Here is a 139,132-nt window from a genome sequence, read left to right on the forward strand (position 1 = left end):
CTAGCTCCAATAGTCGGACGTGTACGCAACAGACGGTCAGTGCTCAAATGATCAAGCACTCCCTGGTCAAAGTGCATGTGCTCATGTAGAGCGCCAGAATAGGCCAGCACCCAACAGACGCAGAACCAGACGCCCCCACACCACAAGGTTTGGTCTCCACGGTGGAGCATGCTCTCCCGTGCAGGCCCAGCAGCACACGGCGCGCTGGCGTCCGCACATCAGGACGTGGCCCTTAGTTGGCGCACAACCCATTCTGGTATTTTCTGGATGTGATTTTTCGCACCTCCGCGGCATCACTTAACACGTAGAAATGGAAAATTAAAGAAAGAATTTGACTGGCAGCGAGGCTAGCTCTCTCTAAACAACCGTAGACAAAAAGTAAGCAAGAAGCAATGGCACTGTTTATTTGCATGGATGCGTACTAATTATATTTTTTCTTCCAAGAACCGATCGGCACCCGTGTAGCACATGCTAATATATAATAACAGTCGCAATCTCGAGTCACGCCAAGCTATGGTGAAAAATACTAGGGCCGTAGACTTGACGTCAACGCCGCGCCAAACCTTAGAAGTAGTATATGAAACAGAAGAGATCCAACTTTAGGTGTGTCATTAGTCAATCTATTTCAAATTTATCTAGTTTGTAAGAGTTGAAAAAAGAATTAGCATTTACAACTTCAATTAGTTATATTATGATTATGATATTATATTTTATGCTGAGATTAATGGTATATGTTTGATATATATATAATAAATATTTGTAGTTGTATGTATAAAATTCATTCAAACTCAAGATAGTTTAACTTAAAATGACGCTCGAATTATATCTAGGGCGGAGGTAACAGAGTATTCGGATATGGCATATATATATTGGCTCATCGGTAGACCTTGATTGTTTGAACCCAAAAAAAAATCTATCGAAGAGCGATGGATGGATCTTAACGTTGCAAGGGCAAATAAACCGTAGTTGCTCTAAAAAAAAACATGACAGCATCACTAAGAATATGATGCTCATGGATGCAAATGCTTACGACAACGTGATTACCATATATACTCCTAAGTACGTGCTTTGGCAACACTCAATAGTATAGCAGGTTTCTGAAGGTGATTACGAGAATGAGATGCCTGAAGTAGCACGGACGCGCTGAGAGGCTGAGACACTCAGCAAGTCAGCAGCAGCAGCTGGTCAGTCTCTCAGCAGTAGCCGTCGTGGGTCGCGGCACCATCTGTTTCCTAGCATTTTCCGCGCAAAACGCCAGGGTGTTCAGCGCTACGCGCCGCATGGCATGACCCAGCCGGCAGCCGCGGAAATGGATACCACTAGAACATCAGGCGCCTTCGGGCGACCTACAATGATTTGAGAAAAAACAATATATTATCATGGACACAGTTAAGATAGTAAGCACATATTTATTATTATTGTGGGCCGTGGCACAAGAGCAAAGCGATATCATACGATACTTAGCACACGTCATGAAGGGGAGCCTTGGCGCAGTGGTAAAGCTGCTCCCTTGTGACTAGGGATGAAAACGAATCAGATACGGACGGATATCACTGATACTATATTTGTTTTTATATTTCTGTTTGGATTCGGATTCGAATACGGATAGTATCAACCATGTCAGATAGGATATGATTTAATATCGACATCATAAATATGCGATTTGAGTATTCGGATACGGATACGGATACGGTGTCGGATGTTGAATACCCGGACTCGGATATGGACAGATCTGAACCCCTCTAAACGGATTCGGTCTCGAATACGGTCGAAAAATATCCGTACCATTTTCACCCCTACTTGTGACCATGAGGTCACGGGTTCAGGTCCTGAAAATAGCCTCTTGCAGAAATATAAGGAAAGGCTACGAACAAAAGACCCAAGTGGTCGGACCCTTCCCCGGACCCTGCGCAAGTGGGAGCTTCATGCACTGGGGCTGTCCTTTTTTACTTAGCACACGTCATGAAGCATTCGCAAACAACACAAGTTGTATAACCATCGCAGCCATTATGGTTCTATTCAGCCATAGAGTAGCCATTATGGTTCTATCCAGTCATACATTATATGCACATCAATTACAGTTCAAGATCAAAATTCATGATCATACCGAACACTATAGCCGGTAGCTTAGAATGTCGATCCAAATATACCGCAACAATTAGAGTAGAAATATAGTGCTATAGGCAAACTAAAAGAGTACTTAACTTTAGTTGTAAATGAGGATTCAGATACATGTAAATCATCACTCCACTGCAACCGGTAGAGTGGCAGAAGCACTATGACCTTCCTTCGATGATTAGTTCTCTTGGATCGCAGTGCAAATAAGAGAGGTAAAGAGTAATTATGTTTAGAGGGACCAAGAAAATCAGGTACACATGTAAGGTCTACAAGTTTTAGACTAATAAATATAAAGCTCCAAATGATGCTCACATGGCTATCTAGACAAAAACATGAAGTTTTTTCTTTTTTACGTGTGCACCCAAATTTCACCAAAAATTATAAACATGAGATGTCAAACATGACCTATTCAAAAGAGGCAATTGCATATATTGTCTACCAGCTAATTGTTAACTGGGTCAGAAATCCATGCCAAGCAAAAGAGCTTTTACATAACTAATTGAATTATTGGTGACCACAGCTAGGGAGCAACCACAGAAATTCAGATACACATGTAAGGTCAATGACTTTCAAGTTTCAACTTAGGGTGTCCCCAACAGAGCGATGCAAATCGCCAGCAATGTGGAAGACAGAGAGTAAACAAAGTAGAAAATGCTTGCTGCACATAGTAAAAGAAAGGGAGGGCCACAAGTTCATAGACTGTGAGTTACTTGGGCTCCGTGCAAGCATAGCGCTTGACATCTCGCTAGCGACCGTGAATTTTGCATTCTCTTTCCTCCACCTAGACTAAAATATATTATTTGCTAGCGTTTTGCACCTTTGTTGGGGACGCCCTTATCTAAGTGTGTGGGGCAGGGAATAGCAGCAATCGAAAAGAAAAAATGTGTAGCAAGAAAGCATAAATGTCTAATCTACAACCAACTTGAGTTTGCAGTCAGATCTCGGAATGAAAGTACTTTGAAATTACTGGTGCCAGGAAAATGAGTGTATCAAATTTTAAAAACTATATTTTCACGCCTGTAGTTATAGTTTGGTTCACTTTAGCTTGGTTCATTTTATGGTGGGGAGCTCTCTTCTCCTCCATTTACAATAAAAAAAGGACTTATTTACTGAATCTGAACTGTGCCGCTAAAATGTTTTTTACCCTCCTGTAATTTTGGCATGCCTAAAAAAGGACCAACCATGACATCACACACTACACGACGTCAAGAAGTAGTATAGAAAAGAAGGTACCACTACAACATGTATCATAACTACAACAGCATTTGGTAGACAAATGACAAGCACACATGAACAAGCAACACATGTCGCAAACAGACATATCCATGTAATAGAGTAAGCCATAGAGAGAGCAACAGTCCCCTTTGTAAGAAAAATAGACCCTAGGCCCATTTACTTTGGATTTTGGTATTTGATGACCAACACAACCAAATTGGACTAATGAATTTGCAAATGATTGTTTTGTAGTTCAATAGGGTGCAAGACGTGACTTGGACGAAGGTGATGTGATGATCCGATGATCAACACCATAAGCAAGACCCTAGGAGCACAAGAGAAGACCCAAGATATCAAGCAAAGTCTAAGCACGAAGATAGGATCCAAGCCGTATGTAAGATCGCAAAGATACGAGCACACAGAGGTGACCGGATGCTGGTGGAAAGTGACCGGACGCTCCGATCAAGAGGGTCGGCAACAGCAGGCATCAGCAGCAACGATCCGACGCTGGATCGGACGCTGAGCAGCAAAGTGACCGGACGCTGGGTGCCAGAGTCTGGTCAACATCAGTAAGGTTCTAGAGAGCAGTTTTTGTGACCAGACGCGTTCAGTTAGTGCTGACCAGACGCTGGTCAGAGTCTGGTCAGTAGCAGAAAAGTAGGATTTCATCCCCAACGGCTACTTTCTCAGTGGGGCTTATAAATAGACCCCCCCAACCGGCTATTTGAGTAGTGTGGAGCTGAGGAAACCTATCAAGGGTGTTGACACACCATTTTAGTGATCTCCACATGCATAGTGCTTAGTGATCCATTAGGTGATTAGCATAGGTGCTTTGTGAAGTGCTTAGGTTGATTAGACCACTGTTTATGCACTTGCTCTAGGTTTAGGCCTAGTGTTTGTGAGGTTTGCATACCTCTTACCACTCGGTGCTTGCGCGCACTATTGTTGTATATCGGAGGGGCTTGTAGTCTTGCGAGATCACACCAACCGTGTTTGTGGTGTGGCCGCCACGGTGTACCGGAGGGAACAAGGCCCGCGGCGTTTCGACCGAAAGCTTGATAGTGAAGATGGCGGGGAGCATCTGGGAGAGGCTTGCCGGAAGGCACGTCGGAGACCCACTTGCGCGTGGGGAAGGCCCGAGGCTATCCACGGAGTTACCCGACCAGAAGCTTAGCCCTTGCGAGGGATTTCTTGCGAGGGGCTCCAACGAGGACTAGGGGAAAGCTTGCACGCTTCTCGATACATCGATAAAAATACCAGAGTCATCGATGGGAGTTTGCATATCTCTACCTTGCTCTTTAGCTTCCGCATTTATATTGAATGTATTACTTCTTTTGCGGTAGAGATAGCAACACACTAGCAAAACCGTAGTTGCACACTAAGATAGTTTATCTTTTGCATAGGTTTTGCTAAGGGTAGAAAAAGAGGCCATAGTTCTTAAAGTTAGAATTTTAAGTTGCCTAATTCACCCCCCCCCCCCTCCCTCTTAGGCGTCACGGTCCCCTACAGGTGGTATCGGAGCCAGTTGGCTTAATTTGGATCTTTGGCTTAATCGCTATTGAGCCGACGCTATTTAGAGTGGTTGGGATGGATACCTCTAGGCCTCCACACTTTGACGGCACTAACTTTCCCCTATTATAAAGCTAGAATAGCTTGCCACCTTAAGGCAGTTGATTTGGGTGTTTGGAGAGTCATTCGTGACAGGATGAAACTCGTTAAGAATCTCGGTAAACACACAAAGAGTGAAGAAAAGGAAATGCATTTCAATGCTAGAGCTAAGAATTGCTTGTTTGAATCATTTAGCATGGATGTGTTTAACCAAGTGTTTACTTTAAATATGGCACATAAAATTTAGATAAAACTTCAAGAGCTCCATGACGACACATCTAATGTCTGTGAGCAAAAACATTGTCTAGCTAAACAAAATTTTGATTCCTTTACAATGAATGATGATGAGCTTGTTCATGATATGTATTCTGGTTTGAATCTAATTATCAATGAGCTCCATTCAATAGGATTAATAAAGCTAGATGATGTGGACATTGTGAGGAAGATCATCTCCGTGCTACCACAAAAGAAATATGCAAGCATCATCACCATCCTTCACAACATGGATGACTTGAGCACCATGACCCCGGGCATAGTCATTGGTAAGATAGTGGCATTTAAAATGTCACGTAAGATGGGTCAAGAAGAAGCCTCTTCATCAAGCAAAGGCAAAGCTCTCGTATGTAGCGAGAAAAATAAGATGAAGGGCAAGTAAGTTGTGACAAGCTCAAGCTCAAGCTTCTCAAGTAAAGATGAAGAAGAAGATGAGGACGATGATGATGATGATGATGAAGATTCAAATGAAGATGATCAATCTTCCTCCTCCACCTCTGACTTTGATGAAGAATCAATCAAACTAATCAACAAAGTGGAGAAGATGATCCAAAGGCTCAATGTTAAGGGTGTGCCCATCCAAATTTAAGATCTCATTTTCACCAATCAAAGAAATGAGCAAAGAAAGAGAGGATGCTATAGATGCAACGAGTTGGGGCACTTTGTGAAAGTTTGTCCAAACAAGCCCACACCCAAGACAAAGAAGAAGGCATGCAAGAACCAAGCCCTCACATCAATAAGGTCATGAGATGATTCTTCAGGTGAAGAAGAACACCATCACAAGAGGCGAGGCCTCAAGCACTCATCATCAAGCTCTTCTCGTGTGTGCCTTATGGCACAATGTAACGAAAGCTCATCCTCTAGTGAGATTGATAGTGATGATGAAATGCCTTCTTATGATGAAATTGTGCAACAAAATCTTAATTATGCTAAAGTTTGCACTAGTCAACAAAAGAAGCTCAAAAAATTTAAAAAAAGCTAGATAGTTCACAAGAAACATACAAAACTTTGCTTGAACAATATGAGAACTTTACTAATCTCAATATTGAACTATCTACTAAAATTGAGCAACTTGAGGCTAGTGCAACAACAAATGCATGCACAATCAACGATGAGCAACTTGTAAAGAAAAATGAAAAATTAAAAGAAAAGTTAGTTAGATCACAAGATGCTTATAAAAGTTTGCTTGCTAAAATGGAAACCATGTGCAAACATTGTGATGATCTAATTATTAAAGTTGCTAATCTTAAAGCCATCGGTACAACCCCTACCAAGGCATCTAAAAAGAAAAGTTTCATCTTTAACATGCCTAAAAAGGATGCCTCTACTTCGTATAATGATTTATGTTTAGACTCATCTTTGTGCAACCAAGTTTGTGTTGAGAAAGTTGTTGTAGATACATGCACACAAGAGGTTGCAAAGAAAAATGAGCAACTCAAGCAAGAAATAGCTCGCCTCACCAAGGACTTGACTCAAGTGAAAGGCAAGGCGAAGCAAGCCCAACTTCATCAAGATAACACTGTCAAGGGAGTGAAGAAGCTTGATGAAGGACAAACCGTGGTTTACTATGTGTGACACAAGGAAGGTCACAAGTCCTATGAGTGCAAGGTGAAGAATGGGGGAGGAGCAGAGAAGAAAGAGAAGAAGCAAACAAGCAAGCTCTCAAACACCTACTGAAGCGACCTAATTTCCACGATGGGAAATCCATAGAGTCGAAGTGTAATAAGACCGTTGTAGATCATATTACCCAAATTTCTAGTCGAATACCACATCCATACAACGATAATATCAGAGTACAAATAGTGTGGAATTACATAATTTATTACATCGCCGCATTAGCGGAATCAAAAGTAGTATTCATTCAGAACAGCTTGAAGATAAGATCGCCAAACTTGAGCATAGGCATGAACCCCTCAACCGTCAAACTCCTCGGAGCTATACTCCTCGGCAGAACCTGTATGCCAAAATTTATCAGTATGATTTGTACTGGCCACTCCCACCCTATGAGCATTGCTTTGTGGAAATTAGATGCAAGTTGGATATAATCAAAAGGAACCTATAAGGCTGGGGTTTCCTATGTTTTAGCATATCAAGTACATAATAATATTTGGTTAAGTTTTAACACCATTCCCACACACATTCCACCCCATTCCCTTTCTAGAGCCAGGTTTCGGTCCTAGGATCGATATACCACCATCTCCACACCATCACCATACCATCACTCAGTCAACACGCCGACTCCCTCTTAGCACTACCTCAAGGTCCGTAGCCCCTGGCTATGACTGACACTCTCTCACGGGGGAAGAAGAGAAGGACTCATCTCACTATCTAGTTTAAGCGAAACCCAGGAAAGGTCCATAGCTGACAAGTCGGCTCATGTATCGATCGATCAACCATACACTCTACAGAGGTTTTATATAACCACAAGATCTGCCTTCTTCGCTGACCGTTGTCAACTGGGCTGATTCCGGCCGCTTGCTAGCCTAGGATAATGCCACTCTACCATTCAGCCCAGGTTCACCCCAAGTCTAGTCTGGGGTGGCTAAAACTGTGAGTCATGAGCCGATTCTACAAGGTCTCCATGAAGTCTCGGAAGGGTGTAGGGGAAATCCTCCTCACCCCATACCTCCTTACATTGTCCGCTATCAACCTAGCAGTAGTGGCAATATCCTACCAAGTAGTCCGGCCGTCCCGCACCATATAGGGCAAGTGGTACGTAAGGCTTCCCGGTGAGTCTGAGTACTAGTAAGTCCTTAGGGATAACCAAGCCAGAATGTCTCTATCAGGGTTTCTGTTTATCGTGCCACCACTGCACCTCCATCTTGGGCTCCTCCTATCATAGGTTCACACCTAGGACCACTTCATATACCATTTACCCACCACAGGTATCCATTTCCAGGGGTGCCCAGGTAGCACCACATGGCAAGACTTGCCCCAGGCTCATCGTATACTCCAACTTGGTCGACACAACCCTCACCCTCCACACACCCAAGTCACACACGCAACACTCTCCCCGTAGTCCAGATAACACCAGTTTCCACCACGCATTAATGTAGTATAAGCATAGTAGAAGTATAAGTAATGAAATATAGCAGCAAGCGTGTGTCTAGCCTAATAGCAGGGTATGCAAGGATAAGGTTGCATCAAGGTAAAGGCCATCAAGTAAGCATACTACCATGCAAGTCCTATCATTGTATGGTTATAACAGTAAGTAAAGCATTAGCAGTTCTATATTAGCCATGCGTAATAGGTGCTACGAGATTGGGTGGGATGTGGCACCTTCAGTGTAGTCGTCTTCGTTCTCCTCATGGTACTCACGATCCTCGTCCGTCTGGTTCTCCTCCAATTCTGCAATGATCGTATTATAGTCGCGTTAGCGACGTCTATAGAATAGCATAAAGAAGCAATAAAAATTCAAAAGAGCCAAATGCACTCAAACATGGATTCATTGCGTAAAGCTCGATTTTAGATGAATTTTGGTCCTAGTTTCGTATTTTTCTGAGGTCGTATGAATTAGTTATGAATTTCTAAAGTTTAAATCATTTCTGAAAATGGAAAAAGGATGAATTAATCCTGGGCTAACACGTGTCACGCTGTGACTGGTCCACGTGGCATGCTGATGTCAGCATAACGTCAGCGACTCATCTCTGAGCTGATAAGTGGGGTCTGGCTGACGTCAGCATGACATCATCAACGTCATCCGTTTCGACAGGTGGGCCAGAGGCTCTCGGGTCACTGACCTGTGGGTTCGGTCAAAGTCAATGTCAAGTCAACGGGCGAGTCAACGGTCAATGGTTTGTAGTCACTGACGTGTGGGGCCAGGGCTGCTGGCGTCAGTAGCTGACATCATCATGACGTCACCTCGGCTGTGTTGTTACTAACAGGTGGGTCCCGCATGACGTTGTCATGACGTCAGCATGACGTCACTCATTGACGAGTGGGTCCAGAGTCCCTGTGTCGCTGACATGTGGGGCCAGGTCAACTGTCAACGTTGACCGGTCAACGGTCAACCAGGTTGGGCCTAGACTGGGCTTTGGTGGGCCTGGACTGGGCTGGATTTGGGTCAGGCTAGCCCGGACACGTGGCAAGCTGTGGCGCTGCCACGTCGTAGCCATGGGCTCCCACTGGGCTTCGTCTACCGTTCGGCCCGCACTGCGTGGCCCACGATGGACTCACGTTCATGGTCCATGGACCGTTGGCTGTTCTTCGATGGACCGAGTCCACCCACCTTCCCTTTTGGCTTAGCCTACGTGCACCGAGTGCAGGCGCGTGTGGCCGGCGAGGGAAGCCCTCTGTTTCCATCCCTGGCGTGCTTCCGCCAGTGGTGTGCTCATCGGCATCAGCCTACGGCTGTGCTGGCGTTCAATTAAGGTGGGGAAAATCTTCCCCAGGCCATGGCGAACATGATGGTGGGGTCTAGGTGGTGGCCAGGGCTTTCCAGTGCGTTGGCCATGGCGGTCGGTGGCTTGGTCGTGGTGGTGCTCACCGACGGGGCAGCTAGGGGCTGTTCTAAGGGTTTTGGTGCCCCATTCCTGTCGAGACTGCTAGTGGGCGACCAGGACAAGTGACAATGGTGACCAAAAGACGTGGCGGAGTCCGCGCGTGGTGATGGTGCACGACGGAGCTCCGGCCGAGGTCCGGTGCTCGTGGGTAGGACGTTGTGGCCGGCTAATGGGGTCTCGGTCTATGCGGCTACCCTTCGGGCACCCTGGTGGTGCTATGGCTGTGTCCTGGTCCGGTGAGGTGGCTGGGTGCACAAGTGGTGGCCGCGCCATGAGGGCGGCGTCGTGAGCGCGGCATGTGCGTGCTCTGCTATGGCATCCGTGGGGCTAGGAGGAGTCTCAACAGCGAGGGCTCACCGTTGGTGTCGAAGGCGATAGGATGGCGGTGCAGTGAAGGGTCGTGGCCGTGTAGACGGAAGTAGTGCAGTGCCGACCCACGACCGTGGTGAAGACAACGGCGTCGCCTTCGGCTCTGATGACTTCAGCAGCACGCGGGTGGCTCTGATCCTCCTCTCCTAAACTCCTTCTCGGCCTTCTACTCTCGGTGCGGTGCGGCTGCAGGGCCACCAAGCGGTGGCGGTGGCTGAGGGATTCCCTAGGGCTCTGGGCGTGGCTTTATAGCCGAGCTCCATGCCTCCAATGGCATTCGGCATCGTGCGGTGGAAAGGCGTGCGATGCATCCGACGGTGGCACGAGGTTGCGTGAGCGCGGCACAAGGGGGAGCAAGGCCATGCCCCGGGCGTGACCCCATGGCCCGCTCCTGCCAATGCTGTCGGCCTCCGGTCGTGTGGGCGGTTGAGGCGTGGGCGCGAGGAAGATGAACAGGAAAGCCAACAGGTAGGGCCCAGTGGGCAGTGGCAGCAAGCGAGCGGGGAGGCGCGTGGGCGTGGGCATGCGCTGGGCTACTTGCTGGGCTAGCTGCGCAAGTTGGGTCGGCCTGCTGCTACGCGCGCAAGCTAGGCTGGCCGACTACTATGCGCTGGCGGGCCGAGCAGGCCGAGCGAGCTGTGGGCCTCCTCCTTTCTTTTCTTTTTTCTGTTTTATTTTTCTTCTCCTTTGTTTAAATTCAAATTGATTTGGAATTTGAATTCAAAATTGGTGTACCTTATTCATTGGAGTTTTAGATATGAGGCCCACAACATTCTTTTATATATATATATATTAGGAATTTATTTAGCTATTTTGTATAACAAAAATAAGTGTAGTTTTGTTATACAAAAATGGAAATAGTTTTCTCTTTAAACATCTATTTTGGTTTGAGTAATAATTACTTTATGGTTTGTTTCTTTAAGGGAGTTATTAGGCATTACATAAAACAAATGAAAATCCAAATCACCTTGTGAGTTAACAATGTATGCTATGTTTCATTTGTAAGTGTTTAAATAAACATGATTAACATATGGCATGCCATGCTTATGTGTTGACTTGGGTTGGGGTTAGACCTAATGCATCTCTTAGGTTGGGTTTCTATACATGACACTCATCAACACATGGAAGTTTTTAAGAAAAATTTTGTAGTTGGTATTTTTGGTGTATGGATTTTTGGGTTGTTACAGTCCTACCCCCTTAACAGAATCTCATCCCCAAGATTAAAATGTAACGTACTCTTCGAAGAGGTAAGGATATCGTAGCCAGAGGTCAGACTCTTTCTCCCATGTTGCTTCTCTCTCAGTGTGGTTGCTCCATTGGATCTTGCACATAGGAATGGTTTTGCTTCGGGTCTCTTTGGTGTCTGTTCCTAGAATTCTGATAGGATGTTCTTTATACTCGAGGGTGTCTTGAATGTCAAGTGTATCAGTCGGGATTACTTCATCGGGCACTCTCAAACACTTGCATAGCTGTGAGACATGGAATACGGGATGTACACCCATCAATTCCTTAGGTAGCTCAAGTTTGTAGGCAAGCTTCCCAACCCTCTTGCAAATTTTGTATGGGCCGACAAATCTAGGGGCAAGCTTTCCTTTCACATGGAACCTGATAGTTCCACGTAGCAGGGATACCTTGAGATAGACGAAGTCTCCCATATTGAACTCAAGTTCTCTTCTTCTTTTGTCAGTATAGCTCTTGTATCGACTTTGGGCAATTCTCAAATTCTCCTTTACTTGGGCAACTCCTTCTTCGGCATCTTAAATCTTAGCGGAGTCAAAGAACGATCTTTCTCCCGGTTGGGACCACATCAAAGGTGTCTTACAAGGTCTACCATATAGAGCTTCAAATGGTGACATCTTGACACTGGCTTGGTAGTTGTTGTTGTAAGAGAACTCTGCATAGGGTAGGCATTTCTCCCAGTCAAAGCCATAATTTAGTACACTAGCACGAAGTATGTCTTCTAAGATCTGATTTACTCATTCTGTCTATCCATCTGTCTATGGGTGGTAAGTGGTACTGAAATCAAGTTTGGTGCCAATGGACTTGTGCAGGGCTTCCTAGAATCAGGACACAAACTGAGGACCACGATCAGATACAATACTAGAGGGAGCTCCATGCAGTCTAAGAATATGCTCAACATATAGATCTGCTAATTTTTTGGCATCGGTCTTGGTCTTAACTGGTACAAAGTGAGCAATCTTGGTCAAACGATCAACAATCACCCAGATGGAATCATTGCCTTTCTACGAATGGGGCAATCCAACTATGAAATCCATGGATATGCTCTCCCACTTCCACTCGGGAACGTCAAGAGGCTTTAGCAATCCTGCAGGCCTTTGATGTTTAGCCTTAACTCTATTGCAGGTGTCACATCGTGCCACATGTCCTGCAATGTCTGTATTCATGCCCTTCCACCAGAAGTGTTTCTTCAAATCTTGGTACATCTTTGAACCTCTAGGGTGAATATAGTACTTGGAATCGTTAGCTTCTGACAGAATTTCCTCTCGTAGTATTGGGTCAAATGGAACACAGACTCTATTCTTGAACCAGATGGTTCCTTGTTCATCTTCCTGGTGGTTGGTCTTGTAGCCTAGTTTCATCAGACCATGGAGATATTTAATCTCTTCGCAACTTTTTGAGCTTGACGAATGCAATCTGTGAGGTCATACTGTATGCGGAGCTCATTCAACAAGTCATGCGGTAGTATCTCAAGTTGGAAATCATCAATCTCTTCCTTGAGTTCAGGTGGTATGGATTCAATGATCAAAGTGTGATAGTAACTCTTGCGACTGAGAGCATCTGTGACTACATTAGCTTTTCCCGGATGATAGTGAATTTCTAGGTCGTAGTCCTTGATCAACTCTAGCCATCGGTGTTGCCTCATATTTAGATCTTCCTGAGTGAAAAAGTACTTCAAGCTCTGGTGATCCATATAGATATCACACTTGTTGCCTATCAGTAGTGTCTCTAGATCTTCAAGGCATGCACAACTGCTGCTAACTCAAGATCAAGGGTTGGGTAACGATTCTCGTGTTCTTTCAACTGTCGAGAAGCATATGCTATCACTCTTCCACCTTGCATCAACACACAACCAAGTACTTGACGGGATGCATCACAATAGACCATGAAATCTTTGCTGATATCAGGCAATGCTAGCACAGGAGTTGTGGTAAGCTTCTGTTTCAATTTCTAGAAGCTTTGTACGCACTCGGGCGTCCATTCAAACTCCTTAGTCTTCTTCAGAAGGTTGGTCATTGGACGGGCTATCTTGAAGAAGTTCTCAATGAATCGGCGATAATATCCAGCCAATCCCAAGAAACTTCTAACTTCTGTCATATTACGGGGTTGATCCCACTCTTTCATGGCTCCAATCTTGGCTGGGTCAACTGCAACACCTTCAGCTGATAGTACATGGCCTAAGAAGGTAACTTCCTGTAGCCAAAATTCGCATTTACTGAACTTTGCGTAGAGCTGATGTTGGGCTAGTTTCTCAAGCACGGTTCTCAGATGATGTTCATGTTCTTCGGCGGTGGGTGAATAAACAAGAATGTTGTCAATGAATACTACCACGAACTTATCCAGATCACCCATGAAAACCTTATTCATCATGTTCATGAAGTATGTGGGAGCATTTGTGACTCCAAAGGACACCACGGTGAACTCAAACTGCCCATACCTAGTCACAAAAGCTGTCTTCGGGATGTCATTCTCTCAAATCTTCATCTGATGATAGCCAGATCTGATATCAATCTTGGAGAGATACTTGGCACCTCGAAGCTGATCAAGCAGATCATCGATTCTTGGTAGGGGGTACTTGTTCTTGATGGTGACTACGTTCAAGTTTTGGTAATCAATGCACATTCTCATCGAGCCATCCTTCTTAACGAACAGAATAGGGGATCCCTAGGGTGAAGCACTGGGTCTGATATATCCCTTCGAGATGAGCTCATCAAGCTATTTCTTAAGCTCGACCAGTTCATCAACTGGCATGCGATAGGGTCTCTTAGCAATGGGTCCTATTCCCGGTAAAAGATCAATGATGAACTCTACATCATGGTCTGGTGGCATACCCGGTAATTCTTCAGGGAATACATTGGGATAGTCTTTGACCACAGGCACATCATAAACTGTCTTCTCCCCTTTCTGTGATTCTGAACTGGCTTTAAGGGCACACATGATAGAAGTGGACTTTCTAGACTGAGGTTCACATCTAATAACTTGGCCTGATGGGTGGGTCACTTGGATGTATCTAGGTGAACATGATATGATACCTCAGTGAATGGTTAACCAATCCATACCTAAGATGACATCTAGGTTTGTGGAAGGTAACAGGGTTAGGTCAGCTTTAAAGATAAGACCCTCAATGGTAAGACTCACTCCCTTACAGATGTGGGTGCATTTTAGGTCTCCTAAAGGTGAACTGGTGATGATAGGCTTTTGACATGGGGTTATAGGCAGGTCATGTTCTCGTGCAAACTTGGATGATATGTAAGAACAAGTTGCTCCAGAGTCAAATAGAACTGATGCAGTATTGCCATTAACTAAAAATATACCGTACACCACGTCAGGGGTAGCCTATGCTTCCTCGGTGTCTAGATGGTTGAGACGTCCTCGGGTAGCAGATCCCTTGAACTGAGCCTTCTGAGCAGCTGAGTTCTATGGGTACTCAGTGGCTTTGTGACCTAGTTGGCCACAAGCGAAGCAGGTGAAAGGTGTACTGCCTGTAGGGGTTGGCACAAGTGCCTTCTAGTTTCCAGCGCTTGGTGTAGAGCGGTTCTGTGCTAGGCGTTCATTCACAGAGTGGGAATGGTTGAAATGGTCCTGAGTGTTGCGGTCCTGAGCATAACGGTCCCGGGTATAACGATCCTAAGCAGGGCGAGAGTATTTGGTGGTGTAGCCTCCACTACCCCTACTCATTCTAGGGTTGTCATCCCTATTGTGGCGAGAGCATTCCCTGGATGGGGCATCTCTGTGGAACCTCTTGCGATCATGGCCATGGAGGACTCCTTAGGCTTATGCTTCCTCTCCCTGTACTCTTCTCCAGCTTCAGCACGGTCCTTCTCAATCTAGATGCAGCGATCCACTAAAGCACACAACATGTTACTCTCAATACCACCAAACTTCAGCTTGATGTGCGGGTTAAGTCTCTTGTGATAATAGTACAGCTTCTCCTTCTTAGAGTTCACAACATAGGAAGGTGCATAGCGAAGAAGATTGGTGAAACGAGTAGTGTACTCAGTCACCCTGTCCTTTCCCATCTTAATGTTGCGGAACTCCTCAGCTTTGGCCTCCATGATACCCTTGGGAATGTGATACTAATTGAATGCTTTAGCAAACTCATCTGACAAGATGTTGGCAGGGTCCTCATGGGAATCACTGAAACTGTCCCACCAGACGCGTGCTGCACCTATGAGCTGGTGTGTGGCTACTCCAACACACTCATCATCGGTGAAAGTAGTGAGGTCAAGCTTCTTCTCCATCTCCTTGAGCCAGTCATCGGCTACAAGCGGGTCAGGATCGGTGCCATCATAGGTGGGTGGCCTTAGCTTCAAGAATCCTTCCAGCTTCCTTTGGAAGTCATTCTACTGACCTCCTTGGCAATGGTTTGCTCCGTTAACAAGAGCTGCAAGAAGTTGAGTCTATTATGCCATCACTTCTGCCAGGTTCGGTGGTGGTGGTGGCGGAATGTTCTCCTCAGGCGGTGGGGTATTCTCTAGGTTGAAGGGTATCCCTCCACGTCCATGGCCACGGCCACAGTTGTTGCCACCATGCCCCCCATTTGGTTCAACTAGTTTAGGGGTGGGCGCACGTCCACGGTTCATTAGGCGATTAGATCGGCGGTTCGGCATCTGCAACACGGATCATAGGAATTTTAGTGTTTGTGCCATAAGTGCTTATAATTTAGTACGATTACATGATTTTGATGATTTAAAGAAAAACATTTATACTATCCAACACTCATTACAAAGAAGCAACAAGATCCATAAGATGCAATAAGATCCAAAACATTCATTATATGGGTTTTATTACATAGCATCATCTCTAGTAGCTACACTTGAAGACTTGCGAGAATCGTACTACGCATTAGTGTCTCATATTACATCTCATAAGGGGTACATCATGGGGTACAACTTATGGAAGCCACTGACATGACTCATGACCACGTAGGGTCATCTACTCTAACTTATACACCGTAGTTGGGATACAATTGTTCTCGATCTCGATCTCCTCGTCTGACTTGTGAAGTCGGGACACATACTTCAAGGCCTCGGCGAGCTCCTCAGTAGGCTTGGCTCTAGGTAGGGTAGGGCAGGCATCTAGGTTGAGGCGAGTCGAGGCTAACTCAAACTCCTCTATCCTAGGCTTCGTCTTGCTACGAATCTCCTTGGGTAGCTGATCCCACATACCCTTCATCTCCCTGAGGCGCTTCCTGTTAGACTTCTGCCAAGCTTGCCATGTCCTCTCACACTTGTCCTGTAGGTACTCGTTCTACCTGAGTGCCTCGATCAGGTGACCCTAGTTATGAATGTCCTTCTTCCTGAACTCCTCTAGATCCTGAGTCATGGTCTTGTTCTGAGATTAGATTTTCAGCATGTCAATCCCCTTGGTCCTTTCTCTGTCTCCTCTGCGGTTGAACTCGGCCTTCTTGTCATCCAACTCTCTCTACAACTCTAAGACCTTGCTATCGAGGTAGTAGTTTCTGTTGCCTAGGTTAGCTGCTTTGTCCTGTAAGTCTACGACCTTGGTTCTATGGACTTCTTCATGATGGTTGAGCTCGTCCTGTAGCTTGGCAACTGTCTCCAGTAGACTAGCTCACTCATGTGCTCCCTACGAGTCTCGCTCTTGGTACTCCCATAGAAGGGCCTGGTCCTAATGTCTCCTCTGCTCCAACTAGGTCACGTACCTATCCTGCTCTAGTAGGTGGATAGCCGAGATGCGAAGGCATCTGTCCTCCTCGGCAAAGATAACTCTGCTGGCTGTGAAACTCTGCTCACTAGGGGTAAGGCTAAGGTCGAGGGCCTAGGGAAGTAGACGGAACTCTGACGCCTTCAGGTGCTTGTAGTGGTCCCTCATCACTCTACGAAGTGCCTTGTGTGAGATAGCTTGTAGTCCCTCCTCAACTGTGTCCACTATAGTCATCTCGGTGAAAGCTGGGACAGAAGGTAAGGTAGTGCTAGCTGGGAACTCGACTGAGGCGATAATTGGTCCTTCGATTCCTCCTTCTTGAGCTGGCTTCCCAGTGCTGGTGACCTTGACAAGCTCATCGGGGACTCCTAACATGATGAGAACTCGGTAGAGGGTCTGTGCAAAACCCCTGAGCTCACGTAGGTCGAAGGTAAGGTTGGCGTGGTCCAGAGGTAGCGGTCCTAGAGGCGGCCAGTCGACGTTCGTTGCCATCTGCAAGTTTTAAGGAAATAGGTGTTAGCAGGTCAATATTAGATAAGCCTTGCATAAAAGTAAATGCAGGGTCGGTATATAACCGAAAGAAGGGCCGTTCACGTCCTATTCTATCATCCATTTCTGAGGGTCTCGTCCTATGGTCAAGTATGGCTCTGATACCAACTAAAGCGACCTGATTTCCACGATGGGAAATCCACAGAGTCAAAGTGTAATAAGACCGTTGTAGATCATATTACCTAAATTTCCAGTCGAATACCACATCCATACAATGATAATATCAGAGTACAAATAGTGTGGAATTACATAATTTATTACATCGCCGCATTAGCGGAATCAAAAGTAGCATTTATTCAGAACAGCTTAAAGATAAGATCGCCAAACTCGAGCATAGGCACGAACCCCTCAACCGTCAAACTCCTTAGAGCTATACTCCTCAGCAGAACCTGTGTGCCAAAATTTATTAGTATGATTTGTACTGGCCAGTCCCACCCTATGAGCATTGCTTTGTGGAAATTAGATGCAAGTTAGATATAATCAAAAGGAACCTATAAGGCTGGGGTTTCCTATGTTTTAGCATATCAAGTACATAATAATATTTGGTCAAGTTTTAACACCATTCCCACACACATTCCACCCCATTCCCTTTCTAGAGCCAGGTTTTGATCCTAGGATCGATATACCACCATCACCATACCATCACTCAGTCGACAGGCCGACTCCCTCTCGGCACTGCCTCAAGGTCTGTAGCCCCTGGCTACGACTGACACTCTCTCATGGGGGAAGAAGAGAAGGACTCATCTCACTATCTAGTTTAAGCGAAACCTAGGAAAGGTCCATAGCCGACAAGTCAGCTCATGTATCGATCGATCAACCATACACTCTACAGAGGTTTTACATAACCACAAAATCTGCCTTCTTCGCTGACCATCGTCAACTGGGCTGATTCCGGCCGCTTACTAGCCTAGGATAATGCCACTCAACCATTCAGCCCTGGTTCACCCTAAGTCTAGTCTGGGGTGGCTGAAACTGTGAGTCATGAGCCAGTTCCACAAGGTCTCCATGAAGTCTCGGAAGGGTGTGGGGGAAATCCTCCTCACCCCATACCTCCTTACACTATCTGCTATCAACTTAGCAGTAGTGGCAATATCCTACCAAGTAGTCTGGCCGTCCCGCACCATATAGGGCAAGTGGTACGTAAGGCTTCCTGGTGAGTCTGAGTACTAGTAAGTCCTTAGGGATGACCAAGCCAGATTGTCTCCATCAGGGTTTCTGTTTATCGTGCCACCACAACACCTCCATCCTAGGCTCCTCCCATCACAGGTTCACACCCAGGACCACTTTATATACCATTTGCCCACCACAGGTATCCATTTCCAGGGGTGCCCAGGTAGCACCCCATGGCAAGACTTGCCCCAGGCTCGTTGTATACTCCAACTTGGTCGACACAACCCTCACCCTCCACACACCCAAGTCACACACGCAGCACTCTCCCCGTAGTCCAGATAACACTAGTTTCCACCACGCATTAATGTAGTATAAGCGTAGTAGAAGTATAAGTAATGAAATATAGCAGCAAGTGTGTGTCTAGCCTAATAGTAGGGTATGCAGGGATAAGGTTGCATCAAGGTAAAGGCCATCAAGTAAGCATACTACCATACAAGTCCTATCATTGTATGGTTATAACAGTAAGTAAAGCATTAGCAGTTCTATATTAGCCATGCGTAATAGGTGCTACAAGATTGGGTGGGATGTGGCACCTTCAGTGTAGTCGTCTCTGTTCTCCTCACGGTACTCACGATCCTCGTCCGTCTGGTTCTCCTCTGATTCTACAATGATCGTATTATAGTCGCGTTAGCGACGTCTATAGAATAGCACAAAGAAGCAATGAAAATTCAAAAGAGCCAAATGCACTCAAACATGGGTTCATTGCGTAAAGCTCAATTTTAGATGAATTTTGGTCATTGTTTCGTATTTTTCTGAGGACGTATGAATTAGTTATGAATTTCCTAAGTTTAAATCATTTCTAAAAATGGAAAAAAGGCTGAATTAATCCTAGGCTAACACGTGTCACGCTATGACTGGTCCACATGGCATGCTGATGTCAGCATGACGTTAGCGGCTTATCTCTGAGCTAACAAGTGGGGTCTAGCTGACGTCATCAACGTCATCCGTTCCGATAGGTGGGCCAGAGGCTCTCGGGTCACTAACCTGTGGGTCCGGTCAAAGTTAACATCAAGTCAACAGGTGAGTCAACGGTCAATGATTCGTAGTCACTGACGTGTGGGGCCAGGGCTGCTGGCATCAGTAGCTGACGTCATCATGACATCAACATGATGTCACCTCGGCTGTGTTGTTACTGACAGGTGGGTCCCGTGTGACGTTGTCATGACGTCACTCACTGACGAGTGGGTCCAGAGTCCCTCTGTCGCTGACATGTGGGGGCAGGTCAACTGTCAACATTGACCGATCAACGGTCAACCAAGTTGGGCCTCAACTGGGCTTTGGTGGGCCTGGACTGGGCTGGATTTGGACCGGGCCGGCCTGGACACGTGGCAAGTCATGGCGCTGCCACGTCGTAGCCATAGGCTCCCACTGGGCTTCGTCTACCATTCAGCCTGCACTACGTGGCCCATGGTGGACTCACGTTCATGGTCCATGGACCGTTGGCTAGTCTTCGGTGGACCGAGTCCACCCACCTTCCCTTTTGGCTTAGCCTACGTGCACCGAGTGCAGGCGCGTGCGGCCGGTGAGGGAAGCCCTCTGTTTCCATCCCCAGTGTGCTTCCACCGGTGGTGTGCTCACTGGCATGAGCCTACGGCTGCGCTGGCGTTCAATTAAGGTGGGAAAATCTTCCCCAGGCCATGGCGAACACGATGGTGGGGTCTAGGTGGTGACCGAGGCTTTCTAGTGTGTTGGCCATGGTGGTCGGCGGCTTGGTCATGGCGGTGCTCGTCGGCGGGGCAGCTAGGGGCTGTTCCAAGGGTTTTGGTGCCCCGTTCCCGTCCAGACTGCTAGCGGGTGACCAGGACAAGTGACGACGGTGACCAAAAGACATGGTGGAGTCCGTGCGCGGTGATGGTGCACGGTAGAGCTCCAGCCGAGCTTCGGTGATCATGGCCAGGATGTTGTGGCTGGCTAATGGGGTCTCGGTCTACACAGCTACCCTCTGGGCGCCCTAGTGGTGCTATGGCTGTGTCCTAGTCTGGCGAGGCGGCTGGGTGCACAAGTGGTGGCCGCGCCATGACGGTGGCGTCGTGAGCGCGGCATGCGTGTGCTCTGCTACGGCGTCCATGGGACTAGGAGGGGTCTCAGCAGCAAGGGCTCACCGTTGGTGTCGAAGGTGATAGGATGGCGGTGCAGTGAAGGGTCATGGCCATGTAGACGGAAGCTGTGCAGTGCCGACTCACGACCATGGTGAAGACGACGGCATCGCCTTCGGCTTCGACGACTTCGGCAGCACGCGGGTGGCTCCGATCCTCCTCTCCCGAACTCCTTCTCGGCCTTCTACTCTCGGTGCGGTGCGGCTGCTGGGCCACCAAGTGGTGGCGGTGGCTGAGGGATTCCCTAGGGCTCTGGGCATGGCTTTATAGCCGAGCTCCATGCCTCCAATGGCGTTCGGCATCGTGCGGTGGAAAGGCGTGTGATGCATCCGACAGTGGCGCGAGGTTGCATGAGCATGGCGCAAGGGGGAGCAAGGCCATGCCCCGGGCGTGACCCCCTGGCCCGCTCCTGCCAACGCTGTCGGCCTCCGGTCGCGCGGGCGGTTGAGGCATGGGCACGAGGAAGATGAATAGGAAAGCCGACAGGTGGGGCCCGGTGGGCAGTGGTAGCAAGCGAGCAGGGAGGCGCGCGGGCGTGGGCGCGCGCTGGGCTGCTTGCTGGGCTGGCTGCGCAAGTTGGGCCGGCCTGCTGCTGTGCACGCAAGCTGGGCTGGCCGGTTGCTGCGCGCTGGCGGACCGAGCAGGCCGAGCCAGCTGCGGGCCTCCTCCTTTCTTTTCTTTTTTCTGTTTTATTTTTCTTCTCCTTTGTTTAAATTCAAATTGATTTGGAATTTGAATTCAAAATTGGTGTACCTTATTCATTGGAGTTTTAGATATGAGGCCCACAACATTCTTTTATATATATATATATATATATTAGGAATTTATTTAGCTATTTTGTATAACAAAAATAAGTGTAGTTTTGTTATACAAAAATGGAAATAGTTTTCTCTTTAAACATCTATTCTTTGGTTTGAGTAATAATTACTTTATGGTTTATTTCTTTAAGGGAGTTGTTAGGCATTACATAAAACAAATGAAAATCCAAATCACCTTGTGAGTTAACAATGTATGCTATGTTTCATTTGTCAGTGTTTAAATAAACATGATTAACATATGGCATGCCATGCTTATGTGTTGACTTGGGTTGGGGTTAGACCTAATGCATCTCTTAGGTTGGATTTCTATACATGACACTCATCAACACATGGAAGTTTTTAAGAAAAATTTTGTAGTTGGTATTTTTGGTGTATGGATTTTTGGGTTGTTACACCTACATCAACAAGGTGAACAAAAAGGCCTCCACACCTTATCTCTTGAAGAAGAAGAAAAATGACAAGGTGGTGGCCATCAAGGTGTACAAGCAAGCCAACAATGGGATCAAACACTTTTGGGTGCCAAAGAAGATCATTTCTAATATGAAGAGCACCAAGAAGGTTTGGATCCTAAAAGAGAAGTGAGAAGTCCAATGGACTTTGAGGAATTTGGAGACTTGGCAAAGTATAGGTGCATTTCATGGGGTGCATCATGATGGACAAAATCATTGCCAAGTGGGTTAGTGAATACTATGGACCTAAAGTCCCCTTCCCATGTTAGGTAACTAGATTTAATTTCCTACAAGTGGTATTTCTTACAAATTGGTATCGTTAAGCATCTAGTTACTTTTCATACCTATGTTTGCATTTGCATGCTTATATCTTTTGTCATGCATACACTAGGTATATCTTATGGTAGGCTTGCTCTGTTTTATTCTTAACCCTTGGAACAAACCTACATGGTTTAAAATTGTTTAGGAGCAACGCACATAGCTTGTCTTACAACTGTTCATCTAATATGTGCCAAAGTCCAAATTTAGATAATTTCTTCCGAATATCGCCTTCGAAAATGACTCTCACATTCATGTGATGTCATCTTTCAAGTGGTATTTTTTATTCTAAAATCAATGTGCATGTTTCCTACAAGTATTCCATACTTGTGTGCACAAATCTAGGGGAAGATTACTCTATAAGTTGGATGCTTTGATACTAACACTTTTTCAAGCTTATCATGTGTGTAGTAGTCTCATTGCAAGGAAAATGGAGTCCCTGGAGTTAAGCATCATACTTCAAATATCCACCACCTATTGCAAGTGGTAGAAATCAAATTGATTTCCACATATGGTATTTCTAAACCGATATCATCATGTTGATTTCATTTTGATATTTATATGCTTTCTCCATGCATTATATAGATTAAATTCCCTTGAGCAATAATTTGTCAATTATGCATATGCTTTGCCTCCTACCATATGTATGCATATATTTAGGGGGGAGCTTAGTCTATATAATGTGAGAGTCAAATTTTGTAACATATTCCACTCTACATACAAAGGATCACAAAGTTTGACCCTCCCTTGTGCTACTAATGTCTTCCTTTTCGGTGTTTGATTCCAAAGGGGGAGAATTTAGAGAACCAAAAGCAAGCATTATCTTGTAGAACCAAAAGCTAATAATTTACAAGTGGTAATAGTCCAAGAAAGGGAGGATAGTGGATTATGGATTAGTCTATGTAATTTGGAAATTTTGTAGGAAGCAAGGCTTAAATCCATAATGTCATATGGGGACATTTGCAAGGGCAAGATAAGTTTTCATGTGGTATTCATTTAGTTTTACAAGTAGTATCTTTTAGCATCATATAACCTTGCCCCTTGCATTGCATCCTAGCAAGTAGAGAGTTTTTAAAATTCCAAATTTTTATTATTTCCTTGTTTTGGTCGTGTTGTCATCAATCACCAAAAAGGGGAAGATTGTAAGGAAAATGGACCCTAGGCCCATTTACTTTGGATTTTGGTGTTTGATGACCAACACAACCAAATTGGACTAATAAATTTGCAAGTGATTGTTTTGTACTTCAATAGGGTGCAAGACGTGACTTGGACGAAGGTGACGTGATGATCCAATGATCAACACCATAAGCAAGACCCTAGAAGCACAAGAGAAGACCCAAGATATCAAGCAAAGTCCAAGCACAAAGATAGGAACCAAGCCGTATGCAAGATCATGAAGAAACGAGCTCATAGAGGTGACCGGACATTAGACCGGACGCTGCTGGAAAGTGATCGGACGCTCCGATCAAGAGGCTCGGCAACAGCAGGCGTCAGCAGCAGCGACTGGACACTGGACCAGACGCTAGACCGTACGCTGGACCGGACGCTGAGTAGCAAAGTGACCGAACGCTGGGTGCCAGATTCCGGTCAACATCAGTAAGGTTCCAGAGAGCAGTTTTCATGACCGGACGCGTCTGGTCAGTGCTAACCGGACGCTGGTCAGAGTCCGGTCAGTAGTAGAAAAGCGGGATTTCATCCCCAACGACTACTTTCTCAGTGGGGCTTATAAATAGACCCCCCAACCGGCCATTTGAGTAGTGTGGAGCTGAGAAAACATATCAAGGGTGTTGATACACCATTTTAGTGATCTCCATATGCATAGTGCTTAGTGATCCATTAGGTGATTAGCGTAGGTGCTTTGCAAAGTGCTTAGGTTGATTAGACCATCGCTTATGGGCTTACTCTAGGTTTAGGCCTAGTGTTTAGTGAGGTTTGCATACCTCTTACCACTTGGTGCTTGTGCGCACTATTGTTGTACATCGGAGGGGCTTGTAGTCTTGCGAGATCACACCAACCGCGTTTGTGGTGTGGCTGCCACCGTGTATCGGAGGGAACAAGGCCCGCGGCATTTCGGTCGGAAGCTAGATAGTGAAGACGGTGGGGAGCATCCGGGAGAGGCTTGCCGAAAGGCATGTCAGAGACCCACTTACATGTGGGGAAGGCCCGAGTCTATCCACAGAGTTACCCAACCAGGAGCTTGGCCCTTACGAGGGGCTCCAACGAGGACTAGAGGGAAGCTTGCACGCTTCTCGATACCTCGATAAAAATACCGGAGTCGTCGATAGGAGTTTGCATATCTCTACCTTGCTCTTTAGCTTCCGCATTTACATTGAATGTATTACTTCTTTTGTGGTAGAGATAGCAACACACTAGCAAAACCGTAGTTGCACACTAAGATAGTTTATCTTTTGCATAGGTTTTGCTAAGGGTAGAAAAAGAGGCCATAGTTCTTAGAGTTAGAATTTTAAGTTGCCTAATTCACCCCCCCCCCCCCCTCTTAGGCGTCATGGTCCCCTACACCCTTACCATAGTGCCATATATGTCAACCACCAGAATAGATGTGCAAAGCCAATACAGCTAGGAAGGAGCAATGGAGAAGTATAGAAGAGATGCTCAGATCGAGGGAAGAAATTAGGAAGTGAACAAAGCAGGTAAGTGTGAGAGTGCACCTAGTTTGTTAGTTTCCCCCATGCCTATTTTCTAACAGCTAGAAACCTAAGAATATAGTAGTAGGGATCGAGGGAAGAAATTAGGAAATGCCTAATTAGTAATTCAAACCTAAAGGTTAGTATGTCAGATGGAGCATTGTTTCGTGCTTCAACCAACAAATTATGAAAGCTCAATGGCTTAACAATACCACATCGCAAAACCCATAAAAAACATAGATCCACAAGAACAACACCATACTTAAACCCCATAATGTTACATGTCTTCAAGCGGAAATAATGTACCGAACAAGTAGCTCAATTACTTTCAGATAGGCAGATACCTACAGTTCACAATTGTGTTTCAATCTGACATTGTATTAATTAGAAATATATGTAAGTTCTGCACAAAATAATATCATATACTATGAAAGGGAGTTTCACATACCTGACAACCCATGATGGCTCCATCACTTGAGCTCTGCCTTCAATACTAACCGCACCCCATATCCTATTTTGCCCAGTTGGTGTTCTATGGATCCATGTTGTTTCAAAGCTACAAAACTACCGCAACTAACGTCAACTTGAACATTAATATGTGTTTTACTCTTTGTATCGACCAAACTGATAAACATTAATTATATACAACATCAACATTCGGCCTCACATTCAGATTTTACAAATAGCTAAGGGAACCTTTTTTTAGGACAAGTTAATCAATTTGAATCTAAAAAGGTCAAGATGGATGGATGAGAAGTGATGACCACCTGCGTTCAAACAAATGCAGCGTGGTCAACAATCTATATAGAACCCTTAGTAAGCTCTTCGTAGAAGAAAACAAAGGATTGAATGTGCTAAAAACTATTTTATAATTGTTGAGAACATAACTCATGGATGAAATTTGGTTGAAACAGTTGATAGTTAAGATGCATAGTACTTAACTAAAAATATGTATCAACCAATGTAGTAATTATTTAGTAATGCAAATAGATATGTCGAGATCCATTTATAGTTTATCTTTTTTCATCAAGCAAGATATTGAACATTTGAAAAATCTATTTGAACCAAGTAGGGTGGGAAAGCATAGAAAATCGATAAAAGAATAAGAATGAGACCTTGCTGGCTTGTGACAAAGCTTGCAGAAGCCATGGTATTGGTTATGGCTTCCTGCCATGGTGATTATGCCCACCTAGACACTTTAGTACAGTTGTCCCTGCCATCATCAAACTCTGCAGTGAATGCTAACTAAATAAAAAATCTTGAACAAACAAATAATTTTGAGTTAGGTAAATAAGAAAGTTGGTATACAATATGCTCAAGAGAGCCTGAGTGATGGAGAAGGGAAAAGAATAAGTTGCTCGGTGAAAGCTCTAGTTTAGTTTTGGTGAATTGATGAAACCCTAAGTGATAACCTAGTTTATCAAAGTGATTATGAGATAGGTAGCACTACTTCAAGTGATAAAGCAAATGAAGATCATGACATGATGATGATGATGGCATGGTGATGATCAAATGCTTGGACTTAGAAAAGAAGAACGAAAAATAAAAGGCTCAAGGCAAATTTGGAATTGATAGGAGCTTTTTGGTTTAGTGATCAAGACACTTAGAGAGTGTGATCACATTTAGGATTGATATCCGTACTATTAAGAGGGGGTGAAACTCGTATCAAAATACAAAGTGCCACTAGATGTTATAACTCGTTGCATATGCATTTAGGATCTAGTGGAGTGCTAACACCCTTGAAAACATTTGTGAAAATATGCTAATACATGTGCACAAGGTGATACACTTGGTGGTTGGCACATTTGAGCAAGGCTGGAGAAGTTGGTGAAATAAAGGAAGTGATAGTCACTGAGATACAGTGACCGGACGCTGGTCACCCAGCGTCCAGTCAGTGGCGCGCAGTGAAGGCCGCCCTTGGTCTCTTGACTGGACTCTGGCTAAACACTATTTAGTGTCCGGTCCTGCTGATGTGGCGGCGCACAAAAAAGATGGTGAGTGACTAGACGCTGGGTGAGTCCAGTCGGGCGTGACCGAAAGCGTCCGGTCGCGAATTTCTGTTTCTAGACCCTTACTGGAAGTGACCGGACGCTGGAGTCCTGTGTCCGATCCTATACTATAGTGCGTCCGGTCACAACTTAAATGCACTTATGATCATTGAGATCGGACGATCAGTATTTGAAGCAGGGGACACGTGGCGAAGATCTAAGGACCGGACGCTGGGATCCTGTGTCCGGTCACCCCATTTTTTTAGGGAACAGAGAGCTAACGGCTCTATTCGTGGAGGCTCTCTATTTAAGCCCCATGGCCAGCTCTAACTCACTCTCTTGGCCATTTGCATTGACATAGCAACCTTATGAGCTTAGCCAAAACCCTCCCACTCATCTCCATCATTAATTCATCATCTTTGTGAGATTGGGAGTGAATCCAAGTGCATTGCTTGAGTGTTTGCATCTAGAGGCACTTGGTGTTCGTGTTTTGCTGTGGGATTCGCTTGTTACTCTTGGTGGTTGCTGTCACCTAGACGGCTTGGAGCAACGAGGATCGTCGAATGGAGGTTGGTGATTGTCTCCAGCTCCGATCGTGGTGATTGTGAGGGGTTCTTGACCTTTCCCCGGTGAAGAGCCAAAAGGTACTCTAGTAAATTGCTCATGGCTTGTGTGATCCTCATCTTGTATTGGTTGTGTGACACCCTATTGAGTGTTTGGCGTGTGATGCCAATTAGCGCGTAAACCTCTAAGTGAGTGAATCGCCACAACAAGGACTAACTTGCCGGCAAGCAAGTGAACCTCGGTAAAAAATCATTGTGTCATCATTTGATTCCGAGGTGATTGGTCTTCATTGGTATTCATTCTTGTGATTGATTGGTTCATTCCTCGTCTCGACGGTATAACCATCTTGCTCACTCTCTCTTTACATTACTGCAAACTAGTTATCAAGCTCTTTAGTGTAGCTAGTCGTGAGAGCTTGTTAGTTTGGTTAGTGTGGCTCTTTAGTTAGCCTTTGAGAGCACACTAACTTAGTGTAGTGACATAGCCATTGTGTGGATAGAGACTATATAAACTAGAATTGTGGTAGGTGGCTTGCATTTTTAGTATGCTAGCACAACACTCACTTCGTCTTATATTTATCTAACCGGTTTGCTAAGTGTTATTGTAGAAATTTTTAATAGGCTATTCACCCCCTTTAGCCATTAGGACCTTTTCACTCGGCTGATTCACTTTGTCGCCTCTGGGCTGTTGCTTAGCACGAGAGCACCCGAGGCCATATTTTTTTCCAGAGCAACAGCGAAGAACAAAGCACGCAACGGGAGCGGATCTAAGTAGTAGGAATGGGGAACGGAAGTTTACCGGCACCACTCGTGAATAAAGATTCGCTGCTTGTGCACTATATTGCTGGGATTATAATGGAAGAAAATGACGGCTTTAGAAGAGGCGGGCAAGACCGTAGTGTGTTGTCGGGTCCAAGGACGCGATGAGGAAGGCGGAGATCCCTCTCTCACGGATCGAGGAGCAACAACGGCGCTCATGCCGGCATGGAGGTGGCGAGGGGAGGAGAGGGTAGGGAGGGTCCAGCGCTACCTCCCCTTCCCTGATTAGGCGCGTGCTGATCTTGTGCGCCCTAGCCACAGAGGTCATGCGGCTTCCATCTCGAGCGACGGTTGTGTGGAGGTTGCGCAGGAGGGGTGGAGGTGCGGAGGAGGGGAGAGGAGATAAACACGGCAGCGGCGACGGGGAAAGGAGAGAAAGGAGAGGGATCGAGAGGTCAGGCTAGAGTTGCAGGGTGAGAAGGGGTTGGACTGCGGGTTGATTCTAAGAATCATAAGGGTTTTTTTAGAAAATAGAGAACGACAAATGTCAGCACGCGAAGGAGCCACCAATGCTCTGAATTCTATGGTTGAAGAGGAGTCAAGTGGGTTTTAATCAACCCCGATGCTAGCCAACAGGACTCTAGAACAGGAGCGAGGTAAGGTAGGTAGCTGCTCCATTCCTTTCCTGCGTGCCTGACTAGAAACAACGTCAGCTATCATGACCGTGACTTATAAGTTAGTTGGTTTGATAAGCATGGCTGATATGAGGTGAAAGAAGCGTACGATCCCAGCAGCATATGAGCACGAGTGGGGCCTATTTCATTCAAAGAAGTCTACGAGAAGGTCACGCTAGCTATTACTAGTCAATGCCTCGTCAACCGGTTGCCGGAGACGACCAGAGGGGCCTACACGGTTTTGCCGAGAGCATATTCCAGGGAACAATAAACAATGGTCAACAGAGAGGCCATAGTCACAGCGTGACACTGACACACGACAACGGCCTCGCTTGTCTTGGCACCCGACCTTACGGCATCCCTACGCAGGCACGACCCCAGCGTGGATCCACCGCCGGCGATCCGGCACGACACACGCGGCCACTGGCTTCTGCTTAATTTGGTCCTGCGCCGTGGAGGTGCCGCCAGGGCGTCTAGTTCGGATTATTTCTGATTCAAAGCTTAATGCTTTATTAATTAATCAGTTCACACCTCGCGCTTTGATATGATATCCCACGAGAATTACCACGGTTGGATAGAGGTGGGTGAACATTACTGCTACGTTGGGTTTGTCTGTCTGTTGTTGTTCTTGCTGTGAGACCTTTGATTATGACTGTCAACATTCATATTCCTTGCCTTCCATGACAGTTGACAGGGGGGAAAAAAACAGGAGAGTGAAATTGCATGCTTTCATTACAAGCGTTAAGCAACAGTTAGCTTCAGAACAAATTGATAGTGCCGTTCCTTGGCCTCTCTGCATATATATAGTACAGACAGGTAGTGTAGACAAAGTAAAAGAAAACGTAATATTCAACTTCTAAATGAACAGCATACTGCTAGCACAGCTAATCAAACGTGGCCAATGTAATAGTAACACAAAACAAAAATAGAGTAACAAAGAAGTCAACTGCTTTGTAATACATGGCCTGATTCGCACACATCCTTCTAGCCAAGCTTTCTGATCGATTGATTAGCCTACTGTGCGGTTGTCTTTCGGGCGACGATGACTGCCCAAGTAACAACTATGAACACAGATATTGTGTCATATACCTTGTCAAAATAGAGGAAATATGCAATCCTCCATGTTTTCTTGAAAAGCAGAGACCAACAATAGATCCTGACCCGAGCCCAAGGTAGAAGAACACTGGCTCTGGTATATGTGCGGTTCTGTTGTGACTGCCATAGCCGTGACCTTTCACAGTACTCCTCGAGCAATTTCTTTTTTTTTTTTTTTTGAAGGAGGCCCGCAAAGACCATTGTTGCCACTATTACATATCTGGATGTTGTAGGTAGAGGCTGTCATGTTGTGATCCTGAGGGTATTCTTCCCGATAGATTGTTGTGTGACAGGTTCAAGTAGCTCAGATATGATATGTTCGACAGGCTAGGCGGTATCTCTCCCGAGAACCTGTTACTTGAGAGGTCCAGCCTCCAGCTATTCCAACGATTGCATGAACCCAATCTCATGTGGAATTCTCCCATTCAATTCCTTGACAAATTTAGATTCTTTAAAAGTTTAAGTCATTTCCTCTGGAATTCCACCAGTTAAGTAATTCGATGACAGGTCAATGCTCACCATGCTGGAAAGTGCAAAATAATAATAAAGTTCTTGGCCCTTTGTGGTCACAGGTAACAAACTTAGGGATCCATCAAAGTACCAATCTTGATCGCCAGAGTCATCGTTCTCACCATTTCCTGCCATCGCAGTCAAATTTGACAAATGACAAGGGATAGCTCCTGATAAACCATTGCCTGCGAGATTCAAATTGTAAAGTTTTCCAAGGTTGGTAATGCTGAATGGAATGTTCCCATAGAATAGATTATTGCTTAGCCTTAGATATCGCAATTCCATCAAGTCCCCAATCCAGATAGGCAATCTCCCAGTGAAGTTATTCCCTGATAGATCTAGGAGCCCCAGCTGTGTGCAGCCTTGCAGAAAAGATGGGAACGTGCCAGAGAGACTGTTGGAGGGTGAGTGGGTGACTAAGTTGATAAATCGGCTCATCCCAGTTGGTAGGGTTCCGTTGATAAAGTTACCTGCCAGGTTGAGTTGCTGTATTTTCTTGTGTGATGAACAATTCTACTGCAAGCTCTCAAGGAACTCTGTCATGTTCCCAGACGCAAGGGATAGCTCTAGGTTCAGGATTTCTAAACTGCACATCAGGGATAGCTCTATGGTTTCTCATCAAGTACGGCAGCACCGTGACGGAATTTCTGAACCCTGAAAAATCTAGGACTTGGAGGGATGTCATGGCTGCTAGAGCATCAGGGATTCGACCGGATAAAATAGCACTAACGCTCAGGTACTTGAGGCTTGTCGTCAAACCCCAAAACCAACAAGATGCCACCGTATGATTAAACAAGTTGAGAGAGAGATGGAGCCTCTCAAGTTTGGTGAGGTTAAGGTGCGGGAGCGACTGGTTTGCACTTGCAAAGCTGGCTCCGAGAAAAGCCAAGGACCCTGAGTGAAGGGAGCATGTTCACGGCATGAGCCCAGTGATATGCTGTGCTGAGGTTTACGGACCCCAAGTCAAGGTACCGTAACCGCGGCAGATGTGCTATCCATGATACATCCGAGGAGTGCATGCCAGTGTTGGAGAGGTTGAGATACTGAAGGTTGGAAAGATTACCGAGCTGAGAGCTGAGATCGAGATGCTCCAGGTGTCGCAGAGAGAACAGAGGAGCTGGTACCTGGCCTTCAAGAAATGCTCCACCCGAGCACTGGAATATTGGGTCATCGTAGGAGGCCGAGCCAGTACCAAGGATGCCATCATCATCAGAATCGCCCAAATCGCAGGGGGCAGTCGGGGCTCCGAGATAGAGTCCGACCACATGGCCGGTGACGTTGCTGCACCGGACCCCTCCCCAGCGGCAGCAGTCATGGTCTTGTTCCCGCCACGACGCCAGCCGGCCTGCGGGATCGCCTGTGATGGATCGCTTGAACGCCAGCAGCGCGTCCCTCTAGCTCGGTATGCAGCGAGGCTGTTGTTTGTCTGGTTGGGTCGGTGGTACGGTGCACTTGCACGGGCGACCGAATTTTTTTACTTTTTGGCCCTTTTTTCGAAAGTTTCTCTCAAATAGACCCCTGGCGGAAAGAATTCCAGAAATGGACCCTTGGCTCGGCGCCAGAGTGAGTGGCGCCGAGCTCGGCGCCACAGTGACTGGCGCCGAGCTCCTGGCCACGGGCAAACGGCCTGCAAGGGGCTCGGCGCCAGAGCGGATGGCGTCGGCGCCGAGCTCGGCCTAAATATCTACCAGGCCGGCCGGCCTTCTTCTTCCTCTACCTGCCCTAGCCAGCCCCCGCCGCCGCCTCCGCGCCCACGCCCGCCCGCGCCCGACGTCGCCCGCGCCCGCCTGCGCGCGCCACGCCGCGGCACCCGCCCGCCCGCGCCGCCGCGCCCGGCGCCCCAGCCGCGCCTGCCGGCCCCTCGCCGCTCCCCTCCTGCAGGCCCTCTCCGTCGCGCCCCTCCGCCGCGCCCTGCCCGGCCCGCGTGCTGCCTCTCGCCTGCGCCGAGCCGCTCCGCCAGTGCCCGTCCGAGCGTGTGCTTCGGCGAGCCAGCGCCGCTGCTTCGCTCCCTCGCCCGACGCTCGCCACCGTGCCCACGAGCAGCGCCGCGCCGGGCCGTCCGAGCCGCTGCTGCTCCGGCGGCCGAGCCCGCGCCGCTGCCTCCGCTCCCTCGCCCGAGCCCGCACCGCGCCGCCGTGCCCTCGCGCTGTTGGCCGTTGGTTGGCTGCAGCGCCGAGCCGCCACGCCCTCCACCGTCGTCGTAGCCTTTGTCTCCACCGTCGGCCCCGGCCTCGCCCCGGCTTGCCGACGTCCACCGCTGTCCTCGCATCGCCCCGCCTCCCGCGGCCGTCGAGCCGGTCTCGCAGCGCGGAGCGCCGGCCACCCCGCTACCGCCGCGCGCCACCTCTGTCGTTGGCCGCGCCACCGCAGTCCCGGATATTCGCCTAGACCTACGCCCATCATCGTCGTCAGCCTCCTGCGCCTGAATGCCCGCCTCTGCTAGAGAGATGAGCTCGCTCAGTCTGCCTGTGTCGTCGTCAGCCTCCTGCGCCTGTATGCTCGTCTCTGCTAAAGCAATGAGCTCACTCAGTCTGCCAGTGTCGTCCTCATCCTCGTCTCCATCATCACACAGCACAATCGATGATTGAACGGTGCGACCAGCTCGTGATCTATGGGCATCTAACTTCTTCTCCTCATATCTTGCACGAGCCACCTCTGCAGCATGTTCCCCGCTGCAACCAATCCCTTGATGTATAAAATGCAATCAGTTAGCAACTCGATAATATTACATTTAAAATCAGGCAACGAAAAAAGGTTTTCAAGCACTCACTGGCACATAATGTAGCAACATGCTCGTCCAAGACCTGCATCTGTACTCTTGTCTCCTCCCTTGCCTCATTCCTTGCCCTCTCCTCCTCTAACGTCGTTCGCCTCTCCAATCCCCATTTGTTAAGCCCAACATCGATCGTGTTACAAATACCGCGCTGTCTAGCAAACTGACACATCTTTTCTTTGTGATGTTTAATGAATAGGTTGACGTAGTCAGGTCCATATCCCCTCTTCCGTGCAATTAGTTGCCTCTTCTTCAGTTCATCCAAGAACTTAGCTTGACCATCATAACATTCCCAAAACAAATATTATATCATATATGTATTAGGAAAACAAACAAAATACGATTTCATGTTTACTAGAATTATAACAAACCTCATCATACTCAATCATATGGCCGCAATAATGACCTATTCCAAGCTCCGAAGGGACTAGGCCATAGTTGGATTTTACACCACATTCGCACATGACAGGAGGTGCTTTGTAGATTACACGTTCTTTCTTCTTTTGCTTAACCCTCCGCGGTTCTTCCGGCCATTGGTTCTTAGGACCATACAACCACTCCTTGAAACGACACTTCGCCATTGAATACACCTAAATAATGAGACATTAGTACATAAACACATATAGCTCAAGATTTTAACACATACACTTTGCACTTACTTCATGCTTGTTTGGACACACAAACTCCAACGTATTCTCAGGGTTTATCACAGCTCGATCTCCGCAATCGCACAGAGGAGGTTCCTCGAGTCGTCTAACGGTGGCTAGGTGCTTCTCCTTAGCCGTCATTGCCGGAGGGTTAGGGGGGTGAGACCCACCGCTTGAAGTGCTCACGTGGATGTCTCCCTCTAAATCAATCGTCGAAAAACAGGTACCTAGGATCAAACTTTTCTGCACCATCGATCCACTGAAAGAAAAAGCACCTCTCATGGTCCTACACAACGAGATTCCAATAATATATTAGTACCATACTTAAACAAATAAAGAAAAAGGATAGTACAAATAATTTCTTACATTAAACCGACTACATGTGTAGAAGCAACGCGCGGCTGTGTCCGGATGTTTCGATTGAAAAACATGGGCCGGGAAACCACAATCACAGTTAGGGACAAGAAGATCAGGGGGAACAGGGGCATCTTTGCTAGACGCGTCGGGGTATAATTCGCGAGGACGACCCCGTTTTCGCCAAAACTCCTCCCGAAACATTTCTTGCATCTAACAAATAGGATGTAATTTAGCAAACATAAATAAAAACATCACAACAAAATATCAATGAGAACCATAACTACAATACAATCAATTTCGTTATAAGAACCAAAAGCAGTTAACATTATACCCTAAACCTAGGGTTTCTCATTTCATCCACAACAATAAAACCCATAACATAACTACATTCGGCTTGGTTTGCTAGCATTTTTCACGCCTTGAAATGAACCTACAGTTGTATAATACCGAATCGACGATACAATGAAACCCTAAGTGATGACGATTCTTAGGTTCAAAAATCCGACTAATATATACCGAATCGATGCGAAAAAAACAAGGAGGGGAGCGAGGATACCTTGCTCTCGAAGATCTACGGATCAAATCAAGGTTTTCAAGGTCCAATATGTCGATTCGTGAGGTAGGATGAAGTGGCGAGAAAAAAACCCGAGGAGAAAGAAGAGCAAGAACGCTCAGGGAAGAAGGCTGGGCGGGGGTTAAATGCAGGTAGCTCGGCGTCAGAGTGAGTGGCGCCGAGCTCGGCGCCAAGATCTACGGCGCCGAGCTCGGCGCCATCCGCTCTGGCGCCGAGCCCCTTGCAGGCCGTTTGCCCGTGGCCAGGAGCTCGGCGCCAGTGGCGCCGAGCTCGGCGCCACTCACTCTGGCGCCGAGCCAAGGGTCCATTTCTGGAATTCTTTCCGCCAGGGGTCTATTTGAGAGAAACTTTCGGAAAAAGGGCCAAAAAGTAAAAAATTCGGCACGGGCGACGAGGAAGAAGCTGCAGCCGGCGGCGGAGGCGATAAGCAGCAGCAGCATCAACTCCCTATTTGGCTATTTCAGCAACGAGCCAGCCCGTAGTATATGAGCATGCCATGGCCTTTTCTTTTCTGCTTGGAAAGTGGGAGTCCTCCACTAATAATAACAGTATACAAGCGTCAAAGCCATCGGTCGTCGATCGATGGCATGGCTAGTGGATCAGCCACAATTGCAGTTTGTGCACTGCTGCCAATTGTGCTCTCCGTGTCCGTTTGACGTCTTGGAACTGAAACCTATCTCCAAAGCAGCAAGTAGAACTACTGATCAACTATCAAGTTCATGACGTCCCCATCTTCTGGCTTCTATTGACTAAGCGTGAATACGCGATGCCTTCGTTCTGACTTGACCTGAGGGAATAGTGCCATCTCACGACTAACGAGCATCTTTCAAGATGTCAAACCACGATACTGTATGAGAGGGGGTAGGGAAGTCAAGGAAGCCTAACATAGCGGGTTAGACTCAGGGTTGCTGCCTGCTCGGCGTCCCCCTCATCAAAATCGAAAGTAATCACTAGCCAATCGTGAGAGCTTGCTCATAGTTGCATATTTTGGGTCGCTTTGCCATATAGTTTTCCTAACCAACGCTGCCTAGTTAATGACACACTTAACTTTCTGGCCTTCATTGGCCAAGACATGCCTTCAGTCTCTGGACTTCACCTAAGAGGGAGGAGTTCATCTCACAGGCATCCTTCAAGATTTCGAATCGCCATTCAAGCTCATTGCCACTGCTATTGGAATCCTGTGTGATGCCTTGCAGAACGAAGCTCTTCAGCATAGCCTGTGGTACAGAATTCAACAGATACTCAGGACAGGTCAAGCTTATACGTGGAAGGAATTGCAGAGTCCCAAGCACTCAAAGAAACATGAGCGAGCAATTACCTCATGATGCCGCTTCTGTGCATAGCACCGGATAAGCGATTTCACCAGCTTGTTTCGCAGCGTTTTGCCAGAATCGCTGGACTGGAAGACAAAGCCTGAAAGGTGATGCTTTGCCAATGCGAAGGCCATGGAATCACGCTGTAAAGCTTTGTCAAGGACACCAGACGTCCATGATTTAGCATAAGATTCCAAAAATTTTTCATCATCCTGCAGAAGTATTGTAAAAAACTGAAACAGTGAGACTATGTTCTTTGAACATGGAGAGGCAGCCAACTACAGAAGTTAATCATACTAAGTGATGGTATGGAAATCATACATATAAAAAACAAAATAAATGTCAGCAAAATAGTATAAATCTTGCACTGTCTACTGCATATTGTAGGCTGTGCAATAGACAAAGACAAACAGAGTACAAAGGTCAAGTTCCAAAATAAATCATTCACGTAGTTACTCACTTACTCCATGAAAAAGGTTCTCTGGAACAGAAATGCAAAATAAATTAAAGAAAATGTACCTCAAGAGGCTCCAAGTATCCTTGGGCATTGCCAATGCATTTGTCTAGCGGGGGTAACAGGTCAAGTACATACGCATTAGACAGTGCATTCCATGCTGCAAGCCGTACTGCTGGCTCAACCTTTCTATGCAGATAAATGGCCACTTGCCGACCAAAAACAAAATCTCCATATGAGACAGCTGCAAATTGATCAACTAGGCTCTCAACAAAAGTAGTGTAGCTTCCATGAATTTTCTCCTGGAACCTGAGAACTTCGAGGCTACTGATCTCCATTGCTTCCTCTGAAGTGGCCACTGCAACACCCTTAACTTCCTCAACAGAGTTAGATTTACAGAATTTCTGGCATAACCTGTTCAGATGCTGGCCATACAATTCCTGTAAAGCACAGAAAATATCCCTACTTCTGTCTTCTTGTAGCAAATGCATGCTAGAGCGGATAGAGACCGAAAGTGCATGAATTTTCCAGATCAAAGGAGTGTGGAGGCACAGGGTAGCTGAAATGGCCTCCAGACCTAAAAGGAAGATAAGACCAGCCCTTGAGACATCAAGAATATAGTTGGCTGATGTTGAGAGCGTGCCTTTTGGATCATCAATGCAGCAAACTGCGCTTAGAATCCATTGGATAGAAAGAGGCAGTCTCTGATGCGCCCACTCTACCACTAATGTGTTGCAAGGTTGATTTACAGCTTCTGTCAATTCTGTTTCTTCCTGAATTGTCTCCAATGTCTCTGGTGTTTTTGAAATCTTAGTGCTGCTATTATTTCCTGTGTATTTATCTGAATGCTTCTTCTTGACGGCTAACCATCTGGATCTGAAATGTGAATTGAGAACACTGCTGAAGAGCAGATATTCATCTTCATTTATGTCCCATTCAAAAGGTTTCAGTAATTCCATGTCAGAGGCAAATTTGTGTATAGATGATTTGAGATACTTCAGAATGGAAGGTTCAAAAATCATATCAAAAGCTTTCTCCAACATATAGATTTGTCCAGGTCTGGCAATCAAAGACAACCCTAGGGAAGAACTGATCCAATTTGAAGCTGTCACAACTGTGTTAGTCACATTATCTGACTTCACACCTTCATCGAGGATGACAGGACTTCCTTGAACTGAAGAGAAACATTTGATCAATTCTACAACCAATAGCGAATCCAATTGTGCAAGTAGGCATTTAAGAGACCAAAACCCTCCACCACATGCCCCCCAGCCAAACCCAACACCAGGAGCTGGCCCTCCTCTACCAAACATCTCTATGTTCTGTGATATGGACCATTGTGATGAAATCATTGGCAATAGCGAAGTCAGCAAGTGTAGCAAATCATTATGCCATAAACTGGAGATACCTTCTCCTAGTAGCTTGCCAGCTACACCTGTTCCAGACTCATTGAAACACTCAGAACAACTTTTTTTGGCTCCCTGGATCACTCTGTCAACAGACCAAGATAGCTGCACTAATCTTTGAAGGCAGCTTATGGAAGACAATGATACATCAACATTACCATGGCATCTCATATAACATAGTCCCTGCACCAAAGACGCGCAACAAAAAGACTGATGCTCTGCATTTCTAACAGCAACAGTGCCCGAGCAGCTGAAAAATCCATTACTAATTATGCCCAGGCCAATTTTGGGGACAAAATCAGGTATCCAGGGCAAGCTGTAACTTTTATCCTCAGGAGTGACATCTGGTGATATTCTTTCCAAAATTGAATTAAGCATGCCTAGCACAGAAGCAATCACCAAAATCAAATAGCTTGCCTCTACCATGTGCTCTGTATTCCTATTCTGCCCGCTGATTAGTGAACTTACATAGGGAATATCATTAAGATGTAACCAAGATAACGCTAAGTCTACCATCGGGACAACATGGCTCCAAGAACATGTCTCAATATAACTGGCAGAAACTCCCAGATCTTGATTGGCAAGCTGCTCCACTGAATGAAGGAGCGGTAACCTTTGTGCCAGAGCTGCTAAGACAAGATATGACTCTCTAGAAACAGAACTAAACTCAACAAGAACATTGTGTTCACTTAGTTTCTCAAACTCAGGAGGACTGAGCCACAGACACAAAACAGGAAAGAAATCAGCAAAATGAGCTATACAAAACCCATAAGAGATGCAGGTTCTCCAAAACCGCAGCTGCTCAACCATCATTGCTGAACTAAGCTTGCATTTTTCCTTTCCAGATCTTACCCAGTCCTCAATAGTACCAGCTTTTCTGTACCAGTGCCACAATGCCTGCTGAAAAACTCCATGGTCCACAAAATTCAAGCAAGTTTGCCTGTTGTATTTGGACAAAACCTGATCAAAACAGAATATGTGGCTTTAGATGCTGAAAAGAGGTGCGAAGGGTAAGGAAGCTAGTCGAACCAACTAGGATCCGTTTAGGTAGTTGGAATGTAGGGTCACTTACAGATAAGTTAAGAGAATTAGTTGATACCGCGACTAGGAGGCGTGTAAATATATTATGCGTTCAAGAGACTAAATGGAAGGGTCAGAAGGCGAAGGAAGTGGACAATACAGGTTTCAAGCTTTGGTACACAGGGACAGTCGCGAATAGAAATGGAGTAGGAGTTTTGATTGATAAGAGCCTCAAGAATGGTGTGGTGGGAGTGAGAAGGCAAGGAGATAGGATTATCTTAGTCAAGCTTGTCGTTGGTGATATGGTATTGAATGTAATTAGTGCGTATGCCCCCCAAGTAGGCCTCGACGAGAGTGTTAAGAGACAGTTCTGGGAAGACTTAGATGGCCTGGTTAGAGCTATACCTAGTAGTGAGAAGCTTTTTATAGGAGGAGATCTTAATGGACATGTAGGTACTACAAGCGCAGGTTTCGAGGCAGTTCATGGAGGTTTTAGGTATGGTAGTAGGAATCAGGAGGGGGAGGAAGTTCTGGACTTCGCGGTAGCTTTTGACCTGATGATAGCCAACACTTTCTTTAGAAAGAGAGAATCTCATCTAGTGACCTTCAGTAGCGGACAACACTGTAGCCAGATTGACTTTGTCCTCACAAGAAGAAAGGACAAACGAGCATGCTTGGATTGCAAGGTGATACCAGGGGAGTGTGTTGTTTCTCAACATAAGCTTTTGGTGGCAGATTTTCGTTTTCAAGTGCGTGCCCGTAGGGATAAACAAGCTAAGATTGAAAGAATAAAGTGGTGGAAGCTAAAAGGGGAGACGTCAGAGGTATTTAGGGAAAGGGTTATCAAAGAGGGCTCTTGGAAGGAAGAAGACGACATAAACAATATGTGGGACAAGATGGCAACCAACATTCGGAAGGTAGCCTCAGAGGTGTGTGGAGTAACCAAAGGAAGGGGACGCGAGGCTAAAGATACTTGGTGGTGCAACAAGGAAGTCCAAAGGGCTATTAAGGAGAAGAAAGAATGCTATAGACTCTTGTACCATGACAGGAGTGCGGACAACATAGAGAAGTACAAGGTGGCAAAGAAGACCGCAAAGCGAGCTGTAAGTGTGGCAAAGGGTAGAGCGTACGAGGATCTTTACCAACATTTGAGTACGAAGGAAGGAGAGAAGGACATTTATAGGATGGCTAGGGTTCGTGAGAGAAAGACACGGGACTTCAACCAAGTTAAGTGCATTAAGGATGAAAGGGAGCATCTCTTGGTAAATGAGGATGAGATCCGACATCGATGGCAAGAGTATTTTGACAAATTGTTCAATGGTGAGAATATGGACACAACCTTTCAGTTGGATGACTCTTTTGATGACACCAATAGGCGCTTTGTGCGGAGAATCCAAGAATCTGAGGTCAGAGAGGCGTTGAAAAGGATGAAAGGAGGTAAGGCGATGGGACCGGATGGTATCCCAATCGAGGTGTGGAGATGCCTCGGGGACATAGCTGTAATATGGTTAACCAAGCTGTTCAACCATATTTTTCGATCGAACAAGATGCCTGATGAGTGGAGGAGAAATATATTGGTACCGATCTACAAGAATAAAGGGGATATTCAAAGTTGTACAAATTACCGGGGAATTAAGTTGATGAGCCATACTATGAAGCTATGGGAGAGAGTTATCGAGCATCGCTTGAGAGCAATAACGCGGGTCTCTATGAACCAATTTGGTTTCATGCCCGGAAGGTCAACCATGGAAGCCATTTTCTTAATAAGACAAGTTATGGAGCGGTATAGGGAGAAGAAGAAGGAACTACACATGGTTTTTATTGACTTGGAGAAGGCTTATGATAAAATACCAAGGAATGTTATGTGGTGGGCTTTGGACAAACATAAAGTCCCAACGAAGTATGTCGGGCTCATTAAGGACATGTACAACAATGTTGTGACTAGAGTTCGAACAAGTGATGGAGACACGGATGACTTCCCGATTAGGATAGGACTACATCAAGGGTCAGCTTTGAGCCCTTATTTGTTTGCTTTAGTGATGGATGAGGTCACAAGGGACATACAAGGGGACATCCCTTGGTGTATGCTTTTCGCGGACGATGTAGTGCTAGTTGATGAAAGCCGGACAGGAGTGAATCAGAAACTGGAGTTATGGCGGGAGACTTTGGAGTCCAAAGGTTTTAGACTTAGTAGAACTAAAACTGAGTATATGAGATGTGACTTCGGCACTACTACTCGGGAGGAGGAAGATGTTAGTTTGGAAGGTCAAGTAGTGCCTATGAAGGATACTTTTCGATATTTAGGATCAATGCTACAGAGGGACGGGGATATTGATGAAGATGTTAGCCATAGAATCAAAGCAGGGTGGATGAAGTGGCGGCAAGCGTCTGGTGTCCTATGTGACAAAAGGGTACCACAGAAGCTAAAAGGCAAGTTTTATAGGACGGCGATTAGACCTGCTATGTTGTATGGTGCAGAATGTTGGCCTACGAAAAGACGACATATTCAACAGTTAAGTGTCGCGGAAATGCGTATGTTGCGTTGGATTTGCGGTCATACAAGAAGGGATCGAGTTCGGAACGATGATATATGTGAGAGATTAGGGGTAGCGCCAATTGAAGAAAAGCTTGTCCAACACCAGTTGAGATGGTTTGGACATGTGCAACGGAGACCTCCAGATGCACCGGTGCGTAGTGGAATCCTAAGTCAGGATAGTAACGTGAAGAGAGGTAGAGGAAGACCGAAGTTGACTTGGGTAGAGGCAATAAAAGGAGACTTGAAAGGATGGAATATACCTAAAGACTTAGCCTTAGATAGGAGTGCTTGGAAGACAGCTATTCACGTGCCTGAACCTTGATTGTTTCTGTTGGGTTTCAACTCTAGCCTACCCCAACTTGTTTGGGACTTAAAGGCTTTGTTGTTTGTTTGTTTAGATGCTGAAAAGAGGTCCTGTTTGGCAGAAAAACAAGGGAAGCCACGCACGTTTTCTAGAATATGAGCCGATTGCAGTAGCTTTCAAGATGCTGTATTTTCAAAGTATAATATTACTGGAACATAGAAGTGAATATGTACGCTATAAAATATCAAAACACATAAATTAGTATGTGTGGGTACATAAAATGTGGAGGGAAGTGTGATTGAGGGAGACAAGGAACGAGCATCATGAACTAGAAAGGAACCAATTCATGAAACATCTATACCATATGGCAATCGATGTGAACTATTAATGCACTTGCATACAAAGAAAATCATTTGAGCTCAACTAATAATTTAGACGAGTGCCACACATTACTGGGAATATTATAACACATCTCCACTCCCGGTCAGTAAAGTATGCAAGGATGACCAAGAGAAGCACCTGTCTAATAATAATCTGCACCTACAGGAATTATTCAGCATCAAGCCATCAACATGCGTGCAATATGTCAATCGATGATGCCAACTATCTATCGCGATAACTCTATAACACAGGGGTGTCAAAAGAACCAAAAAATTACCTTCAAGAGAGTAACCCCTTTGATTTGTGAGGAGCGAATTTCCATTGATCCTTGATTTATCAACAGCTTAGTAACACTTTGAATAAGTCTTGGGTAATTCAAGATTGCATCAGCAGAATGTGGAGAGTGCCTGGCTAGTGCTACAAGAACCGATACAAGATAATCTTCTAAAGCAGGAGATGGGTCCATCTGAATCAATGGAAAAGAAAAGGTTCAGTTTAACACCCTTAATGATTACAATCACTTTTTGAAATAAAAGAACAAAATTATTAGCAAAAAAAAAGAGTCAACTAGGCATTAGCTGATACAGGGCTCACTAAAAATGTACAAGTGCAATGCACATGCACTATACCTGGTGGAACAAATATCATGACCGAGTTCAAAGGAACAGCACAGAAGCCAGGGGATACATTCAAAATTATAGGCAGATGTTGGATAAAAGATATGACAAATTAATAGGCACGTCTTATGGCAATTATTAAGAAAAAATGTCAGGAACTCCAAGCATAAATTAAGAGGAATAGAAATGTCCTAGATACTAGCCCCACAGGATGAGGCAAGCAACAACACAAAAGCTCTACTTGAGTGAGTAATTGATAGTGAGTCTTAATTATAGGACACCTAGCACCACAATATGTTCCAAGGAATCCCAATTTCCAAGGTTAGTGCTAAAAATTCAGAAGCTGATCATAATTATCTTATTACACTTTCACTAGCAACAGATATTGACATGGTGTGACCAAAGCAAATGATATTTGCTGGTGAGGACCAGGTGGTCCAATAGCAGCATTGGACATGATAAATCAATCGAACTTTCAAACAGCCTCTGATATCATTCAATAAACCTGAATTGATCCTTACTTGTCAGTGCCACGTTGGTGGGGTGGTATTTTCAAAGAAACGACAACAAATCAAATAAGAATTAAAGGACAAAAACTGACCTCCAACAGAAAACAGATTCGTGTAAGTATCCCCATCCTAACAAAACCAGCAGCAACATCTTGGCCAGACACAACAACATCATCCTGAATTGTATGCTTGTCATCAGCTTCGTCCTCATCATTGTCACCATAATGTGGGAGTATATTTGATGGTTTTGTGTTGTATTTCCAAAACCCACCTTCAAGAAAGCCTCCATCTAGGTCAGGTTTGCTACGAAATACAGGAGCTGTGCAGATATCTTTTCCATTACCTACTTTCTGCAAGTACAACAATGACAAAATGAGGCTCAAACTAGCAACAAAAAATAGAGTAGAACCTCCCAAAAAAGACAAAGTTACCTCTGAAAATTCAAAATAGGATTCATTGAACTCACAGCTCAGCATGACATTAACTACTTTAGCACAACTCAGAACTACAGAATCATGGTTATCATCCAAAGCCATCCTGCAAATGCTTCAGTTAGTAACAGAAAGTGCAAAGTAGAAAATAGGAAAGAAAAGAAACTGGCATCACTAGGTCCCAAATCCAAATAGTTTGCTTTGGGTCAAACAAAAAGAATGCAACCATGTATTTCAGATAACAAGGTGGATGCACACGCAAACACCGACACAAATGCCACCTTTAAAATACAAAGCTAAGGGACAACACAAATATGAGAGGTCCACGATTGTTTTTACATGTTTACTACTGATCAAACTATTCAAATATTCCATTTATGGTTCTCTTCATTTATACGCATCGTAAATCTGAATGCATAATATTACTCCGTGCATGTAACAAGGAAGCACTGAATCCAATAAATAAGGAATAGCGTTTAGATCACAAGGTCACATAGCACAAACACTCAGTAGATAGCATGCCAGTGCCAGCAATAGATAGGGGTAAAGAGTAGAAGCCATGCAATAGCTCCACTCTTTTCCTCAGAAGATAAAATTGTGAAGCTAACTCCCAAGAAAATGGGTCTTCATTGATAACAAAGGGGGTATTTAAGAAAGGTATCTTTACCTTAGGGAGAGTACCAACTCTGGTTCAGGCCCAAGGGCATAGGACCAAATTGCTTGCCAGTCATCGAATTCTTCATTAGAATTCATTCCTTTAACATTATCCATTAGATCAATCTTATGAAGGTTCTGCAATGCCCTATTCAGAATAGAAGCAAGAAGTTGCAGTGCAAGCACACGCTGCCCCGGAACCTACAATTTGAGGAAGCTGAATTATATCACACGTCTTGATGTTGCAACTTTTAAAAATTAAAAATTATATTTTAACAAATGATGTAAAAAATGCATTCTTTGAAACCTGAAGCAATGACGGTTACTATTTACTACGCTCGCCATGGTGCTCCTATGTTGACACAGAAGTATAAAATAGACTAGAACATTGAACTTGACAGATAACCAGCTCAATAGCTGATGCTCTACACAAACCAAATTTGTGAAAAAAAACTCATTACCTCACCTAACAACTTGACAGAAATCACTCCCTCCTTTCTCAGTGTTCATTATAAACACACACTAGGAAGTCACTCCCTCTATCTTCAATGTTTATCATAGACACTAGGAAATCACTCCCTCTCTCTCACCATTTTATCATATATACAGCAAATCCATCCATCCCTCCCTCCCTCCCTCCTCCCTCCTCCCTCCTCCCTCCCTCCCTCTCTCTCTCACCATTTTTTCATATATATAGCTCATACACCTGCCCATGATATCCTCCTAATTACTGCAGTCATAACTCCTATGATTGTCTATTATTCTCCTTGACTACTATCTGAAAATCTGCTAGACACAATGAACCTGGACACATGCATGGACACACAGGCTAACACACCTTTAGACGTCATACTGCAACATAAGCATGGCATATACATGATACAAATTAAGAATTAAAGGCCTTTTTCACCTTAACAATGTATATTCCTTGGGATCCACAAATCGAGAAATGAAAAAAATAACCAATCCTTGAAAAAAATATAAGTAAAATATGTACCCCATAAAATAGTGCATAATACAAAGGCCACAAGAACTCAAGAAGTAATACATATTTTATTCCATGCTGGAAATCCTGAGCCTATTTCACATCACTAGGGATAGAGAGTGGAAATTATCGTAACAATCACACTTTTAATTTTCTTATTGAGAAGACATTTTTGGAATAACCCTTCCCAAGTAAATGGTTGGATGCAGTGGAGAAAGTCAAGAAAGATTTGAACTCGCTAATTGTCCAAAGTGCTTGGATGCTGTGGAAACATCATAATGACTGTGTCTGTGTGTTTAATGGAGCCAATCTCAGCATTTAGCTTGTGATTAGAAATATACTTGAGGTCCATCTTTGGCGCCTTGCTGGCACTAAGGGGTTATCACATCTGGAGGTAGTCGCCAAGTAGTTGGCTTGATAGTGTTCAGGTCGGCTCATGTTTTTGATGTAACTGAAGCGATTCTAACTAAGAGTGACTGGTGTGTGGGTGTGGGCGTGTGGCGTGTGTTGTGTGCGCATTGTATTCTGGGTTTTCTTCTTAATGCAATGATAGGCAGCTCTCCTTCATATTCGACAGGAAAAAAACCCTCCAAGTAAATGGACAAATAATATTAGAAACAGAGGGTGTATAAAAAGCAAACCATGCTCCTGGTAAGTGCCACTGCCTCCTTGATTGTGTACCCAACAGCTGCAGGATCTCCTTCAGTTCTAAGGAAATCACGCTCAGCAACACTTTCTGAATGCATCTTCTTGCCTGAAAATGGGAGATATAGGTTGTCATCTAAAGGATACCACATCAAGTCATCAACAGAAGCAAATGTAGCTCAGATGAGCAAAACCATGTGATATACCATCTTGTTGCTCGTGAGAAAATTGGAACCCCAATATGTCTCCATCTAATGTGAACCTACAAGACCTGATCCGCTCCACTCTCTCACTCCACACCTTCCAAGAGTGCCCACTATGTTCACCAGCAGTCAACCAATCCCCTGGTGTAGCCCTTTTGGTCTTCTGCGGTCCTGAGTTTTCCAGACCCTTGTCCTTACCCACATCCTTCGTGCCTCCAGATTTCTCCCTTCCCCGCCGCCTCAGCATCTCCACCAATGCAGGGTTCAGCTTATTTACAATATCTGCTTGGGCCTCTGCAATCTCCCCTGCAGACATCCCAGCCAACCTAGCCATGTTCTCTGCACTGATCTCTGCTTCCATCGATGACTCCCTGCCGTCCAGGTCCATACTCTCTGCTTGTGATGTCGAATTCCTAACCTCACCTGCCTTCACCAATTCATCTCTCGATTCAGCCTGACTCATTGGCTTCTTGGACACCACATCAGAAACCGAAAGCACAGCACCTGGTCCTTCCCTAGCATTCCCACTGTCAAGCCGCATAGCACCTCCCTCCAATTCTCCACTGTCAAGCCGCATAGCACCTCCCTCCAATGCTCTCCCCGTAGCTGCCACACCACCAACCTTAGAAGCCACAGCCCCAGCATCAATTCTCTGATCACTCTGTTTCTTGGCCTGCACTGGCTTCCCCTGCCTCCGCTTGGGGGGAGCATCGCCAACAAACTCACGCCACCGGCTAAAATCCATGCCCTTCTTCTCCTTCCTTGGCACAGGACCAGCTGCATCAGCCGCCACAGGATGGTAGTCTGTCTCGTCCATGTCCATCTCGTCGTCGTCGTCCGCAGCCCCATTCTTGGAGGCGTCCTTCGCCGCGGGACCCCAGTGCTGCGAAACGGGAAGAAGTAGTTGGTCAGCGGGGAGTATACAATCAAAAAGCAACGAAGCAAATCGAGGTTAGGGGGTTAGGGGCCTAGGGTTTGGGAGGGCGGCGGCGGCTTACGGGGCCGTGGGAGCGGTGGCGGGCGACGGGGAAGGGGAGGACGGAGGGGCGGGGCGCGGAGGAGGGCGCGGCGGCACCGAAGCCCTTCTCGACGATGGCGCCGACGAGGCGGGACGGGGACGCCGCCGCCGCCGCCGCCGCGGCAGGTGTAGGGGGTGCGGGGTGGAAGGGCTCCTCCACGACCTTACGGCGTGTAGGGTGCGCGCCGCCGGGCTGGTTCCGCCGCTTCGTCGGCGCGTCCATCGGGGAAGAGAGGGGATGGGACGAGAGCGGAGCGCGGCGTGGCGGTGTGCAGCGAGAGGGGTCTAAGGGGCTCTGCCGCTCCAAAGTTCAAGCGGCTGGTGAGGGCGGAGATGCGACGCTCGGGGCCGGCGTGGACGCGAGGTGTCGGAGTGAGAGAGGGCGGTGCGCGGTGGCCTGACCGCCTAGGGAAGAGGAGGGTGAGGGCCGGTCGCCGGCAGGGACGCGAGGTGACAGGGTTTGGGTGAGGTCTGTCGTGGGGACATTAAGGGGGTTCCAGGGACTATTTTTTTTTTAAGTCCCTGTCACATCGGATGTTTGACACTAATTTAGAGTATTAAATATATTTTAATTATAAAACTAATTACATAGATGGAGACTAATTTGCGAGACGAATCTATTAAACCTAATTAGTGCATGATTTGACAATGTGGTGCTACAGTAAATATACTCTAATGATGGATTAATTAGGCTTAATAGATTCGTCTCGTAAATTAGTCTCCATCTGTGTAATTAGTTTTGTAATTAGAATATATTTAGTACTCTAAATTAGTGTCCAAACATCCGATGTGACAGGGACTAAAAAATAGTCCCTGGAACCAAACACCCCCTAAAGATAGTGAGAATTCTGTATTTGGCACCGAAACAAATCCATCTTTCGTATTTATCACTAGAAATTTTGAACTTTCTTATCTAGCATCAACTTGAAAATTTCTTTCGTATATGGCACTTCCGTCTATTTTAGCCATCCATCCGTTTATTGACTTCATCGACCATGTCAGTTTTTGTTGATAAGTACCGAAATGCTGTCACTCTCCCACCCCCACCCCCTCGCGTCCACCACCGCGCCGCGCCACCAGCGCACGCCCCGCGCCGTCGCCACCGCTCCTGCCGCCTTTCCTCCCGAAGCTCAGCGGCTTCTTGAGCCCCTTGGACAGGCCCCTGTGTGAGTCGGAGAACATCGCCGTTGGCCTCTTCGGGCTGCCCCACCGCTTCATCGCCCGCGCTTGCGGCGAGGCCAGCGCCGCCGTCTCGAATGGCAGCTCCGACACGGACCGGACGTGGCGCGGCGCCTGGGTGTGCGCGTGGGCGTGGCCGAGCTCCTCCTGCTGCTGCTGCTGGGGCAGCGGCCTCGGGGTGATGGCCACATCGTGGGTCGGCAGGTCGTGCACCCGCGTCGTCCGCAGCCGGTCGTGGCCGCGCCGCCGGTGCGCCGGATGCAAAATTCTTGGTGGTTGGCACATTTGAGCAAGGGTGAAGAAGTTAGAGTTGAAATGGAGTTGGTCGAAATGATGCTGGCGTCGGTCTACTGACCGGACGCTGGGTCACTCAGCGACCGGACGCTGAAAGGCTGCGTCCGGTCGAGCTGTCAGACGGCACAGTGGATAGGGTTGAGCACCGGACGCTGGTCTGCGTCCGGTCAAGGTGGACCGGACGCGTCCGGTCGGAAAAACATGCCTCGGGGAGCTTACTGGAAACGACCGGACGCTGGGGCTTCAGCGTCCGGTCAGTTTATACCGGAGCGTCCGGTCAGGTCAAGTGACCGTTGGAATCAGGACACGTGGTCGTCTGCGAGCGACCGGACGCTGGGGTCCAGCGTCCGGTCAACACGACTGGAGCGTCCGGTCAGAACGCGTTTTGCCCAGTAAAGGGGTATAACGGCTCTATTTGATGGGGGCTCTATTTATAACCCCATGGCCGGCTCAAGGGATAGCTCTTGCACATTTTCATTGACATAGCAACCTTGTGAGCCTAGCCAAAGGACTCCCACTCATCTACATCATTGATTCATCATCATAGTGAGATTGGGAGTGATCCAAGTGCATTGCTTGAGTGATTGCATCTAGAGGCACTTGGTGTTCGTGTTTTGCTGCGGATTTCTCTTGTTACTCTTGGTGGTTGCCGCCAACTAGACGGCTTGGAGCAGCGAGGATCGTCGAGCGGAGGTGGTGATTGTCTCCGGCTCCGATCGTGGTGATTGTGAGGGGTTCTTGACCTTTCCCCGGCGGAGCGCCAAAAGGTACTCTAGTGGATTGCTCGTGGCTTGTGTGATCCTCATCTTGTGTTGGTTGTGCGGCACCCTATTGAGGGTTTGGCGTGTGAAGCCAATTAGCGCGTGAACCTCCAAGTGAGTGAATCGCCACAACGAGGACTAGCTTGCCGGCAAGCAAGTGAACCTCGGTAAAAAATCATTGTCTTCATCATTGATTCCGAGGTGATTGGTCATCATTGTTATTCATCTTCGTGATTGATTGGTTCATTCATCTACACGGCGGTATAACCCTCTTAATCACTCTCTTTACTTTACCGCAAACTAGTTGATAAGCTCTTTAGTGTAGCTAGTTGTGAGAGCTTGCATGCTTGGTTGGTGTGGCTCTTTAGTTAGCCTTTGAGAGCACACTAACATAGGATAGTGTCATTGCTCTTGTGTGAATTGACACTATCTAAACTAGAATTGTGGTATGTGGCTTGCATTTTGAGTAGGCTAGCGCAACACTCGCTTCGCCTCATAATTGTCTAACCATTTGGTTAAGTGGTGTTGTAGAAATTTTTATTAGGCTATTCACCCCCCCTCTAGCCAGTAGGACCTTTCAGACGTCCTTTCTCGGGGTGCTCGGGATGGACGACACAGCCGACGTCCTCTTCGCTAGGGCGATGACCAGCCGCGGCGTGGATCCCGCCTCCTGCGTGTCGCGAGCCATGCACCGGAGTGCACTACGCGGGCTCATCGACGTGGTGCGTCCCGCCCCCGCGGCGCGCGTGCCCCGAGGTTGCTGAGCCTTATTATTCATCGGTTGTTGCTGCTGCTCGGCCGACGCGGCCACGCGCCTGGCGTCGCGCTGGCGCATGTAGGCATCGTACTGCCTGCCGTGGCAGGTGCTGCCGCCCCCCGGCGTCTTGGCCCCGTCCGCGAAAGCGAAACCCGCGTCGTCCCCATCCCCGCGCGCGGCGCGTAGGAGCTTGTACGCCGTGAGCTGTAGCTCCAGCTCGTGCAGCTTCGCCCACAGCGCGTCGTGGTGGGTCGCCATCATCACCACACCGCGCGAACGAGAGAGAGAGCAACTCCAGCCCGTGCCTGCCAACTCCAGCACTCACCGAACTCGATGAGCACGCCGAGGCTGTTCCACCTCTGGTGGTGCGACGACGGCCTCACCGGGCTCACTATTGCGCCGCCGCCGCCTCTCACCGTCTTGCTCCTCGGCAGCCGGGGAGGTGGAGGGGGAGGAGGAGGATCCTGCCGCCTCATGGCCCGGCGTCATGGTGGTGCGGCTCTAGTACGACGAGGTCACCGAGGCGACCACCGTCTTCATGATGCCGGTGCTCAGGGAAACGGACGGTGTCGCGGCCATGGAGTCGGTGCCCAGGCGGACCAAGACAGACGTGGACCTTGGCATTGTGGAGGTAGACAAGGCGTGGGCACGGTGGGCTGTGGTGCCCGGATGGGGCCTCGTGGCCGAGGTAGCGGACGACGTCGTTCGTCATTGATCTGGCCGACGGCCAGAGGCTGCCGTGACGGACGGACGAGTGCTGGTCATTGCCAACACGTTGCTGGTAAGGGTATATATGTCATTTTAGGTGGCACTTGACACCGTTACTCCATCAAATGGACGGAAGTGTCATATACGGAAGGAATTTTCAAGTTGATGCTAGATAAGAAAGTTCAAAATTTTCAGTGCTAAATACGGAAGAGTGATTTGTTTCGGTGCCAAATATAGAATTCTCTCTTAAAGATACGAAGGAACGCCGAATCAGTGGCCTCTGGCACGTACGTTCTTTTTAGTCGTTGTGATAAAATTTCACGGCTCAGACAAGGCACGTCATAATCAGCCTTCCTTCATATATTCGACAGTGGATAGATGAAGTAAGTGGACATATTCAATAAAGTAGGGCTTCCATGGTGATTGTACGTTGCATGCAAATAGACGGTAGCGCGTAGCAGGGGACGATGTATTGTCGACATGCATGGCCGGTGTCTAATTAGCATGATGATCGGCACGCATGTGAGTACGCGTGCGTGTATGCTGCTGAGGCCCTACTTTCTTTGCGTGCACCGCGGGTGAGTTTTCTCCCTTCGCCTCCTTCCTCTCTCTCTCTCTCTCTGCTCTCGACCTCCTCTCTCTTTGCCTCTCTCTCCACGCGGGCGGTGCCTCTATCTCTTCCTCTCCCTCTCTCACTAGATTTGCGGCCGCATCGGTCGGCCTCCGGCGCACGCAGTCGCCTCTCCTCCCCCCGCTACGTGCATCGCTCTCTCGCGCTTGATCTAGATACGCCCGTGGGTGGCCGAGGTTGCCACCGCGCGCCGCTGCTTTGCGTCGTGTCGTCGCCTTGGTTGGTCGCACTCACCCCTAGGGCGTCGTTGTGGGTGCTGAGCTCGCTCCTGCGTGCCTCACGGGCCACAGCCCCCGCCATGGTCATGCAGCTCAGTTGCATCGCCGACCCCCTCCTTCCTCGGAGTGAGGCCCTAGACAGAGGACGTGCGGCTCTAGGACTGCCGCTGCGGTGGCCGTCAGGGGCGGCACGAGGGACCACGCTACGGTGATGGAGACGATCATGCTCGTCGTACTAGAGGCTTGCACCCTTATGCTTGCAGGTACCTCCTCCTAGGCGCGCCGATGATGGCTGATGGCGTGTGTGCAGATGCACGAGTGCCGGGCGTGGTCAACGACGCCAGCAATCACCAGGAGGTTGCCTTCCCAAACACCGAGATGGCCTAGCGTAGGTACGTTGTTGTGGCAAAGCTTGGGGCGCTGCCTCCTACCGTCCCGACTCGACGCCTCGCTTCTGCGTCTCCGCGAGCGGAGATTTGCTTTGCTCGGCCGGCGGACGCCCCACATAGCCACGCTTAACGCCCGGTCGGCGGCCGCCCACCTCGGCGCCTCCACGTCCGACCAGGCGCCCTTGCCGCAGCCGGACCACTACCATGGGATGCGGACGTGCTTTGGTCTCTACCTACACTGTCTACCAGCTCCGACACCGGAGCATGCAGAGGCTGACCGCCATCGCCTCGCCACCCCCTCCCTTGAGAGTGCCAACTGCTGAGCAGACCTGGTGAGCACCTAGTTCCCCTCCGGCCTCCATTCTCTTCCTCTTGCAATTTCCCCCAAATCCCTAAGCCTAGCTTCCCTGATGGCCTTGTTCCCTCTAATCCGCATTGGTTCTTGATTGACTTATTGATCTAGGGTTGTGTTGATGCAACGCCCCCATGTCTTTATGAATTTCCTAAATTTACTTGGTTCTTCATCTAGGGTCGGACCTGTTCAAGATGCTATCAATGGACACCTGGCTTCGCCATTGCTCACCAGCTCCATTGCTGGTTGCTACCTCACAGATGGGTTGTCGCCGCAAACCGACCTATTGCTCCAACCGATGTCGATGTGTACTGTAGCTTCTTTAAACACCTATTCTTTGATTCATTTGAACTTCTACTAATGTGTGTTGTTTAACGCAGGTCTTGATAGGTAATAAGTATGTAGGACACATCGTTTAGCTGCATAGAAACTTTGAGCCAAGATACGGAGACGAAGAGATGGGGGCTCTGTGGTCCTCCTTTCTTCTCTGCTACGAAGACGAACAGATGGGGGCGGCGATGCGTATGTGAGGTGTTGCCCTCTCCATTGTTTTCCCTTCTTTTACATATCTTTTTGTTATGCTCTTCCATTTTATTGTATTCTTGGTTGCCTGTGCGGGTGTTGTGTGTTTCTATTTTGCCTCCCTTTGATCTGACGCCATGGGAGCTGTGGTGCATCTCTAAAATCTTTAGTTAAATTGTCGTGCCTTTTTAATCATGTGTTCTCTGATTTTGGAATACCTTGCCTCCCATGATCCATGATGCGTATTTTTCCTGATGCAAGGGGTCAACGGAGCGGAGTGATTGTACATATTCTTGTAAACCAGAAGATGCAAGGTGTGTTTTCCTCGTTACTATACCAAGCGTCTCCACTTTTTAATCTCTGCTAAGGTCAATCGAATGCACGCAGATTGGAGCTACATGTAAATCCTTTTTACATTGTGCCCCCGATTAATCTTAGTAAAGATAGTTTCTGGTGTACCCTTCATTAATGTTTGTTTAAATTGTTCAAGTGCACTAGCTAGACGAACTTTTAAAACCTGCTAATTTCCTATTGCAGCCGTGCAGACATAATTGAATCTCCATTACTTCCATATTACTCATTGTTTGGAACTGCATGCTAGATGCCATCTGGAATGCTATGGCTGTATGCAATATCTAAGCATATATACTTGCAGTTTACTCCTTGTTTGGAACTGCATGGTATGTCATCTATATGTTGTGGCTCTATGCACTGTTAACTATTACTTTTTTTTGATGAAACGTTAACTGTGATTGTTGGCGTTCATTTCAGGTCCACAGGCAAGGAAGTGCGACAGGTCTGTGGATCTTATAAAGTTCAATGGCTACACAGATTTGATTGCTGAGCTAGATGAGATATTTGACTTCAAAGGTCAGCTGAAAGGATCTAACAAGGAATGGATGGTTGTGTACACCGACATGAAGGTGATATATATATTATATATGATGCTGGTTGGGGATGTCCCCTAGAAGTGATTAGCTATTGAATACTATTCCCCTTGTTTTCTTGGTCGATGTATATGTGAAGCAAAAATCTTGATTTGCCACTGTTTGACTGGACAGTGAGTTGAACACAAGATCTTCAACGCGCTGAGTCGTTGCCTCGGCTGGCCGCGCTCGCCACCGCGCCGTCGCCGCAGGTGCCAAGCTCTCCCGCCAGGGATGAGAACCTTAACCTAGCCATGGTCCTGTGGGTGCCCGCCAAGGTCCATGCCCATGCCGCCTCCAGCTCCATAGCGGGCACCGCGGAAATGATGGACGCTGTTCAGGACGGCGTCTGCACATCCATGGAGGTCGAGCATGGCGTGGAGAGCCAGACCATGCCCCCAGCTATCTGTGTGCTGCAGGGGGAGGCGTTCCACCACCAGCAGTAGCAGCACCAGTGGCTGGCGCAGCACTATGTTGTGTCACCGTTGTAACACCCCGGGTGTTTAAATAAAAAAAATAGGACATGTCATCATATGCATTGCAAGGCATTGGTCATATTGCAAACTTTGATATGCATTCACTAAAATAAGTTTACATTTATGTTATGAGTGTTGAATTATATAGTTTGAATCAAGTTCAAAATTTGGTTTGGATTTGAATTTTCAAGAAAACCCTGATTTTCAGCATTTAAATCCTACCCTGAAAACTCATTTCAAAATCTAAGCATATTTTGGGGTTGAGCCCAAAAGCAAAAGTGTAGAGCTTGTCAAGTTATACAAAGTTTGTTATGAAAAAATTGAAGTAATTCGAAAAGGCGTAAATCGTTAAATGTCCACTATTTGAATTCAAAAGTTCATTTCAAAATGTAGACCGAATTAGGGGTTGGTTATAAAAGCAAAGTTGTAGAACTTTTGATTTTGAACAACTTTTGTTTTTGGAGATTTTGAGTTGTTATACAAATTTGGGAGTAATTTGGATTTTAAAATAAATGGCAATTCTATAATATTGATGAACAGTGTTCACCGCCTTAGCTACATTGCCGACGATCCTTCGGCTTGCTTTCGGTCAGTGCGCGTGGCCGTCTGGGCATCGCGCTGGCAAGGGAAATGGAGTCGTTGTGGCTTCCTTGAGCTTCCTGGCCATCCTTTATAACTTGAGCCGTCGTCGTCATTGTCGTTTCCTCCTCCTCTGTTTTCCCGTCGCCTTGCTCATCTCCGGCGAGCTCCCACCGTCGAACCAATGCCTATGCCATCGTAGCATAGTGCTCAATAGTTCCGCCTGCTCCTTGCGCACCCAACCGACCCGCTTTTGTTGCTTGACTTCACCAAAAAACTGCTCTGCGCGCTCTTCTTCCTCGTGGCCGGCAACGTCCCCATCGCAAGCACTTCACCGTGGCCAGAGCTCCATGGTGCGCCTCTGCCCCTACTGAGTCTTGTTTCAGCTTTGTCATGATGCCGTGGTACTCTATGACCCATTGATTTCTCATTTTGACCACCACAGCTATCGGAGCATCGCCACCGACGACGGTCTGCTCCGTCGTGCCTGCTCGGAACGTCGACCAGCATCTTCGTTGCTCCTCCGACCCTGCTCGTTGCTCAGTCGTGTTCGAGGTGAGGTGCTGAACCCTTCTGTGCTAAGTGTTTAACCTCTACCACACTTGTGTCGCCGGTGTAGCGTGGCCGTGCCATCGTGCCCGCCATGGTCATCGCTGTGCTCGGTCCAGTTAGTGTTTGGTCTTGTTTTTGCCACTAGTCGAAGCGTAGTAGTGTAGGGGACGTGGTGGTGCTTTCACCGTCGTCGTTGGTCTCACCGGCGGCGAGAATTCACCGGTCAGCGCGCGTGCCACTGCAGTCAAGCAGGAGGTTGGGGATGATAGGTGGGGTCAAGTTGTCAGTGACTGTGTAGTTCAAAATGGATTTTTCTATTTTCAGCAATGAATGAATAGTATCTATTTTTGTTATTTTTGTGTAGATTTATTTAGAGCTTCAAAAATTATGAAAATTTTTGTGTGACCTCTCTGTGATGTATACTATTTAAGAAAAATATGAAATATTATTTTTTAGTACATTTTGAGTGTGATAAAAATTGCTCAATTTATTAATAAATGGATTTCCATGATTTTTCTAGGCTTAATTATGTATCCAAAAATTATGAAAATTGTTTTGCCACTTATTTATCATGTGATGAACAATTAAAAAAATTGAGCTCAATTGGAACAAGTTGATTTATTTCATAATTCTTAATTAAATAATTAATTCATAAAAGCAAATAGTAACCTTTAATGATTTAGGTTTTGATTGAGTGATGTCCTTGGGTCATTAGTTGGTAATGATCCTTGGCAATTGATGTGAGTGTTACGAATATGGTTTGGTTAGTTTGGCTTATAACTATACCGCGAAGGAAAGTTGTATTCAAGTTGTTAATTTTTGCATCCATCATCGAGCATCATGTTTCATACTCCGCATCATGTTAAACATGGCATTGTTACTACATGTAGTGAACGAAGGTGAACACGTGGTAGTTAATCAAGTTATGGAGGAGGTTATTCCGTTTGTTGAGGTCGAATCAAATACTTGTGGAACATCGCAGGAACCAAACTTTTCCATCAACGAAGGCAAGCCCCGGATACATACAACCCTACCTTGTGTTTTACAAATTAATTTCGCTTTTGCTTTTCTTTACTACATCAAGCGATTAAGAGTTAAGTAAAAGCCTAATTGATGCATTACCAACATTGTTTTTCCGTATATACCTTGTTACCAGTTTTACATCGTAAATGTCTAGTTATGCTTAGCCATGCTTAGACAGATCAAAGTCGGGTGATTACCTGTTATCTGCAAGTTTTAAATGGAACTTTGCTTACTTATGTTATCATGTGATATGAGCATGTGGAGTAATAAATCTACACCGGACAGACTCGGTGTGTGTGAGCCACAAGACATGGAGGTCTTGTGAGCGGATTCTTTCCGTCTGTGTCGGTTAAGGTCCGTACCATTGTTGAACTGTGTGCGGTGAGACTTTATAGTACTAACCACATACTCCAGTAAGCCTTAACTTGACTATTCTATTACAAGAATGGCTACTTGTGCACTAGGAGTGGAGAGATGACGGGAATAGCGTGTACCCACGTGGCATTGGGCTGGATTGGTGGAGTACTGTATTCTCGGGTGGCGCGGACCTGTTCTTGTTTTAGAGGATCCGAGGGTAGGTTGATATATGTAGTCAGGGGCCTGCATATGTCGTGTGGTCTGGAATCCCCAGCTGGGTTTTAATCGGTTCGAATTATCGTTGCTCCTCGGTTATGGAGACTCACTTCTCTATTCATCATCGTAGTATTAATAACTGGAACTTGAGGTTGGATTGAGAAAGTGTGGATACGAAGTTTCATGATATCTATGCGGGTCATGTCAGCTTTGTATTTGATCTATATGAAGTTTTAAATGTTGATATAAAGAATTTTTGTTAAAGAGCTTTTACGCAAAAGAACCTTGATTATTGCTAAAGCCATACCTTGAATCCCTGAGCCTGCATTCCTGAGTTTATTTGTTCTTATTTCGGTTAAGTCTTGTTGAGTACTTTTGTACTCAGGGTTCGTTGACCCTTGTTGTAGGTGAGCCTCATGAGCAGATCTGTTTTGGATCATGTTGCATGACTATTGTTCGATCTGACGATGAGAAGTAAATGTGTGGCCCTTGGGCAGGACAGCTTCATTGTGTGTTTTATATTATATTATAATGCCACTCCACTATTTCATTTTGTAATAATCATCGAACTTAGTTGTAAGGTTTGAAATCATTGGTTTGTAAACTAAGTTATTGTAAGACTTTCGCTGTTTTTTTACTCTGGTGTATCTATTTGTATAAACTGTTGTAATACTGCAATGACTCTGTAATGTGATCCTGCTCGGAAATCATGGGTGATTTAGGGTTCCCCGAGGACACCCGACAGTCTTCTTAAGTTACCGGAAACATATGCATAGACGTCAAAGGTCATTGGACAGTGATAGGTGCATGTGGACCCTATAATTTAGGAGGTTCTACCACAACCATAGCTGCAGCTCCCATCCGCTCCGACCCGTCGAGGCTTGCCACCGTGCTATCCACATCGGCTGGCCGCACCTACTCGATGTCGTCCTCCACTGTTGTGGCACCGCCTCCCACAGCCTTGCCTCCTACCAGGGCAAGGTGGAGTGGGCTAGATCTGAGGGTCAGTGCTGAGGAGCCGCAAGCTCTGAGAAGGTTTGGACCCTTTCACTTTTCTCCTTTCCTGATGGGAATGTTCTTTTTCTCTCCTCTTGGTTCTAGATCACATGGAGTATTGATTTGTTTTTTCATCTGATTTGGGGTCCTCTGTATCCTCGATGCTGGCTATGTGTGCGTTGATGGACCTTCTGTTTGTGGCAGCGGATCTATGAACCTTGTTTTGTGTTTTTTCCTCTATTGGTCAATTCGTGTCCTTGTTGTTAGGCTATGTGTTTTTGTTTTCACTAGGTATGCTTGTGCTTTAAATCTAAGTGTGTTAGTTGCTTTAGCCCAGCTCCATCAAATACTTCTTTCCACTAACATGTCATTGATTTACTGGCCTAAAATAGGCACCATGTAATGACAACCAACCTCTATGTTCGTTTACAATATTGAGACCGACCTTCCATACCAGCACGATGAGAAAACATATTAGACATATGAGTCATATTTTTCAAGATTTTTCCTATACCAAGCACATCACCCGCAGCGAAGTGCGGGCAAGAGTGGCTAGTTTAACTTTGATGGTACTCTTTCGTTTGCCATTTTTACATGGTATTTATATTTGTCATCGTAAACACAAACACTTCTATTTTTTGTTTTTTTGTCCTGTTTGTTTGGCTTATAAGCCGTATTTTTTTAGTCAATAAATAGTATTTTTCTCTCACAATAAATCAACCAACAGTCACCCTGTTCGGCTGATCCAGTTTCAGCTGATTTTGGCTGATTTCGGTTGATTCAATAGTGTTTTGTGAGAGAGAATAAGCTGAAATAAGCTGGGAGTGGAGCAGCCGAACAGGGCATTTGTTGATGTGGCATGGCACACAGTCAGCCAGCGTGGCAGCGCCTCTCCTCCCGCTGCTACTTCTCTCTCCCTCCACTCACTAACATGTGGGCCCCACCAGTTAGGTTCATCTTCAACCTCTGGCCACTAGAGAAGGGGCGAGCATGCGTGCAGGAGGGGCACCATGTTCCTATGGGCGCTCTTCATGGTGGCCATGACGGCCACATACCTGAGCGCGCTGGCACGTGCGCGCACACCTCCAGGCATCGTAGCGCCTCGCCGTGGTCGCCCTAGCTCCTGCCACCAATCCCACCGCACCCCCGCCACCTCTCGCTACAGCGTGGCGGCCATGGTGACGCGCGTGGAGGCGAGGTCATGGGCACAGGCCAGGAGCACCCGTGCGGCGCGCTGGTGTGCCTCTGACCTCAACACGAGGCCCGTTCGCTTGGCCCACCCCTCGAGCACCACCTCGGCGCGCGTGCCCGGGCTTGGGCTCAGGATCCCGCTCTCGGCCAATGCGCGGGCCTCGCACCTCTGCCGTGGACGCCGCTGAGTCAGTCGTGGGCACGCAGGAGGTCGCCGTGGACTCGTACTCATCCTCATCCGGTGCTGGCGCCGACGATCCCACGACAGCGAGGACGAGGCGCGTGCGGCCACTACGGTGGTGCCGCGACGTAAGGGAGTTGGCCCCGTGCACCTTGACGTTGCAGGCGGCGTAGAGAAAGGCTGCGTCCAACGTGCAGTGCACGGCCGCAGGTGCGCCATAGAGCTCGCAGCAGCAGCCTACATCGCCGCTGTGGGGGGTGACCCATCCCCACGCTTGTAGCCTTCTCCGGTGGCTAGAGGTTGAAGATGAACCTGACTGGTGGGGCCTACATGTCAGCGAGTGGAGGGAGAGAGAAGCAGCAGCGGGAGGAGAGGCGCTATCACATTGGCTGACTGCATGGCATGCCACATCAGCAAAAATGGCAAAAAATTAGGAGTGTTACTGTTTACGATGGCAAATGTGTAGGTGTCCATGTAAAAATGGCAAACGAAGGAGTGCCATCCGTAAGGATGGCAAAAAGTAAAATGTCCCTCCATCGTGGCGTGGTGCCGTCGTCCGCGACGAGCCGGTGACTCCACCTCCGCACGTGAGTTCGCGATGCCTCCGCGGCTCCGCCTCCATTGAAAGCTCTAGTTTGGTTTTGGTTAATTGATGAAACCCTAAGTGCTAATCTAGTTTATCAAAGTGATTATGAGATAGATAGCACTACTCCAAGTGATGAAGCGATGGTGAAGATCATAATGATGGTGATGGCATGGTGATGATCAAATGCTTGAATTTGGAAAAAAGAAAGAGAAAAACAAAAGGCTCAAGGCAAATGTATAAATAGTAAGAGCCATTTTGTTTTAGTGATCGAGACACTTAGTGAGTGTGATCACATTTAGGATCGATAGTCGTACTATTAAGAGGGGTGAAACTCGTATTAAAATATGGTTATCAAAGTGCCACTAGATGCTCTAACTTATTTTAGTGGAGTGCTAACACCCTTGAAAATATTTGTAAAAATATGCTAACACATGTGCACAAGGTGATAAACTTGGTGGTTGACACATTTGAGCAAGGGTTAGGAACTTTACTGGCGAAGTGTCCGCCCGTAGAGTGCGGACAGTCCAACGATGCCATTGGCATCCTATACAAAAAAGACGGAGGTCATTGTAAGTGACCGGACGCTGACCTCGGTTGGACCGACGCGTTCGGTCAGTAGAAGCTACAAAGACGCAAGCGTCGGTCTCTGATCGGACGCTGGGTCACTTTGTGACCGGATGCTGGAGGATTGCGTTCGATCCTACTGACGTAGCAGCGCACAGAGGAGACGCCGAGTGACCGGACGTTGGGTGAGTCCAATCGAGCATGACCGGACACGTCTGGTCGTGTTTTCTTGCTTCTGGATGCTTACTGGAAACGACCGGACGCTGTGGTCCAACGTCCGGTCACTTCGCAGCAGCGTGTCCGGTCATCACTTGACCGTTAGGATCGAGCGCTCAGTATTTGAAGAGAAGGAACACGTGGCGTGCATCGCACGACTAGACGCTGGGGGCCAGCGTTCGATCAATCTGACCGAAGCGTCCGGTCGCCCCGTGTCCAGTACAGTAAGGAGCCCAACGGCTCTATTCATAGGGGCTCTCTATTTAAGACCCATGGCCGGCTTAAGCTCATACTCTTGGCCATTTGCATTGACATAGCAACCTTGTGAGCTTAACCAAGGCCCTCCCACTCATCTCCATCATTGATCCATCATCATTGTGAGATTGGGAGAGAATCCAAGTGTATTGCTTGAGTGATTGCATCTAGAGGCACTTGGTATTCGTGTTTCGCTACGGGATTCACTTGTTACTCTTGATGGTTGCCGCCACCTAGACGCCCTGGAGCAGCGAGGATCGTTGAGCGGAGGTTGGTGATTGTCTCTGGCTCCGATCACAGTGATCGTGAGGGGCCTTGTGCCTTCCCCAGCGGAGCCCCGAAAGGTAACTTTATTGGATTGCTCGTGTCATTGCGTTACCTCACTTGTGGGTAGGTTCTTGCGGTGTCCAATTATGTGGACGAAGGTCATGCAACACCTCTTAGCCGCCGAACCACCAAGTGTTGGTCGACACAACGTGGACTAGCGTGTCGGCAAGCACGTGAACCTCGGAAGAAAAATTGGTTGTCTCTTGCCCTTTGGTATTCTCCCGGTGATTGATTTAGTATTCATCTTGTGATTGGTTCATTCCTCTACACGGTGGTATAATCACCCTAGTCATTTATTTATATTCTTGCAAACTAGTTATAGCAAGCTCTTTAGTGTAATTAGAATTGAGAGCTTGCTTTATTGTTTTAAGTTCATCTAGTAGAGCTTTTTAGTGTAGCAAGTATGAGAGCTCTTAGTGAGTAGTGACATAGCAAATTATGTGTCTAGAGATCATAGTAACTAGAATTGTTGGATATGTGGCTTGCAACCCTTGTAGAGCTAGAGCAAGTTTGTATTTTGCTATTTGTTATACTAATCAAATTGCTCTAGTTGATTTGTAGATTTTTAAATAGGCTATTCACCCCCCTCTAGCTATATTAGGACCTTTCATCCGTGCGCGAGTCCGCGATGACTCCGCCTCCGCGCGTGATTCTACGCGTCGCCCCACGCGGCGGCTAAGGTTTTTGGACTTGAAACACAAGACACACAAGACACGGCTATGATACGGTATTTTTTCTCTCACACTAAGTCAGCGAAATGTTAAGCTGATAAGTTCAAAGTGAACAGAGCTAGTTTGGGTCAGGGTAGTTCGAGTTCGGGTCTAGATATTTTAGGTTCGGGTAACAGGTAGTAGATATTTTAGGTTCGGGTAACAGGTAGCGGATATTTTGCTCAGGTCGCAAAGCAAGCTGAGGTCAAATGACAAATCTCTGTGTTACAACCGTCTATGGTTATGTTGCCGAGCTTCTCATCTTCAGTATTAGCAAGGTCTCCACTATGAAAAAGGTTTTGTTATTCTATAACAGAAAAAAGCTATTGTGACCTATATTTATGCTGAAAAAATGTAAGTTATGAACCATTAACACTAAAAATTAGCAGCTAAAATTAGTAATAATGGATCCAAACAGAACTGTTAATAAATATGCTAATTATTAGCTAGAGGACTGCTAACTATTAATTCCATTAACATGTTTGGTGTTATTAATAGGTGCTAATAGTTCATATACACATTTAACCCACTATCCAACCATCAATTAACAGGTGAATCCAAACAGTCTCCTACTAAAAATTAGCAGGTATAAGGTATTAGTCAGCTAATTTTTAGTACTAATTGATGCAAATAGATCCTAAAACAACTACAAAATTTATGCTCCCTTTGTCGATCTTAAAACGCTTGTAAAATGTACTCCCTCCTTCCCAAATTATAAGTTATTCTAAAAATCTTGGACAGTCAAAGGATCTCAAGTTTGACCAAATTTATATGATAAAATAATAATATTTATGGTACCAACTAAGTATCATTAGAGTCTTCATTAATTATTTCATAGTATACCTATTTGATGTTATAAAACTTTTTGATTTTCTCTATAATTTTGGTCAAACTTGAGATGGTTTAACTATCAAGATTTTTGTAATGACTTATAATTATTTCACTCATTTGAAAAGACAAAAGGCCAAGAGTTGCGAAAACTATACTACATAAAAATAGTTGATCCTGTAAAAAAAGCTTCTAGTTTTGCCTGGTGGTTGGTATTTGCTTTTTAGCAGCAGAAGCAATTTCGAGAAGTTAAACCAAATATAGCCATAGAATTTGAAGGCCTTTCTTTTTTTCAACTCTCAAATTTCTACTCAAACTCCAGCACAGCAACAGACTCAATTTTAAGCCCATACCTTTTTATGACAACTGGATCCTCATGTCACTAGTTGTGTGTTCTTTTTGCCTTTTCTCCCATCTATGTACGAGGATGGGCTCAAAAAGGAGACTCAGCGAGGACAGGCTTGGCAAGGAGCGCCCATGGCAGGGAGCCACTCGATGTGGATAGGCAGGTCAGTGGGGACTGGGGAGGGGCACTTGTGTCGAGAGAGAGCCCACAAGAATAAAAGTTGGAGGGGGTGATCTGAGGTCTTCCTATTTTAGGGGATTTGGCCCAACTAGCAGGACTGGACCGGTGATTATCTATACTATAAAAGAGTAAATGAATTGAAAATAGTCTCTCATCTTGGTGTTCTGTACCTACCTTAATTCTTATCCCTTAGATCTACTTTAAAAATAGATCCAACAAATCTAAGTCAACCACCATGATCTAACAAGTAGATCCACACTGTAAACTTGTAAATGTTTACACTCTCTTGAACCGCACTCTCCTCTCATTTTTTTTTCACCGTCAAATTTTCTACCCGCCCACCCCGCCCCACCGACTTGTATCACCCGCATCTGTCTCCCCTCCCCCTCCCCCTCCCCTCCGGCGCACGAGATGCCTATCTATGTATCTATCCACCGAAACCTTCCGCACCCCGTCTCCCTGACCTTGTGCCGCCGCCGCCTCAAATTCTCTCTCTGCGCTCGCCCACGGCCCACCACGGCAGACGCGGGCAGCAAGAGCCAAGCAGCCGGCAGCCGGCAGCCTGCATTCCAGCCCGACACATTGACACGCAAAGGGACAAAGGAGCACTCACAGGTCTCCGATCAATCTAAAAAAAAGGTATGCAAATATGTAATTCCTGTTTGCAAGTTATATTTCAATTATTCGTTGGCTAATTAATGTAATTATTTAGTACTTCTATATCAATTTATAGGTAAATTTTATAATTATTTACTAATTTGTTAAATGGATTTTACCGAATTGCATTGGAAAATTTAGTGCGGGTACCGTTAGGCAAAATCCTGAATCCACCAGTATTCACAAATTTGCAACGCCGGCAGGCCACCATCATCCACGGGCGGAGGCGCGGAAGCCATGAAGGCATAATTCGTGCCGGTGCTGCCGACCCATCGGAGCCATGAAGGCATCATTCGTGCCGGTGTTGCCGACCGCCGAAGCCATGACGGCACAATTTTTGCCCGCGCCGCCGACCTATATATCGGTGTTGTCTGTGTACAAAGACAAACTGACGAACGCACTCTTCCACTTGATCAGGTAAGGGCCATGGCCGTAGCTGCTTCTTTGTTCCTTCTTATTCCTTATTAGTTGTTCTTACTTCATCTATAATATAATTGACTTCATTAGTTTATTTGTTCTATTTGTTGGTTAAATTTATATTTTGGTTGGCTAATTCGGAAAGCATCGCATTATAAAAGAAAGCACAAGCGCAATATCTAAAGAAACTGAGATTTATTATTATCTATTATAATGTGTAATTTTACATGTTAATTTCAATATATTTATTTGGTATGTGTTTTATACACTTTGGTAAATTAACGGTGGCGTCTAGAGATGATTACATTTGTTATCTATATTACGAATTTCTCCATGCCTTACTTTTAATCCTTCCTTTGCCATTGGCCAATTGAGGACGTGTGTGCCATTGATTGCATATGGCCCGTTCGGCTTACCCCATATTCAGCTTGTTCGGCTTGTTTTTTCAGCCAGAACAGTATTTTTCTCTCACAACAATTCAGCCAGAACAGTGTTTTTTAGTCAGTTTCAGCCAAGTTTCAGATCAGCGAACGAGACCATAGCCACCGCGAAGCGACCATGACACAGTAGGAAAGCGGAGGACCTAATCCTAGGCCAGTGTGGCATGCACACAGGGAACACGTGTGGTCATGTTGTACATGCCTCACTTCACAGGTTCCCTAGCGGGTGGCAGTGTTTCTCCAAGCTTGATGATGACCATCATAAGGAACTACAGTCACCCCCATCGACTCCTAAGATAAAGGTATGTGGTGGTTCAGTCTCTATATATCCAAGGAAAATGTCAGCAACTCTTGTGTAAGTAGCTTATTAATTTAAGTTATAATAGGATGATTTCTATGTGTCAACATTCAATTATTAGAATTAATATATACTGTTTAATAATTATCAAGATTTGTAGAGGAGAGCATCTCAATTTGTGGTCATCCCTTTTGTCACTGCATCGTTTTCCATCCAGTGAGGTGAATAATGTACAAGGGATAATAAGTAATAATACGATGATTTTTCAGATATCAAGAACTTGGACACGGGGGACTGAGACACCAACATGCTAAGGAGAAGTATGCTACATTTCTTAATGATAAGAAAGAGATATCTCTGGCTACAAGTCGTAAATGTCAATATAATCGTTGAGCTTGTACACGGTTCGTTGTGTTCTTCCTTAATCCTATAGTTTTGTTTACATCTACAAATATATTATTTAATATAATAATGTAATAAATTATTCAATCACAATTTAATTTTAATCAATGTATTGTTTGTTATTAAGGGAAGTTACTTATATATATATGATAAACGTGTGTCGACACAGAATTTTCGTCCCGTGCCGAGGACACACGCAGCAAGCCGAAAGGGTCTACTCCATAGAGCTGTAGATCCGCCTAGTTTCAGCGCAGGGATGGTTGATCCTGCACACTTCTCCCGAGATATGCCAGTTAATTTGACCCTGTAATTGATAAGGAGAGAAAATTTATTAGTAATTAAGGACGGAACTTGCTGGTGTTGCCAGACAGTTCCGAATGTGCGGCTCTGAGAGCCAATATGAAAGGAGATCGACTAAACAGTCGATTCCAGCATATTCATGAGAATAAATCGGTTAAAGCTCATTGGGTTGTATAAGAAGAATCGGTTATCATTCAAGATAAATATCGTTATTTGAGCAGATATTAATCAATGGCAATAAGATGTCAACAATGATTGATTTATGCTGAGCCAATGATTACAAGCAACCGAACTCCTTTTTATATAAAGAAACAATTCAACATTATTTAACTGTTTAATAAAGATAAATCTAATGAACATGTTAGATCTCATCTATCGCTATGACCAGTGGGGCATGAGGCAGAATCATGCAGGCCGTAGAAATAACAATAGACTCGACGACCCTAACTCAATACTAATATCAGTGGGGCATAAGGCAGAATCATGCAAGCCATAATACAATAATAAGATCATGGGGCTAACACATTCTTTAACATATCTTTACTTCAATGGTCTCGTGATGTGAACTGTTTGTGAAAGCACTCGATATCGGCTAAAACAACCGATTCAGGCATAGCGCACAGTTAAAGTCATGCCTTATTAGGAATAGACATACCGAATAACGATCCCCACTCCACAGTGCTAACAGTGGGGTGTGAGACAGAATCACACGGGCCATGATAACAGGCCATGGAATGGTTTCGCTAGCCAATCAATCTACTCAAGACGCAACATGCTTTAACCGCACGCTATGCACGATCAAGATTAATGTAAAACAGCCGATAAAACATAACTCATCGTTTAATGTACAGATTAGATCAGTTTTAGATTAACAAACGATGGGCTAAACAGGATATAAGGCCAATCTAGATCAATCCCAATCGGGTAGAGTGATATTGCTGTAATTTAGATAAATAATGAAAGCAATATCGGTAACTTAATTAATCTACCAAAGACTGTCATTCTAAGGTAGAGCCGATAACTTGACCTTGATCTAGTTCATGCAGTGAGGGTCGACCGGATCGATGTAGCCATACTTGAACTAGGCAAGAATCGATAACTAACTTATACTAGAGTCGTAGTGGAGGTCGACCGGATCGATGCAGCCGTACGAACAGAGGTATAAGTCATGACAGTACTTACAACAAGCAGTGGAGGTTGACCGGATCGATGCAGTCGTATTGGCTGAAGAACTCATCGAGATCTACTCTACTCCTACTCCTAAGGGATGGCTAGAGCCGAAAAAGTAAATGACTTGTATATTGGATTGATTGTTGTTTTTGATACAATAGCCAGGGGTTTATATTTATACCCTGGGCTGATAAGAGTACTAAACGAACACAACTAGATAACATAAAGAAATATCAAGATACATGGACTCTAATTTTCCTTATGCAGAATCCTTGCTGATGAAGCTTCTTTGTTTGATACGTGTCCTTGTTTCTTTTATCCTGATATACACTTGGACGTCATGTCTCTCTCAAATTTATTAAATAATATTTCCTGGCCAGCTCATAAATATCCCTTAATTAGGAAACTTTCTTGCTTTTGACATCATCAGTCGATCTCTTCCTTTCTAGAATAAGCTTACCAAATTTTGGTGTAAACACAGGCCCCCCTAATTCGAAGTATGAGTTTTTATGCTTTGAACTATTTTGATCTAATGGTCTTCTTTTCCCTAGCTGATGATATTTGATCGCAATCACTGAAAGCTACATCGGCTCCATCTTTTTTTGATCTTGATAACTTCAAAATTGATCTTCTCTGCATCTTCGTTCATCTACTTTAGCCGATCAGGAGCTGGCCCTCCGAGTTCGATCATAGCAATACAAGTTAACCGGCAGTACAAAAATATGTTGTATAAAAGTTCAGGTATTCTAGCCGATAGTCTTCTTCCAACGAGCCGGGGAATTTACTAGCAGCGATATTACCTTATTCCAAGCCTCACCTACACATGTGAACTTTGAAGTATCTACCATACTATCTTGGGTGGTTGAGGAATGGAACGGATTAGAATCCAGTCATCATCGCTTCTCCTGCTTAAAAAACTTGGGTTTTTGAAAGATTTTCAAATTAAAACATAGCTTTGCTCCTCAAATGATTCTCTCAGATCGCTCAATGTGTATAGTTCCTTATCAAAGCATTATTTTATCTCTTCTTATCCTACTTCTAAAAAGCCTATGTGGAGTTTTAGGTAGGGATAACATATATAGTGTACTTACCTTGCATATATTGTAAGGTCAAATCCCGGATCTAAGGAGAGAAATATCATACTCTTAGATCAAGATGTGCATATGCGTGGAATATTTGTTGGCTAACCTAATTCCACTATGCTCTTTGAAATATATTTCTCTCTTATGGAATATTTTTGTGAGAACATGGACTATCTTTTCTCATGTTTTCTTTTTCCCTTTTTTAATTATTTTGGACTTCTTTTGTATCCATCTTTTATATTTTGCATAACACATGTCTCTTTTTATAATAAATTTTGAGAGAAATGTTATCAAGAACTTGGTGCATTTATTCTGATAAAACCTAGCAAACATTTTTTTTCTTCTCCCAGTGTAGGAGCAGAACATTTTGAGATGGATGAAAAATATGTTCTTGCATGCTTCTAGTATAGAAGCAGCACATATATGTGGCGTGTACGTGATTTTAATCTTGGGAGCATGATAAATCTCTCAACAAGGGTCAACAAAACTTGACAAAACTCAACAAAGAGCAAGCAGCTTATGTGAAAGATTTTTAATGAGACTAATATATGGCTCTGGTAGAAAATTCAACATCATTGAGGAGACAAGCTATTGATTTTGAATTTTTATAAGAAAATTTTCCAAGTACTTTGTAAAAAGAAGCAAAGTTTCTTTCATCATACCATATCTCATTCATCAACTACTTAGATAGCATGTTTTCCCTATGATAGATTGTTCACAAGTGATAGAAAAAACAGGAAATAAAGAATATGCGTACCTCCGCTTTGAACCGATGAATGCCTTTGCTTGGACTTTCTCTCAGTACGCATATATTAGCTAGACTTCGTCGGCCTTATGATCTCTGCGTTCCCAATCAAACATATGATATGGCATGACCACACGTACTTCCAAGATCTGATTCATCCTTTTTGTGCCCACATACATCATGTATATATATGCATGGAAACCTGACTTGCATGCACTACACAGAGTGCTCTATCGGCTTGATGTCTTGATCTTCCAATTTTGAGCCGATTACGAGCAATCTTTCATTTTACTGCTTTGGACGAAGCCACAAACTACAACAAAGGTCAGGGCTGGCCAAGAGGCTTCCTACGTTGGTCGTTGAGCATGCTGTAGGTACATCATAGTAGTGTAGACGCCCTTGTTGTTGTCATGACTGTCTTTATTTTTGTTTTTGCTCTATAGGTGATACGTATCGTATCGACTTTTTTACATCTTCAGGCTTATTTTTGAACTAGAGGCGATACCCTTCCGGTACCGGCTATTAGAGCCGACGACTAAATAAATCGGCTATCAAGTGTTGATCAAATGTTAGGGTAATATTCCTTCAAATTTGTTTCATCGATCACCATTGATAGGTTGCACCAGAACTCTTCAAACCAAAAGTTAAACGATAGATCGATCCAATGCAAGCATCTCATCAAGTGCAACAAACTTTGTTTAAGAAATCCATCAATTTTGACCCACACTTAGGATTCCATTTAGCATTCATACGTTGGCCTAAACCTGTATTCAGAACTAATGCTTATTTTTCCTTATTCCAACGGCTGACGCGAAGCCATGACTACTAACTAAAACAAACTCTTAGAGCCGATTGCTTGCATCGGTTGTTGGCTTTTATTGCTGATCTTAATGAAGCCTCCTTCCCATAACTTGCCAAAAAAGCATTCGAAATCCCCTAACTCCCAAAAGACTGGATCGACTGTTGCGGTGCTCATGAACTCATCAGCGTGAACCAGTTCGACATCATCCCTATGTCATTGAATCAAACACTGATGTATGGTTGATGGTATACAATAGTTCACATGAATCCAATCACGATCGAGGAACAAATTGTATGACCCTTTTCCATCGATGATGAAGAATGTGGTGAGCAGAGTCTTGCTTCCGATTACCTCCAAAGTCTCTAAGCATTTATTGCCCCTCGGGTCTTAGACGTATTACCTCCAAAGTCTCTAAGCATCATGTCAGTCTCCATCAGATCTTCTGGTCCCTTGCTAAGCTTACGAAAAGTGGTATAAGGCATAAGATTGACAGAAGCACCTCCGTCCACCAACATCTTATTCATCGGCTTCCCATCAACAAGAACTTTCATATATAAAACTTTTAAGTGCCGATGTTTGACTGGTTTGTCAAATATTGCTTGCTGTACAACCGTTAACTTGGCTACTATCTCCTCATACTCCAATTCATCGAAATCTGAATAAACTTTTTGATCTGCTGGAGCTCTGAATTCTTATGGCAACAGAAGAGCCATTTGGATATTAGCCGATGGTTGCTTTCTATCGGTTGTTTGCTTGGTACGCCATACTTGAGGTTTACTGGATGCCTGAGCTTGTTCCATCTCTTTATTCCTTAGGCGTTGCACCCTTCTCTTCTGACTTCTTGTTAAACCTCCTAGACATCATTGGTCCTCCTGCCAAACATAGGTCCTCCTGCCAAACATATTTTCTTTTGTTGCTTTCCCCTTCATAATCAGCCTAGTCCTAGTCAACAACTCTTTTTCCCAGGCAATTATGAACACTTCCATTTTTTAAGCGATGATCCTTGTTATCATGATGATATGCATCTTGAGTACGGATAGACCAGTGGTTGGTATGAGATTGCCTAAACTCCAATACTGATTGCTGCATTCTAGACATTCATGTCTGGTAAGCAACTTCAAACCTTTATTCCAGCAATGTCTAAAGAAAGGACAATTCTAATATAATTTGGCTCGTTTCCTTTCATACCTCACTTCTTTCAGTTGATGTAGGTATGCTTGATCCTTTAACCAATGCTGATAATCCTTTTCATTTTGTCACTGTCACTTATTCAACATAATCCGAGATGTAACTCGCGGCTTTATCATCTCTGTTTTTGACATCTCCCCCTGCTCGTATTGGCTCTTTTGCTCGGCACGACGTCTCCGAATCTCTCTGTACTCGTCAGTCGATATTTACATTTTGGGATCGACTATTCTAGCTTCTTTTGATTTGGTTGATGCTAGGACCTTAGTCTTTCCTTTAAGTAGTCCAGCATCAACCATGTTTTGATCTCCTAGGAGAGAATTATCACCAACTTTTATTTTTCAAGGCATATCAAATTTGAGCCTCCCCTGCTGAATAGCCCTCTGTATATGCTGCCGGAAAATTTTGCATTCGTTGGTGGAATGAGAAGTAGCATTATAGAATTTGTAGAACTTCTTATTCTTTAATTGATCAGGGGGCAACGTGACATGACCATCGGGCAACTTGATCTGCCCTTTTTCAAGCAAGAAATCGAAGAGCTTATCTGATTTGGTGACATCAAAGTCATAGCTCTCCTCAACTCCTCTTCACCAAAGATTTGGCACCATTACTGTCTTCTTGCCCCAATTCCATTCAGCCGTGGTAACCTCTTCTTCTTCATCTTCATAGCCGTCATCGACTGAGTATGGATCATAAGCTTCGGCTACTGTGGTACTCTTCTATAACCGGGTATCTCTACGCATACTCTAGAATTAGCTATTTAGCGTTGCCACTCATTGAGCCAATTGTCCTAAGTTGTCAAATTTTTGTCCTAGCAACTTTTCTTTCCATATTGGCAGCATCCCTTGAACAGCTAAAGCAGCCAGTTGATCATTTGCTAAATTTAAGGAGAAGCACAGGTTCCTGGTTTCTCGGAACCTCTGAAGAAATTCAATGCCCAATTTATTAGTCTTCTGTCTTATAGTTGTCAGATCGATAATCTTCTTTTCTCTAGTCCTAGTATAAAAATATGTATAAAACTTTTTCTCTAGGTCAGCTCAATTGACAATGGAATTGACTGGTAAGGATGAAAACCAAGTGAAGGCTGGCCCTGATAAGGACAAGGAGAACAAACGAACTTGATGGGCATCCTCAATTGATGCTTCGCCCAATTATATAAGATACTGATTGACATATTTTATCGTGCTTGTATTGTCTTGGCCAGTGAACTTAGCAAACTTTGGGAGCCTATAATTTGTGGGAAGGGCGACCAAATCATACCATTCTAGATATGGGCGTTTGTACAAAAAAGTCAACCCTTTCGGCTTCAGACCAAACTAATTCTTCATCATCTCGGTCACCCTCAGCAGTAATTCATCAGCTTGTGGATTTTGATTTGTTTGCACTTGCTGACCCATTTGTGGATTAAAATCCCGTGTGCCTTGGTATCCTGGGTTTGGCATCATGTGAAGGGTGTTATAATCCATGCCACAGTGATACCCTTGTGGAATCTCAATCTGCTGGGCCCTTTGTAGGCTTGCTGCTTGAATTTTCTGATTATAGACATAAGGATCTATATCCCTATGGATCCTTTGAATTGATGGTGCTATTTTTTGAGCCAACGATGGTATGTGGCCTGATGTGCCAAAATTGATCACCTGGTTCTAACTTTGCCCCACCGACTGTTGCATATGCTGTACTGACGGTCTAGGATTATACTATATCTGATTTATATTAGTTCTTTGAGCCTGTTCAGATGAACCTTGAACTGTCTATACATCACCATTACTAGCTGGTGCTGCTTCTTGATGGCTAGTACCGACTTGATTAGTCCCTTGGGTCGATGGATCTGGAATGTTGTAATAAGTCGGTCCGCCTTGACCAAGTGGAAATCCATGAATCGCCTCTCTCATGGTGTTGTGGAATATGTCCACGAAAGCTTCGTTATGACTTGATATGGCATCATGAACAGATTTATCTACAACTTCCTTAAAGAAAAGTCTGTCTTTATCTTTAGTTGTATCTGTCTACCTGTGTAACAGAACTCTTGGTAATGGAAATTTCTGAACAATTGTGTTTGTCACATGTTTTGGTATAGGACAACAAACATTTGTTCTGAAACTCTTCTGTAGCTTTACTGATGATACCCTTATCCCCATCAGGTAGATCTTCATAATGCAACATAAAGATGTCATTGTTGTTGTGAACTGCCATGACGATTATGGGGTCCCATCGGGTGTGCCAGAAACATGTGTCAACACAGAATTTTCATCCCGTGCCGAGGACACATGCAGCAAGCCGGAAGGGTCTGCTCAATGGAGCTATAGATCCGCCTAGCTTCAGCACAGAGATGGTTGATCCTGCACACTTCTCTCGAGACATGCCAGTCAATTTGACCCTATAATTGACAAGGAGAGAAAGTTTATCAGTAATTAAGGACAGAACTTGCTAGTGTTGCTAGACAGTCCTGAATGTGCGGCTCTAAGAGCCGATATGAAAGGAGATCAACTAAATAGTCGATTCTAGCATATTCATGAGAATAAATCAGTTAAAGCTCATTGGGTTGTATAAGAAGAATCAGTTATTATTCAAGATAAATATCGTTATTTGAGCAGATATTAATCAATGGCAATAAGATGTCAACAATGATTAATTTATGCTGAGCCAATGATTACAAGCAACCGAACCCCTTTTTATATAAAGAAATAATTTAACACCATTTAACCGTTTAATAAAGATAAATCTAATAAACATGTTGGATCTCATCTATCGCTATGACTAGTGGGGCATGAGGTAGAATCATGCAGGCCGTAGAAATAATAATAGACTCAACGACCCTAACTCATTACTAATATCAGTGGGGTATGAGATAGAATCATGCAGGTCATAATACAATAATAAGATCATGGGGCTAACATATCCTTCAACCTATCTTTACTTCAACGGTCTCGTGATGCGAACTGTTCGTGAAAGCACTCGATATTGGCTAAAACAGCCGATTCAGGCATAGCGCACAGTTAAAGTCATGCCTTATTAGGAATAGACCTACCAAATAACGATCCCCACTCCACAGTGCTAACAGTGGGGTGTGAGGCAGAATCACATAGGCTGTGATAACGGACTATGAAACGGTTTTCGCTAGCAAATAAATCTACCCAAGACGCAGCATGCTTTAACCGCACGCTATGCACGATCAAGATTGATGTAAAACAGCCGATAAAACATAACTCATCGTTTAATGTACATATTAGATCAGTTTTAGATTGACAAACGATGGACTAAACAAGATATAAGACCGATCTAGATCAATCTCAATCAGACAGAGTGATATTGCTGTAATTTAGATAAATAATAAAAGCAATAAGCAATATCGATAACTTAATGAATCTATCAAAGACTGTCATTCTAAGGTAGAGCCGATAACTTGACCTTGATCTAGTTCATGCAGTGGGGGTCGACCGGATCGATGCAGCCATACTTGAACTAGGCAAGAATCGATAACTAACTTATACCAGTCGTAGTGGAGGTCGATCGGATCGATGTAGTCGTACGAACAGAGGTATAAGCCATGACAGTACTTACAACAAGCAGTGGAGGTCGACCGGATCGATGTAGTCATACTTGCTGAAGAACTCACCGAGATCTACTCTACTCCTACTCCTAAGGGGTGGCCGTAGCCGAAAAAGTAAATGACTTGTATATTGAATTGATTGTTGTTTTTGATACAATAGTTAGGGGTTTATATTTATACCCTAGGCTGATAAGAGTACTAAATGAACACAACTAGATAACATAAAGAAATATCAAGATACATGGACTCTAATTTCTCTTATGCGGAATCCTTGCTGATGAAGCTTCCTTGTTTGATATGTGTCTTTGTTTCTTTTATCCTGATATGGACCTGGACATCATGCCTCTCTCAAATTTATTAAATAATATTTCCTGACCAGCTCATAAATATCCCTTAATTGGGAAACTTTCTTGCTTTTGACATCATCAGCCGATCTCTTCCTTTCCAGGATAAACTTACCAAATTTTGGTGTAAACACATATATATATGTATATCTATATCATCTTGGAATTTGGATTTGTCAAAGTCTGGCCATGAATTTGATGGGAGTAAAATTGATAACTCATAGTGAAACTAATATAATATGACGTCATCTATCATAGCTATAAACACGTGTGTGCCGCATGTGCATTGCCACTAGTACCGATAAAAGACCGAACCAAATATAATAATGGTTTGGTTCATTTAAAAGAATGTTCATGTAATTGGGGATCATTAAAAATTGGTTGAACCAATTAGTTTTATGGAACTGATGATCCACTCAGTTTCATGCAAACCGAACAAAATTTTATTTTTCCAAAATTACCCCACCAACAAAGGACCCATGATAGGCCCGGGTCTCCTCTACCCCATGAAACCAGAGGTTCGAAGTCTAGCCGGTAGACGGCACATGGCCACCTCTAGACCTAGGGAACGAGAGAGCGATGGGCATGGCATGATAGACCCACCACTGGCTTTAGCCGGGGCATGCAGAATGTTTTGACCGTCTTAACGTGGTGCCTGAGCCAATGACGCCTACTATCGAACCCTTCCACAAGGGTGGTACATTAAGCGACATGCTAACACCGAGCTGAGACGTTTGACCCACTATAGGCTGGGTAATTGGGGCACTTCATGCAGTCTCAAAGCCGAACACCTTCGAGGGATAGACTGGGCCTCCGCTCATGCTTGACCAGGTTGAACTCACCGAGGACGTTACCCATCCCATAAGCCATGATGGCGCTCCTGATGTCCTTAGACGAACAACCGAATCCAAGATGGGGGCCTACCTTGCCTGAGCGAACGGTTGAGAAAAAGATAAGATCCCCTTGTCGACATCCCCAATATGGCTCAGGAGGCCACGAGGGGATTAGGGGTTATCTAAGCCCATAGATTAGCACCATGATAGTATAATTAACCCCTCTAATTGATTCTCCTAATCAATAGGGGCTCGGGGACTACACCATCATGAATGCTCATGCACACACTCTGGACTACCACATCAGGCATAATGCGCATAAGACAACTCACTTTAGAAAGAGGACTTAGCCTCTGGCACATAGGGCAAGGAGATAAGCATGCGTCCGGGGGCTCAGCCTGGCCTGCAAGACTCTCAACCTTGGAAGGTAGTAGCCGATCAAGGGAGGCTACGCACACTATCATGTCGCTGGCTTCTTGCCCCAACTGACATGAGAAATATTCCTTCGTAATTAGATTGATATGGTCTGAACCTGACACAAGGGAAGAGTCGTAGGGTGCCAGGCCTTATCGTGTCTCTATTCCCTCGCCCTTTGCGAGGTTGTCAGCCACTCCTAGCTCAAGATCACGCTCGGGGCATTACACAAAGCAACAAGGATGGACGTGTGGCCACTATTTGGAGGCGCTCGGGCCCACTGGTTAGCCTCTTCGTGCAAGTGGCCATGTCCTTGGCGTGTGACGGACGCCACGAGGGAGACAAATCTAGACACGACACAACGGGAACTTTGACTTCTCACGATCAGCTCTAGACTCCAATAGAGGATGTGAGGGATGGTTCAGGGCTGTCAGCCACCAAACTAAAGATAAGGACACAAAACCCTAGAATATGGTAGCAAACCACCCTACTTGTACATGTCATGCCCTCAAAGTATATAAGGTTGGGCATGGACTCCTGTAGAACGGATCGACCTAACCGAAATAGATAAAACCCTAGATCACTAGCTTAGTGCTTCCCTTCAACTCTCTCCACCATTGTAAGAACTCGTTTGAGCATTCTAACATAAAGAACACCACTGCTAGATGTAGGGATTAGACTCTCGAACTAGGACACACCCTTTTGTGTCTTGGGTGCTTAAGCCACCGAAATCACACGTATTGACCCATGGTCAGATTAGTTATCACTGCCGCTGAATCGAACCCACGGCAGGACAATTCAACCAAGTGATTATAATGCCCTAGGTGTTAGGCTTGCATAATTTGACTTGCATTGCATGAGCATGAGCATTAGGCATTCATATATAAGCTTTTATATTGGAAACATATGATTGAAACATATGAAACATGCTTTGTTATTTCATGTTTTCTTTGTGTATACTTATGATCATGTATGAATGAGTGCAAGTGGGTCATGTTAGTCACTAAAACACCTTAGCTATGCTTAGGATGGCTAATGGAACATTGTTCATGTAGATCACTTTGCATAATTAAGCTCCTAAGTGATGATATGCATGTTGACCTAGAAAGTAAAATATGTACCCAATGTATAAAGTGCTTGTATGACCTTAGGAATACATTAAACATGTGTAGAGTGCCTTTATGAATAACTTTGGTATACATGGCTAGGGCTAATTTGGTCACTAAGTCATAGTTAAGTGTAAGTCATCTTTTAAATGTAGTATGTTTGACCTAGTTTGAACTATGTCATAGAGACTTTGCATGGATGTGTTCATTAAAGAAAAGTTGTAGTATTTGATAAGAGGAACAACTTTTATTTTTGGGTCATAGGCTAGTTCAGCTCCTAACATGCTTAAATTTAGCTCACAAAGATCAACTTTTCACTGTTTTTAGCACTTAGCAAATTCTTCCAAGTGTTTAGCATTGACAGTGTGACGAGCTCAACTTTGGGTTGTTATATCTTCATATACATTGAGAATTGGTCTTTGATTTCTAAAACAACTTTGTAGCTGGTAAGTAGATATACAACTTTGATTAAGGGATTGAATGCTGAATCGCCATAGTTTAGGAGATTGAACGACTTGAAATCGCGTCGTCAGGTCGGTTTTCAGTCGCTAAAGAACACCGCGCACTAGCATGCGTTAACTGAGACGCCACGCTGCCCAGTTCAGTCACTCACACTCACTCACTCCCTCTTGAAAGGTCTGAATGGCTAGAGGGGGGTGAATAGCCTAATAAAAATTTTTACAACAACACTTAACAAAATAGTTAGATAATTATGAGGCGAAGCAAGTGTTGCGCTAGCCTACTCAAAATGCAAGCCACCTACCATAATTCTAGTTTAGATAGTATCGATTCACACAATAGCTATGACACTACCCTATGTTAGTGTGCTCTCAAAGGCTAACTAAAGAGCCACACCAACTAAGCAAGCAAGCTCTCATAACTAGCTACACTAAAGAGCTTGACAACTAGTTTGCGATAAAGTAAGGATAGTGATTAAGAAGGTTATACCACCATGTAGATGAATGAACCAATCAATTATAAGAATGAATAACAATGAAGACCAATCACCTTGGAATCAATGATGAACACAATGATTTTTTACCGAGGTTCACTTGCTTGCTAGCAAGCTAGTCCTTGTTGTGGCGATTCACTCACTTGGAGGTTCATGCGCTAATTAGCTTCACACGCCAAACCCTCAATAGGGTGCCGCACAACCAACACAAGATAAGGATCACACAAGCCACGAGCAATCCACTAGAGTACCTTTTGGCGCTCCGCCGGGGAAAGATCAAGAACCCCTCACAATCATCATGATTGGAGCCAGAGACAATCACCACCCTCTGCTCAACGATCCTCGCTGCTCCAAGCCGTCTAGATGGTGGCAACCACTAAGAGTAACAAGCGAAATCTACAGTGAAACACGAACACCAAGTGCCTCTAGATGCAAACACTCAAGCAATGCACTTGGATTCACTCCCAATCTCACTATGATGATGAATCAATTATAGAGATGAGTGGGAGGGCTTTGGCTAAGCTCATAAGGTTGCTATGTTAATGAAAATGGCCAAAAGTTGTGAGCTACAGTCGGCCATGGGGCTTAAATAGAAACCCCCACGAAATAGAGCCATTATACCCCTTCACTGGGCATAACGCGGGCTGACCGGACGCTCTGGTCCAACTGACCGGACATAGCACTGGATGCTCCGGTCGTGAATACAGGACGTGTTCGGTTGGCATACCAGACGTGTCCGGTATCCCCTAGACTGCCACATGTCTAGATCAAACCAACATAGTCGTTGCTACTTAATCTGCCGACGACCGAACGCTCACATCGGACGCTGAGTCACAAATGACCGGACGCTAAGCCGCAGCATTCGGTGGAGTACAGTAAGCATCCAAGCTCGACTGGACGCATCTAGTGATACTGGACCGGACGCTACCAGCATTCGATCGACTGCTCTGCCAAATACTATCTTTTCAGATTCACACCGGACATGTCCGATCGCTGAGTCTGTCTCCAAGATACCGGACGTGTCCGGTCACCATACCGGACGCGTCCGGTCACTCTATAACCAGTGCGACTAACTCCTCTTCGACTCTATCTTCTTCACCCTTGCTCAAATATGCCAATCACCAAGTGTATCACCTTGTGCATATGTGTTAGCATATTTTTACAAACATTTTCAAGGGTGTTAGCACTCCACTAGATCCTAAATGCATATGCAATGAGTTAGAGCATCTAGTGGCACTTTGATAATCGCATTCTGATACGAGTTTCACCCCTCTTAATAATACGGCTATCAAACCTAAATGTGATTACACTCTCTAAGTGTCTTGATCACCAAAACAAAATAGCTCATATGGTTTATACCTTTGCCTTGAGCTTTTTATTTTTCTCTTTCTTCTTTCCAAGTCCAAGCACTTGATCATCATCATGATATCATCATCATGTTATGATCTTCATTTGCTTCACCACTTGGAATGTGCTACCTATCTCATGATCACTTGATAAACTAGGTTAGCACTTAGGGTTTCATCAATTCACCAAAACCAAACTAGAGCTTTCACCTCTCCAGCTCTCGCTCTCGTGTCCGCCGAGCACCGCAGCTCGCCGTCGCCGCATCCTTGCTGCCTCCGGGCTCCCTCATGTCCCTCCGTGTGCACCATCGGCTCCGCCGCCCTCTTCTTAGCCTCGCGTGCCCTTCCCCGACCTTCCTTCGTCGCCGTAGTGCGCGGCCACCGGTGCTGTGGCCGCCGCGAATGCCTGTGCGCGTGGCCAGGCCAACCTGGCCCTCCTCTGGCCTATATGAGCAGCCCCACATGTCTGCGCTGGCCCTTGGATGCTCCCCCACAGCTTCTCCGACGCCGACGACGACCATCGCCGCCGGAATCATGAGCTCCGACGAGGTGTCCTGCTTCCGGCCGGATGAAGAGAGGCCAAGGACCACGCGCATGAATATGATGTTCTCTAGGGGGTTAAGTGATGAATCAGTGACTCATATGAATAGTGCAGTAAAGGATCTATTTGTCCAGGTTTAATTTGTGAAAACTTTAGGGTCTCCAATGCAAGATTTACTTTCCTTTCTTTTGATTTTTATAGATTTTTGTGCTGAACTTTGAAAATTTATAGTAATTAGTAGAAGAATTGTAAAATAGTAAATGAGGACTTTTTGGAATCCTTGTGAAATTGTCTATGCAGTAGATCTATAATATGGCATGTTTTAGTTTAAATATTGTGCTGTAAAAATAGATCTATGCAGCTAGGTTCTTGATACTTGTCATGTCTTGTCTTTTTCATAACTGTAGTTTTTATACTCAAATAAATGTGAAATTTTTATGGAGTGCTACTAAGGTGATGGTTGATGTCTAGTAAAAATTTCAAGGGTTTAGGATTTATATTTTAAGAGTTATAAAAATAACAAATGCCCTATATATCTTTGCTCCTACTCTGAATAGTTCTGCATGTTTGAATTAATTGGCTTAGTTAAGTTATGAATCATGACTTGATGAAAATACATGAGTTGTAGTACTTTTATTAAGATTTTCAAAAAGCTAAATATCATGATTTTTTGTTAAGTAGATCTTGAGTTACACTTGCTTAAATCTCTGTGGTTGTTTCTGCCCAAACCCAGAGAGGGTTTTCTTGTTCTTACTGTGGAGCCTTCTTAATAGTAGAATTAGCTTTAGGCGTTTACAACAAAGTTGTTTAGAATTTGCTAAGCTTTCTAAAAAATCTAGAACCACATTTATTGGACATGTATAACTCCATTTGTAGCTGTTTGAAGTGGCATATTAGTTTCTGTCCATGTTTTAGACAGAGATTCATTCATTGGATTAATTGACCTTGCTAACTGTAGAATTATCTTAATAAGAGAATAATAAAGTTGTAGGTAGCTTTATAAGCTTTTCAAAAAGTTATGATTCATGTTTATTGAAGGTCTAGAACTTCAGTTATGTTTCTCTGAAGATGCTATCAGTTTTCTATACCACTGCTGTTGGGCTGCATGTGCAATTTTGCTTGTGCAATTATTTTCATGGTGTAAATGATGTTTGCTATGGTTGTAGTGAATACAAAAATTGTAGCAAATTTGATAATCTTGCTTGTGTTCAAATTGTAAGACCATAGGCCTGATATTTTAGGAGTTACATGACTTTTAAGTCTTCTATCCAGTTTTGATTGTATTCGAAGCAGATCTAAAAGATGCTAGTGTTTGATCTAGTTAGGATTTGAATCACACCTAGATGATAATAAGAAAGTTGTAGATAACTCACTTAAACATCTTGTGTTAAATTTTCCTGGCATTTGGCCAAATATTTTGTGAGTTATGCCTGTTTAAAGTTGGGTGTCAGAAATGGCTGCTCTCTGTCAATTGTGGACCATTTTCTATAAATTTGCATATTTGACTTAGTTAACTTGAGAATAATGTTAAGATGATTAAAGATGAATTGTAGAAAATTTCATAAGCTTTCCAGAATGTCTTGTTGCATGACTATTGGATTTGTATAACTCTAGTTATGATCCAAACATGAAGCTGTTGTTTCCAGTCTAGAAATAGACATATGCTAGTTGTGGTTGTTACTCCATGTGTTGCTAAGTGTGGCTTATGCCCTTGTTGATGGTCAAGTATGATACTTGTGACCTTGTTAAACTTGTGTCATGCTTGATGTGCTTACTCTCTATAGTTAGTTGGGTGATGTTAGTTAAATAGCTATTGGTGTCTATGTCTTACATAATCTTGTGTTTGTCTTTAATGCTTATGTGAGGCATCTTGTGTTACCATTCATTACATTCATACACATGTATCTTGCATCTCATTTAGGTACGCTAGATGAACCACGTGCTGGATGGGATGTTGGAATCGAACCCGAAGACGGTCTATGGTGGACTTTTCCCAAAGATGGAAGGATCCCTAGAGTACATGCCTGAACAGGGGATGCTCACCAGGCGAGTGTCATCTAACAAGCACTGATCTAGTGTTGGATTCCAGGCAAGCCCTGGAGCATTCTAAGTCTTCCAGTGTTTTACAAAATGTTACTCGAGTCTTTTATGATTGATGCATTAGGTTATAAGAGTTGATTGGAACCACTTGATGCATATAATTTTCTTATCCAGAAATATCCCTTTAGCCCTGTGTAGGTCCAGGATCGAACTCGTGCTTAGCCATGCTTAGACCGGTAGAAGTCGGGTAATTTCCTATCACCTGCGAGATATAGGTGGATACCGAAGCACGGTTGACTATATTTGCTATCGTAGAAAAGAACCATGGGATAATGTAAATAGAGACCGAGCGGGATATCGATAGAGAAGCAACAATACATGGAGGTCTTGAGTGTGGATTTATCCCCGTCTGTGTCGATTAAGGACCGTACCGTTGTTGACACTTCTGACAAGATTGAACGCATGCCTATCACTTAGCTATCCGGATAACTCGTTCCGACCGTGAAGCAGAGTAGCTCAACTCAGGCCGGGCTCCATTCTGTTGTGCGCTCCTTGCAGAGAGCCAGACTAAGCCCAAGGGTAGGCTAGGCCTGAACGTCCTGGCTTTGGTGTCCCCGATTGTGCGGCGCGGTACGAACCCGCGAAATGTGGACCTGAGTTGTACCAAAGGTGACCTAAGGTGACCATTGATCTGGTCTGCCTAGGTTTGTGTTATGAATAAATTTCCAGCTGGTTGAAATCGATTCGAATCGCCGTCTCTCCTGGATAGTGAGAAACTTGGCTAGCCCCAACATCGTAGTAATTGCATTATGGAAGTTGATGGTTTGGATAAATATAAAATTACTACACCTGCTATGGTTACTATTGTATGCTATTAAAATGATATATCACATGTTTGACATAGGATAGTTGCTAATCTAGAGATGGATAGTTATAATTAACTTGATAATGGACTATAATTGTATAACTGAGATAATCGTTTTTTATGTAAAATGTTGTCAAGCTACCTCCACCTATAAAGCCTTGCATATTTCTTGGTGTTATTTTATTTCTGGTTTATGACGGATAAGTCTAGCTGAGTATATTCGAGTACTCAGGGTTTATCTCACCATGTTGCAGGTGAAGTTCTTGGCCTGCTGAAGTTGGTGGCTAACCGTCGATGGGCTCGGTGACTCTATAATTACTTCTTATATGTATGCTTTTATCTGAGGATGTCACTTATGCTAGCAATATATTTGGAACTTATATTAATGTAATCCTTTGAAAGCAAATGTTGTTTTCACTAATCGGTTTTGAAACCCAAACTTATACTATTATTTGTGAAACCATTGGTAATATTATTTCCGCTGTAACTCTACGTATGTGATGTGTATTTGCTCAATCACGCGATCTTGGTTGTGATGTTGATTTACCGAGGTCCTGCGTGACACTCGGCGGACTACCGGGTTTATATAAGTGAAAGTATGCGCGTGTCAACGTGTTAGCGGGGACAACCGTATATGATTTTGTATAAATTGTGCGGTTTTGTCACAGTGATGAAGTGAGCATAGTCACCACGCGACAATGGTTGGGACCGCGAGCTTCACCACAAGCATGCCAGTGTGACGGTCGACGAGATATAGAAGGTAGAAGATGGCGACGAGAATAGTGGGTCCGATATAGACTTGCCCTGAATGCGTGTGCGAGGACGAGAAGGGACAATAGTGGACTCAACCGCGCACTAGTTGAACCACGTCTAGAGATATCCACCATCTGAGAGATTTATTCCCTCTTGGAACTCATCCTTTGTGTGCAGACCGTTGTTGTAGTGTCGTCCAACCAAACATATGCCTGTTGTGTGTAGTAATAATAAAAATAAAGACACATTGAGTTCCTAGGTGGCTGATTAAATAATTTTGGTGTAGCTAAAGTGTTCTATCTAGCTCAGGGATGCATTATCGCAGGAAATCGACGGTGCCTCAACTTTTTCTTAAAAATAATTTAGGTCAAAACTTTAGGGTTCCAATTCGAAAATGCTAGGAACCCTAAATAGGAGGTAGGTTAAAACAATCATGGAAGAACCCACAGACATCCCCCAACACGAAACATTCTGCCATTCTCTAATCCCTCCACCTGGAAGGTACGCCGCCTTGCCTTTCTTTGATAAAACAACACATAAAACTACTCTGACCAAGGACCAAATCACCAAACCAAACAAAAAAAGCCGAAAGCCAAATCGAAAACAAATACCAAGACAGCGAGGAAAAAAAAGAGAAAAAAAGAGAAAAGCTCCCCCATCCACGAACAAACACCGCGAAGCGAGAGGGAAGATGGAGGCATAAGCACTAGCCCTCCTCGGCCCCCACCTCCGTCCTCTTCGATCCCGTCCACCCCCCGCGCCTCGGCGCCCCTCCTCGCCGGCGGGCTTGCTGGGTCCCGCGCTTCTCCTCCTTCCTCCTCGGCTGTGCTGGCTGGGGCGGCGGCGGAGGGAAGGGGAGGTTTGAGGTAGAGCGGAGCGGCAGCGGCAGCGGCGATGCCGTCGCACGCGGATCTGGACCGCCAGATCTCGCAGCTGCGGGATTGCAAATTCCTGCCGGAGGCGGAGGTCAAGGCGCTATGCGAGCAGGCCAAGGCGATCCTCATGGAGGAGTGGAACGTGCAGCCCGTGCGCTGCCCCGTCACCGTCTGCGGCGACATCCACGGCCAGTTCTACGACCTCATCGAGCTCTTCCGCATCGGCGGCGACGCGCCCGACACCAACTACCTCTTTATGGGCGACTACGTCGGTCAGTCCCCCGGCCTATCCTAGTCCAGACTCGTTCTTGGTTCCGGTCGATCTGTTGATTTGCATGGTGGTTCGATCTGGTTCTCTGGAGACTGTTATTAGTTAGGAGTATTAATTTCAATAGATCGGGCTTGGGAACTGAGGTGCTCAAGCTGATTATGATTAAATGGATGGGGTTATTAATGCTAAATGGATTGTTCAAGCTGATTTTGGCTTCCTCACTGTTGCTTCATAGATAAAAAAATTCTTTCGGGCGTTATTATGTGATGGATTAGTCGATTTGGTATCTGTTAAGTGACTTAAAAAACTTCTACAGATTGGCAATTAGATGATGTTTCTGGTTACGGTGTATAAGAAGTTCAAAACGTGAGTCTTTTTAATTTTATGGCATAGATGTGTGTTCTCTACTGATTGTACACTACACTATTGCTCACACTGATTGCACACGTAAAGCATTCTTGAATAGTTATGATGAATATACAAGTAAGAGCCTTGTCTGCAAAACATGCTTGTTATGTCTGCAATTTTTATGGACCTAGGTCACCTAGCATTAGCATATGGGCATACACACAAACAGGACGAGGTTCAATTAAACTTTCCTGCAATTTTTGATGTGTTGCGTCCTAGTGCTGTGCAATATTAGACGAGTTTCAGCAAATGCTACCTTTTCCAGTTAATTTGTCAAGGTACTAGGGAAGCTTCCTGTCTTTATATCTAAACTTTCTATTGCTTTTGATAGTTTGTTTGTTTCCATACCACAGTTGAGTTGACTACGGGTTTTTTCTGCAGACCGTGGCTACTACTCAGTGGAGACTGTGTCGCTGTTAGTGGCTCTAAAAGTACGTTATAGAGACAGAATTATAATATTGAGAGGAAATCATGAGAGCAGACAAATAACTCAAGTGTGAGTTCCTATTCCTTTAGCTGAACAGCAGTACAGAATTACTAATTTCAGTATGAGATTTTTTTTTATCGCAGCCACTGAAAACATGAGGGCATTATTAAGTAATTTTCCCTTTAAATTATTACTACCTCCGTTCCAAAGTGTTAGACGTTCTGACTTTTTCTAGATACATTGCTTTCACTATCTATATCTTTTTCCCACCTCGGACAAACCAAATTTCATTACTTGTAAGCAACGGAATTACAGAAGTTCAGCATTCGTTCCACGTAACACATTATTAACATGCTAAAACTGAACCAGATTGGTCTGAACACAGAGGGTTCGGCCAACTGGTACTCTGGTAGACCTTACCCAGAAGCTTGCCGAACCAGCTAAACCAGATGGCCCACACGACAGAAAAAAGGGCGTACCCAGTGCAGAGAGCTCCCGCTCTGTGCAGGGTCTGGGGAAGGGTGTCAGTGGCAAGCCTTACCCTCGCCTGTGCAATGCGAGGAGACCGCGACTTCAACCCGGGACCTTCCGGTCACAGGCGGTAAGACTCTACCGCTTGCACCAGACCCGCCCTTCATGGCCCACACGACAGAAGTTAAACTAAAAACATAAACAAACTTATTAACTCGCACTGTTACATGCCCTGAACGGCAATTGCAGCACACAGGCCAAGCTTTCACTATCTATATAGACATAGTGTATATCTAAGTGCATAACAAAAACCATGTATCTAGAAAAGTCAAAACGTCATACAATTTGGAATGGAGGGAGTAAATTCGAAATGGGTTTCCTGGACACTGAGTCCATACTAATGAATTCTACAATTGGACTTAAAACTTAAGAGTTCTACTGTCAAGTGAATCAGGGAAATCGTTCTCTGTTTCCCAACCATATCATTACTTCTTTGCAATACTCAGGTTCCTAAAGCATTTCAGCCTTCTTTACTTCATTTTTCATTAACGATGCATGTCTAAGATAAACTACACATTACTTCCGTGTTCAATCCTTCAAGGGCATCAGACATAATAATTGGACTACATATGTGATCATGTAACTGCTGTGAAATCAAATCAAAATTTTGTATTATTTTCATGAGCATCTTATTGGTTTTGTTATAGTAGAAAGGGGTCTAATGAGCTCCATAACCTAGTTTCAGCTCCGGAAAGTCATAAGCTGATACTGAAGTTGGCTACACAGGTTTCTTTCTCTCTATCTTGATTCTTGAGAATTGGATTTTAACATAACTTGCACTCTGCCTCTATCCACATTTTAGATGAGTGAGTGTTGATTTGAGATGGAAAAATTTTCTAGACTACTGTAGATTCAGATGTGGATAACTGACAGGATATGGAATTCCGAACCTGCAGCTGCAGATCACTGGGTCTGGTTTCCTAACTGTAGGATATATAGTGCATGTTTATCAGACCTAGGCTTAAACCCTTGACAACATTCCTCACATAAGGTGAAGGACCTCTCTTACGTTCTTATCTATCCTTCCAACCCATGCCCCTGTTTGCATGCCTGTCAGTCCTTAATCTTCAAACCAGATCTAGATTTAAAAAAATTGTGGATTGAATTATTCTGTTAGCGCATTTAGATTTTTTTTGGAAAAAAGAAAACCAAATATAGATTTCTGTTTCACAGTTTCAACAATCAAATCAACTGCATAATGTTCTGGTTAGTTTATCTAGCAATTATTTGATATTAATTTGTTGACCTCTTTATGGAAGGCGAGTGTCTCAGCACGTCTTAGACACAATCTAGTTTCTCTGTGGGATGTTTAATGGACTAATCAAGTATCGATGCTTGGAAAGGATGTTTTGGGTCATGGCATCACATGCTTACTACTGTAACCATTATTACTTCAGTTTATAAAGCAGACAGAACTCTGAAGTTTACTTACAATAAACAACAATACAACACACTTTTGCCATGAGGCATACATTGGTTCAGCTGTTTTGTTGCATTGGCCTACATTGTGAAATGCAACTATACAAACGCACCCAAAGTGCTAGGGTGCTCTTTACATCAAATGTTTGGCTACAGGTATGGGTTCTATGACGAATGCTTGCGGAAATATGGAAACGCAAATGTGTGGAAGTACTTCACAGACTTGTTTGATTATTTGCCTCTGACAGCTCTTATAGAAAACCAGGTTAGTTCTCTGGTTATGTTAAAGTACATTGGTATGAATTTGTGATTCTGTTCTGTCTATACCTGACAAAAACTGAAAATTCCATTTTGCAGATCTTCTGCCTACATGGTGGTCTCTCTCCATCACTGGATACATTGGATAATATCCGTGCCCTTGATCGCATACAAGAGGTTGGCAACAAATTTTCCATCATTTCTGTGAACTAGTTACTGATTATGGATAATTTATACACGTCACACATTTTGAACTGTAGACTATTCTGTGCACATCTTTCTTGTGAATTGGGTAAGGATCCCGTTTCTTTTGAGATATCTATGTTGATCGCTGAAGTCTGCATAGACATAACAGGTCTGGTTGTCAAGACATAGATAGTTCCGTTTATTAAATATATCTGTTAGGTAGGTTAGTAAGGAAGAAGAGATTGAACCTTTTGTTTTGCATCTGCATGGACCAGAACACATTCTTGTCTTGTTGTGAGAAGAACCTTAGAAACTACGAGTCCAGATTTCAGAATTATCTGTTCACCTTGTTGCAGTTGGGTGGTTTCCTATTCTGACTAGATGAATACTCCGCGAGGAAAAACAGAAGCAATTGGATCCAGTTTCCAACTTTGCATGATACTTTACTTCCTAGCTTAGTTGCATTGAGAAAGAGATTTAAGGGCTGTTTGGTTGCCTGGCTTAGATTTTGGACCAGCTAGGGATAGCCAGGCTAGGTAGAGAAGAGGCCAAGAGGGGGCTTTGTTTGGTTGCATGGCTGTAGAAGCCTACAATATTTCAGCCATTCAGTTTCTTGACACTGATTGTTCTTAAATGATTTACAAATGATCTCTCAATTAGGCTTTAAGGTATAAATATCATAGTTCTTATATATAATATTTTGTTGATTATGCATTTTGTTTTCCTTGATTAATATTTTCTCTGTTATTTAAAATGGCTGTAGGTTCCGCATGAAGGACCTATGTGTGATCTTTTGTGGTCTGACCCGGATGATCGATGTGGGTGGGGAATTTCACCAAGGGGTGCTGGATACACATTTGGCCAAGATATTGCACAACAATTCAACCATACAAATGGGCTAAGTCTTATTTCAAGGGCTCATCAACTTGTAATGGAAGGGTTCAATTGGTGCCAGGTTAGTATCCAGCATGTTCGATTCTACCCATTGTTTTTTTTAAAAAAAATTCAGAGTTCTGTTTACCAAACTGTCATGACATTTTTATTAAGTACGTGAACCCATTCCTGCAGAAGTTTCTGAGGATCCTAATTATCGATAAGAATTTCTGTTGCTAGGCCTGGTGCAAGCGGTAGAGTCTTACCGCCTGTGACCGGAAGGTCCCGGGTTCGAGTCGCGGTCTCCTCGCATTGCACAGGCGAGGGTAAGGCTTGCCACTGACACCCTTCCCCAGACCCCGCACAGAGCGGGAGCTCTCTGCACTGGGTACGCCCTATACATAAGGAACATTGATCCTATACAGTAATACTCCATCCATTTAGGTTTTCGAAAAAAAATACTCCATCCATTTGGAAGTGAAATCACCATTAGACCCTCCCCTATTCCCTGGTAGTCCCTTTGGTACGCCTGAAGGTTCAGAAGTTGGATTCAACTCCAGGGCCCCACGCTGTTGTCCGGGACCAAGGTTCCACAACAGCCCCCCAACTGCTCCTGTCCCGTGCCAATGCCTTCAGTTCAGAGATCCACTGACTTCTCCCTTCAGCGAAGATGAGTCCTATGGCTCCTCTGCCTTCCTTATGTGGGCAGACCTACCCTGTCCTATGGCTTGCTCTGCCTTCCCTATGGTGACAGCTACTGTTCTTGCTAGAAGAGTCAAAACTCTGCTTGCAGTTGTAGAGATGAGACGCAGGCACATTGTAGGCTGTTTGAGATTCTGGGCCGAAGCACATCAGAAAAGTGACGTCAAAATGTCAAATGCAGAGGCAAGGCTAGCCGCTGAGGCACTAGCAGGTTCCCACGGGTAGCTGGCTGCTGCATGATCTTAAGGGCTTGTTTGGCAGGGCTCCGAGAGCAGCTTCCTGGATAAATCTAGGAGGAGCTCTGCCAAATAGTTTTTTACCGAGAAGTGATTCTATGCTGATTCTGTGAAGTGATTCTCTGAAATGAGCTAGGGGGACAGGAGCTGAAAAAAGTAGTTTCTTCCGATTCACTCCAGAGTCTCACTAAACTCAATATAAGCATAAAGTTTATCATAGAGAAACATTCTCAGTCAGAGAATCACTTCTCTCAGAGAATTAGCTTCCATAGTACCAAACATGCCCTAAATCACTCTTTCATCTTCCCCATCTCCAATCCCAAGGTGCATGAGGTGGGTTTGACTAGTCCAGTTGCACGCATGCGGTTGTAGGTACACCAACTCTTCACATGTGATACTGTTTACATTAAAAACCAAACAAAGATCGCAATCACCCATTCCAGCTCTGATTACAGTGTAATCTGATTCCATTTCCATTTACGTGACTTAACATCACCAAACACTATCTTAGCGGCCAAAGTTTTAGCAGTTAGATTGCATGGTTTCTAAGCATGATTTTTTCACTAATGGAGGACATAATTATTCCCCGAAAGAAAAGTTGATGAAGTGTTTATTTATGAGAAGACATGGATCACTCCATTGCATAAGATATAGCTTGCTCAGAAGCAATGACATTGCAATAAATGATGATTTATCCATGTATTAGAAAAGCTATAAGGGACAATGCATTATCCCATGCATTAAGTGTTGGATTGGTTGCTTGCACTAGTCTTAACCTGCATTAGGCTTTACGCGGCACAACCCAAGCCAGCATAAACGTATGCAATATGTTAGGGTGTGATTGGTTGTTTGCATTAGCCATTTAGCCTTAGCCATTACAGCTTATGCAATACAACCCAAGCCAGTGTGTTTGGTTGCTTAGATTGTGTTGTAGGTAGTTGTCTCAAGTAAAGGTTTCATGTTTTTAATAGAGGTAGGGAAGGCGACAATATTATTTTTGTATGTCTGTTGACTTGTGCTGCATTTCTTAGTACCACCAAATCTGCTGTGCAAGGGCCGCATAAGAGTCTTTGGGCAACCAAACACAGGTTGACTGCATTGCACAGCCTAGATACAGGCTAATCCAAGCAGACTAGGCACATCTATTTTCTCTTACATATTGTGTGAATTGTGCGTTTCTCCTTCCATCACAGGCTTAGGCAAACCACTGATTATTAAATTGAATAGAATCTTGATTTTTTTGTATTGTGTGTTGCAGGATAAGAACGTTGTGACAGTGTTCAGCGCGCCTAACTACTGCTACCGATGCGGGAACATGGCTGCCATCCTCGAAATCGGTGAGAACATGGATCAGAACTTCCTGCAATTCGACCCAGCTCCGCGGCAAATTGAGCCGGACATGACGCGCAAGACCCCAGACTACTTTTTGTAATAAGCATGTTGGCTTCTTTTAACTTCTCTACCGCAGCGCCTGCGCCTGTAGATCTCCTTAGAAAATGTGTTCCCTCTAGCCGCTTTGTACCCCCTCATTCTTTGGCGTGGAGATTTTGTTGCCGCTTCTCAGAACATAGAGGATGTTGAAAGTACATGACATTGGGTTTTCCTTTTTTTTTGCTCTTGTATCTCCATTTTGTATGATTCTGAGACAAAAGAGAAGAGAAGCTGCAATAGAATTGTCTCGAAATATCTTCTGTTTTGTCCAGAAGAACAGAAGATGTTCAAAAAAAAAAAAGGAAAAAGAAAAAGAAAAGAGACGAGAGGGAAATATGCAGGAAATGGATCCGATGTTCCGTTGTGTCTGTATTGTGATGCTTTGCTAGGTGAGATTTTTCAGTGCTGTTTGACTCAGATCTGAAGCAACGTGCAACATTAATTGTATGTGTTGGACAATTCGACATCGTTGTACACTACTTTTTGCAATGCTTTCCAATAGGACATAATTGTAAAAGGTCGGTCACCACGCCGCGCCAGTGCAGACCGATGCTAATGCCATGCTGGATCTTGATGGGTAAGCCTGCTTCTTTTCATCAGCAAACCAGGAACTGACCAACGCCGGCATGGAGTTTAGCAGGCAGCTGCCAAGTGACAGTTGAAGTCTGGAAGGGCCAGAGAGTGTCGTGATATGCTACAAACCATTCCAGCTTTTGTCACCATTTTTCCTCTGCTAAAGTAAACAAGGTACAGACATTTGAGACCTAAACAATGCGTCCTACCCCACCTGCACCATGTTTTCTTGAGCAGAGCCGCTGGTTTCAGATGAAGCTGCGTGGAAAGTTCAGAGATGCCCCGAACGGAGTCCACATTAGCCGCTTTTCTGTCGAACGGAGTCCAAATTAGCCGCTTTTCGTCACGAGCTGTTGTTGTGTACTCCGTAGTGGTGGGTACCGGCCCGGGATTAGGCGGACATTGGTCAAGAATAGACGCAACAAACTTATCTAGGGAGACGCGGCGTGTTGACCTGCTGAGAGCATGACGAAGAATCGAATAATTCCGAAGCTAAAGATGTTGATGTAAGTTCTCATGACAAGTTTGAAAACATAGCTGATTTAGCTTCTTTTTATTTCTCTCTAATTTATAATTGATCCGCTCCTGATTAGTTTCTTTTTTCTCTGTTTATAATTGAACTGCTTTAGGAGCAAAGAGATTACATTTTTTTTTGCGAATCACTAAAACAACAACGCCGCTAAATTTTAGAATAAATCCAGTAAAATGCGAGCACCCACGTCAAGCCACCACAAGGAACCTATGCTCAGTTCGCACGAGAGGTTACATTTTGGATATACTCCATAAAGCACTTGTACAAAAGTTTACATGATTAGGTGTGTAACCATAACATATCACCACGAATTCTAAATCTGTTCTTTTCCAAACCACTCATGTGAGCGCACTTGCCTAATGGTGAACATACCACTTTGTCCAAACTCCAAACCTGACCTTCCCATAGCTCAGTCCATGGATGATAATGCATTGCAACCTGAATCCGCATATCCCACCATTTTAAGATAACCCTGATTCTACGCCTGCTTCTCCTGACCAACATTCATCTGATTCCACGCAATTGATTTGATCATTAATAGCTGCCAGTGGTGGATCCGCCGGGGGGGGGGGGGGGGGCAGCCCCCCTCGGGAGCCTTAAATCATATGTAAAATACTGTTCATTAGCCTCTAAACCATCATTATTTTCTTAACTCTAGCCCTAATCTTCATTATTTAGGCATCTACCATGAATGAGAGCTTAGCCAGTCTTCTCCTCCTCACGTTGATTCATCTTCTTTCGCTTGTCTCAGCCTATGATTTCCTGTCAGCGGGTTCGTCTCTCTCCGTAGAGCACAGCTCTGATGTGCTCCACTCGCCAGATGGCACTTTCACCTGCGGCTTCTACAGCATCTCTCCCAATGCCTCCACCTTCTCCATCTGGTTCTCCAGATCATCCAAAAGAACCATCATCTGGAGCGCGAATCCTCTCCACCCTGTGTACACCTGGGGATCTAGAGTCGAGTTAGATGTCGACGGGAGCATGCTTCTAAAAGATTACAATGGCCAGATTGTGTGGACCAACAATGTGAGCGCTTCGGATGCTGGGCATGTTCAAGCTCGGCTATTGGGCACCGGGAACCTCGTTGTGAAGGGCAAAGATAGTGCCATCCTGTGGCAAAGCTTTGATTCTCCTACTGATACCTTGTTACCCACTCAGAGAATTACTGCTCCTACAAAGCTGGTCTCTACTAACAGGTTACTTGTTCCTGGCCACTACAGCTTCCATTTTGACGATCAGTACCTTCTTTCTCTGTTTGACGATGAGAAAAATATTTCTTTTATCTATTGGCCAAATCCAAGTAGGACTATCTGGGAGAAGCTGAGTGCCATTCAATAGCAGTACATCTGGGGCTCTTGATACCTGGGGACATTTCCTTGGAAGTGACAATGCAACCTTCACAGCTGCTGATTGGGGTCCTGGGATCACGAGGCGGCTAACACTGGATTATGATGGCAACCTCAGATTATACAGTCCGAATATGGAAGACAGAACATGGTCGGTCACATGGATGGCCTTTCCTCAGCTTTGCAAAGTACGCGGTCTGTGTGGCGAAAACGGAATATGTGTGTATACTCCTGTGCCAGCTTGTGCGTGTGCCCCTGGTTTTGAAGTCATCGACCCAAGTGAGCAGAGCAAAGGCTGCAGACCAAAGACCAACATCAGTTGTGATGCACAGATGGTGAAATTTGCTAAGCTACCCCACACCGATTTCTTTGGGTATGATATGACTGCCCATCATTTTGTTTCTCTTGATTTTTGCAAGAACAAGTGCCTGCATGATTGCAATTGTAAGGGTTTTGCATACTGGGAAGGAACTGGTGATTGCTATCCAAAGTCTGTTCTTCTTGGTGGTGTAACCCTGCATAACCTTGGTAGTACTGGTACCATGTACATCAAGATTCCTAAGGGATTAGAAGTGTTGGAGGCCTCAATTCCGCAATCACAACCTTTTGGTCCCAAGTATGGTCCTGACTGTAGTACAACAAATAAATACTTCATAGCAGATTTTCTGGATATGCTTAAGAGAGATCAGAGTGAATCAAAGTATCTGTACTTCTATGGATTCTTATCAGCAATATTTCTGGCAGAGCTAATGTTTGTTGTATTAGGATGGTTTATTTTGAGGAGGGAGTGCAGAGAACTGAGAGGAGTGTGGCCAGCTGAGCCTGAATATGAAATGACAACTAATCATTTTCGCAGGTACACCTACAGAGAGTTGGTGTCGGTGACGAGAAAGTTTAAGGATGAACTTGGAAGGGGTGCATCAGGCATTGTATACAAAGGTGTCTTGAAAGACAACAGGGCAGTAGCTGTGAAGAAGTTAGCAGAAATAAACCAAAGTGAAGAAGAATTCCAGCATGAACCGGCTGTGATTAGCAGGATTTATCATATGAACCTAGTGAGAGTTTGGGGATTTTGTTCCGATGGTCCACACAGGATATTGGTTTCTGAATACTTTGAGAATGGTTCATTGGATAAATTCTTATCTGACAGAAAGCGTTTGGAAATCTTACTTGGATGGAAGCAAAGATTTGATATTGCGCTAGGGGTGGCTAGAGGATTGGCGTATCTTCACCACGAGTGTTCAGAGTGGGTAATCCACTGCGACGTGAAGCCTGAAAACATACTGCTGGATGAGAACTTGGTTCCTAAGATTGCAGACTTTGGCCTAGCAAAGCTCCTGAGCAGAGGTTGATCCAACATAAATGTTTCAAAGATCCAAGGAACTAGAGGTTATTTAGCACCTGAATGGGTTTCTAGTCTCCCGATTACAGCAAAGGTTGGTGTCTACAGCTTTGGAGTGGTGCTACTGGAACTACTATTGGGAGCACGCGTCTCAAACATGGAAAATAATGAGGATGTGGAAGCGGAGATGGTCCTTGGAAGGATAGTCAGGATGCTTAATGAGAATCTGCAGTTGGATGGCACTGAACAATTATGGTTCCCTGACTTCATTGACGCTAGACTGAATGGCGATTTCAACTATCTGCAAGCAAGAATAATGATGATGCTGGTTGTTTCATGCCTGGAGGAAGATAGAAGCAGACGACCTACCATGGAAGATGTAGCGCAGATGCTTGTTTCTGTTGATGAAGTTACTAACGCAACCAGAGCGGAAGGAGCTGTTTAAAGGCCTGCATCCATACGATTAGTAGTACCAAGGGTCATACAGATATCCTGCTGTTTAAAATCCTGCATCCATACGACTATTGTAACGATAAAATGCTAGCAGTATAATTGTTGCAGTATCCATGCTGTATTTGTTGCCATGTTGTGTAATATAGCTGAAAAAAAAAACTTCTCCAGCATTATCATGAACTCATTTTATTATTACCCAGATGTAATCGTGTGCAGATCAGGTCAGTGTAGTGCCATGCTTATTTCAGGGAGAGGACATACCCGATCTCTGTTTTTTTTTTCGCGTGCGCGGGCGGGCGCGCGTGCGTGTGAAGGATTGAGAGGGTTGAATTAATCTTCTGAAAACATTCACCACAGAGCATGAAACCTCGGAGGAGCACTAATGCATAGACACTGAAGTCGCAGATAAGATACTAAAGAGCTGCACAACGAGAGCTAAACCTACGGCAGGCATATCAAAGTCCCAATAGGCCAATACAACTTTGTTCTGTTTTATAACGGTGTCATAACAAGTATGACATGTGCACACGGCAGGTGAGGAGCCTTGATGCATCGAAACAACGAGCAGTCATGTAGCACCAGAGATGCAGGGAGGCTGCAAGCAAATCTCAGCTAACTGCTCACCCCTAGGGCTCATCTTCGTGTGTCTTGAGAGCGGGCATTGGTTCATACTCATCCGGTGAAATGGGATTGCAAGCTAGAGGTTTGGAGATCCAGGGCATATAGGCTCCCTCATGGCATAAGTTCTGCAGAAAAGAATGAGAATAAATTTAACTTTAGTCCAAAGGCATGAAGAACATCACATTTTCTTTCACATAGTACTGCTACTGTCCAGGCATTCATGGGTCAGTCACCAGAAATCTGAAAGAATGAGGCACTGGGCACTATTGCGATGCACGAAACAAATGAAGAACCAAATATCCTCCTTGTGTTTGCAGAAAAATTGAGGTGAATTTGAAATGGATTACTACTAATACTGAAGTCACCCCTCGGGCCCTCCCTTACAAAGCACCATGAAGCAGGCAAACCACTAAACGAACATATTTGGACGTTTTGTTTTCAAACCACTGTAGCTGTCAGCAAGAAACAGGTTTTTTTCACTAATTAGGTGAAATCTCTTCACAGCATTTTGCTATCTCGAAAAGAAAGGCACATGTGAATAATTTCAGATTCACTAATTTTCAACTCCACCAGCAGAGACCTTAAGCACTGGGAAGTTTAAAAAAAGGGTGGTAAACTTAGATCACCTCCAACCAAAAGAACTTTCGTAGCAGGCTCAGTCTCTTATCACAGTCAGCTGAGTTTATTTGTACGGCTAGATCTGCATGATTAACTAAAGATGAGTCATGCTCGAGAAGTACTAAAATGAAATCTATCAATCGATTTCATTGGTAAATAGAAACTTGCATATATATATAATTTAGCATCACAGCATTGAAATAACAGATTGCACCTTACTCGAGAACTACTAAAATGCAATCTTCAATTGATACCATGCCAGATATCAATTCATAAAATACAAGTTCTGCATCGCAACATTGAAAGCATGGCCTTCAATACTGCTATAGAATCATGAGATGATGCATTACAAAATGCATGAGTCATATAGGCATCACATATATAAAAATCTAGATCTCAGTTTGGAGAAAAAGCCCACTGGTATCTCCATTACATGTATATAACATAAAAAAAAACTGTGGTAAATAAAACCAGGACGAAGCTAAAGCTACCTAAAAGTTCAAGGTCTTATTCTCTGTGGTTGCTATATATCATGTTATTGTGGTCATGAAACTATACAACAAAAAAAAACTTAGTTCATTTCCAAATGGACGCAAATGATTCATATGATGGAGGAAAGACTGAGGCCTCCAGAGTTTCCTTATGTGGTAAGAGTTATATGATGAAAGCATATGTTACTTGGCTAATGCAGCTCAATTGGAAAATGAACAATTGGCTACTAAATGCTTGTCAACCACCTGATCAAATCACAGGAATCTGCCTTTTCCTTTTGTAAACCAAGAGTACTTATTACAACCCATACGGATAGCAGGATATAGTGGCTGGAGATGGATAGAAAGGTGCTCAATTAACACGTCAGGACAAACAAGTTCCCCTACCAAGCTTTGTAATTATACCTGGGTAATAATCGAGATATGACAGCCCGATTGCCTCTGTAACATAGCGCTTTGATGCACTTCGCAAGTGTCTTTGTCTGCTCACAGGCTTCCGGTCAGTGGCTTTCCTCCAAAGCTCTTCGTATTCGTTTTGATCATATGGTTGACTTAAAACAGCATTGAGTTTTTCATCAAATGTAGATGAACCACCGTAACTGATAGCAAGAGATGTTGCTTGTTCATCTTCACATGCCTGGGCCAAAAGGCAGCTATAGAACAGGCAGCATCATTTGAAGAGAACCAGAAATTATGCAAAAGAATCTTACATTTAAATCAGATGGTTCAGCATAAAGTACGAGGCCACGCTCATCTGTGCAAATAATATCCTGACCATCAATGTTCTCTGAAGAAGGTGCAGCCATTTCATGTTCAGAAGCAATTTCGTTAGCGGGTGCAAGCCCATAATCATATCTTTGCATGGTGTAGTCTTCCTCCATGTTTTCAAGTGGAGACACCAAAGGCAGTTCATTTGTGGAACTGCCAGTTCTCCATTCATCATATCCAGCTGGCATATCTTCTTGTCGCTCATATACAATGGTGACACCGGTTCTGGCTCAATAACCATGAAACCATCCTTGAACAGTTGAACTTCACAAGGCTCAGAAATAACTCATAAGATTCATCTACCGATGAGGCCGTGGTCTTCTTCTTCACATATGATCTCTTTGGTGAAAAGGAGCAACTCACATTTCTGCTGGCAGCCTTGACCGCTTTCACATCAGTCCGTTTGCCATCTGGAATGCCCGAACTTGTGCGCCGTGAATGGTTGGGAAAATTTGGGCTACTTTTGCCCTTAGTATTTCCATAGGACGTATGATCCTCCTCATACCGTACAGAAAAGGGCAAGCCGTGGTCGCCCTTTGGCACATCAAGGACATAGGCATTCCCATCTTTGCTTAAATGTTCAAGGAAAAGTCTATAACATGGATCTATTTCAGAACCATGTCTACAAATTAGGCCGCCAAACAACTTGCCCTTCTTGCATGATGATCCGTGCACAGTTTTCTTGCTCTTCATCGCCAGATTCCTAGATTCAAGATGAGTTTCTTATAAGTGCCACCAATGATTCATCAGTCACTGAAGAAAAAAAAACACAAAATCAGAGGGCACCAGCCAGGCAATTCTTGCATGCAAAATTGCATACTATGGGAATATCATATTGGTAGCCATCAGCATCATGCAATCTAACAAACGATCTAATGTCGCTAAATAATGTGATGAAAAGGAACGTAAACCTCAATGTATCATACCTGAAACTTGCCACCCTGAGCTGGGGGAGGTAAATTGGAGCCGATTTGTTAAGCACAGAAATATATAAAAAAAAACGGAACCTAAGTTAACCACTTTTTTTTGCCGTTTTGGTTATTTTGTTTGTACGAAATGAATTTCTAGGCCAGGGATTTCTGTAAATCGCATTTCGGAAACAGAAACATTCAGTGGTTAACCAACACTACGCTTGATGCCGTCAACAGGTGTCAGACTAGGCAGCTACAGTACATAGTAAAGTCACTGAGGCAACGAAGATCGCAAGATCAGAACTTGAATGAGAAAAAGTGAAGATAAAAATGCAAGTGACTCTGCCTGGGCGATGGAAGAAGAGGGCACCTGCTTGCCTGCTGCCCTGGCGGGGGATCGGCAGCGTGACCTGCGCAGCGAGGGGCGCAGAAACGGCGGCGTGGCGCGATGCGGCGGCCGATCTAGACGAGCATGTTGACAAGCCGGCGACAATGTGGCCGCGGCCGGGGGCGAGGGGTGAGGTGATGGCTTGTGGGCCGGTGGGCTGGGGCGACTGCTCCACCACGGTGACGAACTGCGGTGCGGCCGTGCGGGTAGGCAGCACAACCTCTCTTTGTGACGGTGTCGGCTCGAATTAAGTGCTGATAGCCGATAGTTTTTTTTTTAAGAACTGATAGCCGATAGTTAGCATCCATGCGACCATGCTGGGCTTCGCTACGAATTGAATTACTAGTGTTTTTGCAGTAGCGATGGAAAAAATTAATAGAATCCGATTAGTGTTTTTCTTTTGAGGAAACCGATTAGTGTCATTACAATGTTTTACAGGTTAACAAGAGGCAACGTAATTTGGAAAAAAATATAACAGTTTTGTTAGATCTATTGGAGAGAACCAAATGGAGAAAGTGGATGCCTCGGAGGAAATGTTGTTGAAGCCAACACGTATGAATCATCAGGCGATTTCGTCCTGTATAACCGGTGATAATACAGATTACAGAGACCATTAGGCGCTGAACTCAACGTGGTCAAAACAGTCGATACGGGAGTGAATGCGTGCCACGAGGTGGTGCTGAGATAAAAAAAAAGGCAAGTCATCTATATGCGGTGCTGATTGAATAAAGTATTATTTTCTTCTCACGTCAAGGCAACACATGCTAAAAAGAATCTTGTGAGTTAGCCCCCATATAAATTCAGCGTCAACGTGTGTTTGGTTGGTGCCTTAGTTTGCCACGTCAAATTTTTGGCAAACTGTGTTTGTCAGAGAAAGTTAGGTAAGAAAAATTAAAATCATGTTTGTGGTAAAGTTTAATAAGAAAATAAGTCTATGACATGTGGGATAGTGTGTTAAAAAAGTGTGACAGCTATAACTATAGCAGCGAACAAAACAACTGTAAAAAAAAAAACTGTGGCATGACTGACCAATCAGACCCCACGTGCAATGCTTTAGTTGGCATCAGAAGATGTAGCATGAGCGTGGTGATTTCAGAATCAGCTACATTGTGGCCAGTCTTAGACTACCCACAGTGTGGTGAAATACCGATGCCTGAAACCCATTTTTCATCCAAGCATCGGTGCTTGCACACTGCAGGAGTAAATTCAAGCAGCGAAAACTTTGGCACCGAGGAAAGTAGGTTCACCGGTGCTTGCTTTGAAAAGGAATATATGGTCCCACATGTAAGTGATATAAAGATCTGACAAGAGTTACGAGGGGAGAGAATAAACTATTGTTTGTTTAGTTATTTGAGGCACCGGTACACTGTGGTATGAATGAAAATTGAAGCATCGGCTATGATTTGACATTTGAAGCCTCGGTACATTGTGGCTAGTCTTATGGGGTATGTTTGTTTGCCTGTACTGGACTGGACTGCTCATGCGGATGACGTACTAGAGCCAGGGCATTTCTAGACAGATCAGATTGGTGCCACTTCTCTTGTTCGGCGGACTTTGTATCTGTTTGGCCTAGCTTTGTACAATTGTTTGTTTGTTTGTTTAGAAGTAATTGTGGGTGCAACGAGAACTGCACGTAGCGCAGATGGCAGAAGCTGGTGGTTTGCCGGCCAGTGTTCGAACCATGGATTCGACGCTGCTGTCTCGTCGGGTTTTTTCTCCGACGCTGCCCAGGCTGTGCCCTGACATCGTCTGTCTTTCCCGTGTGATGCTATAATAGAATCATGACGTGCTCGTCTTCTACAAAGTTAGACGATTTCGGTGATCTTAAGGAAGACGCGGTTTTTGGATCTGAGTATAGCTATAGATTTATTTGTACATGGATGATGTGAGTAGTGTGCGTGTGTTGAGTAGGCATGCATGTGTACGAACATATGCTACAGCTATACCCAGATGAGAGGCATTAAAAAAAAATTGTGAGGGCAACATCTCAGGCACTCCGGCCCGCCACCCTCACATGCGCTGGACCATCGCCCAATAGCCCAGCAAAGTCATATAACCCATGTGCAGACAAACAAACATGTCCAATGGTGGTAGAGGTACGGGGCTTTTCATGTCACCTCGCCTGACGGGCCTTGGGCGTTGGCCCAAGCCAATGCGGAGTACTACTACCACTGTTTAAAGATGACATAGTGGGCCTAGCCTGCTATAAAGAGTCAAGATGAAGTGTTCTCACCCCAAAACAGGGCATGGCCTTATTTGGCGTTGTGGCGGCGAATTCGCAGAGTAAAAGAAACCTGGACGCTGTGTGTGATGAACTGATGATGCCGATTCCTAATGCTGAGTGAGTGATGGCAACAAAGTATTAATGACCACCAAATTGTTATGACTAGTTAAGTACAAGTTCAGTAAAGTATAAAATATAATCAAACATAAATACACACTTAGTAAAATCTAAATTTTATTAAATGTGTTCTAATATGTTAGGCAAACAAATTTAGATGAATCAAAATATTTTATTCTAATTGTGTTTTATATAATTTTATTGTCTAAAATACATCAATAAATATATATGATAAGAATATTTTTATTATATCTTTTTATATAAATATGGACCACTAAACTACATATTAACTTAAAAATATTGTAGTGCTGTTAGGGGAATAAAAACACATATTAAGGATATTAATGAAAACTATGGGTTTTGATGAAAAACTATGGATATTGAGGGCAAACAAAGACGCAATGCAGAGGAACAAAGTACGGATATTGATGAAAAATAACATATAGAGTACTCCCTTTGTCCCTAAATAAATAACTTTTTATAAATTTTTAAACATGTACCCTCAATCTCCTTTTCTTTCTCGAAGGATATTTCCTAAATTTTAGTTTGACAGTTATTGTTTGCATGGACCCGTGATTAGTTTTCGCATTAGAAGACACATTTTAAATAAACCTCATAGAGGTATTTATTTTGGGATGGAAGGAGTAACTCGTAATATATTTATCACAAAACATACGATAGAAATTACAGTGTGCATATGCGAGTATTGTATTAGGACACGAGCAAAAAAGACAAAGTAAGTAATTTTGAATAGTTATAAGTACTAATAAATTTGTTCATGAGCTTCAAATTCTTATGTGTCCTATGCTTTTTAGTACATGCAAGAGCAAGGGTTGATAAACTAGTAGAGTAAACCACTATGTGACATAATTTTTAATACTCTACTGTTCATCAAAAACTTACCATTCTAGGATTCAAAATGTGCCTTATAAAACTTGCAATTGTAACTTTTGGATAGCTAATGCGGTCCACATATATAAACTCAACCACGCATCTTTGCTCTGTTGGTTATATACACAATCAACTAAGCTAATACCATGTTCTAAAAAAAACTAAGCTAGTACCTATACCACAACATTTTTTTCTATGGTACCATGGTCATTTGAATTACGTGCTAATCTGTATGAAATTTTCAAGAATGACAATACTTTGGGTGGAGGTACTCCCTCTTTCATAAAAAGAGTACAATTCTAGTTTGAACTAGGTCATTTTTTGTTTGACTATAAATTTATAAAAAATGTCAACAAATAAATTTACTATAAAAATGTATTTCATCATTAAGCTAATAATGATATTTATTTTGTATCATCAATATTAATACTTTTATATGGATTCGGTCAACCTTAAAATTATTTAACTCTATATGAATGGTCTTAATATGGCTAGAGGGGGGATGAATAGCCTATTTAAAAATCTACAAGATCACTAGAATAATTTGATTAGTATGACAAATAGTAAAATACAAACTTGCTCTAGCTCTACAAGGGTTGCAGGCCACCTATCCAACAATTCTTGTTGCTATGATCACTAGGCACACAAGAGGCTAAGTTGCTACTCACTAAGAGCTCACAAACTTGCTACACTAAAGAGCTCTGCAAGATGAACTTAAACTATAAAGCAAGCTCTCAATTCTAGCTACACTAAAGAGCTTGCTACAACTAGTTTGCATAAATGTAAATGAGTGAGTAGGGTGATTATACTGCCGCGTAGAGGAGTGAACCAATCACAAGATAAATACCAATTCAATCACCAAGAGAATCACCAAGAGGTTCACATGCTTGCCGGTACGCAAGTCCTTGTTGTGTCGACCAACACTTGGTGATTCGATGGCTAAGAGGTGTTGTGTGAACCTCATCCACACAATTAGACACCACAAGAAACTACCCACAAGTGAGATAACTCAATGATATGAGCAATCCACTAGAGTTACCTTTTGTCTCTCCACCGAAGAAGGCACAAGACCCCTCACAATCACTAGAGCCGGCCACGAACAATCACCAACACATGTCGATGCTCCTCCGCTGCTCCAAGCCATCTAGGTGGTGGCAACCACCAAGAGTAACAAGAAGACCCATAGCCAACATGATCCCAAGTGCCACTGATGCTCAAACACAATGCAAATGCACTTGGATCACTCCCAATCTCACTTTGGATGATCAAATCACAAGCTAGATGAGTGGGAGTATGCTCACAAGGTGTATCAACAAGTTAGAAAGACAAGAGAGTTAGCAAGAGCCAGCCACCATGCTTTCATAGAGACCCAACAACTCAACTAGCCATTATACCCCTTCACTAGGCTAACTGTGAACTGACCAGACGCATCCGGTGTGGCGACGAACGCGTCCGGTCACTGCTAGAATGCCATGTGTGCCATTCAAACATAAATAGCCATTGGTGCTCAATAGCTCCCTACGTGTTTGTTAGTGAATGATCGGACGCACCGCTTGGAAAACGAATGGATGCATGCTAGCCAACGTTAGGTCAACTCCAGAGAGCTTCTAGAGCTACCCTAGAGCGACCGAACGTGTCTGGTATCATAGACTAGACACACCCTGCGTCAGGTGCACATCACCGCACAAAGCATCTCCTTTATCTGGACGCGCTAGTCAGAGTCAGGTCAATGTTACACCCAGCGTCTGGTCAACCCTGCCTTAGTTTCTCATGCTAGGGTCAAATACCGGACGCGTTCGGTCCTAATTCCATATGTGTCCGATCTCTTCTGTAAAACCGCCACCGAGTCAAATACTGGACGCGTCCTATCCCTGTGTCGGATGTGTTCGGTCTCCCCAAGACCAGCACTTTCAACATGTTTCTCAACACCGTTGTTTTTATGTGCCAACACCAAAGTGTCTCACCACTTGTGCACGTTTGTTAGCATTTTTCACAAGCATTTTCAAGGGTTAATTGTTAGCACACTAGATATTAATGCATATGCATGGAATTCAATCACCTAGTGGCACTTGACAACCATTTTAACCATGAAAATTCCCCTCTTAATAATACGGCTATCTATCCTAAATCACTGACACCCCCTATGGTGTCTTGAGTGCAAACCAAAATGGCTCCTATCAAAATACCTTTGCCTTGAACCTATTTTTGTTTTTCTCTTTCTTCCTTTCCAAATGTGAAGCACTTGATCCGTCTTCTTTTCCAAATGCTAAAGAAGCTCCACCACTTGGATTGGACTACCTCATCTAATTCATATTCTTAGATCAAAGGTTAGTCCTAGGTTTTATCAATTATCCAAAATCAAACTAGGGCTTTCAGGCGTGTGATGCCTATTAGCGCGTGAACCTCCAAGTGGGTAAATCACTACAATGGGGACTAGCTTGCCGGCAAGCAAGTGAACCTCGATGAAAAAATCATTATGTTTTTTTTGTCTTTGAGAAATTCATCTGGTATTTGTGTGATTGATTGATCATCATTTGCCACGTCGGTATAAAGCTCACTACCTCTCTTGTATTTACTTTACTAGTGTGGCTAAGCTCTTTAATGTAACTAGTTTTGAGAGCTAGATTATGTTTTGTTATTGGTTAGTGAGGCTCTTTAGTTAGTCTTTGAGAGCTCACTAACTTAGAGAGTATTGACTTAGCCTTTGTGTGAATTAGAGATCATAATCACTAGAATTGTGGATAGGTAGCTTGATTTTTAAGTAGGCTAGCACAAAACTTGCTTCTCCTCATTTTTATCTAACCACTTGTCTTTAAGTGTTGTTTGTAGAAATTTTAGTAGGCTATTCATCCCTCTCTAGCCATTAGGACCTTTCAACATAGAGGAAGGGGGAGCAGAGGGAAGAGTAGGAGAGTATGATGATGAAGAAGATGATAACGATGAGGAGGATGAAGAAGAGGGATATGAAAGTCCCAAGAATCATTTCCCACATGAAGCCAGATGGAGGCCAATGGAGGAGGAGCTGGACAAGGATATTGATCTGAACGAGGAGGTAGGGATAAAGTCTTAGCTTGTAAATTTTGCTAAAGCATTGACTGTGTTATAATTACTAACACTTTGTCCTATCGTACGTATAGGCCCCTCCTAAAACTCAGAAAAGACGATGTTGACGTCCGTGACATCTCGCCGGACAAGACAGAGTAGAGGAAAGGAGAGCAGAGGCAATAGCCATAGAGACAGACATGGAGGCCTCTGCTCCACAACCTTAAGACACAACCACAAACTCGGCTCCCAAGCCGAAGAGGAAACGGAGGGGTAAAAAAGCGAACCAATATCTAGATAAGGCATGCTATGTGATAATAGAGGTTGTGCCAACAGGGGAGATCCTTGAGCCTAAGAAATTCAGAGGATGATTCTGTAATGCGATCGGGGCCCTAGTAAGAGATCAATTGAACCCAACAATCCCTGGCTGGAAAGATGTACCAGCGAAGAAAAAGGGAGAACTATAGGATAAGAAGTTGAAGCTCAATTTCATATTTTCGGAGGGTAAGCATGATGCTAACATAAAAATGTGGTAATGTGATCAACACACAGCAAGCTGGATGATCTGAGTGGAACAAGACCAGAGATCTGCTTAGCTTCAACACAGAACCAGCCAATTTTGAAAACCCAACGACGTGCCAGTCAATTTGACCTACAATTGATAAGGAGAGAAAATCTTATCAGTAATTTAAGGTGGAACATGTCGGTGTCGCACCAAACAGTTCTAAATATACAGCTCGATAGCCGATTCAATAAGGCTATCGACTAAATAGTCGATATCTAGCGTATCCATAAGAAGCGATATAAAGCATCATCGAATAAATGGAACATGATCGATATAAAGTGTCGAGCCAATAAGTTTGATAAAAAGAGTATAATGTGTGAACAAATTGGCTGTCTAATATAAATGAATCTACAAACAGTTTGAATCTAATGTATCATCATCAACAGTGAGGTTTGATCGGATTGATGCAGCTATGATAATGACAACAAACTAAAGCCAAAGAATCTATAAAACCATCTATATGTTCATAGATTCAAGAAAACATGCTATATGCGTGAGAGTATAGGCAAATCGGCTAAAATAGCCGATGCAACCATAGCAAACAAACATAGTATATATTTTGATCATGAACAAGACCATTAATCGATAATTTCTAATCTAAAGTTTTACCAGTGAGGTTCTACCAGATCGATGTAGCTATGGTAGTGTCATTAGATTAGATCTTATTAACTAGTGAGTTTATTCAAGATTGAAATATGTCTTTGGATGCATACTATGTTTGATTGGAATAGAGATAAGACTACCGATCTCGCAGAATTAAGCCATCAATTATAAGATTTAAAGCGTGACTAGATCAAATGACGATCAATTAAGATGATATAATGCCAATCTATCTCTATCTCAATCAGGTGATTTGTTATAATTAATAAAACATTAATTATAACAAGATCGATAACTGGTGAATCAACCAAAACAGCAAGAAAAATTTTACTAATCTTAGCAGATTCGATAACTGGTGATATTATATTAAACAATAAGTTATTTAACACAAGATCGATAACTTTAATCTATATTATAATTCGTAAGAGATCAATCAGCTGATGCAGCCTTACAAACTATGATACAGATCGATAACTAACTTATATTATGGCTCATAAAAGATCAATCAACTGATGTAGCTTTACAAGCACAATACAAATTGTGACGGTACTCATAAGTAAGCTGGAGGTCGATCAGTCGATGCAGCCCTGTTTGCTGAAGAACTCACCGAGATCTATAGTACTTCTACTCCTAATGTGATGAAGAAAGCCAGAAAGATTGTATTGATTGAGTGTTCATTTTTTTATAATAATGAGGGTCTAATATTTATACCCAGAACCTAAATATGAATCCTTTTCAAATATGACTCATTATAATTCTTAAAATAAAAGAAAACTTCCTAACTTAATAATAACGTGGACCCTAATTTTCCTTTTCTATAGAGTCCGACACGTCTCCCACGATGCCATCCAAACGTAGTTCATTGACGATGTCTGCTGATGTCATCTATAAAATAGCTGATTCTGACATCATATCTAAATCAGCTGATACCGATTCACATCTAATCGATTCTTTGAGGACACAATCCTGGAAGCTTCGAGTTCCCACGTTCTTCTTCCCAAATTTTGGTGTAAACACATGAACTGGTAAAACTTTATGCTTTTAAGATAATAGGAGAGTCATTCTGACATTGGAGGTCAGAGTTCAACAAGAAATATATCCAAAGGGGTTAACTCCCTTCCATGAGCTCGACAACATAACTCCAAGTCAATGGCAGGAGCTCATGGCTCAGAAGACTACACCTGAAGCATTGGCCCTCAGTGCCTGTAACACCGAGCTTGTGAAGAGGAACCAACACCACCATCATCTAGGACCCGGTGGCTACTATGGCAAGAAAGAGAAGTTTAGGAAGATGGAGGAAGAGGCTGCCGCATCCAAGAAATTAAACTTGAGGGAGTTGAAGCTAAGCTGAAGGAATTGGATCCTTAGGAGGAGTACAGAAGCATCCGATAGTTCCCTTAAGTTTGATAACCCAACGACCGAAGAGGCAGTATCAAAGATACTGAAATATGCTAAAGACAAGGAGAAGGGCTCATTCAAACCTTTCAGAGAGAGGGACAAGCTTAGCCTTGCCTTTGGAAATGCTGAGCACACAGGCCGCTCTAGGGGCTAGGGAAAAGAACGACCTAGAAGCACGGATTCAAAGAGGAACATCACATATACAAGAAACATGACAGAGACCGAGCGTCTAATCTTGAGCTCACCGTGAAGGCTCTAGCTACGAAGGCACTAGAGAAGCAAGGACTATCTATGAAGCCAAGGATAGTAATGGCGCCGCTAGGAGAACTGACATTAGTTGGTAGTCCTTCGGAAGTTCCTAGCAGCTAAGGTTCCACTACAGCCACAACCCCCGTCGATCACATATGGGAACCAACTAGTTGTACCTTGTTTGTTCTCATCGGTAGGCAGAACACTATGATAGAGGTGGCAATGGGTGTGGCACATCCTCCTGGCAGCTTGCTGAAAGCATCTAGGCTCCTAGTTGGGTTTCAGTGATTAATGACAATACGTGATTACTATGATTAACGTATATTTTGTAGAGGCAATTAAGTTAGGTCACGGTAATGGAGATCAATTGAGCTATCATGGTGGTCATGCCCCTATGATGGAAATCATTTTAGTTTTCAAAGGATGGACGATAAGGTTAATGATGGACAAGTTCTAAGTGTCATTTGGTGTTGAGGAGACACTTAGAGTAGTTTAGGACTTTGTTTTTCCTTTGGCCATACTATTAAGGGGGGTATGGATTGGTAGCTTGACCCAGGTGAGTCTAGTGAGTTAGGTGTGGTGCACACTTGCTAAATCTAGCACTAGGTAGCTCCTAAAAAGCCATTAGATCTATTGGAGCAAACTTCATTCAAGTATGATCGAGAGTTGGAAATAAATGAAGGGTCAAATGCTGACCGGACGCTGGTTCTGGAGTGATCGGACGCTGGCGCAGAGTCTGGTCAGTTTATTTGATCAAGGTGAAATTGTCTAGTGCAACCGGACGCTGAGTGGTGAAGTGACCGAACGTTGGGTCCCAGTGTTCAGTCAACTCTAGTAAGGTTCTAGAGAGGGAAAATCATGATCGGACGCATTTGGTCAGTGCTGACCAAACGTTGTCCAACGTCCAATCACAACTTAAACACTAGAGTTTGGGGAGAACTGACCGGAGTGTCTGGTCAACATGACCGGAGTGTCCGGTCACCCCACAGAGGCAAATAATGGTTCGTTTTTCAACCAAGGTTATAAATACTTCCTCCATTCATGTGAGGGGGTACTTTTGCTCATTCCAATAGCTAAGAAACACCTTTGAGAGTGCCAAGAAGAGCAAGGTCATATTGAGGTGATTGAGATTTGAGAATCCCAAAGAGAGCCCTCATTAGTGAAAGCAAGAGTAGCAAAGTGTGCATCCACCCTTCTCATTAGGCTTGTCATGGTCAAGTGAGAGTTTGTGCTTGTTACTCTTGGTGATCGCCATCACCTAGACGGCTTGGTGGTGATTGGGAGCTTGGTGATCATCTGACGGAGCTTGTGGATGACCCAACTCAAATTGTGAGCGGTTGTGGGTGATTCACCACGATGGAGTATCAAAGAATCAACCCATAGAGAGCACTTGATCCTTGCGTGGATCAAGGGAGAGCAACACCCTTGCATAGGTGGTCCAACGAGGACTAGTGGGGAGTGGTGACTCTCCGATACCTCGGCAAAATATTGCTGCGTTCCTCCTTCTCTCTTTACTTTGAGCAATTTCAATTCTTGTCATTTACATTCATAGAATTGTCATGCTAGAGTAGGATTGGAACATAGGTTGCTAAACTTTTGTGCGGTAGATCATTAGAAACACTTTCTAGGCACAAGGGGTTAATTAGGCTAACCGTAGGACTTAATTATTGAAAGAAATTTAGAATTAGCCCAATTCACCCCCTCCCTCTTGGGCATCTTGATCCTTTCAATTGGTATCAGAGCCTCGTGCTCACGAATTAGACTCAACCATTTAGAGAAAGATGTCTCACGGGGATGGAACTCCTCCTATCTTTGAGGGGATGATTTTCTATATTGGGAAATCCACATGGAGTTGTATTTAGAAGCTCTAGATGTTGGAATACTGAGAGCCACCTCACAAGGCTTCCCAAAACCTCAGGATGCTACACACCTATAAGGCGATGAGGTGAATTATAAAAAATGAAATGCAAAGGCTTGAAACAACATCTTGCAAAGATGTGTTTAACCGTGTGAGGAACCACAAGGACGCCCATGCACTATGGTCGGATATTTGTGCGCTCCATGAGGGAACAAAGAGTGAGCATGAGGAACGCTATTATCTTGTCATGCAAAAGCTTAACTCTTTTGAGATGCTTCCTAAAGAATGTGCTAATGAGATGTACTCATGTTTGAATGTTCTTCTAGAGGAAGTCAATGGGCTTGGACTCACTCAAATGTAACCATCCTATGTTGTAAGAAAAATCTTGAGTGTCCTCCCCATTGATAAATATGGGCATATTGTGACCATGCTTCATCAAGGTGATCTTTTCACCACTACACCAACACAAATCTTAGGAAAGATTAATGCTCATGAGATGTACATGCACATCACACCACAAGATGGCTCATCCTCTACTAAGAAGAAAGGAAAAGACTTAACTTTCAAAGCTAGCCAAGAGAAGGGCAAAGCAAGGCTTGAGTATGAGAGCTCAAGTGATGATACAAGTCTTGCTCTCATGGTGAGAAGAACACCAAGATGCTAAAGAAGCTCAACAAGAGTGGCATCAAGTTTGATAGCAAGAACAAGAAGTTCTTCACTAGCTCTAAAAGGAAGCCAATCTCTGAGATGGATTGCTACAATTGTGGGGAACTTAGTCATCTAGCACACCAATGCACCAAGCCCAAGAAAGACAAGTTCAAGAACAAGTACAAGGGCAAGAAAGATGACTCAAACAATGAAGAAGAAGATGAGAAGAAGAAAAGCAAGCCATACAAGAAGAGAGATGACAAGAAGGACTTCCACAAGAAGAAAAGTGGAAAGGCATACATCGTCGGTGATTGGCTCACGGACATTGATTCATCTAGTGGCTTATCCGATGATGACAGTAACAATGAGAAGGTGGCCGCCATTGTTATTGACTCTTCATCATCTTCACCGCCACCACCGCCATCATCCTCTACACACCTATGCCTTATGGCCAAGGGTGATCGCAAGGTATCAACTGATGACAGTAGTGGTGATGAATATGCTAGCAATGGTGATAGCGATAGTGATGATGATGAATATGAATCACCTTCTTATGATGATTTTGTTAAATTGCTAAATCAATACACTAAGATCATTAGAAAGAGTAGAGCTAAAAATGAAAAACTAGAAGCTAAGAATGATTCTCTTTTAGCTAAATGTGATGTAGTCGAAAAGGCTAGTGTTGAGCTTAGAGAAGCAAATGATGCTATATCATCCAAACTCAAGGAGCTCAAATCTTCTAAGAAAGAGCTTAAAGAAAAACATGATAAACTTGAGAGGATACATAATAAGCTTATCACTAGCTATAATATGCTAAAAGATAAATATACAACCCTCAAGATTGATCATGATAATCTTATCATTGCTCAAGAATATTTATCCAATGAGCCACATGATGCTACTAACGATGTTGTTAAGATTGATATAGCTACATCATGTGATGATTTTATCATTGAGAGCTTTGAGCAAAGTTCTAGTTGCAAGGGCAAGCAAGTGGTTGAGACCGAATATTATGATGAGTTTGTCAAACTCAAGAATGACAATGAAAAGCTAAAGAAAGATCTTGAAGAGCTCAAATCCACCAACACCATAGTGCTAGAAACTCTTGATCATGATGGTGATTTGATTCTTAAGAATGAGAAGTTAAAAGAAGAGAACAAGAAGCTCAAGGAAGAGAAAAATAATGATGCACTTAAGGAAGAAAACAAGAAGCTCAAATTGGAGAAATAGCATCTCAAGATTAGATTGAGCAAGTTCATAAGAGGCAAGCATCTTCAAAGTGAGCTACTAATGAACACCGTCATGAAAATAGATAGAAGTGGCATTAGGTACTTGGCAAACCAAGAGAAGAAGGCTCAAGCTCAACAACAACACAAGTCAAAGCTAAAGCCAAAGAGATGTTTTGAGTGTGGACAAGAAGGCCACTTTGCTCATGAGTGCCAAACTCCACCACCACAATCCTTGCCTAAGCATGCTAGACCTTTTGCCTTCAATGCTCATTACATGCTTAGAAAGGATTCTAGTGGAAAGATGAAAGTTATGTTCTTAGGACCTCCCAACAAGAATAGGCCTAAAAAAATTTGGGTAGCAAAGTCACTTGTTGAGAAGGTGAAGGGCCCTCAACAAGTTTGGGTTCCTAAAGCTTGATCTCTTGTTTGTAGGTGAACTACAAGACCGGTGGAAGTAATTGGGTTATTGATAGTGGTTGCACACAACATATAACTGATGATCCTCGTATGTTCACCTCACTAGATGAAGAAGTAGATGGACAAGAAAGAATCACATTTGAAGATAATTCAAAGGGCAAGGTTAAAGGATTGAGCAAAGTGGCAATATCAAATGATCATTCTATCTCAAATATGTTATATGTTGCTTCATTGAGCTTCAACTTACTATCCGTTGGACAATTGTGTGATCTTGGCTTTCAATGCTTGTTTACCGAGAAGGAAGTTATTATATCTAAGAAGGATGATGATCAAGTGATATTCAAAGGATTTATATACAACAACCTATATCTAGTAGACTTCACCTCCAAAGATGCTAATTTGAAGACTTGCCTATTCACCAAAACAACACTTGGATGGCTATGGCATAGAAAACTTGCTCATATTGGGATGAGCTCACTCAAGAAGCTAATAAAGAATGATTTGGTGAGAGGGTTGAAGGATGTGAAGTTTGAGAATGACAAGCTTTGTAGTGCATGTCAAGCCGGTAAGCAAGTTGGAAATACTCATCCAACAAAAGCTTTCATGTCAACCACAAGAGTGCTAGAACTCCTTCACATGGACTTATTTGGACCAACAACATACAAGAGTTTGGGAGGAAATCTTTATTATCTTGTGATTGTTGATGACTATTCAAGATACACATGGGTATTCTTCCTTCATGACAAATCCAAAGTTACATCATGCTTTAAGAAGTTTGCCAAGAGAGCACAAAATGAATTTGAAGTGAAACTCAAGAAGATTAGAAGTGACAACGGCAAAGAATTTGACAACACAAACATAGAACTCTATTGTGATGAAGTTGGGATCAAGCATGAGGTCTCCGCAACATATACTCCTCAACAAAATGGTGTAGTTGATAGGAAGAACTGGACATTGATCACTCTTGCAAGAACAATATTTGATGAGTACAATACTCCCGAAGCTATCAACACTGCATGTTATGCATCCAACTGCCTATTTCTTCAAAAGTTTTTTGGCAAAACACCTTATGAGTTGCTCAATGGAAAGAAGCCGGACATCTCCTTCTTTAGGATGTTTGGTTGCAAATGCTACATCTACAAGAAGCGACAACACCTAGGGAAGTCACAAAGATGTTGTGATATTGGTTTTCTGGTTGGTTACTCATCAAAGTCCAAAGCATATAGAGTATTTAATCATGCCACCGGCTTGGTTGAAGAAACATATAATGTGTAATTTGATGAATCTAATAGCTCTTAAGGAGCACATGAGAATCTTGATGATGTAGGTGATGAACCATTGAGGGAGACCATAAAGAATATTCTGGTTGGAGCCATCAAGCCTAATGATGATGAAGATGATGTACAAGTGTTCAATCCACCTTCTTCATCAAGTGTACCACAACATGGTGAAAAAGATGAGAGTGTAGAAAATGAAGACACTCGTGTCTCCCATGAGCAAATGGTGGTACAAGCATAAGATGTTGATGCTCCATAACCTCCCCCTCAAGTGGTTGATAGAAGAAATTCACCTCTACTTCAAGCTCATCCATAAGATCTCATCATAGAGAGTCCATCAAAGGGAGTAATGACTCGCTCTCAAAAGCTTACTTCATTTATTGAATATCACTCTTTTGTCTCTTGCTTTGAGCCTACTAAGGTAGAAGAAGCTCTTCAAGATCCAGATTGGATAAATGCCATGCATGAAGAGCTGAACAACTTTACCTACAATGAAGTTTGGACTCTTGAAGAATGACCAAAAGGTGCAAAAGTCATTGGAACAAAGTGGGTGTTCTGCAACAAGCAAGATAATCAAGGCATTGTTGTGAGGAACAAGGCAAGACTAGTTGCAAAGGGATTCTCTCAAGTTGAAGGTTTGGATTTTGGAGAGACCTTTGTACCGGTTGCAAGACTAGAAGCCATTTGTATCCTCCTTGCATATGCATCACATCATAAAATGAAACTATATTAAATGGATGTGAAAAGTATATTTTTAAATGGTTTTATTAATGAACTAGTCTATGTTGATCAACCTCCCGAGTTTGAAGACCCTAGATATCCTAATCATGTTTATAGGTTGTCCAAGGCGTTATATGGGCTTTAGTAAGCCCCAAGAGCTTGGTATGAGCGCCTTCGGGACTTCCTCATTGAGAAGGGCTTCACCATTAGGAAGGTTGACACCACACTATTCACCAAGAAGCTTGATGGACATATCTTCATTTGTCAAGTGTATGTTGATGATATCATCTTTGGATCATCAAATGAAGATTCTTGCAAAAAGTTTGGTGAATTGATGTCGAAGGAGTTCTAGATGTCAATGATTAGAGAGCTTACATTCATTCTTATTCTTTCTTGGTTTTCAAGTCAAACAAATGAGATAAGGGATTTTCATCTCACAAGAGAAATATACAAAAGATCTTCTCAAGAGATTTAAGATGGATGAATATAAGCCAATCAAGAACCAATGCCAACTAATGGATATCTCAACCTAGATGAGGGAGGTAACACGGTTGATCAAACTCTCTACCGCTCTATGATTGGTAGCTTGTTATATTTAACTGCATCTAGGCCCGGCATCATGTTTAGTGTGTGTATGTGTGCTAGATTTCAAGCTAATCCTAAAAAACTCATTTGATTGCTGTTAAAAGAATCCTTGGGTATCTTAAGCACACACCAAGCATTGGCCTTTGGTATCCCAAAGAAGCTATATTTGAATTAGTTGGCTATTCCGATTCGGATTATGCCGGTTGCAAAGTTGATAGAAAAAGCACATCCAGAGGGTGCCATTTGCTTGGTAGATCACTTGTGTCTTGGTCCTCCAAGAAATAAAATAGTGTGGCTTTATCCACCACCGAAGCGGAATACATTATCGTGAGTGCTTGTTGTGCACAAATTCTTTATATCAAAAAAACTTTGCTAAACTATGGTGTAGTACTAGAAAAGATACCTCTTTTGCGCGATAATAAAAGCACGGTAAAACTTGCAAATAATCCGGTTCAACACTCTCGCACCAAGCACATAGATATACGCCATCACTTTCTTAGAGATCATGTTGCAAAGAATGATATTTCATTAGAAGGTATAAGGACCGATGATCAATTGGCGGATATCTTCACTAAACCGTTAGATGAGGCGATTTTTTATCGATTACTAAATGAGCTTAATGTTCTTGATTTTAGTAACTTCACTAAAAATTAAGCTTGTGTTGTCCCTTGTATTGTATTGTAATATACAACATGTTTAATCTTTGGTAATGCATATAGGGCTTGTCTAACATGATTAAGATAATCGCCGTAAAGCGTATGAAGAAGCTTAACCTTGGATCAAACTTGATAAGCAACTAGATTTACTTTCAAGTATTGCATTGCATATGCATGAATGTTGATTTGTTGTTTTCTTCAATTGCCCTCTTATTACCTATTTTCTTAAAAAGAATTATAGCCTAAGGCAAAATATTTTGAAAATTTTTTGAGGGTTTGAGAGAGGTCACTCACATCAGTCCCAATTGGTATTTATTTGAATCTTATTAAAGTTGGGACTTGATTAGGAACCGGCAGCATGAAGGACTTTGAAGATTTGCTGGAAAAAGAGACCGGACTCTGCTGTTCAGCGTCCGATCAGATGACGTTCCTGCGTCCGGTCGAGCGAAGACGATAGAGACAGGTTGGACTGGACTCTGGCTGTGTCTGGTCAGGTGTGATCAGACACGTTCGGTCATGATTCTAGGAGTTTTGGACCTCTCTAGAATCGACCAGACTCTGGGTGGCAGCGTCTGGTCGTTGCCACCGGAGCGTCCAGTCAGTAGAAATCGTGCGGCATCCGGATTCTTCTCTGTTTCCTTATCTGTTCCATCGGGGGACCCTTATAACTGAATGCCGCCTTGATAAAGCCTCGCATCGCTCCTGCCCGCATCGCCCTACCCCAGCGCCCGTATGCCACCGCAGCACAGCCACGCCTTCCCGCACCAGCACCACCGTGCCATGCCTTCCTACGCCTGCACGTGTCGTGCCCGTGCCGTTCCCCGCGTCGCTGTGCGTCACAGTCTCATGCCGCCACACCCTACCTACGCCGCCGCAGTTGTGTTGTTCACATCGTGCCCTAGCACTGTCGTGCCCCACCTCACCAGCGTGTGCTCGTGCCCTAGTGCCGCACTACCTCGCCGAGCCACCACAGCGCCACATTGCCTCGCCGGAACCCTTGCCTCACATTGCTAATCTGGTGGAGGGAGAGTAGGCTGAGGAGACAGAGCAGGCACCACAGCCACAGCTTCACCGCTCAGATCATACCCGTGCTCCAGTTACACCGAGGTCAGAGACACAGTGGAGGGGTTCTCATCCACCGCTTAGACCATAGGGTCTGCCTCTTGTGACTCACTTGGATTTGAGGGCCGCCATGGCCAAACAGATGCAGCAGCTCAGATTTGTGGACTTTGAGCAGTGGTTCCTGTTGAGGAGAGATGACCGAGCTTTAGACGGCTTCTACACACCACTGTAGGAAGATTTTTATAATGCATATCTTAACAGTGGGGCTGTATTCAGATCTTAGAGGGTGTGCAATATTGAGTCTATTGTAGCAGCAGCTGGAGAGCATATTCGCCCTAACCTATCTTACCTGCCAGGGCTGATAGATTTACTTAGACGGATAGGCTTATATGTTCTATCTTAGGTCCGTTAGTTCTATGCTACACTCTAGATTGACCCGCAGCACAGATTTATACAGTTTACATTCAGAGACAGAGATTACAGGCTGATGAGCTCTAGGGTTAGAGAGATACTCAGGTTTCAGGAGCAGCCAGTCCGACTACATGAGGTTTGCTATGGACAGACAGCGCCTCCCAGACGCCCTCATGGTGGTATGGTGCCTCCTACAGATTTGGTCCGCTATTGCTTCACAGAGCCTTTTGGCAAGGGGTCGAGCAGGACACCCAGTGATCTCACTCCTACTGCTAGAGTGCTTTATGCTATTATGAGGAGGATACTGCTTCCGAGGATGGGGTATCGTGAGGGCTTGACTCACATACAGCTATGGCTACTAAACTCTCTGATGCAGCAGACTATGTTTGACATTTGGAATCTTCTATCAGAGATGGAGGATACTATTGCAGAGGGGTTCAGGGGTCACAAGCAGCTGCCATATGCTCACTAGATTACATTCTTGATCTACAAGGCAGTTACTGTGAGGCCACCTGAGATGCTGACAGAGTATAGTGGTGCTACTACAGAGTTCCCTGCATACAACATGACTCAGATGATTCGCCATAGTGTATTGAGGACACCCAGCCAGCCGTGCCATTGTCTAGAGGTGCCAGAGACTGCAGCCTAGTAGGATAAGACTATTAGGGGCATTGCAGCTACAGAGGAGGAGCAGTTAGATGCTCAGCAGGAGGGGATGGTCGAGAGCGACCCCAGTGATAGCTTAGATGAGGACTACCATGATATCCCTCAGATGCCTCCATGACGACATGACCATGAGACCGGTAGCTCTAGTTCAGCTCCACCTGCACTGCAAACAGACCCCGCTCTATTTGCCATACTTGAGTGGATGAGGCAAGATCAGGCTCGCCAGACTCAGGAGACCATTGCTACATTTGCACAGTTTCAAACTCGGTAGCATGAGTTCCAGCGACAACAGCAGGCGATCCAGTAGCAGCAGCAGTAGGCCATACGTCAGCAACAGCTTCTCATGCAGCAGCAGCTACTTGGATTTATGCAGCATGTTGTGACAGCTATTGGGGTTCCACCGCCATAGCCTTCACCCTAGCTTGGTCAGCCTACCACCACTTCTATGACTCCAGCTTTACAGCCCAATGGGCTTCAGAGTCAGGGACCGCTAGTGCCACAGTTTCCTTCACCTATAGAGAAGGTGTCCTAGTGGTTTGCTTCATCAGTTCTAGCCCCACAGTTCACTCCTCTTCATACGGGCTTTACTCCACCTCAGAGTTCGTCAGTGCTCACCCAAGTTTCTAGGAGCCTTGGTGCTTCATTCAGTGAGTTGACAGGGCAGCCTACTCCACCAGAGCTACATGTCCTAGGTCCTTCCACAGTTGCACCTATTACCGGGACTATAGAGATGCTCCCTTTGTTAGTTGCATCATCAGAGCAGGCAGCGCCAGTTATAGATCTGACCCAGACCGCTTCAGCGTTGCTTCCAGCTACAGAGGGTTAGACAGCTCAGAGCTCAGGATCAGATGATGATGGCACACAATTCCAGCTCGCTCCTTGCTCCTCAGCACCCGACTTGTCCGCTATAGCCCCGCCGACCGACCCTTAGGTTTTGGTGTTTGATGCCAAAAGGGGAGAGGGATCGAGTATATTTGACTTAGGGGGAGCGACTTATCTAGGGGGAGCGACTTATCTAGGGAGAGCTTAGTTTATCTATTATATTTGGTTTTTATGTGTGATACACTATTATGCATTCGTGTGTTTACTTTTATGCATCAAACTATATTTATGTGATAGTGATATCTATGTGATCGTGATATTTGACATGTGTGCTCTCTACTTTGAATCTTTTATATGTCATATCACTTGTGTTATGCTCATTTGCTTTGCTTCCGTGTTTTACTCCGATGCAAATGAGCTTTATTACTTGTACTCATGCGTAATTCATATATTTGGAGTACATTATGTTGGCTTGGGTCATATAAGCTTGCCCAACTCTTTTGTTCTTACTGACAAAAGCTTATATGATCCAAGCATGTTAAAAACCTCATCTCTTTCACATACTCGATGTGGTATTGTCATTAATCACCAAAAAGGGGGAGATTGAAAGCATCTAGCCCCCTAGTTGGGTTTCGGTGATTAATGACAATACGTGATTACTGTGACTAATGTGTGTTTTGTAGAGGTAATTAAGTTAGGTCACGGTAATGGAGATCAATTGGGCTATCATAGTGGTCATGCCCCTACGATGGAAATTATTTCAGTTTTCAAAGGATGGACGACAAGGTTAAGGATGGACTAGTTCTAAGTGTCGTTTGGTGTTGAGGAGACACTTAGAGTAGTTTAAGACTTTGTTTTTCCTTTGGTCGTACTATTAACAGGTGTATGGACGGGTAGCTTGACCTAGGTTAGTCTAGTGAGTTAGGTGTGGTGCACACTTGCTAAATCTAGCACTAAGTAGCTCCTAAAAAGTTATTAGATCCATTGGAGCAAACTTCATTCATGTATGATCGAGAGTTGAAAGCGAATCGAGGGTCAAATGCTGACCGAACGCTGGTTCCGGAGTGACCAGACGCTGGCGCAGAGTCCGGTCAGTTCATTTGATCAAGGTGAAATTGTCTGGTGCGACCGAACACTGAGAGGTGAAGTGACCAGTGTACGGTCGACTCTAGTAAGGTTCCAGAGAGGGAAAATCATGACCAGACGTGTCCGATCAGTGCTGACCGGACGCTGTCCAGCGTTCGGTCACAACTTAAACACTAAAGTTTGGAAAGAACTGATCAGAGCGTCCGGTCATCCCGTAGAGGCACATAACAGTTCGTTTTTCAACCAAGGTTATAAATACTTTCTCTATTCGTGTAAGGGGGTACTTTTGCTCATTCCAACAGCTGAGAAATACCTTTGAGAGTGCTAAGAAGCGCAAGGTCCTAGTGAGGTGATTGAGATTTGAGAATCCCAAAGACAACCCTCATTAGTGAAAGCAAGAGTAGCAAAGTGTGCATCCACCCTTCTCATTAGGCTTGTCGTGGTCAAGTGAGAGTTCATGCTTGTTACTCTTGGTGATCGCCATCACCTAGACGGTTTGGTGGTGATTGGAAGCTTGGTGATCATCTGGCGGAGCTTGTGGATGACCCAACTCAAGTTGTGAGCGGTTGTGGATGATTCACCACGATGGAGTGTCAAAAAATCAACCCATAGGGAGCACTTGATCCTTACGCGGATCAAGGGGGAGCAACACCCTTGCGTGGGTGCTCCAACGATGACTATTGGGGAGTGGCGACTCTCCGATACCTTGGCAAAACATCGCTGCGTTCCTCCTTCTCTCTTTACTTTGAGCAATTTCAATTCTTGTCATTTACATTCATAGAATTGCCATGCTAGAGTAGGATTGGAATATAAGTTGCTAAACTTTTGTGCGGTAGATCATTAGAAACACTTTCTAGGCACAAGGGGTTAATTGGGCTAACCGTAGGAGTTAATTATTGAAAGAAATTTAGAATTAGTCCAATTCACCCCCCCCCCTCTTAGGCATCTTGATCCTTTCACTTGCATCATAATAATAGGATCCTGCTAGAGTACACTAGGGTCGGGGTGCATACTGTGAAGCCCGAGTTCAGGCATTGGCGCATAGACTACCCAACTTCCAACGGACAATAGTTACTCGGAGAAGTAATGAACCAGTTCATCCTCTGACACAAACTTGACATTGTATTGACTGCTTCTTTGCCGCCTGTTCAACGTTTGAAGGGAGTTATTGAGGAGGGAGAGATACTTTCACCATCTCGTGAACACCACTTGCCTGAGATGTCACATTCTTTCCCGCCTCCTTGCGAGCACGTGCATGAGATGCCACAGCCTATGCCACAGTCTTCCCCGCCTCCCAGCTAGCATGTGTCTAAGATGCCACAACCTTCTCCACCTCGTAAGGAGCAAGTGCCTAATAAGGACCCAATACATGAACAACAAGGGCCTCCTAAAGAAGTGCATGCACAAGAGGGTGCCCGCAAGGAGCCAAAAATTCGAAAAAAGCATCCAATCACCATAAGGCCAATTTATGTTCCAATGAAAGACATCACGTCGATGTCCAAGTGGTACTTCCATAACCAGTTCAAGCCTGAGAACCAAGTTAAAGAAGTCCAAGCATGAGCTTCTGAGGAGGCCGTCACCAGCAAACAACAATCGACAAAGAAGTATCTAAATGTTGATGCTATCAAATGATCAAAGGATTGCCCAAAAACATATGAAAAAGGCAAGCCCTTTCTACCAAACCGGGACATCCAGCGCCTACCACTTGGAATGAGAAGGTTCCATGATTGGTACTTACTCGTTATCCCAATGGCCACAGGTCTCATACTAGCATGCTTTCCTACCGGCACATTTGGAGGCCCAATCGGGTAAATTATCTTTGACTTCAATGACATCCAGACGTGCTTTCACCTCAGAGCAATAGAAATGAATCAAATTCACACATGATGCCTGTAAGTCCTTGCCTTCTCGATATGATATTATTTTAATTTTTGGATTTTGGTGATACTAACCCACTCCGTGATTTGTAGAATGCAAGTGCACCTTTCAAAATAAATGCCAAGAGTGCGAGCCGGGTACGTAGACCCTCATTGTATAGCAGCAACATGTTTTAATTACGCCAAGGACTGGAAATTGGATGACAAAGAGCGAGCTACTGGAAAGACTGTTGAGGAGAAAGAGAAAGTCCGGCAGAAGGAATTAAGTGATGCGTCCCTTAAGGTTGCGGCATACATTGCCCTAGCTTTTAAAAATCTCCAAAATAACTCTGCTATATGGCTAGCATACAACTTCGAGTAACAACCTCTGGATTTGTATAGGCGTCGATGTTGGGCTGGACATGGTGTGGATCTTTGATTCAACAGATAAATACCCGACGACATACAAAGACTTCGTTGCGATTCTCATGACGTATACATATCGACAATCCTCATTACCTTATATGTTTGTATACATACTTGTAACTTTTACTTTTGGATACTAACAAGTTATATTTGTTAAATTCATTCGAACAGGACCTACAGGTTCGATGTCAATACACACCCTGTTCGCTTGTTGGTTTCAGCCAGACTTATTTAACCAGCCAACAGTATTTTTCTCTCACAACAAACCAGCACCAGCCAGCCCAGACCAACTTAGAAACCAACCAGCGAACACGCCGACACATCACGGGAGGCATGATCCAGAAAGAGGGCCTAACCTATGTGTCAAAACACTACGTGCAGTAAGTGTAACTTACTTTAGTACTCCATTATGTTGGTGTCGAAAGCATTACTTAATATTTTTATATGCGAAACACACAGTGCCCCAAGCAAAAGCCCAGGAGTGTACATTGTTGATATTACGTATGCACTCTCATGAGTAACACCGGTGCCTACAGGAGACAGCCCTGTAGGGTAAGTTTGAACCTCTTCAACCTCTTTAATTGTGATTACAGCCATGTTAACTCCAAAACAAGCTCCATATCTATATATGAAAACTATGTTTATAGATGCTTACTATTTTATAGGTGTTCGTATATGTTTTGACATACTAAACCCCAACTTGTTTTATTGTAGTGGCAAGAAGAGAAAGGAATGAGAGCTGACCCACACAAAGATGACAACCTCTTGAAGCTCGTCGGCGACTTTTGCTCCTTCATATTGGATCAGATTATACACGTAAGAGGCACTTATCATGACCAAAAATCCGAGTTAGGAAGACATCCTCAGTACCAACATCTTCGTGAGACGGAAAGGCTAGCTCTAGGCCGTTGATAATAATGTGTGTGGAATGTGACATTGGTCTTACCTTGTGGAACAGTTTGGACTTGTGGAACGGATTGGATGACTTGTAAATTATGTCTACGTAACGATAAATTATATATGTTTTTGTAAATTGGACTTGTAATGTTAGTTTATATAATATTTTTGTGCTTGTGGATACCATGTTTGAATTATATATATATATATATATATATATATATATATATATATATATATATATATATATATATATATATATATATATATATATATATATATATGTTCTGGTCATATTTGAATTTTGAAATTTAATTTTTTTTTGTGGAAAAATATATTGTAGGGGCGGTTCTAGATTGAACCGCCCCTATAAATATAAATTATAGGGGTGGCTGGTGTTACAATCGCACCTACAAACCATTTTTGTAGAGGCGGCCTACAAATATATTTGTAGGGGCGGTTGGTGACACCAGCCACCTCTATAAATCAATTTGTATAAGCGGTTTGAGAACCGTCTCTACGAACCCTTAATTTATAGAGATGGTATGATAGAAGCAGCTTGCAAAACCGCCGCTACCAACTATGTCAACCACCTCTAGGAATGATAACCGTAGTAGTGCTACCGCAGCTTGTGCAAGATATTGTAACAACACTGCGAAACCACTATGCGAGCTGATTTTTGACATCCGATGGCCATGGAAGCTGAGACTACTATCCAGCGTGTAGCGTTGGGTGTGGCCTTATCGGCGAATTTGCTGAGAAAATCCGTGATGCTTCTCAACTTATTCGTGTGGCTGCGTCCCGTTCCGCGTAGAAATTCCCAAGCCCGCCCACTCGCCAATTCGCTGTTCTCGGCTCCCCTCGTAAGCCCACGCAGTTTCCTGGAACGCACGGTTTGGTTTGTCTTTGTGGCCGACCGGCTGGCCGGAGCAGGTAGCACCGGATGACAACGAAAATTCCTTCTCCGCGTTACCGTTCGCAAGTATGCATCAATCTTTTTTTTCTCTCGCAAGACGCCCGTCCGGTTTAACATTCGATTCCGTAACGAAAATTCTCGGCAAAAGGGTTGAACTGAGCTTGCTTGGCTTCGAAGCGTCAATGGTGTGGTGGTGCGGTTAGTTCGATCGGCTCCGTTTGCTCTCAACGCGGACGGGCCGACGGGTCTGGGCGGTGCCCGGCGGCCGTGCGTGCCGATGTGCGGCAACGGCAAAAGCGCGTAAATTGATAAGCACCCTGGTGGTTTATGTTGAAATTTAGCTTATATTGATGCTCATGCCGAAATAATGTGAGAGAAAAATACTGTTTAATGTCTGAAAAGTAGCTCAGACAAACAAGGTGAAGATTTTTTGTTTTAGCTTTGTTTCAGACAAAAGAGCACCTAGATTGTGAGTTGGCTTGCCATGCATGTGTCATTCCATGTCAACACAGTCATAAAATCAGGCATGGTTGCTTGCAGAATAACTGTAGACAAATTGTGCAAAAAAACCCAATCAAATTCGACAGTCTATTGTAGTTTCTTGATTACGCATCATCTTATTATCTTGCATCCATCTGTTGTTTGCTCGTCCTCAATTCGATTTTCATTTGAACGTTAGTAATCCAGGGATCCAGGCCTGGTCATACTACATGTACGGGTGTGCGGTAAAGACCAATTTGAATTACTCCAACAGTCTATCTCTCCACTGGAGATGCCACACGTATGGCTGCACCCTGCAAGGCACCAAGGCCACATGGCCGCAGGGGGGTGGGGGGCAGGTCCCCCTATGAACCTGAATTTTCCACTAAATTTTTAAAAATTCAATACCGTTGCCCCCTTAACATTAAAAAAAATCAACTTCCTAGCTCCGCTAAGGGGGATCTGCCAGAGAGCAGCTGGTCAAGGGCTGCAGGCCTGGCACGCCTGCTGCAGGCGCGCGTCGTGCCAATGGCGAGCTCGGCTGTGAAGCCTCTTTTTGTGGGGCGACCATGCGGGCCAGGCCACTGTATGTGCTTGTCGTCTCCGTGAAAGCGCTCCGCGGGTCGGTGGTGGCCTGGTGGGCAAAGCAGGTGCGACCGTGCGAGCCGTAGCTGCTGCATGCAACGGATCGAAACCGGCACCGATCGACCATAGTAGCCTTTTTTGGGGAAAAAATAGCTTCATTAATTAAAGGGCATCGTTACAATCAGTTTGCAGACATTGCTGCATGAAGCTAGTGGAAAGCCCCAGATATTTTTCGCACGAGGCTTCTGTGTCAATTCCAGTGGCCTGCTTCAGGCCGTGTTTAGTCGGTGGAAAGTTGGAAATTTGGTTACTGTAGCACTTTCGTTTTTATTTAATAATTAGTGTTTAATCATATACTAATTAGGCTCAAAACGTTCGTCTCGTAATTTCCAACCAAACTGTGCAATTAGTTTTTTTCGTCTACATTTAAAACTCCATGCATATATCATAAAATTCGATGTAATAGATACTGTAGCACTTTTAAGAAAAACTTTTCGCGAACTAAACCAGAGCTGATTTCTTCCATCATGTCAGGTCCGCAGTTAGAGCTGAAAAAATAGCTGACTTTAAAGTGTTCGCCACTTGGCCGGATCCTATTTGGTATGAGCGGAGGATGTCCGCCAGGCGAGCCCTGTCCCGCGCCTTGTTTAGATGCTACCAAAATTCCAAGTTTTTTCACTCTCTCTCCATCACATCAATTTTTAGCCGCTTGTATGGAATATTAAATATAGATAAAAAAATAACTAATTACACAGTTTAGTTGGAAATCACGAGATGAATCTTTTGAGCCTAGTTGGTCCACGATTAGACAATATTTGTCAAATAAGACGAAAGTGATACTATTCATCAGTTTCAAATTTTTTCAGCATCTAAACGAGGCCCCGCTTGCTTGCCTGTGTGAAAACAACCAACAGACAGTCATCTGCAAACAACAGGTGAGAGATCCACGGTGCATGAATCCCACCCGGACTCCTTTCGATAGGAATGAGGTCCTTGAAAATTTCAGTGTACTCGACAGCCCCTTGCCATAAAGCAAGAATAAATATGGGGACATTGGGGCCTCGTTTAGAGTGAAAAAATTTCAACCCGATAAATAGTACCACTTTTGTCTTATTTAGCAAATATTATCCAATCGTGGACCAACTAGGCTCAAAAGATTCATCTCGTGATTTCCAACTAAACTGTGTAATTAGTTGTTTTTTTATCTACATTTAATACTCCATGCAAGCGGCTAAAAATTGATGTAATGGAGAGAAAGTGAAAAAACTTGAAATTTGAATGGCATCTAAACAAGGCCCGGATCATCTTGTCTAATTCCGCGTACGTGTGGTCATACTACACGTACGGTGCGGGCGTGCGGCAAAGGCCGGATCACCCAACAGTCTCATCTCTCCGCTGGAGATGCCACACGTATGACTGCAACCTGCGGCGGCTGTCCGCGGCGGGCTGCAGGCGCTGCAGCTTGCAAGGGGGCTCTGCCAGAGAGCAGCTGGTCGGGGGCTGCAGGCCGGTCACGCCTGCTGCAGGCGCGCGTCGTGCCAACAGGCTGGCGGCCGCGAAGCCTCTCTTTGTGGGGCGACCAACGCAGGCCAGGGCCGCCTGAAAGCGCTCTGCGGGTTGGCGGTGGCCTGGTGAGGAAAGCATGTGCGAGCCGAGATCGACGATAGTAGCTTCCAGCCTAGCGTACGGAAGGTATAGGTCCGTTGGTTTCTCTTATAATCTGTTTTTTTCTTTAACTTGTTTTTTTAGATATAACAGTGTTTTTCTCTCACAATAAATTAGCCGGAATATTATTTCGACTGATTTTTTCAGCAAAGCGAACGGAGCCATATACTGAAAGCAGCCTGCTGGTCGCGTATGGTTTCTCACTTCCCACCGCAGTTTCCAGGGATGGAGCTGTGCCTGCGCACCGCAGTTTATTTTCGGCCCTCCAGCTCTCGAACTCGCTAAGCATAAACAAAGCAACTAATTGCAACGCAGATTCGAATTCGCGAGCGTATGTATACCGCGTTGCGCTGCACCGAGTAAAGCGGTGCAGTAGAATTATTCATCTGGTTCTCGTTCGCGTCTCCGATCCGTCGTGTCCATAATCTTGAGGCGGTCCGTATCCCGCTGTCACGTAGCGCTAGAGCCTTGCTTCCAGGAAGCAGCTGAGGAAGCCGCAGCTTTGACGAATTAACCCGCCCGGCGCCCGGCACCGGCAGCCTCACCGCGTTCGTCGATTCATTCTGCCGCCGCCGGACGGGGACGCCCCCTCGTCTGCTTCGTCACCAAGGAACACAGCATGCGTGATTAGTTGGAAGGCTCGTGGATTAGGCCGAACGGGGGAGATCTTGCTGCCTGCTTGCTAAAACGGTAAGGATATTTTTCGATCCTATTCGAAACCGAATTCGTTTAGAAGGGTTGAGATCTGTTCATATCTGAGTCCGGATATCCAACATCCGATATCATATCCGTATCCGAATACTCAAATCGCATATTTATGACGTCGATATTCAATCGTATCCTATCCGACATAGTTGACACTATCCCTATTTAAATTCAAATCCGGACAAAAATATGAAAACAAATAGAATATCGGTGATATCCCTCCGTATTCGATTCCTTTTCATCCCTCGATGGATCGTTTGCCAATGTATCCCTTTCCCTTGTCTCCGCGTGTTGACTTGACTGGGTGTCACCACTGGTGCCCTGCCGCTGCCGGCCCCACCGCGCCTTCGGCACTTGCCAGCATCGTTTTACGCGCACTGAACTGGGTTACGTTCATGGTAGAAAGCATTGGCCTCTTCCTTGTCGCGAAGAGACGAGTCGAGCATGCACGCGTTTTGTTAGCTAATCTTTCTAGACGATGGCCGGTATGGTGAAGAATCGATCCGGCATCGATCCCTCCTCACTCCTCAGTAAACTGAGCTTGCTTACCCTCGAAGCATGAATGCCGTGCTCGCTTTTAATTGCATCGACGTCGACGCCTTAGTATATCTTTTTGTCCGCCTCTCCTGTTCTAGACGCGGCCTGGCCACCCATGGCCACCATGCCCATGTCCAAGAGATAATTTGCCGAGACGCGGAATCAAGTACGGAGAAAGCGCGTCATTGATAGGGTTGGCATGTCAGCTTAGGGCATGTTAGGATTCCAAAAAATTTTGCACATTATCCATTAATCGAATCTTGCGGCACATGCATGAAGTACTAAATGTAGACGAAAAAAAACTAATTGCACAGTTGGGTGAGAAATCGCGAGACGAAACTTTTAAACCTAATTAGTCCATAATTAGACACTAATTGCCAAATACAAACGAAAATGCTACAGTAGCCAAAATTCAAAAAAAATTGGATCTAAACAGGGCCTTAGTCGAACAGCTGGGATGTTTTGAATTCGAGAATCTGGATGCTTCAAGCGGAGGGGGAGAGATTTTTTTGCAATGAAACTTCCTGGCAGGTCATGCTAAAAAACTTTCAGTGTTGAAACTTTATATTATTTTTTTAGCATCTTAATGACCTTAAATGAAAAAACTCAAAACTATAAATTTGTAGATCCCACCGAGAGCTATAACTTTCATATAGAAAGTATCTCCATTTGACACCATATAAAAAAGATGTGATTTTTCCAAGACGACAAGTGATTGTACGTGATTAAACGATGCTGAAACTTTATATTATTTTTCTTGAGCATCTTAATGATCTCAAATGCAAAAACTCAAAAGCACAAATATGTAGATCCTATGGAGGGCTACAACTTTCATATAGAAAGTATCTCCATTTGACACCATATAAGAACGATATGATTTTTTCAAGACGACATCGCTCGTACGCTATTAATATACTGTTAAAACTTTATTTTTTTTGAGCATGCTAAAGACCTCAAATGAAAAACCTTAAAACTAAAAAGTTGCAGATATCATCGAGATCTATAATTTTCATATAAAGATCATCTTCATCCGAGATCGTATGAAAAAGATACAATTTTTTCTAAGGTTCCGTCTTGCCACGCCAGTCTAGATGGCGTGATGCTACAGTGCTACCGCGCCAACAGCGGCAAAGATTTCCATGTGGAAATCGCTGTCCGACGTGGTAGATCGTGCTGCGCCAATGCATATAGCACAGCAGAGTGTTTTGGTCGCGTCACGAACTTTGACGTGGCCAAAAGTTTTAGATTTGAAAATAAAAAAGCAATGATGTTATATTTGAAATTTGTAAAAAAAAAAGGTTAAAAATGACTCATTTATATTTATGTTTTCAATTAAATAAAAATATTTAAACCATTTTAATTAGCTTACAAAGTACAGATCCAATGTGCCAAACAACCCTATACCAAGTGGTGGTCAGCAAATCCGATCCGGCTAGCATCGGATTATTAATTTTTCATCAAATTCTTTGCAAGCTAAGCTAGGCATGCAACCGTAGCCTTTCGATTTCATCTTTCTGCTTCTCTACGACTAAAACATAAGGATTGTCAACATCTATCCGGCAGGATCAAAATCTTCTTGCGATCCATAACTACCCGACGCAGAAAAGGAAATTCCCCCAACCCCTGCATGGCTGCTCTACCCGGCTCTATCCCGTACTCCTCCCTCACAGGTTCCTTCGGGTCTTTCCATGCATGGATGCATGTAGGTGCACCCCGCTCCAACATGCAACCGTGGTATTCTTATCTTTTTAGTAAATCCAGAAAGCACAGATCATAGAAAAAAAAACAACAATAAGGGAAATGTTAACGTCCATCAGCAGGACGTTGTTGTGCCCGATTGCGTGCACCCCAGCGCTCCAAGATCTACGGTATTTTTTTTCCTTTCAAGGAAAATCAAACAAATCACAGGAAAAAAACAACAATCAAATCCTGATGCCATCTATGTGCATCCCTATCCACAACCATGCCTCCGGTCAGCTATCACAGATCACAAACAAAGAAGGGTTAGTCAAAGAACTTAGGTTATGCATTGCTTCGACAAAGAATAGAAGACGAGTACCCTATTTTTCTGCTTATCAAATTTATTGAATAGAATCAAATTAGAAAGGCCATCAAAGTTTCTGAATTTTAGAATGAATCTAAGGTATTCGATTTTATTAGGTTTTATTTACTGCCAAAAAGACTGAAAAGAGGTATGATTATTTATTGCATGAGCAAATAAAATTTCCTTTGTATGATAATCTATTAGAATACTTTGTTTCGAAGACAAGGAAGTTCGATTCTCTGCCCCTAACCCTCGTAAACCAAAGAAGAAAGCGACAAAGGATATATTCACAAAGAATATCATATATAAAGAGGTTCTAACTCCATAAAAGAGGTAATACATCACACGTCGATACATATTTTTTAGATATCAAATGGTACTTTAACTTTAAAAATTAACAAACAACTTATATGCAGGATACATTTAACTACAGCTTCAGCCATCTGCATGCTTCAACTGCAGAAGTCAAACGCCACATCTTGAACTAGAAAATCTTCTGGATCATCATTGATTGGTGACCAACTGCAGCTTGGTATTCGTGCAAAGCACGTTCTCTTAGTCGAACTATTGAGAGATTAGATTCTTAATTGTAGAATAGATTCTAAAATATGTATCGTGAAACACAAACTTGTTATAATTATCTTTCCGTAGCACTTAATTTTTAAAGAAGTGCAAGCTTATCTTTCGCGTATCTTAGGCATGAAGTGATGCGACAATTGAAGTTGATGTTTTAGTTTTGCATTCAAATTTAGAGTTATATTTTAAGTATCCATCTTTCGTGAAGACTTATGTAATATTGATTGAAACATTATGATTGCGGTATTTATTTTTGATAACAGTATAATGCACGCTCATACATATGTTATTGTGGTATTATATGTTCCCGTTGCAACGCACGGACATTTACCTAATCCATGCATATATGCATCATCTCTAAATCACATTTTGTCGACGCCTTTTTTGGCATCAATATCTTTGACTAAAGCCGAGAAGGAATTAAGCCGCTATTCCCACTGGACAGGCAGGCATGAATGATTCCCCTCTCTCATTAGCCGTTAAACGTACCCACTACTAGCTAATCTTAAGGTCACCACGAAGATACTAAACTCCAAAGTGAGGACATACCCCTAGCACGCCCAATGGCCTGGGTACGTGATTCCTTTTTGGCCCTTTTCAGAGAGGTGCCCGTACGTTCTTACATGCTCCGATCCATTTTGGCCAGGCTTATTTCATATTTGGTTTATTTGGTTTCTTTTTTTTTACTGGAACAGTATTTTTCTCTCACAACAATTCAGCTGAACAGTGTTTTTAGCCAATTTCAGCCAAGTTTCAGACCATCTCTGCTATAGTCCTAGCGTCGCTAGGCTTTGCTTGCTTGCTCTCTCGTTACATGCTGGTGATGTGAGAGCTCTCTCCGTGCATGCATGATAGTGATGCAAATATAATACTGTATATATGTGCATTCATATGCAAATGAGCTAAAGATGCACTTTCAGTGTTGGACACGTTTCAACACAAGAGGTTGAGAGGTAGTGGCGAGCTAAAGATTGGTAGCCAGTACATGGCTGACATGAGACTGTGTGGTGTTGTTTACTTGTTTTTGTACTGGTTAGCATTGTTTGACAATTCTAAAGGTGGCCGCCTTTTTTGAGCGTCAGTAAAATATTTAGCACGCCAAAAATCTGTACTAGTTGGCATTGCTATTTGCGCCTTGTTTAGTTCCACCTCAAATTTCTAAAAAAGTGCTATAGTATCTATCATATCGAATGTTTGCGGCCCGTGCATGGAGCATTAAATATAGACAAAAAAAAACTAATTGCACAGTTTGATGGAAAATTACGAGACGAACGTTTTGAGCCTAATTAGTCCATGATTGAACACTAATTGCCAAATAAAAACGAAAGTGCTACAGTAGCCCTAAATTCCAACTTCCTGAAACTAAACACGCGCTTGACAATTCTAAAGACAGGCAGGCAGGCATACCGGGGGGGTGTTATTTCAGTACCTTTTGAGATATTGTCCCTTAGGCCTTGTTTGGGTGTATGTATATCCACTTCAATTCACATGTGTTTGAGTGGATTAGAATAAAACTTGGTTTAATTCTACTTCAACATACGTGGATTAAAATTAATACATGTGCATTCAAACAAGGCATTAGCAAAGCATCTAAATTAAGCTCAGGGGAAAGGGAGATTAGCTACAGTACTAGATTACGACAAGGCGCTATAAAAACTAGAGCTTTGATTGTTGGACAAAGAAGGACGATGCATGGAAGCCTTTGGTTAAATTAAAGAATGCATGCAAGCATTAGTGGTTTGAGCTTTGAAAAAATGGGAGCACAACGAAAGAACCGCCGTGCCCTTACTCTTGTGTGCCTCCAGTAGTAATACCCGATCTTCTGGCGATCGATGTTTCATGATGTGATACACTACGAGCATAGGAGTGTCCACTCAGTCCACCATGACCAGCTCATGAGTTATTACCAGATTCTTGTCCAATTGTTGCTAATTAATTCATCAGCTTATGAGCCATGATTTGGCGGGCATGCACGACGAGTGCTCAACACCACACCCGGCATCCCTGCGCCGCGCCGCGCCGCGCTTGATGGAGCCGGTGCTTAGGGCATGATTGGCTTCCCGAATCCACCCGTTAGAAGATTTAGTCCAGTCTAAATAATAATTCCAATAAATCTCAAAGTCCCACTCGATCACACATGAATGTACGGTGGGGAACTTTACTCCCACATTGTTGCTCTAGAGTGAGAACAACTTAAATAGTTGAGTTGTGTCATCTCGGGAAGCGAGATGTGTACTTATTTTGGGACGGGGGAGTAAATAAGACCAAGAGAGTATATTTTCTAAACTACTATGACTAATTAAGGGTGTGCTTGGTTGGCTTTCAATTCTTGCCTAACCAAAATCATGGTAAGCTAAAACTTAAGCTTGGCAAAATTAAATCTTGGCAAAGTTAGAGCAAAAAACATAGGTGTGCAATTGGTTGAGTGCCAAAACTAGTAGAAGGCACTTTTTCTCTCTTATGCAATTTAAGAAGTTTCTAGAAACTTGCCAAAACTCTAGCTATAAACATTGGCGTGTCAATTCTCTGTCAATGCACTAATTGAGATAACTAAAAGTTTTGGTTTGCCATAACTTTGGTTGGGCAAAAATTGGAAGGCAAGCAAGGAGACCCCAATTAAGTAACAATGTTTTATATACTCAGGATTTCATGTATAGGCTTCGTTCGCTTATCTTATAATCTATTTTTTTAAGTTGTTTTATGGGCCGGACGGGGAGATCTTTGCTGCTGCTGCTGGCTCGATCGATCGTTTGCCAATGTATCCCTTTCCCTTGTCTCCGCGTGTTGACTTGACTGGGTGTCACCACTCACCACTGGTGCCCTGCCGTTGCCGGCCCCACCGCGCCTTCCGGGCACTTGCCAGCATCGTTTTACGCGCACTGAACTGGATTACGTTCATGGTAGAAAGCATTGGCCTCTTCCTTGTCGCGAAGAGACGAGTCGAGCATGCACGCGTTTTGTTAGCTAATCTTTCTAGACGATGGCCGGTGAAGAATCCATCCGGCATCGATCCCTCCTCACTCCTCAGTAAACTGAGCTTGCTTACCCTCGAAGCATGAATGCCGTGCTCGCTTTTAATTGCATCGACGTCGACGCCTTAGGCTGCGTTCAGTCTGCGAAATTTAGAAATTTTGCTATTATAGCACATTTGTTTTTATTTGACAATTAGTGTTCAATCATGGACTAATTAGGCTCAAAACGTTCGCCTCGCGATTTCCAACTAAACTGTGCAATTCGTTTTTTTCGTCTATATTTAATACTCCATGCACGTATCGCAAGATTTGATGTGATAGCTACCATAGCACTTTTTAGAAAAGTTTTTATGAACTAAACAAGCACTTAGTATATTTTTTGTCCGCCTCTCCTGTTCTAGACGCGGCCTGGCCAGCCATGGCCACCATGCCCATGTCCAAGGGATAATTTGCCGAGACGCGGAATCTAAGTACGGAGAAAGCGCGTCATTGATAGGGTTGGCATGTCAGCTTAGGGCGTGTTTAGTTCCGAAAATTTTTGGCTTTTGGCTACTGTAGCACTTTCGTTTGTATTTGGCAAAAATTGTCCAATTATAGACTATTTAGGCTTAAAAGATTCGTCTCACGATTTCTCGATTAACTGTGTAATTAGTTTTTTTTTCGTCTACATTTAGTACTCCATGCATGTGTCGCAAGATTCGATGTGATGGTTACTATGCAAAAAATTTTGGTTTTTGGGTGGAACTAAACGGGGCCTTAGTTGAACAGCTGGGGTGTTTTGAATTCGAGAATCTGGATGCTTCAAGCGGAGGGAGAGAGATTTTTTGCAATGAAACTTCCTGGCAGGTCATGCTCAAAAACTTTAAGTAGCTCCTAAAAAATGACAATATTGGACCCGTTTCGTCACCGACTCACCGGCCAGTATATAACTCTTTGCCATTCCCCGATTTCAAAAACTGCTACTACTATTTAGTATGCCAGTGCCCAGTAGAAATATATCAACTAAATCTCCACTGTGGACAGTTTGGCCATCATGTTCTTCCTCTCACAGTCCTAAACATCTGAGAACTCCCTCTTCTCGGTCCTCACTATTACGAGGGGGTGTTTGGTTGCCAGCCTTTGCTCGTCGTGCCTAAGCTTTGGCTGCCACAGAAAAAGCAAGCAAATGTTTGGTTGGTAATTAATGTTTGGCACGCCACATGAGTTGCGGTTCATTTAGACTGACTCCAACAACGTGACTCAAATCCAATACCCATTTCACCGTTTAGATAACGCCACAGTAACGAAAGCTACGCACCCATTCCTTGACCCTCCAACGGATGACCGAGCAGGAAGCCCCAAATCCCGCTGCCCTCTCCTCTCTCCTGCTCTGCTCTTCTTTTTTTCCCCTCTGCCTTCTCTTCCCCGTCCTGCTCAGCTCCTCCTGAGGACCGTCGCCGCCCAGCTGCCCTGGCCAGTTCGCGCTGGAACACCGGCCAGCCGCCGGCGACCAGGAGCCTCCGCTCTGCCTCCCTGCCCTCTTCCCCTCTCTTCTCTTTCTCTCCCTTCCTCTCTTTTCTCTCTGTCTTGCTCGACTCGTTGACCGCACTGGGACGGAGAAAGGAGCGGATGCATCCGTCCACACTCGGCGGTCTTGCGCTGGCAGCCTAAGCGAGGGCACCTCTCGGCGCGGCGGCGCACCGGCATGGTGGCGCAGAGGCGCTGGTGGGCCCGGGCGCGGGCGCCCCTCGGCATGGCGGCGCACCGGAGCAGGGCGCGTGCCGGCGGGGAGGTGGGCCGCAGCGAGGGCGCAGGCGTGGCGCAGGGCGAGGGCTGCCCCGCACCTGCTCCCTCTCCCTCTCTCGTTTTGCGTCGTCGAGAACGAAGACGCTTTTTTGCCTTGCGAGTCGGATGCTACGCAAAATGGCTGCCGTGTTTGCCTTCTCCGTTGGAGCGTGATTTCGGAACCCAAAACACTATGCCGTAGGCATTTTGCGCTTAGGTCTGCGTTTACCTACGCCGTTGGAGACAATCTTACATATGCTTTCTCGCCGCAACTATGGCTCTGTTTTTTTTCTGCCACAATCTGTTGCGGTGCCACAACATAGGTGTGGCTGACATCCAATCAGGCCCTACATTTCGACATTTGCTTGTTCTTGCTCATCACTGTTTGCAACCATGTGGCCCATCCGTTTTTCTTATCCATGCGAGAAGGGACTTTTAGAGTCAGTGCTTATGTGGTTGAAATTTATTCTCTATGGTTCTTTAAACTAAATTAAAAGTTATTCTGTGTGAGAAGTAAATTATAGGAAGTCAGAATTATTCAGCTCCTAACTAGGTTCACGTTTTCCATTTGGCACGGCTCCGCTTCACGAGTGAAACCGTTATTTTTTTTGTTTCGGCTCCATGAACAACTCCATCGGTGAAGCTGGAGCCATTTTGGTAAACCATTTAGCAAAACAGTTTTACATATCGAGCTTTTTAAAATATGCTCTCACAGGACCTTATACCAGACCCACCAGAGTGAGGTGAAGATGTGTGAAGCCACTATTTTGGGTTTCACCCTCCGCATATCCTTAGTGAGATCACGATTATATCCTTTGTGAAAACACGATTTAAGTTGCTCTTTAGTTGAAGCCGTTTGGTTTTACCTCGTTTGGCACAAAAATGGCTCCGAACGGCTCCAGGAGCTTGTGGAGAAACTGTGCTAAACGGGGCCTAAAAAATCACTTAGAATTGCAATGCAATATTGTTAGATGTGCAATTTACTCAGCAGCTCAATACAATAATCAAAGAAAATAGCGACACCTAACAGTCACTTCAATCCAATATCTATCACCCAAAATCGCACCTGACAGTAGCTCCAGGGGTGAAGGGAAGCACCACTATGGCACTCGCACTATCTCCAATCATGGTTGCATGGTCTAAGAACCTGTGAATGCATCTCAAAGGTAAAGAACCGGAACGACGACGAGAGGAGAGATGAATGAGAGCCAAATAAAATTATTTGCAAAAACACGAGCCTCTCAGAGTCTCAGGTAACGCTAGCCAAAATCACATAGTCACAACAGACCTACGGACCACAGTGAACCTACGGACCCTAGAAACTAGTCTAGAAAGAAACGGAAGTGATCAGAGTCGAAGAACACCAAACCGGTTTAGCTGGTTTCCAAAACCGGCCTAGAGATTTCAACCCGCAAGTTTGGAAAGAAAAATGTTGAAACCCATCCAAAGAACCTTGAAACACCCTGAAATTTTGTGGAGAGGTTCATAACATTATGAAGAACATCTTCACCAAAAATCACTTCAAAAGGAGCACATCAAGAAAATCGGCGTGGTTGGTTTTTTCAGTAGAATCCTCTAGAAAAATTTGAAATCAATTCAAACATGCTCCAAAAAATCTGAATCTTCGCACACGCCTTGACTAATCCATTTAGAGGTTGTCCCGAAAAGATCAAGTAAAAAAGGTCAAAGCTCGAACGGGAATTTTAAAATATCTCTCTCAAATTTGGTTTTTTTTGTAAAAAATCCTCCAATAGATGATTCCAAGGTGCTCAAGAGAAATCAGTGAAAACTAGTGGCTAGATAAGTTCCCAAGGTCCTGTAGCACCTAAAGATTAACTAAGAAGAACCCAAAACCTTCAACTCAAAGATGTTCAAGAAAATCACCAAAAGAGGCTTGAAAAGTAAAGTTTTGGGGACTTGGAATCAAGAGATTAGAAAAATGGGCTTTAAGACATGGTTTGGGTATGTTCGAAGGATCCAGAGACTTCCAATGACCACGAAAATCATAAAAAAAGAGAAATTTAGGGAGAGAAAGGTTGAACTCGAGATTTCAGCAAACACTTCGATTATCAAACCATGAATTCATCTATACATCAGGCTAACCTCCTCGCAAACATCCTCCCACTTCATATGAGAAACTAACTTAAGAGGAAATCTCCCCTCTCTAGCCTAATCTCTCTAAAACATGAAGCCCTTGACTAAACCCTAATAGCACGTTTGGATGGGGATTGGGATATGGAAAAGAAAATGGATTGGGATAAAAGGAGGGGGTGTGGGATGAGTATGCTAATCTTTATTTCATTATCCCTATCTTCATTTCCCATTATCCAAACATGGCATCAAATCTATCCCACCCCTCACTCCCCTATCTCAGCCCCCATTTCCCATTTCCAAAATGCCACCTAAGGAAATAATATGGGGGTGGAAGAGATGGTTGTCTTGGCAAACATTGTCCTTATTTATAGGGCTATTACACAATTTCCAGAGTGCCCTTAGGTTTACACGTGAACCCCTTAGCCACCATGGGCAAAATGGTCCTAGTTTCCAAGCTTTAGATGGCCACGGGCCATTCATGAAATTGCTTCACCTCGATGCAACATCTTCAATAATGTCACATGCCGCCCTGAGATCCTCTTTGGGTTTTAAGGCTAAACCCGGTAAACACGTCACCTGTGGTTTTGAGGCTGAAACCAATAAACCCACTTGGAATCGCATAGCCGCCACGCCTTCTCCACGATATCGACGTGCGTCTCACTTGTTCTCGATCAACCGATCAGCAAGTGCTTGTGCGTCCGCCTTGACTTGGTCCACTCGTCGTCTTGACTTTTATCAACATGGTCTCCATCAACATCCTCGCACGTACACTTGCTTGTCGATGTTTACAAGTGCTAGCAATCCACGGGCCATCATCTGGTCCTCGGTCCCTTAGTCCAAACCTTCGCGTCCGCCCTTCACCACTCCCGACCCATCGTGCACGGACTCCTCGCTTGACCTTCTCCATTGTTATTGACCGTCTCACACTCAACACCGGCACATCGTCATAAGCCAAGAGACATGCACACACTCACTCTGGCTTGGTTAGTCTCACGCACACTTAACCAAAGCTTTGATCACCTCCTTGACAATCTCTCTTCACTCACACATGGGCACATATCAACCATGTGTTTGCAAAGGGTGTAGAGATCTGGTTACTGTCACTCTTGGAATCAAACATCGAACCATCGCTTGGAACAAGCCATGAATTGAGCCAACCACTAGACGAGCCGAGCCATACGCTCTCTCCCTTTGACAACCATGAACAAATATACAAATAGAACCTGTGACATACTCCCTCAGTTCCAAATTATAAGTCATTCCAAAAATCTTGGAGAGTCAACACATCTAAAGTTTAACCAAAATTATAGAGAGACATACAAAGATTTATAACATCAAATAGATATACTTTAGAAATATAATTAATAAAGAATCTAATGATGCTCAGTTGATATCATAAATGTTATTATCTTATTATA

At 44.2% G+C, this 139,132-nt stretch overlaps 3 protein-coding genes, 2 long non-coding RNA genes and 4 pseudogenes across 5 annotated transcripts; 3 read left to right on the plus strand and 6 right to left on the minus strand.

Moving 5' to 3' along the window:
* Positions 1–32,347: 32,347 nt before the first annotated feature.
* LOC136524129 (uncharacterized) lies at positions 32,348–33,028 on the minus strand. Its single transcript, XM_066517596.1, has one exon. The coding sequence runs from the start codon at positions 33,026–33,028 to the stop codon at positions 32,348–32,350; it is 681 nt and encodes a 226-aa protein (XP_066373693.1).
* A 730-nt stretch (positions 33,029–33,758) lies between these two features.
* On the minus strand, positions 33,759–35,091 carry LOC136519531 (uncharacterized). Its single transcript, XR_010774946.1, has 3 exons — positions 34,412–35,091; positions 34,058–34,331; positions 33,759–33,988 (listed from the first exon to the last, which is right to left on the minus strand). It is a non-coding gene; the product is annotated as an uncharacterized lncRNA (long non-coding RNA).
* A 317-nt stretch (positions 35,092–35,408) lies between these two features.
* Positions 35,409–47,921, minus strand: LOC136520160 (transcriptional elongation regulator MINIYO-like). The gene is made up of 10 exons (XM_066513589.1): positions 47,433–47,921; positions 46,438–47,317; positions 46,228–46,340; positions 44,615–44,802; positions 43,948–44,053; positions 43,609–43,866; positions 42,668–42,856; positions 36,809–39,109; positions 36,295–36,501; positions 35,409–36,193 (listed from the first exon to the last, which is right to left on the minus strand). Exons 1-10 carry the CDS (start codon positions 47,673–47,675, stop codon positions 36,035–36,037), a joined length of 4,644 nt encoding a protein of 1,547 aa, XP_066369686.1. The 5' UTR covers positions 47,676–47,921; the 3' UTR covers positions 35,409–36,034.
* Positions 47,922–48,481: 560 nt separating this feature from the next.
* LOC136524131 (uncharacterized) lies at positions 48,482–50,704 on the minus strand (annotated as a pseudogene).
* Positions 50,705–59,417: 8,713 nt separating this feature from the next.
* LOC136524132 (uncharacterized) lies at positions 59,418–64,722 on the minus strand (annotated as a pseudogene).
* A 111-nt stretch (positions 64,723–64,833) lies between these two features.
* Positions 64,834–66,371, plus strand: LOC136519934 (uncharacterized). Its single transcript, XR_010775080.1, has 3 exons — positions 64,834–65,588; positions 65,854–65,988; positions 66,156–66,371. It is a non-coding gene; the product is annotated as an uncharacterized lncRNA (long non-coding RNA).
* An 18,226-nt stretch (positions 66,372–84,597) lies between these two features.
* On the plus strand, positions 84,598–91,888 carry LOC136522203 (serine/threonine-protein phosphatase PP2A-1 catalytic subunit-like). Its single transcript, XM_066515998.1, has 6 exons — positions 84,598–85,161; positions 85,950–86,064; positions 88,102–88,210; positions 88,303–88,380; positions 89,153–89,344; positions 91,459–91,888. The coding sequence occupies exons 1-6, from the start codon at positions 84,909–84,911 to the stop codon at positions 91,630–91,632; spliced, it is 921 nt and encodes a 306-aa protein (XP_066372095.1). The 5' UTR covers positions 84,598–84,908; the 3' UTR covers positions 91,633–91,888.
* A 139-nt stretch (positions 91,889–92,027) lies between these two features.
* On the plus strand, positions 92,028–96,014 carry LOC136522201 (putative receptor protein kinase ZmPK1; annotated as a pseudogene).
* On the minus strand, positions 95,744–99,853 carry LOC136522202 (uncharacterized; annotated as a pseudogene).
* Positions 99,854–139,132: the final 39,279 nt, after the last annotated feature.

The sequence above is a fragment of the Miscanthus floridulus genome, chromosome 18, assembly GCF_019320115.1.
Source record: "Miscanthus floridulus cultivar M001 chromosome 18, ASM1932011v1, whole genome shotgun sequence".
NCBI lineage: Eukaryota > Viridiplantae > Streptophyta > Magnoliopsida > Poales > Poaceae > Miscanthus > Miscanthus floridulus.

What these genes read in the sequence shown, in the direction of transcription:
- LOC136522203 (XM_066515998.1), top strand. Translation starts at nt 84,909, where the DNA reads ATGCCGTCGCACGCGGATCTGGACCGCCAGATCTCGCAGCTGCGGGAT. An exon ending in CTTTATGGGCGACTACGTCG is followed by an intron (nt 85,162 to 85,949) that starts GTCAGTCCCCCG and finishes TTTTTTCTGCAG; the next exon opens with ACCGTGGCTACTACTCAGTG. An exon ending in CAGCTCTTATAGAAAACCAG is followed by an intron (nt 88,211 to 88,302) that starts GTTAGTTCTCTG and finishes TCCATTTTGCAG; the next exon opens with ATCTTCTGCCTACATGGTGG.
- LOC136524129 (XM_066517596.1), bottom strand. Translation starts at nt 33,028, where the DNA reads ATGATGGGCGTAGGTCTAGGCGAATATCCGGGACTGCGGTGGCGCGGC.
- LOC136520160 (XM_066513589.1), bottom strand. Translation starts at nt 47,675, where the DNA reads ATGGACGCGCCGACGAAGCGGCGGAACCAGCCCGGCGGCGCGCACCCT. An exon ending in CCTATTTTGAATTTTCAGAG is followed by an intron (nt 43,867 to 43,947) that starts GTAACTTTGTCT and finishes TTGTACTTGCAG; the next exon opens with AAAGTAGGTAATGGAAAAGA. An exon ending in GAATCTGTTTTCTGTTGGAG is followed by an intron (nt 42,857 to 43,608) that starts GTCAGTTTTTGT and finishes CCATTGATTCAG; the next exon opens with ATGGACCCATCTCCTGCTTT.